Below are 129,995 nucleotides of genomic sequence, written 5' to 3' on the forward strand. Positions count from 1 at the left end.
CAGAGCTAAGGGATTTTCAGGAATGTGTCATGAGAAACTTCTGATGCCAGCTTTGAACTGCATGAGCCAAGGTAAAGTCAGTTTTCTTTAATGTTTTCATAAATTATCTGGATGCAGGACTTGAATGCATACTAAGTAACTACGTTGGCAAACCACACTAAATTAGGAGCTGCTCCTGACTCCCTCAAGGATGGGGAGAAAAATCTTGCAGAAAGATCTTGACAAACTGGAGGAGCTGCTTCATGAAGTTTAGCAAGAGCAAGTGCCGGATTCTGCACCTGAGCTGGGGCAACCCCAGCTATATGTACAGAATGGGGGACAAAAGGCTGGAGAGCAGCCCCCCAGAAAGGGACCTGGTTTAGGGTTCTGGTCAATACCAAGTTGAACATGAGCCAGCAGTGTGCCCTGGCAGTCAAAAGGGCCAGGTGTACCCTGGGGTGCATCAGGCACAGCACTGCCAGCAGGTCAAGGGAAGGATTGTCACGCTCTGCTCTGTGCTGGTGCAGCCTCACATTGAGCACTGTGTGCAGTTTGAAGCACCACAGTATAAGAAGGACATGAAACAATTAGAGAGTGCACAAAGCAGGGCTGCAAAAATGGTGAACGTTCTAGAGGGCAAGCCATATGAGGAGCAGCTGAAGTCCCTTGGATTGCTCAGCCCAGAACAGAGCTGCTGAGGGGAGGCCTCATGGCGGCCTGCAGCTCCCTCACAAGGGGAGCGCAGGGGCAGGCGCTGAGCTCTGCTCTCTGGGGACAGCGACAGGACCCGAGGGAACAGCATGGAGCTGGGACAGGGGAGGGTCAGGCTGGGGGTTAGGGAAAGGTTCTGCACCCAGAGGGTGGTCGGGCACTGGGACAGGCTGCCCAGAGTAGTGGTAATGGCACTGAGCCTGACAGAGTTCAAGAAGCATTTGGACAACACTCTCAGACACATGGTCTGATTTTTGGGTGGTCCTGTGTGGAGCCAGAAATTGGACTCCATGATCCTTGTGGGCCCCTTCCAACTTGGGATATTCTGTGATTCCAAGTTATATGCAGGGAGTTGAGCTGCCAAGGCCTCCAAATTCCCTTTGTCTGTTCTTGCAGAGACAGAGGGTGAAACATGACATCCCACTTCCAGGGGAAGTAATGAAGGTGCCTGGTGTGTTACAGGTCTGCTAGGGCTCCAGCAGTCATGGTGAAAACATGAAGAGCTGACCATGAGAAAACAAATGTATGATAAAGTACTCAGATAGGATTTTATTAGCCAATTGAAAGAAGTAACAAAAATAATTTTATCATTGTCTGCTTAGTAAACAAATTTACTGCAACGTTCAAGCTTCCTACCTCTTGCATACCAAGTTAAAAGTGACAGGATTAGGCCACTAGTGATAGTACTAATGACTGGAAAAATGCGTGTTTGTTTACAAAAATGAACCCTCGTATGCTGCCAGTTGAAAGAACCTGACTGTATTTACAATATGGAAGATGAATCTTTTCATCCACTGCTTTTTACTACAGCAATTACAGATGCTGTGAGCACTGTAATTGGGGGAAAATGATTCTGATAATTTTTATACTGACAAACCCATTCAAATAAATGATAACTGCAATTTCCCCTATATCCAGAATAATTCTTCTCTGCAGACTTCAACATAGACCAATGAGTATTTCATTAATCCATCTAATTTCATGTTTATTGTAATACAGAGAGAACATGTACTGAGTAAACAGGTTGTTTCAGAAAGTTAATAACTCCTTCTAGATGAGACTTTGTGACTAAACAAACACTGAGACATAAACATGAGCTAACTAGTCACAGTCAGCTCTAGGAAGCAATCACAACCACATAACTCAGTTTAGGCACAGAAGATAAAATGACTCGAAAGAGTCATTTTCATTTCAGTATGCTATGACAAATAATTCATTTAAAAATAAATTTTTAAAGATTTGATCCTGTTCCACTGAAGGGAGTGGTTTGCCACTGAACAACACACTGATTTGTCAGAGCCAGACCACTGATGAAGTCTGAAAACAGAATTAATGCAGAATGCATCTTTTTGAATATTTTACTATATTATATATACACTTTTAGAATGTATATTTTGAAATACACTTGTGGCTTCCTAGAAATATTCAGTTTCTGCAATAAGGAGAAAAAAAGCTGTGAGAAAATCTGTTCTTTTTTTTTTTTCAGTAAAAAATGTATACTTTCTTGTTGATACAGGATGTAACCATTAAGTAGTCTTTGACATTTCTCTTTGAGAAGATTACAGATCTTTCTCTAAAACACCAATTTTAAATGCTGTCTTGTTATCTACAGTTGATGCTCTTACCATTCCTTTTTATAGCAACCATTTTTCAAATGCCTTTTGAGTCAGTCCTTCAGTCTAGTAACCATTGTCTCTTTAAACACTTTTTATTCTGCCCCATGCCTAAACTGCTGACTATCCCAGATCTAAAAGATGAATTACTGCAATGAAAAATATTCAGCCATCAAAATGGCTGCTGTCTTTGCAAGAGACTGCATTATATACTGAAAGTGGCCTAGCATAGATATTCCCAGTATTAATGATGTATTAACAAAATCAGAAATGCATTTACCATTTAATATGTTAATGAGTCAAGAGCTAGTGGGATAAGCGTATCAGAAAAAAAGAAAAAAAAAAAAAACATTGCATAACTTCCTTGTCTCTCTCTGTGTATTATCTTTTTCATGAATTGTTGTTTACACTGAAATTTCCTGTGTCTCTACAGAAGTTATGCTACCTCTGCTGGTAAATCTGGCTGTTTGGATCTGTTTATATGTTGATCCAGCAAAAAAATGTGCTTGGTACATCCTCTGCTGGCAACATTTGGAAACATCAGTTCGGTTTGCAGAGAACCAATTCTGTTTTCTACCTTGGCGTATTGGAGCTGCCTCTCTACCATTTAGGCACCTCTGACTTTGCTGGGAGGGGGGTCCCAGGAACCAGACAAGAGGGACAAGGTCCCCCTCAACACCTGGCTGCTGGGGCAGGGGACGCCAGCCCGGGGCTGTTTGCTATATGGCTTCAGAACAGCTGGTGGCACTGTCACACCACAGCTCTGAGGCTTGCACAATGCTGGGCTGTCCAGCTGTCTGAAATTGAGGAATGCAACTCTTAATGTTTTTATGGAAAAGAAGCAAAGTTGCCTAGGTCGCTCTGCCGGTTCCTTTTACCTTTTTCCCTTGGGAAAACTGTTGTAGTGCTCTGTGAAGAGCTGTCACTCATGGAGGCGCAGTAGGCGTGGAGTGGGAGTTAATGTAGACAAGAACATACTCCCGACTCTCCATATTTACTGCACACAGGGCAACATAAGGATTATTGAAGTTGTTTTCTGCTAGGATGTACAAGTTTGATTTAGCAGAAAGTGACAGCCTGGCTGCTTAGAAGCAGCAAGGTGAGATCCCCTCACCTCTCCCTCCTTTTCTGTGCACACCAGCCCAGCAGTGCTAGCAGCAGGGCTGGGAGCTGGAGAAGGACGTTGTCAATTACAGATTAATTATGTGTATGAGGAATGAAGAAAGAGCTATGAAATCAGTGTGAAATTATATTAATTTAAAATTGGCTAGAGCGTGATCATCTGAAGAGCATGTTGAAATTGTTCTTTTTCTAATCAGGAGGTTTCCTATTCTACCCAAAAAATAGTTTGCCTTTTTTTTTTTTTCCCTTCTTCATTCTCTAACTTTGGGAGATAGACAGGTAATGTACAAAATGTTCCATTGTATTACATTTCACTCTAATAGCAAAGGGAGATTAGTTACTACTTAATCAGATGCTGTCTTCCCAAGGCACATTGATGAGGCCATGAAATTAAGCTGTGCAGATTTCTCAGTCCCAGAGCCTTGATTGTGCTGGGGATGAATTTGTCCTCCAGGGTGAGCTGCATGATGGAAACAGAGAGGCACGGAACGAAGAGCATCAGGGATCAATGGGAGGTTGGCTGAATGCCAGTGGTGCCAAATGCCTGGGGCTGGGGCTGCCCTGGTGCCGCTGGCTACCCAGTTCCTGTCTGGGCAGTGGGATGGAATGGGCTTCCAGGTCCTGCCCTGCCGTCCCAGGGAGCCACTGGTCTTCATGATGCCCTACCATACTATGTCCACACCGAAGAGGACCCAGGAGGGACTGGGGAGATGGCAGGAGACGGTGAGCATGTTTAGTCCAAAGAAGAGGCTTTCTAAGAAGACAGGGAAGGCTCACACATGAATCTCTCTAAAGCAATTTGGACCAATATCCATCAGTCGCCCTCGCCTCAGTGCTGGTATAGGAACAGACATGTAGTTCACCATCCCCATAACTTTATAGCAGCAATGGCTAGAAGAAGCTCATGCATGGCAAAGGGAGACCTCTTCTGGGAACAAATGCTCCAGACAAGCCTGCTTGAAAGTATTCCCATTGGATTCACCCAGGCAGGGAGAACGAATCATTATTTTGCCTACCCTTTGACAACCTTCCTCAGTGATCCAGGAAGGATCAAACTTTTTCATGAAGTCCTTCCAGCTCAAGAGCTGAGCGCCATGGATTAAGCAATGAGACTTCAGACCTCCATGAGGCCTGTTAGGTCTACTGGGGTGGTTCTGCCTTTTTCTCCCAAAACAGAGATGATCTTACTGCAAGTACCATTGAATCCATCCATTTCCAGCCATATGAGCAATCCCTCTTTCAAAGGACTGACTACAAGGTTAGGCAGAAGTGATGTAATTTCATAGTAACTTGCTGTGAACAATCAATAAGTAGAGCCTGCAACCCTAATGTTTAATTAGTATCTGAACATTTAAGTATTTGGACAAATATTTATTCAAATTGCACTATTAGGAAGGGCAATCTATGAGACATAGTTGCCTGGGTACTAGAATGGCCTACTATGGCTCTGGCAAGAGGAAAATGTGTGCAAGTATAACACAAACCTGATAAGCAGAAAATAAATAGATTCCAGTCCTTGTCCTGTTGTTCACAGTAGGTTTGCCTTAGGTGCTATGTAAGAGACTGGTCCTGAGCAGGACTCGACTCAAAAGGTGACAGTCACTTTCAGAGAAAAGTGCTATGCTTTGGCTAAATCCAAACCACATATCATCAGATCAAGAGTTTTAAAAGTGGATAGAAATGGATAAACATTTTCCCAAGAAGTGCATGAACACTTACATGACTTTCATACATAATTAAACTATTTGATCCCTTTGCTAAAATTTTTAAAAAGTAAAAATACATCTGTGACTCCTGGCATATCCACAGAAAGATAACTGTGTCCTTATCTAAAGCAGTCAGCAGCCTTTTTTTGGCTCTTCACTCAACATCAATCACCTGATTGCACAGACAGGAAAGATTAAAAAAAAAACTCATAAAGTTCAGAGTTCAGTGTCACTTGTGCTTTTCTCTGGTAAGGCCTGAGAGGGTTTTCCACAGGTTGCTTCACAGTTTGCAGTCTCTGCTGTGGGCAGTGCTCTCTTACACTGCATCTCATAGAATCAGAGAGTCATCTAGGTTGGAAAAGACCTTCAATATTATCAAGTACAAACATCAAATAACCTACCAAGTCTCATCACTAAACCATGTCCCTTAGTGCCATGTCCACACAGCTCTTAAATCCCTCCAGGGATGAGGACTCCACCCCTTCCCTGGGCAGCCCTTTCCAATGCTTGGCCACCCTCTACATGAATAAATTCTTCCTGATATCCAATCGAAACCTCCTCTGGTTCAACTTGACACCATACCCTGGCAAAAATTCAGATCTCCACACTGTGCCTGACTGAGACTTGAGCCTGTACATGCTGAGCCTGCTAACTCCCTGAAAGAGTGGTCTACTTCCCACGGCCAAATGCAGATCTCAGCTGGGAGGCAGCAGGCAATGGAGTAACCCAGTGTGGTAATCACTGGCCACAGTTCTCTTCTCCACAACCAATGCCTTGCCTTAAGCTACAAACACCAGCCAAATACAGGATGCCTGCCTCTCCCTGATAAGACTAGTGCTTGTCTAAGCTCCTCTTTCTATTCTGCTGGTGGCTATTTGGCTGCTGGCATCAAGGGCTACTAAGACAAGCCAAGCAGTGAGCTCTCTCTCTGCCCAGTCCCTGTTGGCAGAAGGAAACCAGTATGTTGGGATAAATATCCTCCAAAAAGAGGGAGCTCAGGGAGTGACGAGACTCAGGTTGAGGAGTCCTGTGTCTAAGCTAAGAGGTTTGCTAAGGCCCAGAGTGAAAGAGTGACTCAAGGTGCAAATCCCAGATACTTGCAGCCTAAATGATGTGTTGATCAAATGTTGTATTGCTGGATGCTTCACCATCTCAGGTCCTTGATATTAGAGAATGATGGGAGAATGAATGTGGATGAATGAAGGAAATTCTACTGACCAGGTTGTTTGCGAATCAGGTGAAATTACCCAAAGGATTCTTTCTGGTCTTAATATCAGGAAAGTTATTACTTTGCTGAAACTGAGGTTATAGTTAGACAAGATGGTAAACCTGTTTTAAGATGCTTATTACAAGATCAAAGCCCCCATGGCCATATGACACAAAACACTAAAACAACTTCAGTCTGTCAGTTCAAATTTGTTCCAAATATTTTGAATTCTTAGTACAACTTCAATCTGTCTTGACAGATCAGTTTTTAGCTCATCCGGCCCACTCTAATTTTGTGCTGAGTACACATCATCTGTTTATCCATAGTTGGGATAAAGTCTGGCATATATCCATACCCTGTACTCTGGCTAATTCATCAGAAATATGTCCATGTCTCATTCAGATGAGATTTGTAGCATGGCATGATCCACGAGAAGAGCGATCTTATGCTGTGGAAGCAGAGCTTGCATGCACCCTGTTCTCAGAAATAGTATATGACAGAAAAAATCAAGGAAGAAAGCAAAAAGTATGGAATTCTTAAGAAAGCTGATGAGGAAAAAGAATGAATTATATCAGATTTTAAGAGAAGAAAGGAAAAAAAAAAAAAAAAGCACATTGTGTTGGGTCTGTCTGGGATGGAGTCACCTTTCCCTGCAGCAGCCCACACAGTGCTGTGCTCTGCACTCATAGCTGGAACAGCACTGGTATCACTCCAGTGTTGTGTCTATTGCTGCATAGTGCTGGCACAACATCAGAACTCCTTCCAGGCCCCCAAGAGCCAGCAGGCTGGGGGTGGGCAATTGATGGGGAGGGGACATCACCAGGGCAGCTGACCTAAACCAACCAAAGGGATATTCCATAACACCTGATGTCACACTCAGCAATAAAAGGGGGGCTCTCGTGGGGGAGGGTCTCTCCTGAACAACCGGTATGCGTTTTGAGGCCCTGCTTCCCGGGACGTGGCCGAACATCGCTCGTTGATGGGAAGTAGAGAATAACTTTTTTTTCTTTCTCTCTGTGCTTCCGCGCGGCCTTGTTGTTTCTTTTGTTTCTCTTTCTCCCCATTCCCCTTTCCTTAATTAAATCATTCTCATCTCAAACCTCGAGCTCTTTGTGTTGTCTTTTCTCCCCCTTCCTCTTTGAGGAGGGGAGGAGTGAGAGAGCGGTTGTGGTGGAGCTCGGCTGCCCACTCGAGTAAAACCATCACACACATGAAACAGAAGATATGAAAAACTGCATGCAATGCAAATATGGCTACACATACTACCACCAGTAAAGCATTGAGAACACAGATTAAACATAATTCAAGACTAGGCAGAAGGTTAATAAAAGCTTCTGCAACTGATGAAGGAATTACTGGATGAAGTTCTGTGGTCTGTGCTATGAAGACCAGGCTCAATAGACAGAGTTAACCTTTGTGCTTTAATGTGGGTTGATTTGAAGTAATTGCACATTACTTTGGTAAAGTAGACTGGATTTTACATATGGACTTGACTATATTTTTACTATAGCTCTGAATGTAAGGCTGTACAACTGGAATCAAACAGGATGAATGTACCAGTAAATAGGATGATTCTATATGGCAGAGAAGAAGAAAATCATTAAAATCTAATGATAGACAATTTAAGAGACCAAGAAGATTAAAAAAAAAAAAAAAAAAAAAAAGTCACAATCACATTAAAATAGTAACTGAAGAAGTCTTGAGCAGGTTTAGACTTGACAGATTTCTAACTGCGTTCCTTCCTTTTCCAAATATCCTCCACTTACAGGTGTGACTGCTTCATTTTTAGGTGACATGGGTCTGCAGCATGTAGATGTCCAAAGCAGCTAAACTGTCATCTGGAATTCTTTGGTGAAATGGAGACCATGTTCGGATGGATTCATGATTTCCAAGCTACAGAAGAGCAGGGTGTCTGAATAAATGTAGTTCCCTCTCCCTCAGAGTACACTTGATGCTTGCTCATGAAGAAGTGGACAGGGAACTTGGCTGATTTTAATGTGTAAATTCATCAAAACACATTTTTTTTCTTGAAATAGCTTGTTTTCAATTACTTGATGTATTCTAAATAAATATAAATAAATAAAAATTTTCTGCTGCAACATTCTTGAATTATGTTACCTGTGAAGTTAGTGGGAAAGTAATGATTTTATCAGAAGTTTTCAAAAGCAAGTCATGTACGTAGTATCCATCTTGGAGTGAACTTTGAACATTTAGAAGCATGCCTTCTTGTCAGCTATAAACACGGAATAATTCTCCTAGTGTAACATCTTTAGATTTGAGCTTCCTGCTTTTTTCTAAAAGGTTCTAGGTATAACTATAAAAATTATTTTTCTTATAAAACTTTTAGAAGAAGGACACTCTTCTTTTCGCATTACCTGCAGGATGACTTTGAATGCTTCTTTTACCAAAACGAAAATTGAAAGCTATAGAATTGCCTCTCCTAAGAAAACATATATTGATTATGCTCATGAAAAGAACACATATGAAGGACAAAGAGGTCTATAAAACCTCCGGAACCTGACAGTGCATACACATTTCCAAATTCATCTCTAAATATTGGATACTCTTTTCAGCTCTTTGCTTACAAATGCCATATAAGCATCAATATTAACTTTCCCCACTTTGAACAGAGAAGGGGGATACATTTTCTTGCATCACCTACAAGTGATGCAAGCAAACATCATGGAGTCTGACTTCCCAAGGTCTGTCATTAGTAGCAAGAGTTTTACATTCCATGAGGTAAGAGATTTCATATTTTCATATTTTCATATTTCAGATTTTCATATTTTAATGTCTGAATGCTTACTTACACAGAACAAAAAGGGAGAAGGAAAAACAAAGGTTTCCATCTCACCCTGTGCCAAAGCTCTTAAGCTTACTTTTGTGACCCCAAGATTAGGCACACTGTAGGCTTTTCTCTCAAGGCAACTAATATACTGAAAATAATTTCAGGATTTTTGCAAATATAGAGGAGGTGTTACATGGAACACACAGATTAGCACTTACATAAATGACAACAGGATTCTGCTCTAATTCAAAAAGAAGCAACAACTGCAACCTGTCAGTTGTACCTCCACTTCTTAAAAACAGATAAATATTCTCAATGCTCTGCCCCTCAGCTTCCTGTAGGCTAAAAAGATAGAGCTTAACACTGACTGTTAAGCACAGTGGAAGAAAATTTCTGCATCTCATAACCACAAGACACCAAAAGGATCTTCCTTCTCTGCATTTACCAAATAAAATCAGTGTGAAATGAGCTTTAGAGTGCTCGTTAGCCTTTTAGTGATTAAAAACACAGTTAATTGTGATGGAACACTAACCACAATTATGGTAATCAACTCTAAAATGAGAATGAATACTTAATATTAGATTCAATTTTGTTAATGAGAAACTGGATTTAGGAACTGTTACTTGATTAACTAACCAAGAGCTGTAAAGAAACAAGGAAGGCCTGAACACAATACAGAGCTCAAAATCCTTCTGGGAAATGATAAATATTATAATATCAGGTAGCACACAGAAAGCAGCTGTGCTCTGCAGCCACCCACTACTAAATGCATTTGGAAAAGAAACTACACCAGCAAGGGAAGGTGTATCAGACGAGGAGCAAGAAGAGGTTGTATCTTGGAGCATGGACACAAAGGCAACATGAACAGGTGGTAAGAGGCTGTGGAAGGAGGAGACAGAGCTCAAATGTAAGCATTATAGGACACCGCAGATGATCCCTCAATCTCCCACTGTGCAGTGGCAAGGGTCTTGAAAGTGGAGAGGTGTTTTTTTCCATACAGATCTTGGAACCTCAACACAGCAAGCACCTAGGAAGGGGCAGAAGACCCTTGCGCCCTGGGGAAATCCTGTGAGAAATATGCTTATATGTACTGGGTTTACTTAGCAAGGTTTTGGTAGTGGGGGTCTGCAGGGGTGGCCTCTGAGAGCAGAGCCCAGCAGCTGCCCCATGTCAGATCAGAGCCAGCTCCAGCCAGCTCCAAAAGAACCGAGCCAGTGAGTGATGCTGGGTGGGCCTCTGGGAGAGCAGATTGAAGAAAAGGAATAGAAAAAAAAAATACTGCTGCTCAGTAAAAGCTGGGAGAGAGGAGTGAGAAATGTGAGAGAATCAGCCCTGCAGCCCCCCAGGTCAGTGCAGCAGGAGGGCAGGAGGTGCTCCAGGCAGGCAGCAGCAGTTCCCCTGCGGGCTGTAGAGAGGCCCCTGGTGGAGCAGGCTGTCCCCCTGCAGCCCATGGGTCCCACATGGAGCAGATCTCCACGCTGCAGCCCGTGGAGGAGCCCCCAGTGGAGCAGGTGGATGTGGCCTGGAGGAGGCTGCGGCCCATGGAGAGCCCCCGCAGGAGCAGGCCCCGGGCCAGAGCTGCAGCCCACGTGTAGACTGGGGTTTCCTGACGTTCAGGAGAGGGACTCCCCAAAAGATGTGCAGGTGACTTTGAAGTAATAAATGGTTACCTTATTTTTAGTATCACACAGCCCCTGGGGATTCTGCCAGGGGGGTAGTGAGTTTATCCCCTTCCCATGCTGGGTGTCATGCTTTCCACCAGTGACCCTTGTGTTAACACTGAGGTGGCACCCACCCTCACATCACTGCCACAGCCAGACTTATGCTGTCTCTGCTACAGGTTGCTGCTGCTCCTGGAGCAAAGCAACCTGCTTAACTGGAATTTATGCCAACTCAGGTACTGTAATTTTTATTTGATTTCCAGGGTTTATTTGTGAATTTTATCGTAGTAGATGTGATCTCAACAAATGGCTTAATCTACAGTTTCCTTTACATTTTTAATAGAAACCAGCCTCACTTTATATATATATATATATATATATATATATTTCTTGTAGAGGATCTCCGCCTACAGATCTCTCCTTGAATAAGGGGCATAGGTTAGGGAAAAAAAAAAAGAAAAAAAAATGCCTGACTGATAGAAAAAGAGACATCCACATATAATGAATTATTTTCTTTGTCTGCCTTTTATGGTGGGGACCAAACCCTGCCTGAAGCTCTATAGTATGCAGACATCTAGTGGCTGTATAACATAGTGCAATTAAACATCTTTACTGGACACCTGTAAAAATTTTGCACAGTCACATCATCTGAAGACCAGATATCACGGGTTCTATTGAAAACAAATTATTTGGATCTACAAGTCCATTTGCCATTCATTATGACCCTAATCACAGTTATTTTGACATGCTCTGGCCTCTGGTGTTTTTCTAGGATTTTGTACTAGGAGTGGTCAATACATACAATACCAAGAAATCAGGAAGGTTCAAAATGCTGTGGCACATCTGCTAAATTGCAGCCTATAATTTCACACTGAGAATCATGCACTTGATAATCATTACCAGCTTCCCTGCCAAGAGCACACAGCTCTCAGGGTTTTTTGTGTTTGTTTTTGATTTGTCTCTTGAGTAAACATTTCCTTATCTTTGTGAATTACTGCATGTTTCTAAGCCATGAATAAATCTTTCTGCTACCTTTGGTTTGCATTTTTTCTTTTTGCTCAGTCACACATAAGATAATACAACTAAAGAGATCAAGTGTTTTTCTAATTATGACTCAAGATAATGACATTCAATTCCAGCTGACCTGTAGTGCATTAAAAAAAAAAAAAAAAAAAAAAAGTATCTTCACAACATGAAGTAAAACAAAACAAAAATATTTTCCAGAATTGCTTTATACCTACTATTTAAAGTACTGCTGACATGGTGTATCATATGCAGTTGTATGTTTCACTGCTTTATCATAGCTTTCATCTGTTTCAAGCTCACCACTGTCAGATGTTTACATGGGGGGCACTTCAGAAAGCACTGTTTGTAGTGTATACTTATATTAAAGCCTAAGGGATGCAAGGAGTTTATGTCTATATAAGATCAAGGTGTTTTTGTCTCCACCTCAGACACTAACATTGTCTTAAATAATGTGTAGAAGAGTTGCTTATGTGCTTGAAACTCCAGCCTTCTCAAGTGCTTCACTTTTCAGAATAATGGAGCGTGTGTATGTCTTTCTTGTCTCCCTGGGGGAACAAAAAGAAAACCACAGGGAATGTGGTGAACAGTCAGGGTTTGGGATAAGGATTGCTGTGTGCTGCCCAAGGAGGAGCAGCTGTTTCCCTGGCACTGGTGTGAGAGGGACAAAACAGCAGGCTCAGAGAATGAGGCTTCCTCGATGTGGTTTCTAACCAGTGATTTGGGGGCTGGCTGTGACTTCGTCAGAATGGGCCACTTTCAACCCAGAATGGGCCACTTCCAACATAGTTGAGTTGGGATGGAAATAGAGAAATAATATTTGCAACCACATTTCTGCTAGAGGAAAGGACACTTACAGAAATTTCTCTGTGTTGTCTTTGCTCTCTTCTCTCTTTGCACTTTCTTTTCTTCTTTGTTGTTCAAGGCTTAAATAACTCATTGTGTACTTTATTGGGCAAATTCATTTCAAGTGTACCTAATATTTCCCATTCTCAGATCCCATCTTCTGTTGTTTGCCTGATATTTCGGGAGGAGAAGGGTCTCTTGAATCAAGATGGGGTCAGTGTCTAGGGAGGACAAGCAGAAATGAAAAGCTGATATTGCCTCTGTACGCAGCATGGGAAGAATACTGGTGAGAAGGATGTGAAGATACTGGACAGAAGGGCCACAAAAAAAATGACCCAGCACTGAAAAACAAACCTTGAAGTCATCAGCTCAGCGAATTTATCAGGGAGAAGCCTGAAGAGGAAACCTGACTACTGAATCAATGCTGAGTGTTTAACTTTGCAAATAAAGTCATAATATGTTCTCCTGGACGAGGACCACATGTTACAGGGCAATAGGAAGAGTCTCTCTAAACTAGCTGACTGCTCTGTTTATTATGGTACTGCATGGATAGCTCTCTGATCAGAGAAATGTCCCTCAGGTGATACAGGGGAGAAGGCATTTTGAAAGTGCATGTAAATATAAGTTCATTAATACATATGAAGCATTCAAACAAATGCTGTAAGAAAGAATGCCCCATGAGAAAATGAATGATTATTTCTTTAGAGCAAGTCTTGAACACCATCCAGTATAAAGGACCTGGGACTGAATAATGAATATTGGGGAAAAGAGAAGGAAACAGGACTTCGATATTAGGCAAAGGGAAAAACATGCAATCATACAAACACCAACTGAATATGTACAGTGGCGGTGAATTGATGTTAGGCACACAATCTTCATACTGGAATTTCTTAGCTCTAAGTAGCAATTTTAAACTTCCCTTTAAACTGTTCTTGTTTTAAAAGCAGTATTTCTATGTATAACGTTCTAGAGATATGAATACACACGTGTGCTTATGATGACAGATAGTTACGGTTTCATAAATAAATGTGTATATATAAACACTTCCGAACACATTCTGCATGGCCCACTCTCAGGAGATGTGATGAATCTTTCTCCAGCCACCTCTCATTTCAGCAGACAGGGATAGTGTATGAAGAAAGAACACATTCCAAAGCTAGTTCAAGATAATTTTTACATGCCCAGGACCACAGCCCAGAGTGCCGAGCACTCTGAACACAAGTCTGAACACAGGTGAAGCTCTTTAGACCTCCATGTTTTCAGTGGGAGCTCCAGAAAACTACAGAGAAACCCCAAGAGCACATCACCTGCAGCGGGAAATGTGCAGTGGGAAATGAACCACAGCAGACTTCCTGTCCCAGCTCACCTGCCTTCTCCTAAAAGTTGGGTTTCTCCTTATTCACAGAATCACAGAATCACAGAATTGTCTAGGTTGGATAAGACCTCCAAGGTCACCGAGTCCAACCTCTGACCTAATGCTAACAAGTCTTCCACTAAACCATATCCCTAAGCTCTACTTAGGGAGCCTAAGTAGAGAGGCGGTGATTCAACCACTTTCCTGGGCAGCCTGTTCCAGTGCCTAACAACCCTTTCAGTGAAGAAGTTCTTCCTAATATCCAACCTCCCCTGCTGCAACTTTAGCCCATTCCCCCTCGTCCTGTCACCAGGCACGTGGGAGAATAGACCAACCCCCACCTCACTACAGCCTCCTTTCAGGTACCTGTAAAGTGCAATCAGGTCGCCCCTGAGCCTCCTTTTCTCCAGGCTAAACAGTCCCAGCTCCCTCAGCCACTCCTCGTAACACTTGTTCTCCAGACCCTTCACCAGCTTCGTAGCCCTTCTCTGGACTCACTCAAGCACCTCCATGTCCTTCTTGTAGCGAGGGGCCCAAAACTGAACGCAGTACTCGAGGTGCGGCCTCACCAGAGCTGAGTACAGGGGGACAATCACTTCCCTGGACCTGCTGGCCACGCTGTTTCTTATGCAAGCCAGGATGCTGCTGGCCTTCTTGGCCTCCTGAGCACACTGCTGGCTCGTATTCAGCCGACTGTCAACCAATACTCTCAGGTCCTTCTCTGCCAGGCAGCTTTCTAACCACACATTTCCCAGCCTGTAGCTCTGTTTGGGGTTGTTGTGCCCCAGGTGCAGGACCCAGCACTTGGCCTTGTTGAACTTCATACCGTTGGCCTCGGCCCATTGGTCCAGCCTATCCAGATCCTCCTGCAGACCCTTCCTACCCTCGAGCAGATCGACACACGCACCTAACTTGGTGTCGTCTGCAAACTTGCTGAGGGCGCACTCGAACCCCTCATCCAGATCATCAATGAAGATGTTAAAGAGGACTGGCCCCAGTACCGAGCCCTGGGGGACTCCACTAGTGACCGGCCTCCAACTGGATTTGACTCCATTCACCACAACTCTTTGGGCCTGGCTACCCAGCGAGTTTTTAACCCAACAAAGCGTACACCAGTCCAAGCCATGAGCAGCCAGTTTCTTGAGGAGAATGCTGTGGGGAACGGTGTCAAAAGCCTTACTGAAGTCAAGGTAGACCACATCCACAGCCTTTCCCTCATCCACTAAGCGTGTCACCTTGTCATAGAAGGAGATCAGGTTCTTCAGGCAGGACCTGCCCTTCATAAACCCATGCTGACTAGGCCTGATCGCCTGGGTGCCTTGTTAGTGCTGCATGATGACACTCAAAATAATCTGCTCCATGAGCTTCTCTGGCACTGAGGTCAAACTAACAGGCCTATAGTTCCCCGGGTCTACCCTCCGGCCCTTCTTGTAGACGGGCATCACGTTTGCTAGCTGCCAGTCAAGTGGGACCTCCCCCGATAGCCAGGACTGACAATAAATGATGGAAAGCAGCTTGGCCAGCTCTTCCATCAGTTCTCTCAGTACCCTCGGGTGGATCCCATCTGGCCCCATTGACTTGCATACATCCAAATGCTGTAGCAGGTCTCCAACCATTTCCTCGTGGATTGTGAGGGCCACATTCTGCTCCTCATCCCCTTCCACCAGCTCAGGCTACTGGGTATTGAGAGAACAACTGGTCTTGCCGCTAAAGACTGAGGCAAAGAAGGCATTAAGCACCTCAGCCTTTTCCTTATCTCTTGATTCCCTCTGCTATCCTAAAATTTACATGAAGGCTGCAGAGCCAGCCTTTGCCTCATGAGACAGATAGCTGCTTGTACGATGTCATAAACTTCAGGATCTACAAGTGTGTAACTGCTACCTGTGAGTTTCTTCTGGCCTCAGCACCTCCTGGAAACCTCTAATTCACATTTGTAATAAGTCTTTAAAATGATATGGTGTATCATAGACATAAATAATTATCTTTGAAAATACTTCCAGTGCAGATAGCAATCTAATTCAGAAGAATTTTCGTGGCTACAGGCTTGAAGAGGAAATTATTAACCTTACACTACCCTTATAACACCTTTATCAATTCTTATGATTTCTTAAAAACGTTAATACAAAGGCAGGCATGTGGAACTCTAATTGAAGAGTAGCAGAGCCTTGCCACACTCAATAAAACCTCTCATGGGTGCAGTGTAACTGGAGTAATACACAGAGAGCCCTTTTTGCAAATTCCTCCCTGCGGATTCCTACTGAAACCAGAAAGACTAATTTAACTTTTCCCAGCACACCACGAATGTGGGTTGACCAATCTGTAATTAGAATGGGTGTGTTTGGGGAGTGAATTTGTTGTTATAATTAGATCCGGGTCTAAAGACAAAACACAGTTATAAGTATTTTTACTAGTTTTTTTTTTTCTTTCAAAGTCAAGCCTTCAAAAAAATTTCACAAACGTTGAGACAAGCTTTCTAATTTCACTTTCTCCGTAGTAAGATTTATACAGCTCAAACTTGACTGTCCAAGGCAATGCAGGAAAGAACAGCAAACACAGGAAGGGAGCACAGGAAAGGGAAGTAATGGACTTCAATTTTTCAGTGGAGACATTACATCATTTGCTTTGCAGTGTATCTGTATTTCAAAGCCAGAATAATGTCAGCCAGCTCCAAGATAAGGAATGTGTTTATTCAGAGAATAAACTACTTGAGATTTCATCATAATATCAATATTTGCTGTATTAATATTACAGTTCCCCTCGGTTAATACCCAGTAGTTATTAATATGTTTTGTGCAAAGGGAAAAGATCTTCTAAATGAGCTATTCACAGAACCTGGGAATTGCCAGGATCAGAATCTGGTTCACTCCACTTTTGGAGGGGTTTTTCATTCCTGTGTGCAAGGAGATAGCAAGAGGTCTTCAACCGGCAGAAACTTGTTGACTTCCACCTCCTAGGATTTTTATTTATTTTATTTTAATTTTATTTTAGAGCCAAACCTGACCTGCAATAAATTATTGGGCTACTGTCAAAAATTGCAGACAACCCAGCCAAGCCATTGCAGAGCAGACACTCTGTACAGCAGACCTTATGCAGACTCCTCCCTGAGCTATGGCAAGATATAGACCCAGAGGAAGCCAGGCTCTACCGCTGGGGTTGGGTTACAGCTGCAGCTGCTTGAGGAGTCATTGCTGAAGGAAGAGGAGCAGCAGCCAGTGAGTGAAGCTGCTCCTTTGACATTTTGAAGTACTGGGACATTGCAGATGGAAAGCCTGTTTTTGGCCAGTACTGAAATCTTGAGCCCCTTGACTAGAGAATGTGCTTATATTTCATTAAATTTGGGCAGTAGGCAGAGGAACATTCTTAAGCAAAACCCTAAGAAATACGAGTTTCCATAGGCCCAAGAAGCAATTTGCCAATTACAACTCTGCTAAGCTTCTTAAACAGATGACATTATGAGGGGCTGCTTGCTGCATATTTTATATGCATTTATTGCAATACTTACTAAGGGTAGCTGTGTGTCTCCAAAGGTTGCAAATGTTTCTGCAGTGCATACAGTCACAAGCTGTATGCACTGCATACAACACCAACAGAAGTGGTGAGCAGCATCCACTGCCTCTCACCCAGCTCAAGTGTAGTGTGTGGGTTTGTTGTATTTTTTTTCTGTTGACCCTGATATACACACAAATGACTGAGAATTTATCATTCATTATTCAGCAGCAGCCCTCCCTGTAGCCCTTGAAGAGGTGGATTAAGCATGCCTTGTGACAGTGCATTTGCTGCTGCATAGTGATGACTTTGTGATTGATGACTCACCAATCTGCTCCGAGGGAGTAAACTCCGCTTTGTGAACCTCTGTTTGCATCTCCATTGTGCCCTGCCTGCAGCTTACCATCTGTGCTCAGGCGTTGTTCCACTCTCACAAGCCTGCCCTCATCGTCCTAGCAAAATGGACCACGCTGATAGTCATGGTGATCAAAGCTACTTTCCACCACTTTATTATCTCTGTCTTTCGGCTACCTGTTCTGCAGGAATCAGAAGCTATGAGCTTGAATAACTGGCTTAGACTGCATTTACTTCTTGGGCTCTGTCAGAGCTCTGTCTGTGCCATGTGTGGCCCAGCATGACAACCCCCATGCTGTGCAGCAAGCTCAGGACATGCAGAGCAGGTCCCCAGACCACCATCCTAAGCAATGTGCAGAAACAAATGGAACTGTCATAACTCACCGGAGAACAAAGGCTGATAATTTTCTGCCTGAATTGAACATTTCTTTGTAAAATTCCATGACTCACCAAACAGAAAATAATCCAGACTGTTCTGTTTTGTTACACTGGTTATTTTCCTTCTTTTAAATTTGTTCTTTATTTGAATAAGGTTCCTAGTATTGCAAATGTCATTCAGCTTTATTCAGATAAACCATGTTAAGTGCATAGGTTTGGCAGAGAAATGTTCATTTCTGCCCAAAAATTAATTCAGAATTTGTAAAACACACTCTGTGAACAACCCATGTTTTTTTAACTTTACAGAATGCACCTCCCCTCTACAGAAAAGATGGTTACTGACAGCACAAGAAATGCTACAAAATAAAATTAAATGTAACATTCAAAACAATAATGAGCACTTCTACATATATTAACATTCATACCAAGCTTAAAATTAGTTCTATTTGGATCACAGACCACTATTGAATGCTATGGCAAAGAAACTATATATATGCAGTGATAATTACCATTTTAAAATAGTTAACAGTGTGAATTGGAAGATTTAATGTGTTTTCTTCTTTTAATGTACTGCCCCATTCCCAGAATTTCACTGGACTGTGTGGACAGACCAACTGTCACAGCTGTCTATCAAGGCTGAATTAGGTGAAGACAAACAATACAGGCTTTGTGGTTCAACTGAAGCAGCAGCCTCAAAAGTTTCCATTTCTCATCCAAGGGCACTGTGGGAGCATTGTCTTCCCCCTCTCTGAAAAGAGAATGGAACAATTATGTTACTGAAATTCCTCCGCAGTGGGTCTGAAAGACTGTTTATGTCCAGCCAGGGAGACAGGGAAAACTAAAAGCAGGGGTTTCATGACAGCAGGTGGGGGCAGTTTCAGGGTATATACTTCGTGGACATAATGGTCCTGATTCTTCTCTTTCAGGGTAAAGCCAGCGGTGGAAGATTTAATAGCAATGGAGGAAATGGCAATAAAAATGCAAAGTTAAATGCAGCGGTAAACTTGAAACAAAGCTTTACAATTGGCTTTCTGAATCAATCAGGTAATTGATTCTAATGTGGAAAGCACAGCTGTAAAGTAGAAAGGAAAATATACTATCACCCAGAATTTGTTACCATCTATGGGGACCTGCCAAGTAAAGTGCTGAGTACACAGCCCTCATGGGAGTCAGATGGGCTCGGGAGATAGAAAGCAAAGACCCAATTTAATGCTCCTGATAGCAGTAATATCCTTACTTGTTAGCAATAGAGATAAATTAATACTTGGTTTCATGCAAACACGTACTCATGTGCTGCAGCATAACCTTAGGAAATCAGCTACTCAGGTAGCCCCAGTTCAGAAGCGGTAGGTATGAGAGCAACAAATCATTTCATTCTGTTGTACTAACAATCTCATTTTTCTGAGGTTATTTTAGTGCTCCATATGTATACACATGAAATCTACAAATGCTTGGGTGCAAACAATCACCTGGGGCTACAACTGCTTGCAGGAACAGGCAACACATCTCTAGAGAGTTCCCACTCCTTTCCTTATGGAGATAGGGCTGTCAGTCTTCTACAGTACTGCCAAGGATTTGGTGTCTACACACAGGACAAACTGTGCAATGATGTCTGTACTCTCCCTAGTTACACAACACACCCCAGAAGCATGCAGTTTGGCAGCAGGAACATTTGATGGTCAACCTGAAGAACTTTCTGATGGCTACTTTCTAAGGGAATCTGTAAGCCCTTCTCAGAGCAGCTGGTTTTAGACATAGTTATACTTCATGCAGTAGCACAGAGGATTCCCACTTCTTCCTGAGGCTAGGTATAAAGGTACAACATGGGAAAAAAATATGTATACTACTATAGCAAGTTAGTCTCTGGAAAAACTTGGCATATTTTCCAGTGGGCTACTGATATGATGGTGCAGGGACCAACCCCCTTCCTGAAAAGAAAGGTTTCTCTTGTGTGGACAGAAGATACTGGATCAAGGTATTAGACTAAAAAATCTAAGTAAGCTCAGGAGTTCAGTGAGTTCAGAAGAAACCAAAAACTTTGTATGCTTAAGGTTCCATGTAGGCAAACTAAAGCTTTGACAAAGTGACGTTTTCTCAATCTCAATTAGTGCTAAACTAATTAACAAAACTGTTTTATACACTGCACTGAGTAGTATATCTCTTCTTTCTTGGAGAATCCCTAGTGTGATGTAAGGGTGATTGAGTATCTAATTACTCCGTAATTGAATGCACACTTCGTACATTTTTCACTCGTTCAAGCTTAATGCTTTTGGTCCAAAAATCAAAGTCAGTGAAATTAAGTTGAACTGGGATTTGGGCAGCTATTGTATTAACGGATTACTTTTGGAAAGGAGCCTAATTATGAGCCAGCTTGAAGATTTCAGTTGTGGCTGTATGGAAATACTTTGTATTGTCTGACAAAAGACTAATTGTATATATTGGTGGTGGTGTTATTCATGTTTACCCATTATTTGCATTTAAGACTAATTTTTCTACCATGCTAAATTAACAGCACTGTTCCACAATACATATAGTCAAGTAACATACTATTCAGGCTAATGTTTTATGCATATATTAAGGTACTTGTTTCTCTTACTCTTCTGAAGAGTTTTTGGTAATGTAATAATTGAGCTAAAATTGTACAAATGTACCTGTATATTATAATAAAAAAAATGCCTAGATGACTTTTCTATTTATACTTATATTTCTGTCTCTTAAAACTCCTTCATTTGGGTTAAGTCCTACATATAGGGTCCCACTGCTTCTGGAGGAGTCCTTTACAGGTCAGAAAACCTTCAAATAAAAGCTTTTTTTCAGAATCAGTGCCATCAAGTGTAAATATCTGAGAAATCACAATACTATGCCTTTCCATCTGATAGGGAGGAAGCAACATACCTCACTGCAGTCACCTTAGGTGTATAGTTAATCACTATGCAAGATCAAAACAATGTCTCCATTTTTTTTTCTTGTAGAAGCATCTTGCCTCCTCCTCAACACCAAGTTAAACTAAAACACTTGTTAAGAGTTAAAAAACTTCAGAGGACATGAGTAGCAAAATCACTTTAACACTGACTACACAATATCATCATTCTATACCTTCCTAAAAGCAGCACCTGAAAATATGGTCAGGCATGGATTCAGAGTGTCCTACTACCTTATGAATCCTTATTTCTTTCAACTCTTTGTAACTCTTTCCATGAAAAGGTCACAGCTGATAGAATGTACATCTACTTCTGTGGGCATTTAACAATATCTAGCTAACTAGAGTGTACCTTTGTTTCTCTTGACCTCCGGGCCTGCATAAAAAGGTATTAAAATTATGGAAAGTTCTGCTTTGTAGGATTGCTCTGTCACAAAATCTGGTTTAGTCATAAAACACAGCTAACAATCACTGCTGGTATTCTCTTCCTTGAATGGAAATTATCAGTTGCAGAAATATTTTCAGTAACCCAAATAACTTGATCAGTTTTCTTTGATATTTATTTTCAAAATATTGCTGTCGGCTTAGCAAGAATTTGTATGCATACTCATTGTATTGTTTTCATCCATATGAAATAATTAGAATTACAATTTATAATAGGAATAAAGATCTGTGAAACCCTGGATTCTTGATTCCAATGGAGTAATAATTTTCTTGCTAAAACTCCCTGTGTGATTTCATTGAGGCAAAACAGAGCATGCTGTCACTTCCTAACACGCTGTACAACCATGTAGAAGAAGGAATGCATCTTGTGAGCTTTCTTCTCTGTTTCTGTAGTCAGATGCATTTACTTGTATGTCCTTCTAATATCCTTAACATTTGAGAGCTGTTACTTTACTAGATATTACACATACTAATCTAGAGTCCCTATACTTTAAAAATCAGGTGCAGTTCAATTAGAGATGATTTAAGCTTCTGACCATTTTGCCTCGATGCTGATCTGCAGCATTTTCCAGCATATATTCCTGCATTTTTGCAGCATGTAAGTGAATAAAGTATGGCAGAGTTCCAGTGTGTGTGTGTGTGTATGTGTGTTCTATACACCTTGCTTTCATGCTGAAATTGCCAATAAACATGTCGTGAGAAAGTTTTTTTATGACAGGTGCTCCTTGCTGAGTTTTCAGTTTCCAAGCTGTAGTGTACAAACCATACATTGGTTACAGTAAGCAGCTGGAAACTGTACTCTGATTTTTTTTTCATAAAAAGGCTGATGATAACAGTACATTGTGAATACCAAAGAACATGTGGTGTTGATAGAGAGGCACAGGCCAAGACATTTGGGAGCTTTTGTCAACATGAAGTGTCTTATCTGAAGCACATTGCAGGGGGGTGATTCCTAGGCTACCCTATGATTTTGTTTAGCTTTCAAAAGGAAGCACAATATTTTGATTTTTATTTTTTTTAAGAGATTTCAACTGTTTCCCATTCCTCCAACACTTATTTTTTTCTAAAAAGAGATCTGTAAATGATTAAGCAAGGACAATTTCAATATGGTATTCTCTCTGGAAACAGCTACAATTCAAAATTATTTTCTTCCTCATTTATGGCTTGATCACATCTTGTACTGATCCTCTGGCCTGGATACAGCACAGATTTCTACTACGGCAATGACCAGTCCATGACTCTTGAGTTGCCTGTGGCTATTGAATCCTTAAATTGTGTCTCCTGTGTCAGAGGTATGCCATACAATAAACAGAAGTGCTTTCCTGCTCACTCATTTGAATTCTTGGCAGTGGGAGAACTTGTAAGACTGAAATTACAGGGTTAAACTGAAATGTTAATGCACACCCTATTACAACAAAGTAGTGGGAAGCAACCTGAAAAGGCTGATTTGAGCCATTCCTGAAGCTCTCCATCCCCTAAACTCTCCAAAGTTTTTGGTAGTATGCTTCCAGGAGCTCTCCAATTATGGTGTGTGGCTCACAAGCCTAAAGTGTTTGGCTCTCTGTCCCGTAGTCACTCAAACGTAAGCACACTCTCAAGTACTCTGAAGTGGCAGCAGTGTGCTGGGCACCATCCATAAGCTCTCAAAAACAGAAGAACAATAGTTGGTTGTGTTGATAGCATGATGCTGTGTGTCTTTCAAAGACTGAAACTTAACAATTAAACCAATTCTCTTTCAGGAACTTGAACTCATGGAGACAAATAATGAATGATGAAAAATCACTTGATGAAAAGCAGCGTAATTATTCACATTCCATCACATCTAGGAAATCATTGTTTGTATTTCTAAAGAGCTAGTGTTGATAACCTGTGTTTTTTGTTTTTGTTTTGTTTTTAATACCAGGAAAGAGAGAAGAATGGCCATAGTAGCATAATGATGCATGGCTGCTGAAAGCTCACTCCAGATCTGGATCAACACAACAGGAAACCATAAAACTCAGTGTTAAAACTTCCTTAGAGCAACTTGTTTGTGAACTTTAGGAACCACAAAAGCTATTAGTAACTGAGACCAATGACATAGTCACTGGTAATGTGAACCTCCTTTCAAATGTGAAGTTCACTGAGATCTACTTAGGCAAAGAAATGCAGACTATAGATAGCATCATGCCACTCAACCCTATTTCTCAAAGGCAAGGCACAGCTCCACAGCTCACTCTGTGTCTAAATATCCTTTCATATTCTGTATTCTACTGCTACCAGTATGTGCAACGCCACAAAGAGGGGAACGTACCACACTACCTGTTTAGCGACAGCTCATTCCTACCCGCAATGCTGATCCCTTGTTCAGTTCCCCATGGAAAGGGCAGCATAGTTTTGCTGCCACAAGCACAGCTCAGTAGTTTCAAAGGCAAATAATTTGCACTGTCCACTCACAAAATACACCAGATACGGTCACCATGTTGTCCTCCCTCCTTTGCTTGTGCTGTGAACCTAATGCTGTGTCAATTTCTGCTTGTTTGGTCGTACCTCACAACATCATGTAGACAGTCTCTGTGGTATGAGGCATGCACTCTCTGTTACTGCCTCATGATATCATGCAATCTCTCTTCCTCCCAACCTAAATTACCCCTTCCTGTTCTTCAGGCGTAGCACAATCTTGGTGTTTTAATGACAACATTCATATCTTTTTCCTCTACTTTTGAATGTACTGCTAGGAAACCAGGAACTAGGAAAACACAGCCTTTGGCCTTTAATCCAAAATCATTGCTGCTAACATAATTTACACCATGTTGGATAAGCTTGTAGCTACTGACAATCTGAGCTCTACTAAAGATGTGTATGAATGTGTACATGCATTTGTGTACATAAAAACATGCTTTTTCAGAAGTTTCTGAATCTGCCACAAAAATGTTCAGGAGAACTGGAGTAATGTAGCTAGGTAGCTGGAATACAATTCTTCATAAATACAAAATAAAATAAAATAAATACAAAATAAAAGAAGTTTCTTTTATATTTATTCTTCAAACTTACAAAATAAAAGAAGCTGTGTCTGGGATGTGCACTTTCAAGACAGCATATTGGAGATCAAATTCTTTAGGTTACTGGTTATGCTCAGTGAAAGATAAATTAAAGCTTATAATTTTCAAGAGAAAACATTGTTTTCAATATTGTGTTAGCGAGTTATTTTTTAGAACCAGGTCTTACTGCCTTCTATTAAAAGAATCTCCTTGATTTCAATGACTTTGATACTAGGCATTTGTCTGATCTCCCCCTGGTAAATGGGAGCAATGACATTTAACTATAATAAGAATGGAATCATGCTTATGCAGCCTGATTGTAAATGAATGTGGACATACAAGCATGCCACACTGAATTCAGTATCACTGTTGATTCAAGTTGATATTCATAGAATGGTTTGGGTTGGAAGGGACCTTAAAGATCACTTAGTTCCAACCCCCCTGCCATGGGTAGGGACACCTCCCACCAGACCAGGTTGCTCCAAGCCCCATCCAACCTGGCCTTGAACACTTCCAGCGATGGGACACCCACAGCTTCTCTGGGCAACCTGTGCCAGTGCCTCACCACCCACATCATAAAGAATTTCTTCCTAACTTCTAATCTAAATCTACCCTCTTATAGTTAAAGACATTACTCCTTGTCCTATCACTACACTCCGTGACAAACAGTCCGTCCCCAGCTTTCCTGTAGGCCCCCTTTAGGTCACTATAAGGTCTCCCCAAAGCCTCCAGGCTGAACAACCTCAACTCCTTCAGCCTGTCTTCATAGGAGAAGCAATGACAAGCCCCAAATATAACAGAGTTTGGGAATACTGATAATTCTCACAAAAACTAGTAACACTGAGGGATCCATGACACTATCCCTCCTCTCTTTCTTCTCAAAAAAGGATATAGGTGTCCTGCTAGACAAGAAGTTGAACATGAGCCAACAATGCACCCATGCAACAGCCTCCTGGGCTGCACTAGGAAGTACACTGCCAGCAGGTCAAGGGAGATGATCCTTCATGTCTACTCCTCACTGGTGAGATGTCTGGAGTGCTGGATTTAGTTCTGGGTTCCCCAGTTCAAGAGAAATATGGACATACTGGAAAGAGTCCAGCAATAGACCACAAAGAATAATTAAGAGTAATACAGAAAATCTCATTTAATCTTTTCTTACTGTAAGGACACTCAAAGAAACAGCTTGTCCAAAGGTGTTGTGGAGTCTTTATCTTTAGAATTATTCAAAACCCAATTGGACATTGCCCTGAACAACCCACTGTAGTTCACACTGCTTTGAGCCAGTGATTGGACTAACACATCTTCAGAGGCTCCTTCCAACCACAACTATTCTGTGATTCTACTGTTCTTCAGTCTAAAATTAAATTCATTTTTTTACCTTCTATATCTGAAAGCAAATCTGCACTGAGCTTTCCATCCAAATTCCCTATCACCTGACTAGCTCTATCACTAGTCTAGTGGATATGACTAAAATAGGTTATAAACAATTTAAAAAAAAAAAAAAAAGTTTCATTTCTATGGAAACATGAAAACTTCAGCAGTTTTGCAGAAAAGAAAGGATGTAAAGGTTGTTCTGTAAACAATATATTTCAAAAAAATCCACAGAACAGATCCGAGAGGTTCACTAACCCCAGGCTATAGGATAGAGATGCATTTTTGGTGGAAAAGCAGAGCCAAAAGAGGTCAACTAAGCAGCAAAAACTTATCCTAAAACCGACCAGGTTAAAAAGAGCAGTGGAGCAACAAAGTTAAGTTCTACCTGCTGTGTCCTCCTTAATATCTTTATTTCATCCTAGACAAACTTTGCTCCAGAATTGGAGGGGGGTATTTTGAGATCTGTTCTCTCTTACAATAAAGGAACAGTCAAAATAATAAGAATAATTTCTTTACCTGAGATTGCATAATATGATATACGTTTGTGTCATCTGTGCCTTCAATTCAACAAGCTACCACAAATTGCATCAAAGATCAACATATGCCATTTGATCATAAGCCACAAAAGGCTCAGTTCAGTTAAGGTTTCGATTAAGGCTGAAAAGCAGATGTTCTAAAGATTTATGAGCATGACATGCATAAAGCCTGCATTCTGATTCAGTCAAAACTAATTAGACCTTTTACACAACCTCTCTCTATGCCTGTGTATACACCATTTATAAAGGAACATTTGTCTCCTTTCCTTGACAGAGTGATGTGGCCACAGAAAACTAATGCTTCTCAAGGTTCTTTGAGTGCTTGTACTACACTGGCTTGAAATGAAAGAGAAAATATTTAAAGCTCTACAGACAGGAGTTCCATCAGCCTTGGCAGAGGGGCATCATGTCAGAAAAGAAGTCCGCCTGTATGTTTGCAATTGTAATACTCAAGACATACCAGACCTTTAAAATAAAAGGTAGTCTCCTCTTTGAAAGCAAGCAATACTTCCTCTTGGATCATTATGTAGATCCAACTCTGAAAACTATTACTTCCCCATCTGCTACTGGGTCTTCATAACCTGTGTTAGAAGCCCCAGATGAAAGACCATTACTCATTCCTAGGAAGGAGGGGAGGTATCTTTTCTGAGAATGTCTGAGGTACGTGTGGGGAGCTTCCTCAACACCTTCCACCTGGAGAGAACAGTCTGAGAAAACCACAACAAATAGGTAAGATTGTTTATTTCCTTTTCTGAGGAGAAAGTGCAGAAGAGAGGTGATCAAGGCAACACCCTTTCCTTTTAGACTTCATATATCTAATTCCCAACTCCCCAGAGACAAACTCAATAGCAAGAATGTCTTGTGAGCCTTTAATTGTCTGTTTAGTAGTATTTAATTGTCTATTTAGTAGTATTTAATACTACTATTTGGACTGATGCAGCCAAAACTAAAAGGAAGATCTTTTCATATTCTATTGAAGGAGGACCTTCAATCAGGTGTGTAGAGCCAAGTCGTCATGTTTTCTGTGGGCTACACAATGCTCAGAGTCACGGTTCTTTCTCAGTGCTAAAGCGTCTATAATTAGCAAACCCAACAGTGATACCACTGGCACTTCACATTAAAAATTCCATCATTTGGGAATTAAAAGTGCAGATTATTTTGTGAAGCATGGCCAAGATAAATCTTGTTATTTATAACAATTCTTCAAAAGTATCGACAAATGTAATAAAATTTCAAACATGAAAGCAAAAGGAAAATTTTCACATTTCAGTTCCATCATCGTAAAGGGAAGCTCTTTCATGCTTAAAATTCAAAGGCAGAGTGTCAAGTAATTTCAGTGTTACAGACCTGAATTACCTGCACTGGCCTGAGGGCATTATTCATTCTCTGGGAAAAATTGTACTTTAATATTGCTATGATTTTCCCAAGTAATTTTAATGCAGAAGCCTGGATGAATTTGAATCATCCATTTCAAGATTAAAGTGACGACATTCTGTGACTGCAGAGAACTATGTAATTGAGAAGTGGGCTTCAGGATGTACCCAAATTTAAATATGGGAATGAGAAAACAGTATTAATAAAAGGACTAGTATTTTGCTTTCTTTACTTAACTTCTGGGATGCTAACATTAAACAGAGTTATAAAATATAAATAAACACATTAAAATATTTAGATGCATATGTTATATTGAATGCTTACACTATATCAAAAGAACACTAAATTGTTGGCCACTGTCCCAGACCACTTAATAATTTGTCAAGAGCAGGAGGAAAAATAATCTTCCCACTAGGTTTTAACAGATCTGTTTTTGGAAGCACTGAATTATTGATCTCTTTTATGTGTTATCTACTGCCTGATCATTTGTTAACTTTATATGAAGTTCGGTATGGGACCCAGAGCATATTCTGAAGAAGTTAACCCCACAACAGAGCCTGCAGTGAAACAGGCAGTTCCAGCACTGACCTAGATAGTGTGTGAGTTTAATGTACAAATAAATGTCTGTACCCTATAGTGTATATCAAAAACCTTTCAGCAGCATTCTTCCAGGTGAAACTTTGGAAGAACTGCTTCTATTATAAGCATATGGCTTTGAAGAAATGTGCAGATAGAAAAACTGATGCCTTTATATAATAGATTCTACCAGTAAAACAGGGTACCCTATGGTTTTTATTATTAAAAAATAGAAGTATTTTAGAATAGGAGATGAACATTTCTATTACACTAAAAAGTAGTAGAACTTATTAAAGAATGAAAGTGAACAGATTCATTCTTTTTTTAAACATTTTCCAGATTAGCTTTCATACTATTGGTATCAAGGTGGGGCCACTTTATTACAAAAACAACCATAAATGTTGGTGTCTGACTTATTAACAAGGTAACTAGCTGTCTTGATAGCAAATTTTCTTTAACTCTAAGAATCTCATTACCAGGGTTTTCATTATAGTAAAGCATTGATTACCTAAGTGTAATAAGCTTTAGGAGTAACAGTTGAGTACTAAGGGAATTTATGTTGTAATTGATAGAAGCTAGGGGAATATTACAGGGGTGGTTTTAATAACTCATGTGTGGATAATGCAAGTTCACGTGTGTATTAGCTCTTCTGTACCGAATCCAAAGTCATCCTTGCTCTGTGAGCCAACGAAAGAAAAAATATCACTGAGAACAAGAAGCAGCAGCTACACTGAGGAATGAAGTAACATGAAAAATTGGCCATGACAGAAGTTATTTAACTATCTCCTCTTGTATCTGCACTGATTTTGCCCAAGATTCATTGTTTGGTTGGGAAAGTACAGCATCCTAAAACAGGAAAAAGGGATTAAAAAAAAAAAGGGGGGGGGAGGGCTCCAGAACTAGTAACTATAGGTAACTAGCACTTTGTTTAAGAGAACACTGGATCACAAGATTCACCAGTGACTATCTTCTAAAAACCATAAGAAATCAGTGTCTTTCAGAACTGGGAAAATCTGTCACATAAACCTAGGCATAATGTGCTCTTGCTCATTGCAGTAGGAGAAATTTAAAGCTACAAGAAGTAATTGTGAACTACTTTGCCTACAACTGCCTACTAAAGTCAACGGAAAGATTTTAATTCACTAAATCACATAGATTCCAGCCAGCAAAGAACCCAATTATTCCAATTATTAGCATTTCAGAAAGGTAAACCAATTTGTTATGCCACAGGATAAAACAGTAGTATCAAAATTTATCATTTTGAAAATATATCATAATATTAGCTGAAATTGACTCATTTTTTTTCCTTTGACAATATCTCCCCTATGAAAATTATTTCAAAGTTTTGGTTTTTCTGCTAAGCTTTTACTTACCTAAATAAAAATTGATCTTCATTGGTTTTCCTCTTCTGCTACTGAAATGCAGCCCTGATGACTCTGTCACTAAGTGGCTGAGTTGGTCTGAAGTTATCTCCTAGGATTCCATCACAGCCCTCTAAAAGTTCTGCACCTTTAACGTGTGTCCTCAGTCTACGAAATTCCTCTATCTGAAAGGCAGAAAAACAGACACGAAGAAGCTGAGATACATTCTTCATTATGGGACTAATGATTGAAATCAACCTTTCCTGCCACTTCTGCAGCTTTGAAACCTGGAGTACTCAGATACCATATGCTAAGATCATTATATATATATATCAGCAATGTCAAAACAGAGAAAAATAAGAACTTTCATGCAAGTGGTTTAGCAAACATATCCTTTGTGCTTTCATAATTTCTTTTGGGATCCATAGTCTTTTTACCCACTGTAGATTACATCCCCACAAAATCAGCCTCACGGCTGTAACATGAAAGTAATCATTATGGTCTTCCTCAAAGTACAGGAATAGCTCAGTCAACTGGAAACTTTTGTATTTCTTCCAGTGATTTATTTATTGTGTGAAATTGTTGCTTCATTTAAATTAAAATTATTTGCTAAACCAGGAGAATTTTAAACAGGCTTTAAACTGTACAGGAAGTCTGTGACATCTTATACATAACATTATGTTTATTTCAAATCAAAAGTTCTGTAGGCATAGGTGCTAAATATATATATTTTTAAATCAAATATAAACAAAAATCAATATAAAACATTTCAAATGGTTCAAAACAACGCATTTTTGGTGTACAGAGTCTTTTTAGATTTCACTCTAACCTGATGTAGTGGACAATGTCAGAGCTTCCATCTTCATCCCTTGTATAAGATTCAAGCTCTGTGTGACACAAGGCTAAGAAAACCAGTGCATCTCTCAGCAATATTATACCTTACTGTTCAACAGTGCTGTGTCTAGTCTTTTAAATATGTAGTTGCAGCCACTACAAAAATTGTGTTTGTTTTTGCTTTGGCATATTGTCAAGCTACCTTAGCTGGATACAGCAAATGTACTTGAAGGCTGACTCCCCTAGGCAGAGGCTCTGTATCTCCATCGGCCCTGTCGTGTCTCACTATTCAGCTCAGCTGGAACTTGAAACTGAAACTATACAGAAAGCAAAATGGAGCCTGAAGTATTTAATCATTTTACCATCTAAGAGATTGCAGAGAATGAATTTCTCCATGAAAAACACCCTACGAAGTGCTAAAGGGAGAATGCAAGTGTGATTCCAGAATTAAAGGAAATGAGGTGCCCATCTAAGTAATGACATTTTTATTCTTATATTGCTTGCAGAGAATATTTTCTTTCTGCAACCCGGAAGACAATCGCCTTCATTGTTGTTTTCCACTCTAAAGCAGAAATGATACAGACTTATTTATTTGATTTAGAGGCTAGCTTTGCTCTGCTGCTTTTTACTCAAAAGCCAGCGTGCTTAGAGATGAATGTTGCTCTGCTTCTTGCAGCTGAGATATAAAGCAATAGTTTAGACTGAAAAGATGAAAAACAGAAAGAACCATTGAAGGTCCTTGAAAATGCTTTTAGAAGAAGATTCCTATTTTGGAAGATTTTTTTTAAATGTTTGTCAAAAGCAAACTGAAAACAAACCCACTACAGGCTTCAGAACTGAAAAAGTCTTCAGGAGTCAAATGCTGTTAAATCACTAAATGAGTATTGTACTGTCTTTCACCATCACTAAACTGAATCAACTCTGGGAAATCTGAAATAATTGTAGTTTTGGAAGGGGCAGGGGCATTTTACATGAATGTGTCTTTTTTTTTTTTTTGATCTTTTGAGAATGAGAGACTTCAAACAAACACTGATGAAGGACAGGGACAAGCAGAGTATTTGTGAGTTACCTGCTACTACAACTACAAATGCTCTGCCCCGGTCCCTACAGTGAAATCTTTCTCCAGGAGGTATTCCGCACAAAGCAGCTTCCAGTTTCTTCACTCAGAAAAGACTGATGGGATCCCTATGTCTGTTCATCAGGGAAGTCAGGAATTGCAGCCCCACTCTGGAGGGGTAATTGCTTCTGAGCCCACCAGTCTCCTTGCTCAATCTTTCATATCATGGTTCAGACCCCAGTGACAGAGATCCTCTACATACGTGGTGGTCTGCTTCAGTTTTGAGAAGTGGTTTTGTCAGAATAGGACACTAGCTGTGCTGATGCTACTTTTCATATTAAATTTCCATGTGAAAAGGCAGTATGTGTGCCCTATTCATACTGCTTCATCTAATATGGAACCGTTTACTATTTCCTCTTCAGCATCTTATGCCAACCCCTCATATGTCAATGCTGTAAAGTACACCCTGTAGAGGAAATAGATACTCTACAGGCACACAGATAAACATTCTTGAATATTCACACATTTTTAACAGAAATAGCCATCTACGCCCAGCAGTCCCTAAGTATGACCCAGTACTTTCCACACTGAAATTCAGAAGCAAAGTGAAAGAGTAACTCCACAGTGTTAACATTCATGCTTCTACTGAGTGAAAATAAAGTTAGATTATATTTTGTAGAATTTTGGAAGAATTGCCACTTCCCAGTGTTCAGATTCTGAATACTGCTTTATTCTGTTTTGCTTAAATATTTGCTGAGGAGTAGGACGCACAAAACAAAGAATATCTGCAAGTTTTCTATATGAACATTTATTTTACATGAGAAATAGAAGTATTACCTTCTACTTGAGAATTTCACATGCCTTCATCACACCTTCCAAGAAAACCGACCTGTCTCCCAGTGAATAAAATACCATGAACTTCACAGATTGTTTTATTTCACAGACTACTACACAAATTTTGCACAACTCCCACTCCAGTTCCAAATGCTAGTTACTATTTCTGCCCTTTAGGACTTGTCTTTGAATGAAGTAGACAAAAAGACTAGAGATCTCACCATTCAACACAAAAACAGTTAATTCTGACAATGAGTACAGCAGAACAACAGCTCTTCACTTTACCATTGTGTAAAACCCCTACTCTGACTGGCTTAGACAATGCACTTGTTCTGGGCTTCAGTGAATAAAAAGCACATTATTCACAAATGTCCTATTAAAAGTATATATAGAGTGGAGAGAAGCACAAGCAAGTCTTTTTCAATTTTCTTCCTGCTCTTTGCTGGCCTAATAGGAGAGATTTTTCTATTTTCTTGCATTGTATTTCAGCAGCGTACATCATGGGTAAGGGGTCTTACAAAAGTAGTCAAAGCAGTTCTTTCTGTGCAGTATATTTTAATGTAAGATAAGTGAGGACAATAAAAACACAAAAGGAGGGCAGGAATGTGCAAAACGTATACTTCAGGATGCAGCTTTTCAGACAAGGTTTGATCTCCTTCCCACTGAAGTCAGTAATAAAACTCCAGGAATCAGGTTTGCCAAACCTCTTCATGTATTGTGGATCATCTTGGCGTGAGTCTACTCCAATCTCTCTCTGTTCCAGAGACACATCTCAGCTGCACACAATGTCATTGGCAGGGTGTAGTCTTGTCACCTAAGCCCTTCCATGACTTGTGAGCCCTTCATCATTGCAATGCTCTTGTTGGACTGCGTTTATACCAACCAAGGTAATGCAGCACCAAAGACCATTTACCCTTCAGCTACAGCAGGCCATAGTACTGCATCCCTCTCTTTTCCCCAGACACTATTTATATATGGGAGGCTCTCTGTTGAAGAAAGGTAAGCAAGATGTGCTCAATAATCAAAGCAAGAAGGCAATAGTGAATCACAGGTTGTTACACCACTGCATAGTATTTCTTTTCTGGAGATTTATCCCCTTCATACCACATTCCAACATTTTGTTTTCTTGTGGTAAATGAGCACAAACACTAATTAAAGTTGCATTTACTGTCTAATTCCTCCCTCATTCACCCCCCACATCATCTCCCAGCAAATGGATGGCTTGAACTATCCCCTCCTCTGTCCACTGACTGGATTATAAAACAATAGAGAATACAAAATATGTAACTAACATGAACTAAAATGGTATACAAAGCCTCAGTCTTATAGCTATGATCTTTACACTTTTGATTAAGTCCTCTTATTTATCCATACCATATCTGAGCAATTAGCTGCCATGTTACAAAATGCATTGTTTTTAAAAGTTATTCTGAATTTAATAGTGCCAACAGAGTTCTGTTTCCATTTACTCAGTAGTAAGCAGCCGTAAGACTTATCTTTTCATAAATAAATAACAGATTAGTGATTGATAAAATACATTTAATTTGCAACTAACATACAAATAAGCTTATTGGGAACTATTGCTTTTATCCTATGACTAGAATTGGAATTCACTCTTCATGAGAAAAAAAAAAAAAAAAAAAAAAAAAACTGTCAATTTAAAATGGTAAATTGTTAAAATATTCTGCTGGGATTACTAGGAAAAAAAATAGATTATTAAAGCTGAAATAATTTGAATTTATCACCTTTTATTTTTTTTTCCTTTTGTTTGCACATCCTTCAGAGTAGAAAATAAAAATTAATGCACTCAGCTTCAGGGATTTTAGATAGTTTCACTTAAATATACCCCCATTTCTCCAGGTAGATCTCATAGACTGCAGGAAAATAATCATCAGGAGTTTTCATTGTTTTATTGGGATTATTTGTTGACAAGCTTGAAATTTCTTATATAGAAATACTTACATGAATAATACGTATATAGAAATACTTTATGTTAGATATTACAAAGAAATATACTTAAAAATACATATATGTGAAATCAGCTTCAAACAGGTAGTTTCCATCTGACATTTATTATCAAATAGAACTAAAAAACAGCAAGGTAAGTTAAATATAGTTGAATGCAATATAGCTAGCTTGTACAATGTTAACATTTTTCATTCTCTGGGACACAGTATCTCCCTGAGCTTTTTTGTTTCTTTAACATCAAAAAGCAGTGATATTTGAAAGCTTACAATTACAAAGAATTGAATTTCTTTTGCCCGTTGACTTCTTTCTTTTTCTTTCACTTAAAGAATTATTTTAAATGCAGATTATAAATGATAACAAGGTTTTTCATCTCTGACCTTTGCGTTGCGTTCAGTGACTCAAAAGGCTTAACCTTTACTTGAAAAGCCATGTACTGATCTAATGGGATCTTCATGGAGAACAAATATAATGCCCTGATATATATATTTGCACGCTATAACCTTTAGATCATAACCATATTCCAAGGTCACTTTAAGCACAGCTGTTACCTGCACTTGGGACACAGTCAAAGGATAGCGAAATAATATCCAGGTGACACCTTCACTGCAGGGTGGAATGGTGAGGGAGCCCTCATACACCCAGTAGTCACGCAGCAGAGGATCTGAAAGTAAAAGAAATGGGGAATTTTAATGACACTGAGGATTGTTTCTTTTAATTATGACGGCTTAGGATAGCCATGGGCTTTCTCCTATGATGAAGTTAGTATGCAGTAAGGTAAGGTGTGAATTTATAACCTGCTAAGCACTGTCCACTGCTTTCTCATGTGACCGCACATGAGCACAGCCATTACGTAACCATAACTTCTCCCTGTAGATGAGTATTTTAAAGATGAAAATGCCACTTTATAGACATGGCAAATAACATGAGCACAACTCCTTAAACTAACAGAGCAAATAAACTCTTGGGAAAGAGCCTCCAGCTTTCCCGACTCCACATTCTCTACTGCAGTAACTGTTGTTTGACCTGCTCTCCTTTGGGCCTAGCTCCACATTTGAAAAGGGAATGGAGGAATTGGATTTCTTCTCAACACTTTGGTCATGCAGAATCTCAAACCCACTATTGCATGGAGCTTGAAGTTCACTGCTGGATTAAAATATCAATCCCTTATCCCTAGGACAAGGAGGAAACATTAGGGGCAAGAGACCATTTTGAAGGCAACAGGGATGTGTAAAATTGTGACTTAATTCTACATTTAGGATATGTCTCAAGGATGAATTTAGTTATTTTTTTTTAGAAAAAAAAAAAAAAAAAGTGAAAACAGCCCAGACCAAACTTTTCACTTCATAATTCTGGTGACATATTTTTTGAGATGCACTAGTACCTGCTAGCTTTGGAAAGTGAGCTGGACTCCACAGGAAAAAAAAATCAATGTTTATTTAAGAGACAACTCTGTTGTCTCTCAGGAAAACATACAACAGTTTGTCCCAGCAGAGTTTTAATTTTACATATAACGTATTTCATTTTAATTATTTCAATTTTTATTGCCCAGACAATCCAGTCACACCAGAAGTAAGTGAAACTACACAGGGGCATCCTTTGCTGCCATAGACCATAGTCATAAATGACTTCCTGACTCAGCTAAAAAGTAGAATAAACTGCTTGATTGTAAAAGAGGGGAAAAGAAACAAACCTAGAGAGCAGTTGGAGACAAAGGGTAGTTAATTGTGACATGGAGAGCCAGGGGAAGTTTGTGACTAGCTTGACAAGGACAGGATGGGAGGATGCTAACTGGAATAAACTTGCTTGGTTGACCTAACCTGTTACTGCCATTCACTACTAGCTAAGAGGAATGTCAGTAGAATTAAATCTTGCTAATTAAGCCTGTGATTGTCAGTGAATGGATTTTGGTTTGCTGATATCATTTTCATTCTCAGTTATGGAATTATGTAGCAAATCCATTGCAAGAAAGTTGCATTGTCAAGCGCTCAAAGTTAAGAATTGCAAGAATTAATTCAGCCCATCCTGTGCATGCATTATGACACTGCCTCATTACATGATCACATAGGAATTTTCTAGAGAAGCTTTCATCATTTACTTGCAAAGATGGATAATTCTATCTTGAAAAGCAGCAGCTAATATTTGGCTTTCTCAGCATAATATATGGCCCTAGGTCTTCTTTTTCCCATGCTATTCAAATCCTGCTTCCTAGAAGGACTAATTTTCTTGATTTTTCATTTCTAGTGCACTCATTTCTTCAGTGTCTGAGTGCTTCACATACATAAGTTTATCCTTTCAGCACCCCAGTGTGGTGAGAAAGGACAGACTACTCCCAATTTTTAAAGATGGGGAACTTAGGCAAAGAGAGTTTAACGTCAAATGCATCTATTCATTTGAAGTGTTCAATATGAGATGCTTAGAACCTGATTTCTCAGAGTAGTTAGCTTTCTATAGCACTTAATGCAGTCAGAGCACTGCTCCCACTGACTTCAGTTGCAGGTGTAAGCACTCAGCACTTCTGCAAATCAGACCCCATGATCTCAAGTCGGCCACCTAGAAAATGAGGAACACATAGTTAGATATCACTTATGAAATTTTTGGCTTATGTGACTTGATCAGCATCAGGAACTGTGAGGCAGGGGTCCTGTGAAAATAAATTCTGGTAAAGTATGTTTTATCATGCATGTATATGAACACACATGGGCATCCAGCCTTAATTCCTGCAATTCCTAAATGCTGAGCACTTGACTTTGCAACCCAAACAATATTCTTTTTATATAATAAAAATAGTTTAATATAGACCAGGGTTATTTGGAAAATTAGTTTAAATATCTTGCTACTATGGCATGAAATTTAGCTCAAAAGATTCCTTGCAGAAATATTTGTTTAGTAGAAAAGCATTTTTTTAAAAAGTCACATTTTTTTCAAGACAAGGTGGAGTGTTTTCTCTTATCGTTACCCTTGGCTATATGAATTTGAATTTGCCTCCCATTGACACTACCCCCTGTGTCCTATAAAACTGTCATTGCATTATGGCATTGTCTTTTGTTGCTGACAAAACACATGCTTGGTAAGGGGCATTTTCCTTACATTTTCTGAAGTTTTAACAAGCCTCTATTTAAGGAAATCATCTTCATATTTCAAGCAGAAGTAGAGAAAGGATTACACATCACTCTCCCTCTAGGTGGGATAACAAATAATCAAGAAATCTAGCCACAATGTTGCCAGCAGGGCACGGACTACAATATCCCATTCCACTCGCATGATGGAAACGTGAATTTATCCCAAATTCAAAAAGGACTTCTTCCCTACTCCTATTAGCACCATTAGGTGGAAAACACATTATCACCTGATAGGATACACTCTCAGGTTTGCAGTTAGACTGTTCTTTAGATCGAGATTATTTCAGCCTCTGCAATTAGCTAGTAATCCACCCATACAAAAGTAAATAAAGGCACCTACCTGGCAATAAAGAGTTGGGATTAAAACAGGGTATAGTTTTGGACTTTCCCTGAAAAAATGAATACAAATCAATCTCATCTCTAGTTTCTTATTAAAATGATGATGAATGGTAATGTAAAATATTGTGTGCTTGCTAACATTAAACCTTGAATTTCTGTGGAAGGCGACATCATTAACATTCCCCATTTAATCATCACTGTGTTTGTCCTTGCAACTACACAAACAGTTGTGGGTTTCATTGTTTGTTTGTTTGTTTGAATACACATTTTACTTCTAAGATTATCTCAGCAATTTGTTAACTTTCTGCCTTAGTACTTGTGCTCCATCCAGGCCCCAGCCTTAAAATTCTTTCTCTACATGGAATTCAGGGGTTCCATACAAAACGAATTTAAAAAACAAGGGACAATGTGAGCTTTTCCTTGACTGATCTAGAAAACCCTAAATACTGGATTCACCTATTTAAGGCAAGAAAATTTTATGTATGCAGAAAGTAAGATTGATGCTGGCCCTCCAAAAACCACTAGCATAACACGCTCTTCATGATGAAGCTTCCCACCACCTCCATCTACTTAGCTGTGTCTTCAGTAATGAAATTGTACCATTCTGTACACTAATGTTTTCAAAGTCACCTTCAGAAACAATGAGTCTGCAACACTAAACATCATGACCGAAGCTTACCATATATTATTTGCCTAAGACTTTAAATTCTTTCCTAATGACAGCTTCTCATTTTTCTACACTTCAGCACCCACTGAAGTGAATGGCTAGTCTCTCCAGAACAATATAGAACTTCTCATTAATATATCTCAAAATGCTTAAAAATCAGGTAAGTACGATTGTTCCCATTTTGCAGACAGAGAAATGGAAGCAGCTTGCCCAAGGTAATATAAGACAGTGTCAGCATTCTGGAGAGAATGCAGATCTCCTCAATCTAGCTACATTTTTAATCTGTTCTTCAGCATCCCCACTCATAATTCCCCTGACAAGGCAGCACTGTGTTTTTGCTGATTTCCCACTGCAAGTTAATACAAGTGTTTATTTTTTCCTCTACAAATTAAAACCAGAAAAGTTTGGAGATGCTGTTACTAGTGTTCACTAAGCATGCTGCAGTGCTTACAGTCACACTGACTCCATAATCACTGGAAAGGCAGTACTTGAAATCAGTTGATAGTATAGGAGATCAAACGTTCTGGACATCAGACAAAAGAAAACCACACAGACTGTACATTATCTGAAAATATTGTAAAAAACTAAGCTTCTGGTGCAGGCCACTGAACTATGGTTTTCACATGTCGTTTTACTACAAATAAGTCTGAAAACATTCTCTTGGCCTCGGGGTTTCATATACACCCTTCACTCACTTACTTCATCTCTGGGCTGTGAAGGAAGCATTTCTTCAGATGATGCCTTACCTTGTACTGGATGTCCTGAAGAATTTCAGTTACAGCCTTTAGGCCTACATGTTCTTTTCCTATCTGAAATACAACAGCAAAGATTAATTTCAGTGTTTTGCTACTTCTGAAATTGTGAAACACAGAAGTCAACCGGAACAGTAAGTTCTCTACTTGTTTTTACTTAAGCTACCCAACCTTGTATTAACCAAATACACTGATACATGGCAATTCCAAACAATGAAATTACTACAAAGGCATCAGCCAAAATTAAACAAGGTCTGAATAATTTTAAAGCAGAGACAACAATTGACAGAGCAAGAAAAAGAGTCACAGTTAAGACTGGTAAATTTTGACTAAGCCTGTTTTGCAGTATATACTGCATGTAAATTCAAAATCATGCAGCATTGTGACATATAAATGCCAAGGATACAGGTTGTCCTTACCAGTTTTTGTCAGAAAGGAACGGAGTGAACAAACACGACAGACACTTTTTGAATTTGTTCCCACAGTGCTGCAAATCTGGCTCAACACGTCTCTAAGGCTCAGGGGAGGTTTCTTCCTACCTGCAAAGTGCAGAATGGCAGATCCCCTCCCTCATGGCATCCCTAGGATTCTGCAGGCAAAAGGATGGCACTCTGCAGCGCTGTCTTTAAAGAATGTCTTTTATGGCTTTCAAAAGAAACCAGTTTCCATGAACACTGTTCACTCTGCACACTGGTTTCAGCTGCTTCTGACCTAAATCACCCACCTAAAGACCCTAGCTTTTACCTTCTAAGTAGCATTGGCAAAATAGTAAGACTCAGAATGGCCTTGCACTTGATTTCTTTGCCAACATGTACATGTATATTGTGAGGAATTAAGTGGGAATGAGAGAGAGCAGAAGAGCTGGATGCTAAAAAAATTGTTTGCTTTTGGATTTTTTTTTTTTTAATAAAATGGAAAAGTAGTCACTAGAAGGAAATAATTGAACATCAACAAAAGGTAGCTTTTATTTCTAGTAATTTAAAAGGGTTTTCTTTTGTTTCAGAATGGGATTTCAATTTAACACCTTCGAAGTGGGTGAAATATATCAAAATCACTTCAGAAATGCAGGTTCTAAATTGTACCAAGGTCTGTCACTTAAAACAGTGAAAATATTCTCATTAACCTTTAAATGATGCATTTGAGAACTGTGGTGCAAAACTATTTTATTTCCATGCCATCAGTGGGAAATGGTCACTGAATTTCCTCTCCTCGTTCCTTTAATAAACAGCATAACTACTCTTCTTCCTTAGTCAACTGTAATTATATGAAGCCTTTCCTGGGTAATGAAAAGGCACTTTGGAATGCTTAAGAAATCAGACTGCGGTGAGAGAGAGACCAGAAATGGAAAATGTATCATTTAAGTTTCATATTTGTTTAAGAACTTATATATAACTTTCTAACTAACTCAAAAGTTACCTCTGCTAGAATTAGAAGGTGAGTTACATAAGCAATTATGACACAGCCCTCCAGGGTACAAAACAGAGAGAATGAAAACTGTCTAACTTCCATTTTTTAGCAGTTCTATCTCAGTGTTGGAGCTGTAACCAATGTACCTTTAAATTCAAACAGAGGTAAAGCTCAAAGGCATTCATAAACTCCTTATGACAAATTAATCATATCACTGTGAAAGAAAAACCATTTGATCCAGGCATGAATTCTAAACCTTTTCCTATAAACCCATTTAAATAAAACAGTTCACCACTTTTCATGGGGAGGATGAGCAACTGGTGTTTGAGGAGTAAAACTGATAGCCTTCTCTATACGATGCAGTCCTCGAAAAACCTTCAGCAGCAATTAGATGATGAAACTTCCCAGCTTGCATTACACTTTCTCCACAGCAAGCTTTAAAGCTCCATGTCATAGGCTTCTCTGAGGACCTGCAGAAAAACTCAGTACAGTCTCGGTCTGATGTCTCTGAAGAAGTAATGGGATCCCACCTCACACTTCTGCTGTGTGTAAAAACACACTTGCACCTGTGTTTAAAAAGGCACAGCCCTGCTACCGGGTTTTGGGTCAATGGGTTATTTGTTGCTTGTTGTTTTTTTTTCCTCTTTTCTCCTCTCCTCTATATATTTCCCCAATCCCTGCACTGCAGCCCTGGCCAGGAATGGAGAAGAATACATCAGAGACAGTGAAGCACCTCCAGCTCCTGAGAGTCCTCATTCTGTCTTCACAGGCATGGTGAGTGGATGATATAGCCAGAAACACAGAGAAAAGATGGTTTGACCACATATCCCCCCTTCTTGGTCTAATATACATTAAATATGCTATTTAAACGAGAGTTATTTATCAGCACATGCACAGGAGACATGACAGAGAAGTGTCTGTCAAATAGAATACCAGCAGTCACACATTGTTTTATTTTATGAAATCATTAAAAAAGAAAGAAAATGTAAAGGAACTTATTTTCCTCACACAAATGACAGTGCATGGTAACGACTGCAGCACAGAAAACCTACCTGTACAAACAACGCAATAATAGCTATGCCGTGCTTCTTCCCCACTGCCTCATCGATGCTGCTGTACAGTGTGGAGTTCCAGTGCATTAGATGAAGCTAAAACAAAGCAGTGCAAATAGATCAACAGAGAAATATGTTTTGTAATTGAATTTAAAACAAACAAACAAACACACCAGAAATTAACTTCATTTAACAAAGCCTCCATGTTTGAGTGCATGCATGCATGTGCATACCTGTGGTTATGTATGTATATCTAAATGGATTCCCATTACCAAAAAAAAAAAAAAAAAAAAAAAAAGCTGCAGAAAAAGTGATCCCTAGCCAGTTACCAAATATCTGCAACAAAGGTGTGAATAACCATGCTAATGATGAGTTACATACTCCCTCACTTTGAACACTGAAACATCAGCTAATACAACCTGCCAGTGTTGCCTCTCACCCTGCCAGCTCTCTCCCGAGGTATGATTACGGACACAGGCTGTCCAGACATACATTTGACTGGTTAACTTGGTTAACTGTATTATCTTAGTGTCACTTGTCTCACATGTCACCTTCCAAGATGAGTCACTCACATCTCAGCAGTAAGAGCAGGTGAAGTGATTTCAGGAAAGGTTAAACAGAGAGAAAGCTAAGCAGAGAAAAATGGCCGGAGGTTCACCTTCGGGGCAGCAGTGAAAGGGATGCTAAAGAGCAAGATGAGAGCCCTCAACTGCCTTCCACAAGGGAGCAGGGCCTATAGGATTTAATGCATGAACACGTCAGGCAGCAGACACCGGATGAGAAACATCAGGTCTGTCCTGTGGAAGTGTCACAGCTGTCCATCTTGATTTGAAGAAAGCCCTGGAAAAAGGGAAGGGAAGGGAAGGGAAGGGAAGGGAAGGGAAGGGAAGGGAAGAACACCACCACCTACTGAGACATAATATACATTTAAAACATGAGTTTCTCCAGCACTGATGCTAAAATGTAATCTCTGTGGCTGTCTGATAATATTGCAGAGCTTCAACACCCTAAGCACTGATGCTTTCAAGTTTATCTGCCAACAACTTTTGCACATTCCAAATAGATAAAACAGCTAAAAAAAAAAAAAAAAAAAAAAACTCTTAAATTTAATTCCTGTTGTAAAGTGAAGTGATAGAAATTTTGCTCAGACATGTCTGAAGTTAAAATATCACTGGGTTAACTAATATTGTTTCCACCTTCAGACAAATTGGTCTGTAAAACATAACATTTTCCAGTTTTGTGCTTCAATCTGGCCCAGTAACAGACCCTATGAAAGGCTTTTGGCAAGCAGGAGTTTAATGAGGGACCTCAGCATTTCTGCTCTACTCCCCTCATTTCATCTCTGAGGATAATTGTAGGTGATTTAGGTGATTTAGGATAATTCTTGATGACTGAGATTTTATAAGCATTTGTCAATGTAAAATTTTAAATGTGGATACTGTAAATCAAATTAAATTTCAAGTTATCATTGCAAATAATTCTGGTCATATTGATCACAGGCATTAGGTGTACTAAAAAAAAAAAAAATATGAAACCTTTAAAAAAATTCATTCACACATGAAAACACTGATACAAATGTACTCGACCACTGCTATAAAACTTCTAGACTTAGAAATGTTCCCCTTTAGAACTAATCCGTCTCATTACTTCCCATGAATGTACTTGGTGCCATGTACTTGAGCATACATAAGAAGTTTTTCTATACGTTTGATTTACCTTTGGCCTTTAGAGGAATAAAAACAAAGGATCAGACACTGTCAGTCGGTCCCCTGACACTCCCGTCAGCAAACAGGCCACCACCCTGAAGTCAGAGCCCTGCCTTCCCCTCGGCAGAGCCTGGAGCCTGCATTAGCCAGCCGCCAGAGGGGGCTCGGGGAGTCCCACGATCCAAACCCTGACCTGCAGAAGGAAACGGGAACCAGCTGCAGGCAGGCAGGAGTGCACAGGCTCGAGAAAAAGGTTGCAGTGACTGCAGCCCCGACGGCGATGTCCTTGGTGCTGCGGAGAACAATACCACATGGCACCGCTATTCATTTTGTTTGAAATGTCAAAGCAAGCTTTTCCTTTGGCGACTGGAACAATAGCGCTGAGAGTGATAGCCAAATTTAACAAGCCCATTACTTCAACTGTGTCAACAGGCGGGGCTTGGCTAAGGCTGCCACGACATTCAGCAGCGTGCTGCGCTCCTTTGCAGGTGAAGTCTGTAATCTGATGTTTCGCCGTGGTCTGACAACAGCGTTTTGTGAAGATTTGAAAGGAAAACTCTTAGCCTCAGAGAGAGGAAAATGAGCAAGCACTGCAGACCATGCCAGCAATGACCCCAGGGTATCTAGAAAGAGGTTGCAGTTCTGTGTTAGGCAGCAGGCTGATCAGGGCAGAGACTGTTTCCTATACTAATGTTATATATTGGCTAGGAAAATGATATCCAAACCTCTGTGTAAAATATTAAGACATCTAGAATTAGTCTGTGATAAACAGCCTGCTGGGAGGATGTGCTGTAAAATAAACATAGCTGCTGTGTGAAAGGGGGAGCACGGTGCCAAACACCCCGCAGATGGAACTGCTTTCCAAAGCACATACCCACCAGCCAGCACCTCTTTCCACATCTCCCAGCGACATGGGAAGAGTAAGTTAAATATTAGCTACCCATTTCAAGCATATCTCTAGGCCTTGCTATTTACTTGGGGAAAGAAGATACTCTGCATACCCTTCCTTTCCACTAGCTCAGTGGTGGTCAAGATGGTCTACTACAAAAAGAAAATAACACAAAGACAAAAAAAAATGGTTTTGCATAAAGATGATGTAACCTTTGACTAGGTTTAGGAAGCAACATTACCACAGGAACTGAAATGGACACTCATCACCTTCTGGTCCAAAGGTTCCTGTAATTTTGAAGTTCCACTCAACAATGCTTTAAATAAATATTTGACTCCTTGGAACAAGAATTACCATTTTGTATCATGTTTCTGTAGCCCAATGTAGAACTTCTGATCTGTGTTAAAAATGCTACTCTGTGACTGCCATAGAGGTAGTGATTATTGCAGTAGATTAGTCATCGATTTTTTACACAGTAGGTTGTAAACCTGTTGCCATAAACACTTGCAGAGTCATATTGTGCCAGCAGGTTCATACATGGGTTAGACAAGTTACAAACAAAACTTCTAAAAACAGATACTACAGGGAACAGGTAGAGATGTATCTAGCACTCCTAGCCCAACCACCGCGGATGACTGAGGAGTACAACACAGAAAGAGATCAGGCTCATGTGCTCTGCTCAGGCAGCATCTCTTGTTGCCACTGCTAGAGACAGAATACAGGACGGACCACTGGTCTGACCCAGCAGAGGATCCATTACGTTCCCATCTTCGGAATCTAGGTGATATTTGGAACAGCTCTTCACAGAAAAGGTTCTGTCATGAGGGATTTACAGGCTGAAATTTGACAGGTAACCTAATGAGACATAATAATACCATAATACATCCTAACAACAGGTCACAAGGCCTCACATCTTTTGTCCTCTGATGAGCCTGTTCATGAACATTTAATAAACAGATGTCAACATTTGTCTAAATACATGGAAGACAAATCAAATGAATTCCTCTGCAGAAGAGGAAAAATGTAGCTCATATGGGGTCTGGATAAGTGAATGAACAAGGGATTCAGAAGGGGAAATATTACCAAGGAATCAGTAAGACCGAAGTGTGCTTAGCAAAGTGTTCCTTTCAAATTGTGTTGTATTCTATGCATCCATGTGGTTCTCCCCCCCCTTTTTTTTTTCTTTTTTTTTTGTAATGTTCCATTCGATGAAAATTTCAGGTAAGAGTAAAACAAAAAAGAAAAAGAATGATGCCAAAAAAATCTATGAACATTACAAAATTTGAACTCTAAAAAGGACAGTCCACAAACAACATAGCCTGGAACTCCTGTTAATGGAAATCAGATGTGCACAGGGGAAATACCTCAGTGCTTTTACAAGTCTTGAAACTACCAATGTAACACCTGTGTACACTGACAACTTCACAGCCATGCACCTGTATCTTACCACTAGCTAACAGCCAGGCAGACTTACTAGGTCAACGGTCTGTACTTTGGTAGCCTTCAGTTTGAGATTGATTTGAGAATGCTGTACTGATTTGGGACATTGGTTTGAGAGTGCATACTCACAAGGGGTGCCAGCCTCTGATGAAAACACAACCATAAGGTGTTTTTAAATAATCAGCACAATGTATTGGCAGCTCACTGTACTGTGCTTCATTCCGAGTGCAAACAAGCTGCAGCAGGAGAGATGCTGTTCAAGTTGTTAGCTAATGTGTTGATACTCAGCAGTTATGATGTTTCTATACAATCAGAGTGAGTCAGCTATGCTGCTGATTGTCAGGGCTGGCTTGGAGCGCCAGACAGTGCGTATTTTTACAGAAATATTAAAAGATTGTGAGAACCTCTTTAGCATAACAATAATAATGACAATGATAATAATAATAACAGGATAAAAAAGTACAAAAAAGTACTTTGGAGCCTTTTAACATTCCAGCTGTATATCAAAGAATTGTAGTGGTGACTTCCTTGGAACTGGATGAACTAAAAACTCACAAAGGCAAATGATAAAGTGCTGACAGAGTTGATTTATTCTGTCAACAGCTGGAGAGACTCTCCTTCATGGGAAATATTAAGAAATTATTCCAGGCAGCACAGTGAACCCCACGGAACGGTTATTCTGTATGAAACAAATCCTGAGAATCCTCTCAATTTTTTCCCATTCTTCACTCAACTAAAAGACTTTTGATCCTAGTCTTGATGTCCTTGCTCAGGAAAAACATATACTGACATTAACTAGAGGCCTGTCTCAAATCAAGACTGCTTCAAAACTTTACGTTTTTAAGGACCTGAGATTCTGGCTTTAAAATCAATAAACAAATGAAAATCCTACCCTTTAATCAGTTCCTTTCTGTACCACATAAACATCTTTTATACCAAGCTGAAAAGAAAAGGCCTGAGATGGTAGAGTTTTGCACAGTATCGGTCACGGGGATGACAGATTCTGGCAAGAATTAGAGTCACTCTGTATGACCTAGCATTAGTTCTGGAAGCTAGTTTCTCTCAAAAAAAAAAAAAAAAAAAAGTGTTACAAGAACATGTACATTTTTCCTCTGTCTATGGTACTGGCTGCTCTGCAGATCTTTGAATGGTGCTATGCTCACTGGGAGTAAAAATGATCTTCTAGGCTCTGTTGCTGGCCTTACTCTATTTCTAGTTCACACTTAAAACCATAGAATCACAGGATAATTTAGATTGGAAGGGGCCTCTGAAGGCCAACCAATGCAACCCTCCTTTCCCCACACAAAGCAGCAACAAATTCAAAGTTATCCACTAATTAAAAGTTGGATCAGATTGCTCAGGGCCTTGGCTGTCCAAGTTTTGCATATCCCCAGGGATGGAGATCCCCCAGCCTCTCTGAGTAGCCTGTTCTGTACTTTTTCTCCTTGTACCTAATCAGCATCTCTCTTGCTGCAACCTAACCTCTCTTGCCCTTTCATACTTCTCAAAGGAGCCCAGCCCATCTTCTCTCTGGTCAGGAAGCTAGGCACAAAGTGCCCACAACTGCCAGAACGATGACTCTTGAATGACTACCAAATGATGACTCTTTCTCAGACCCTGTCAGTGAATATCATCTAGTGAATCCCTAAGTTTCACCTAAGTTTACTTTCACCTGAGCTTACTTAACTCCTGCAATGTCAGAAAGTCACTATTGTGTCTATCCCCCACTGCAACATGCTAGTGGGTCTCTGTTACACAAGTAGCAGACCACGGCAATGTGAGACAGGCTAATGTGTTACAGAAAAATATTCTCTGAAATACATCACAGCTCATCTTTTGTTATGACATATCTGATTAACAGTCAAGGAAGAAGAAGGACCCTGTACTCAAATGTTTCTGCTCTCTTATATAATCTTAATGCTAGAAATTTGCTGTAAATCTGTACAATGAGTTGCTACAATAAGAAGTAGTTCATATAATATTGCTGATTTATTTATGAATACTTCTTGCTAAACTACTGGAGCCCTGATTTGTTATTGGGGTCCCTTCAAAACATTCTTCAATGTGGAATGTTTTTATCAGCTAAGCTAGGTAGTTTGGACTGAAATAGCAAACTCACACTTCCTTGGAATCAAGGTACAGGTGCCAATAGCAAATTCCTCTAAACCTCAATGGCATCAGAAGCAGGTCCTACAGCAGACTTACGCCTGATAAAACCACTGGCAGCTGGGGCAGCAGGAGGCAGTGTGAAACATCTGCACAGCCTGGGTGTAGGTCCTGCCTCAGCAACCATAGCCAATTTTGTAAGGATTTGTGACATGGGGGATCTACTCTGTTCAACAGGCTCCTGTTTGTGCTCTATACACAACAGAAGACCATCATTTTTAAATAATCCTGCTTCAGATCTGCATGTTAAACTAATGAAACATCAGACTAGGACACTATCATCATTAGGCTTACTTGAATGCATGCTGCTTTTGCAATCACCCACTGTACTTTTCTTCCAATCCATATAAACTCTTGCTCTTCACTAGGTATTCCAAAAGCTTCTTTCTTCAGTGCATGCTGCATCAAATGTAAATGGGTCTGTTGGAAAGCTTTGTTCCCTGGTCAGAACTAGGTTATACAGGTATTTCTGGTTAGATGTGCAAGTAGCAACTACATGCTCCAGAAAAAGTCTGCTTAGTCCAGTAAAATTACAGGGCAAGAATGCATCGGAAGGTTAGAGATACATCATTGCTCTCATATCTTCTTGATCCTTATTTCAATTCATATGGGGTGTTCTTTAAAATACTAATAGGTGAGTAGTGCATCACCACGTTTTAAATAGAGTTGCATCTAAAACATGCTAGTCTGGAAACTGAACCATGTCTTTTTGTCATATTTCTGTCACTACTGAGAAAGACAATGGCATTGAAACATTCTTTTGAATCCATGTATATGCCACCTCAGTGATTAATCTATATTCTTAAGGTAAATTAAAGCAGCTTTAGAGCTCATAGAATCATAGAATAACCCTAGTTGGAAAGGACCCATAAGGATCACAAAATTATAGAATGGTTTGGATTGGAAATGACCTTAAAGACCTTAAATAACCTTAGAGACCTTAAATGACCTTAACACCTCCCACCAGACCAGGTTGCCCAAAGCCCCATCCAACTTGGCTTTGAACACCTCCAGGGATGGGGCATCCACAGCTTCTCTGGGCAACCTGTGCCAGGGCCTCACCACCCCGAGTTAAAAATTTCTTGCTTATATCTAATCTAAATCTCCCCTCTTTCAGTTTAAAGCCTCTTTGTTCTATATCATCAAGCCCAACTCCTGGCTCCACACAGAACTACCTGAAAATCAAACTGTATATCTGAGAGCATTGTCCAAACAGGCTGACAGGCTCAGTGACATGACCATTTCCTAGGGGAGCCTGTCCCAGTGCCCGACCATCCTCAGGGTGCAGAACCTTTCCCTAACCCCCAGCCTGACCCTCCCCTGTCCCAGCTCCATGCCGTTCCCTCGGGTCCTGTCGCTGTCCCCAGAGAGCAGAGCTCAGCACCTGCCCCTCCGCTCCCCTCCGAGGGAGCTGCAGGCCGCCATGAGGCCTCCCCTCAGTGGCTCTGCCCGGGGCTGAACAAACCAAGGGACCTCAGCTGCTCCTCATACGTCTTGCCCTCCAGGCTCTTCACCACCTTTTTAGCCCTTCTTTAGACATTCTCTAATCATTTCATGTCCTCTTTATACTGTGGCAACCAAACAGCACACAATGCTCAAGGTGAGGCCACACAGCACAAAGCAGAGTGGGACAATTCCTGCCCTTGACCCGCTAGCAGTGCTGTGCGGTTGGCCCTTTTGGCTGCCAGGGCACACTGCTGGCTTACGTTCAACTTGACGTTGCCCAGATCACCCAGGTCCCTTTCTACAGAGCTGCTCTCCAGCCTCTCATCCCTCAGTTTGCACATATAGCCGGGGTTGCCCCATCTCAGGTGCAGAAGCTGGCACTTGTTCCTGTTCAATTTCATGCAGCTGGTAAGAAAGCAGCTGCTCTGATAACTACTGTAGAGCTTAACAAGTGTTCTCCTGGACTCACCCAGATTTATTAAAGATCAGTATATTCCTGCTCCACTCACAGCACGCCATAAAAACTGAGGAGGGAACAGTACAAATGGGAAACTCTGGACACCTAGCCAGGGCCAATATAAAGTTTTTTTCCTGGTCTGAGAAGGATGAAATGAAGCTGAGGATTTTAGCTAGTAATAATGGATAGCAACACAGCCTAGGCATACTTTAATTATGCATAATTAAAAATATATATATATTGCATAAACTATATCACATAAAGACAAAATGTGGAAAAACTGTGTCTTGCTATTATACATGTGCATAAGAATTTATGAGTTGATACTTGACTTGGCACTGAATTGTTTCAGGAAGCAATTGACTAAGCTGCTGGCAGTGACCATAACACACAGTAATTAAGTTCCAAATCCTCACAAGGGGACCAAACCAAGGATATGACCAGGGCACACAGCTTCAAGAAAAGTGATTAAAAAAGTAGAAAGTTAGTTATTAACAGCCTGAAGGAGAGGTTTAGGAAATTAAAGTTAATGGAATTGATTCATAAACTGTTTGAAAATATCAGAAAAAGCATTTATATACTCTGTAGCACAAAAAAAGAAGCAAAACCCCATGAAGTATAAAGCCTGAATGGTTAAACATTACAGTTCGGTCAAGGTAAATATGTTCCTTTAAAAAAGCAAATGCAGATAAAAACAAATGACTGTATTACGAACTCTGGGCAAAAGAGAGAAGAGGAGAAGGAGGAAGTAGCCAAGGGAGGTAGGATATTAGTCAGTGTGCTTGGTTTATGCTTGTAGACTTAATTTTTTCAAGGCATCTGTCATGGATGGGTGCCAAAATGCCACTGAATTTCAGTAGGAATTAAATCATCTTTATCCTTTCTTACATAGATTATTGTCATAACAAAGACATAAAGGGAACTCTGTGCCTATCTTTGAAAGCAATGCTGAGGTCAGTGCTAAGGAAGAAAGACAGGCTGGAAACAGTGCCAAGAAACACAGATGACAACACTGTTAAGTAAAAATCCTCCTGAATAATATAATGTAGGAGAAGGAAAAGCTAAACTTCTGTTCAGCTTATGCTTGTAACAATTTATTGAAAATCTAAAGATCTAGGTCTAGTCTGTGACTTAACTGTAAGGTTCTGGGTATGTACAGAACAAGATGACATTCCCCAAAGACGTCTGTAATCTAAAATCAGACAAATTAGGTGGAAGCAACAAATCAGCTTGGAGTAGAGTATGCTGGAGATTGTGTTTAGACAAACTTGCAGTCATAGTGTGAGATATAAAGTGTCTCAGGCCAAAAGCAAAATTCCTAGCTAAAACATTCAGAATAAATGCTCAGTTGGGAGATAAGCTAGTCCAGAAGAACCCTTGCTGACTGGGCTCTTCTCTCCCATGGACACCTTTGAAAGAGGGTTGAACTGTAACGTCACTGTAAAGAAAATTAATTTAGTTAGATTGTATAAAGAAGGGTTGCAAAGACCTTCCAAAATCTATTCTCTTTCCAAAAAGCCAGCCCAGCAACAATTACCTAGACAACAAAAATAGATTGCAAAAGTAGTCCAGACAATTGTGCAGCATACCTTCAGGCATGCCACTGGAAAGACAAAGCACAATGGGACTGTAGGATTATTTGCAGCATCTTAGGAAGTGCCCTAGCAGCCACTGTGGCAAATCCCTTGTGCTACAGAAATATCAACCACATCAGTGAACCATACTGAAAAAGAATAATAAAAACATTACAACATCTAACATTAACCAGGCTTCTGTGTTCCCTTTGAAGAGTCTAATGCCATGCAGTAGCCTCATTTCATGTAAGAAAAACAATTGCTGGACAACTGAAACAACAAAATTAACAGCAGGAAGTACACATCTATATGGAGAGATTCAAAAGACCACAGCTATGAAGAGTAAGCTAAAAGGAAAAGTAATGGCAACAACAACAACAAAAAAAAATCCATCCGAGTGCTCGTCTTTCTGTTCTGGCAAAAGAAGACACAAGGCTAAGGGAAATATATATATATATATATTTAACCTTATTAAAAAGGCAAAAAATGGGTCATATCTTGTGTCCCTCTTCGAACTAAAGATGTGCCAACTTGTCACAGAGAGGCTTCATTTCCAAGGTTAGGAAACAGGAAGCAGCACAAGGAGGAGACCAATCCCCAGAAAGCTTTGAAAACCCCACCTAGGCCCCTTTTGTCTAGGCCTTGAACAGAAGGCCAAAGTATCTCCTCAACAGCTCACAGAGGCTACTGAAATGCGGCATTAGCTTGTCTGGTTTTTAGGAAAACCACTGGCAAAGCATCGAAGGGCATAGGGGATACTGAGGGTGCTATAATTTGTATTTATTTTTTTCTTCCTGCCTGAAAGCACAAGTACTGCTTATTTCTATTGGCATGCAGAGGAAATTAAAAGAAAACAGGAATTAATCAAAAATGAACATTTTTCCAACCTCAGGAAAATTATACCAGCTAAGAAAATGAATGGAAAAGGCAGAACGCCCTTGATTCTATATTGCTGACTTTCAGTATGAACCCAACCAGTAAGTAAATGAAAAGCTACATAGTTCTCACAGTCAGATTCATGGGTCAAGTTCTTCACTGTGCCAGGTTTCTGCTCAGTGTTTTGAAGCAAGGAGCACCACAGAAGGTCATTGTTCCCTGACACCACATCTGGCCCCAGCAAACACGTAGGCTGAGGTGCCCCAGCTCTGCCCTTACCTGTGCTAACAGGAGCAAATACACATTCAAGCCTTTCTTCTTCCTTCCCCTGAAGGCCAGGAAGGAAAAAACAAGGATTTTAGCACAAGACCCTCTATCCTGCTGTTACACTGAATTGTTGCCAACCTGCGTGGGTGTACGTGTGTGTCTGCATGTGCTTTTACATCTCCATAGCTGGAACGTGTGAAGCTTGGTAGAAAGGAACTGGACCTTGATGAATAGTTGATATTATAGGCAAGCAATGCCAACAACACAGAAAACACAAAGTGGCGGAGGTTAAGTGGTTAATTCTGGAAGTGTTATTTATATGACTAGGCATTTAATATAAGCATGCCCAATTCCACAAAGTGTTGGCTGCAATCTGTTGCCCTGGATTTAAAACCAGACTGTTCGTATGTGCAAGGATTTAAATCACTGATTTAATTTTCAACAATAGATTCTCTAATGAAGGCAGAATGAATTAAAAAAAAATATGCCTTCCCTCCTAATTTACTAAGTTTTATTAATAACTGATTTGAATCCTGTGGTTCTGTGTGTTTCAAAGCTAAGGGTCTCTCTAAAGAGATGAGAATCTGTGGCTGCATATTATCATTTTAAATTATAAGCCTTGCTGTTTTCCAGTGAGCAGTTGCTCATCCATACTACACTCCTCGTGGAAACTGAGTCAGTTTTCTTTTTTTTTTCCATACCATCAGCTATGTTTTCATTGGAATAATAAACCTTGTTATGCATATCCAAGTTTTCTCTTGAACTGTAAATTTGCACATTGCATAATGGTGTTATACTTCTCTCCAGTACTCTAGTTGCATAGACTCCCAAAATTTTGTCAAGATTTAATTGCGCCTCACTCCAGTTCATTACGTGGCTTAGTGCTTCCACCTTAGAAGGCAGGAATAAGCAGTGAGGCTGCCTCATTGGCAACAGCAAGGCATCAGATAGCCCTGTGGTTTAATTGCTGAACTGGGATTTACAGCCTAAATTAGCTATTTTGGTATTGCAGTGTCTCAAAGTCTCTCTAGAATTCAATGATCTAGGAATTATGAGTCAGTTCTCTGTCAGTCCTGAAAAAGACATGTGTGACCAAGGCCAAATAATTTAATCCCTCTGAACTTGTTTTCTACCAGTTCATTGGCAAGAGCGGAACTTGCCTCCCTCCCACCAATGTTTCAAGTCTTACATTATTTGTGCTTGTGAAGCACTCAGGCATGACAGTAAATACTTGTGGAAGCCTTCAAAGGTCTTCAGCTCTTAGATGATCTTCAAGTTTTATCCTTTACCTCTTGAGAGCCATATGTGTACCATTAACACAATTAACAACAACAACAAAAAAAAAAAAAGGGGGGGGGGGGGGGGGGGCAAGAGGGGTTTAGTCCGTGTCAGAAAGTTATTGTCTCTCTCATAGAGTATTCACTCATACTGGGGCCAGCCTAGGAACTAGTCCTGACATCAGCATCCAACAGGGAAAGGGAGGAAATGAGGAATTGCCTTTTGCAGCTTCTTCTACAAGTGATAGGTCTTAGACAGAAAAACAGTTAGGCACAGGAGTCAGGGCAAAGTGCCAAAGCACCAGGAAATTGAGGCAAGATGTAAAGCAGAGTGTCAGCAATGATCAAGGTAGAAACTTGAAAATGATGCTGAACCAAGGCAAAAAAAAAAGTCAAGGGCAGACAGCCAAGGAAACCAGCAGAGAAGAGACGAGTGTGCTGAAACTTGCACTTAAATCCTTTTCAGAAGTCCCACCTTCTAAGCGACTACAGAAGCTCTTCTCCCATAGCAGAGTGAAAACATAAGTAACTATCTTTTTAATGTTGGGAATGGGGTTTGCAGTAAGGGATGTCACAGCAGCAGTCTCTATATTCATGAGTACAAGCACTGTGACCATGACAGTTCTGTGAGAAAGTAAAATAAGGAGAAGGCAAAGCAGTATTTCAGCTCAAAGCGTGGAAAAGTTTCACATATTTTAACAAAGTCTCAGAGGCTGTACTGTCTCCACCTCAGACAGGGATTGCTAAGAGCTATTTTGCTTCAAAGCTCCTTGCCTCCTTCAGTGAGGATGCAATGCCACCAAGCTTATTCACTTCTCACTTCCTTCCCTGAACTCCATCCACCTGCGACATGTCTCCTTTGAAGAGTTCTTCCTATTTTGCTCAGTCATTTGTAGTTTGGACCATTTATTTCTTGAAATAGTACTGAAATTCTCCATCCAGGTAGAAGTTACAAATCAGAGCTTATTGCCCTTCAAAAGTTTTAGATGTGTGTGAGAAGTGAAGCCACTACACGCAACTGGCTGCAAGTAAGACAACTCCTAAAAGAGAAACAAAAGAATAAAGAAGCTTTAGTACAGACTGTTAATGCCACTCTTCTTTGACCTGTTGTCTGGCAGCTTATATGTCTTTCACAACCAATGAATAAATTGCAGATTTTGCACAGAAGGAAAAATAACATTTACTACATCTGATCTTCCTGATCATTAAGATCTTCTGCAGAGCTTAACTGAGTGTTTCTTGGATGCTAGCCAAGCCAGAAGTGTTTGTAGCAGCACATCAGTCCATTTTTGCACCTGTTATTTTCATGAATTCACAATTCAAAGTGCATAGATGTATTCCCTGGTAAATTCCAACTACATGTGACTGAGCAAAACAAGGGCCAACCAAAGCTCATATTGACAAATTACCTAGAAACAAAGTATACTTTAGAGGCTGCATGTGCCTATTTAGGTCAAATTAACCCTCAACCACAATAAAAATATAATACTGGAAGAGCTTAGCAACTGGCGATCTCAAGAGTCATAAGATGCCCATGTGTGCTTTTACAATGATGGTAATCTTGTTTTTATCTTCTTGTCAGTTTTCATTTAGCATACTGGGAGGGAACGGAGACCTCCCACCTTTGTACCACTACAAAAAAAAAAAAAAAAAAAAACGATAGTCACATCAACTAGGGTACCACAGAGTATTATGGGATATACAACGAAACACAAAAAAATACTTAAACACCTGCACGTATGGGGCTAGGATCACACAATACAATTCAGTGACAGCCCTGGAATTGGTCCTAGGACCAATTTTGCCCATGGAGTGCTGTGTAATGCTAAGTATTATTATTATGCTTCTAAAAAGCATCTGTATAATGGGTAAAAATATCTTTTTCTCTATAAATCAGTGCAGATTTGGAAATCAAAACTGAATACATCTGCTTATATATTGGCGTGATTCCCTTGTGTTTTTCCACAATTCTGTCCTCAAAAAAAAAAAAAAACATTCAATGGGCATTTCTAATTTGAACTATAATTAATCTGTTATTCATACATAACAGTTCAGGGATATAGCTCTACAGCTCTCTACAACTTCCTGAAGAGAGGAAGCCCAGGGAGGTGACAGTCTCCTCCCTAGCAGGCAATGACAGGATACACAGGAACAGCACAAAGATGTGCAGAGGGAGGTTCAGACAGGACATTACGGACAATTTCTTTACTGTGAAGATTGTCAAACACTAAAACAGGCTTCCCAGCGAGGTGCTTAATGCCCCACACCTGTCAGTGTTCAAGAGACATTTGGAGAATGCCCTCAATAATACGCTTTAACTTTTAGGTAGTGCTGAAGTGGTCAGGCAGTTGGACTTGGTGATGTTGGAAGGTCCATCCCAACTGAACTGAGCTGAACTGCGCTGAACTATTCTATCACCAGAACAGTTTTGTTAGATTTTAGTCATGTATTGCCACTTTTCCCAAAGCCATTGCACGATCGCTTTTTTTTTTTTTTTTCTTTTAACAATAAAATATTATGTCTCACATAATGTTGTTTGGCACAGTTACACATTCATTGTCATAACTATTACATGAAAGTCATCATTTTCCTAGAAGAAGCACTGTTTTAATCACAGTTCACAGTACTCATCTGCAAAAATTTCAAAATTTAGATTTTTTTCCAAGCTATTGAGTAACAAGCTAATTTTCCACTAGAAAACTTGGAAAATTTCTAAGCAGAGTTCCAAACCTCAGCATGAAACTACGTAAACGGCTCTGAAATCTGTTCTTTTTTCCTCCTCATGACTGCCTAAGCAGGATATTCTTCATTCTTGGGTCTTGTGCTGCTCAGGGAGCAGGATTTATTCCTTGGTTTAAAACATTTTGTTTTAGGGTTTATGTCTAGGGTCATAGTCCCACCACAACTATCAGCAAAAGTTCACCGGTTTTGAGACTGAGCTCGCATATTAGGAACTGCTGACATTATGGATTAAATCCTGTTTGTCATTCAAACATACCCAATCCCACTACAGTTTGTAAGTTTTCATGTAAAGAGGGAAAAACAGGGATGCATATGCCTCCTATTACAATTACAAATATTGTTTTATCCTTTTAACCAAAATGATTTTCTATACAAGCTAGTGACTGAATAAAACAAATATCAAGATTAAATAAATTTACAAAAAAATATCTGAGGTCAGGAAAGAATAAACTTCCATGTTGAAAGCACACTACATCCTCTCAAGAAATGCCAGGAAGGAGATGCATGGTGTGCATGCATTTGATTTCAGAACTTTGACACAGAGAAATCCTCACACCAAAGACTGTAAAGACTTGAGAGTAAAGAAGTGTAATGTTAGCAGTCTAAGCCCTAAAACTGTAACTTTGATGAGATCCATAGGCAGGTACCATTTCACATGAACAAAGGAAAACTTAATGGCTTACATCGGACATGATATGTTTTTGAATTATATATAACCACATTGCAGCAGGTATTTCAGTAACTCTGAAAAAGACTACAGAATGAATTAGTCTGCTCTTCATTACACAACAGAAAGGAGCATCTTTTTCCTGTACAACACTGATTCTGGTCCTTCAGTCAACTGGATTTTCTTTGGCTCTACTCAAAAACTGTAAGACAGAAAATAATACAGTTTTTAAATCTTCCTGCAGATCTTGGAAACATTTCTTAAATGATTTTCTGCCAATCCTTTTCCACTGAGAGCTTTCACATGGTTTACAGCTAATATAATCCTACATTTTAAAGAGGATGGATTACAGAGAATTATGCTCCTTGTCATATACAAACATTGAAAGGAACCTTTTTTATTTTCTCAGTTACAGTTCTGTTTCAGAGCAGCAGCCTGAAAACAAATGTTTCCTTATGTTCAGATTATGCCTTTGGTCACGCCACCACTTGAATAAATAAGAGGAGGAGACACCTTAAAGGCATAATTTTCCCTATGTTTTCCTTCACTTCAGAAACCATTAATTTTTTTTTATTATTTTTTTCCTAAAACAGCATTTATGCCATCAGATGGTTCTCTTTCTCCTGCTGTCTTTCCTGTCTTTTTTGGACTGTCATTTGATTAGACTCGGCACTACAGTATGCTATGTCTATAAAGAGATCGGATACAGTAGGACTCCATTTTTAGGTGCCCCTATACTCACCTTGTTAATAAGAAGGACACATGTATTGAAGGCTCAGATGAGTAGTAATTTGCTATTCTTGTCTCTCTCTACCTCCCTTCTGTACAGCAAAGGTAAGGGAGAGAGTCAGAGCTTCATTAGTTCCTCCTCCTTCTCTAATCCATACTCTTGGCCTGAAGGAAATAAAGATGTGGAATATTTCCTCTCTTTTTTATATCTAAATAAGGTTCAGGTAACTCACATGAGGGTATAAGTGTGGGTTTTACTGCTTCATGGAAATGTGTACTGCAAAGCACAATTTAACCTTTGGTACCTTGTTCCATTTGCTAGCAAGAAACAGTCTCTCAGTGTTAAGACCATTATTAAAAACCTAACCGGTGGCCAAAGGGCAAATAACACTGTTTATGTGCAGTAAAAGTACTTGATGAGAATGACTTCTGGAGAAGGTTGTACAATGTCTCCTTCCAATTTTTGTCCAGAAGGTTAAGAACAGCTTTTCTGTTCTTGTTTTCATGAAACAAAGAGAGGAGTACTGTATCAATACATACAGCACTCTGCTTTTCCTTTGTTTAAAAAAGATGTGTTACAGTGTTTACTTTTGACAACTATTTATTCTTTTGTCCTGCTTTCCTCACTGATCACAAGCACAGATGTTTCAGTGAAAATGGTAACAGTTGCATATTATTGTCAACATTCTGATTTCTTCAGTCAACAAAGGTGGGAAACATATCTTTGCTGAACTTCAGACAATAATAACATCATCATTTTTATAACGATGAACTCAGCTTCCAAGTCACGTAAGCAACGTTTTTCTACAGTGTGAATTATTTCAAGAAGCTGTTTGAGAGGTTACAGAAGTTTAGTGGTCAAACCTATTTCACCAGGAACCTATATATCCTAACCATGTGCAAAGGTCCCAGCTGTCTGGTAAGAAATAATAGATTGTTGCACTAAGAGACACAGGATATTACCTAACTAATATAGGATATTGCCTAATTTCCATAAAAGCTGTTGTGGTATCAAAGGTGAAGAGACTAAGGAAGTAACTGAAGAGATTTCTTCCAGACTTTGAAAAATAATACTTTTTTAACAGCATCCTTTACAAAGATCATTACACTGATAATCTGAAGCTGTTCCACAACTATCCAGTCCAATAAATAATAAAGTAATAAAATAATAAAATAAAGCCTTACAATCTTCAGCTCTAAAAACCAGACTGCCGCTCCAGTCCATAAATAGTCCTAGATAGTCACCTCAGATAAATCTCTTTAAACTGAAAGTTGCTACACTGATTTCGGTAGAAGTGCTCCGGTTTTATGATAGTGTAATGGAGTATTTAAACTGGACCTAGTTTCTTGTGTTAATGTACTCACTTAAACCAAGCACTTAGGTTTTCATATTACTGTTCATCTACTTGGCTTGTGTTCCTTCCACAACGGGAGGATGGTTTAAAATCCTTATCGTTTGCTTTATAAATTCATTTCTAGTTTGTTAGGAAAAATGTCCTGCTAGATTTACTCCACTGCTGAAAGATCCAAACTTACATGCTTGGTGCTCAATATATTTATAGCCATGTGTTTGTGCACAAACAACTTACCAGGTTCTTTTGCATTTAGAATAGGAAGAATAAATTCCCCCGGAGTGTTTGTATATATCCAAAATAAGTACCTATCATCATTTATGTTTGCTAACAAGCCCAGTGAAAATCAAGTCCAATATGTGTTCAGAATATGCTGATTTCCAACAACTGCATAAACTAATGCTAACATTAAAATTTAAGAAATAGATTTCCTTCTCTCCTGACAAAAACAATTGTTCTCCACAAAAGCAACTGGGTGGGGCAACCCTTGGAACACAAAGAGAAGATAACCCATTCTGGAGTCTCAGATACACTTCTTCACTAGGGGTCATAAGCACCTGTTTTATTATTGCTCAAGTCTAATATTTGATTTGGACAATTTCAGCTGGATTTAATACAGCAGCTCTTCATGTACAAAGCAAAACAAAGTGCAACTCATCTGTCAATGAGAGCACACTGTGCTTTTTTACAACATGGGATGGAAGATCATCAACTGGCTCAAACAATATACCTGTGGGTGCCACTGGATCTGACAGTAGTTATAGAGCTGTGCAGTTATTTTCTGCTGGAATAATTAATATGTATAAGGATGTTTGCAAAGTTAAACATTCACACTATATTTAAAATGCATTATAAGTCCATCTTTTCTACTACAAACTTCTTGCAATTTTAATTCTTTCTTGAGGATCAGAAACTAGATGAAAGTTGTTTAGATGCAAGAGACAGAATAACACCAGCTTGCTCATCTCCAGATGATGTTCTTCAATACTGCCGGAATTCTGTTTGTGCAGCTGCCATGCTGCTTTTTGAGTAGATGAAGAATTAAACCCCTTTAATGACTGTTTAAGTTTGTTGGTTTGCATCTCTGGGTCTGAGATGCTGCAGTTTCTGCAGATACCATTAATCTGTTCCTATTATATACGAACAAGGCTGTTTGCAGAGTTATCCTTTATAGAGAAGCAGTAGCCTGGAGGTCTTGCTGCCCATACAAACTTTATTGTATATATAATGCCAGGTTACCAGGATGCAGAGGTGACTTCTCTGCTTTCTTTTTTTTTGTTGATGAGTCTTTGCTGTTCAATTAATTCTCCTGAATTACCCGGGATCTGCCTGAAATCAATGTGCAAAGCCCATATGAGTGACTTTTTATCTGTGCTTTTGTGATGGACCAGTGTGAAATAGCAAACATCAGAGACCAAAATCTGACCCACAACTCTTTAAGAAAGCATCTGAACAACCCTAAAAATTAGATTGATGGTGTAAGCCCACATGCTTTTTACACTTAGCTCTGACATAGATACTTTAATACTTTTAATAACCTTTTCCATAAAGCAATTCTATTCCAACAGTCTGGCACTCACAAATAACACTGCAATAAATTTCCTAACACTGAACAACACAGAAAAAAAAAAAAAAAGGAAATATTGTTTCAGGCTCCTATGGGATTACAATAGATATATAAGGTACAAATAACTCAAAGAATTCTGAAAAAAAAATCATTCTTTAAAACTGAAACAGTATACAGCAAATGAAATAAAAGATGCAGAGCTGAAGTCACCAAACATCAAGGTTGGTATCTGTTAAAACTGGTGTTGTAACCCACGGTCTAAGGAATACTCCAAGATACTCCTTAGAAGTTTAAGCAATGGAACAGTCGAAGGTGAAGCAGTCTGATGGATGGCTGCTGGAGGGCAGCAGACATTGGCCCCAGTAGTTGGGTTGCCTAGGAGCCCAAACTGACACCCCATGAACAGCCGAATTTTTTCAGACTCCATTATCACTTTGCTTGTGCTTCAGAAGTTTGTGATTGAGATATTACAGAGAATGCCTAAGACTATCACATAACCTTCAGTTTTCAGGTACGTAAAGCTGGTTCATGAACAAATTACTGCACACTTCCTCTGAATGTTCCTAAATTGTTACTATTCACCATGGAAACATTTCCAGTGGCCATCTATAGCTATTAGTCCCCATTTATAGCTATTAGTCAAGGTGACAGAGGAAGTGTTGAAACAGCAGATCTTGTTAGAACACTAATATTATTAAGACAGAAGTTAATTATTCTGCAAGTTAACTTTATGACCAATGAATCACACAATGGAATAAGTGCTGGAGGCATTCTATCCCAGATGCATATCCTAGTTTACCTGCACTACTGCATACCTTGAGAAGACAGCTTTTTGAAGCAATAAAGCAATAAAATGCTGAGCTAAAAGAAAATCCCTTTTGAACTATCACAAATTCAGGCTGTGAATGTCAATCTTTTGCATTTAAGGCATGTTAACACAATGCAGTGTCACTCTTACCTCCATAGGAAAGGCTTTAAAATTAACTGTGTGCTCAGAACCACGCTGGTTTTCTCTCCCCCAGTGAAATCGAACATCATGTAGTTCAAACTCATGTCCTCGAGGTAACGGCCCACCTATTAACACTGGGAAAGAACACAAATGGTAACAAACTTGGCTTTCCAAGCAGACAAGCCACTGAATATATTCTCCAACGGGGAGATGGTTGCGGGCTTCTTTATTATCAACTGCATTAGAGAGAAAAGTAAAGTTGACAGACGTGGCATCGTGAGTGATAGTGGTGGTAGGTGGATGGTTGGACCAGATGACCTTGGAGGCCTTTTCCAACCTTAATGATTCTATGATCTTTACTTTTGAACTTCTGTGCAGGTACAGAATGTGAATCCAGGCAGCTATAAACAACAGTGACAACACTGTCATGCTGCAGTCTCAGTTTTATGAGGCAGAACAGCTGGTTCATAACACTAAATAAAAACATTATACCTTTATCAGAAGAGTGAACATGTTTATTGCTGTTATCGAGACAGCAGGCATGTGCTCTAAACAGATGGTGGGGGTTCTGAATTGAACTGGTCACTACCTCCAACTAGTCCAAATGCTTAATTTTCATCACCTGTATTTGCTATGTGTCACAGAAACTGATAGAAAACTTTTGATGACCAATATCTTCCCAGGTAAAGGTGGTAAGACATATACCACCTGTCAGGCTTCTGAGATACAGAATGCCCCCATATCCAAATATAATCAAACCTAGACACAGGAGCTTACTTACTTTAAAACAGCTCGTAGGCAGCCATGACTTTTTTCCTAAGGCAGTTTTTTGAAACATTCTTTTCTTAAAATGAATTTCTTAAAAATGTCTATCCATAATTGCAACTCAAAGCAACCACTTTGATTCTTCTGCATTAATAAAGCCCTTCACCGTAAGAATAAGTAGTATAAGCAAGCAATTTCGCTTGGACCTTTTTAACATCCGATCTGCTTTTAAATTAACTAATGGAAACCTTTTGCCCAGTGATTTGTGAATCTGCTGCAGACCAAGTATAGACACATGCTGTAAGTAACTTTCTGCTGGAATCATTGAGGCTTCTACATAGGGCAGAATTTTACTTAAGGACATTCACAGTCTTTCTTACAATCCATTATACTCTAGCTTACATTTCATTGACTTTGAATCTTTTACAATCTCTGATAATTGATAATGATTATTTAATTGCATAACGTACATCTTTAGGCAATGACTTTTCCATAACATAAAGTTATTTTGATGCACAAGCTAAATAACCTCAGCTACAGTTTTCATCATCAGTTGCACTGGAGAAAAAAAAGTAAAATGTTCTGATTAATCCTCCTTTAATGATTCTTCATAATCATAACTAATTCAACTAATCTAATAGCCATTAGCATTTCTAAAATGAAATGTCCTTAATGTAGTTATGGATCCAAATTTGCTTCTTAAACTTTCTTTATCCATATTGAACCCATACCTATATCTATAGGGAAAATCTACAAATCTGGTAAACATGTGGGAAAACAACCAATTAAAGTACATAAGGAAACCTGGGAGAATGAAAGGCAACTTGAAACTTAATTAGTTCTACTTTTTGGAAAAGCAGGGCATTTCTCTGTTTTAAAATATTGCTCCTAGACAAAGTGTAACTAGAAAAAAATGTTCTCTATATGATGCAGTTTTGTATCTGAAGGAGCTTCAAAGAGGTTATTTTTTACCCTAATTTATACATTGATCCATGATAAAAGAATTTCAATGCATGAAGTATGTTTATCTTCCTTTGTCTTTCATCAAATTTTGATCCTTGTCAAGAGATGCAACGTTTAATTTTGCTTTTTATCAACTTTTGATCCTTACTAGAAAACAACTCCGAAACCACCATCTGCTACGCAATCTACCGAGGGCTTAAGAGAAGTCTCTCTGTTAGTATGATTTTGTCCACAGCACTTTTCAATATACAGTTCCATTATACAGTTAGTCATGCTTCTTCCACCTAATGTATAACATATGTATGATGATCAAATTGGAAGCAGCCTGTAAAAATGTTTACAATTTAGTAATAAGAAAGACTGGCGAATTCCAGATGGACTGTGTCCTGAATTAAGGGATAAAATCAATCTCCAGGAATGACAAATTGACTTTTAATATGTACTTAATCAGTTTATTTTTTTTCCACAAAGTTTTTCTTTGACTGTCAACATCACAGTGGATGTGACTCTCTTCCACATTAATTGGACAAAGTTTCAAAAGCACTTAGTATTCAACAGTTCCCATTAAAATTATCTGGCTAAATGGACTTGTCATCAGAGATCCCTTGTGAGGAAGAGAAGCTGCAGGAGTTTCCGCAATCCCTGAAAATTAGCCAAAGTAGTAGGTCAAACAGATCTTATTAACTCTTCTTCTCATCGCAGAGATAGCAAATGTTGTCCTCTCCCTCCCAAAAGTGGAAGAATTATCCCCAGCTTACAAATGGAAAACTATGTAATATGAAGTCTAAATAGAAGCTGAAAGTAAACCAAAACCTCCTAAATCCTAATCCCATACCTCAGCCATAAACTTTTATTCTGTTTCACATTACTCCTTATACTTCAACGCACATCTGCCTGGTATCACACTGCATTCAAGTTTTAAAAGCAGTATGTTTCTTCTCCTAAATTTCTAATGGTTTTGCACATGCACATAAGTGTGTTGGTCCCATCTTATTAATCATTGTTACCAAGTTACAAGCTGCCCTTTGGAAAGGTAGGTTTTAATGAGTTGCATTTTGGCATACAAGTGGCAAGATGTGGTTTGTGGTCACTCTTATCCACTCTGCAGGAGAATCAATAACCTTCCTGATCTTGCAGGCAGAACCATACTCCCTGAGAAAAGAGCTCTGCTTCTGATGAAGGCAGTAAAACTGTCTGGAAGTACAAAACTTCTGTTCTATTGGAAATTTGCAAAAATCTGTGGAAATAAATGTTTTGTTTTGCAATAAAACGTGAAACTTTTAATGGAAGGGAAATTATAAAGGAAAACAACAGTATTAAATAAAACAAACCCTTGTGTTTTAAAAAAAAAAAAATAGTGTAGAACTGAACTGACTCCCTCACTCCCTGCACAGCTGCAGCTTACGGGACTATTGGGACCTCAGAAAGAAACAAAAGTTGGACTGTCTCATGGTTTGACAATCTTCAGCTGTTTAAATGCCCCCAAAAGGTTGTTGCTAGCTAAGATTCGTTAGACTAACTTGGATACTTGTCAAAACACATGGTAAGCACTACCACAGTGTTGGGAAGCACAAAGGATTTTTTTCTGCCAACTTTCTTGACAGCTGTCTCCTTTGTACAGAATAGTTTATCCACATGAAAGGTCTGAATGAGATACCACAATTTCACTGAACTTGAAACTGGCTTCTAGGGTTTTTTTGTTTGTTTTTTTTTTTGGCTCTTAGTTCTTGTTTGTTGAATGAAGCCCCCAAAAAAAACTTTAAGAAATGATTGCTACCTGCAATGCTACCTGCTCTTTATCAATATTGTATGTATAACTGGAGCATCTTTCTTAAGTGGTCTAGTTGTGCAGTTAGTGTTCACAACCCACTCGAATGAATGGAAGAAGTTTAACTTACACAGTCTTTGGACCTTTTTGCCAGCTGTACAAAACAGTTTGCCATCACACTGTCTGTGCAGCAGCCTGCACTGCTTCTGACAACAGCCAGCTGTTACTGCCACTGAAGCAGACGACACCACCACGGTGGGGAACCCCAAACTCGCTCTGAAGCAATCTCACTGACCATCCATCCACTTTGGTGTCGAAACTTAGAGCTCCTGCTGCAAAGCCAGCTCCTGCTCCAACTTAAGTCAACAGCACGGCTCCTACCAGCCACAGCCCGTGCAGAAGCAGCACAGCAGCTGGGGCTGGCAGCAGCTCCCCTTCCTATGCTCCAGGACACACTTTTGAGGCAATAAAAGAGCTTTTAGCAATCAGGGAAGGCCACTGGAAAAGCGTACGCGGTGTCTCGCTATACCTGACTTGGACTTGAGGGCGATCTGAATGGAGTGCCCGTCGTTGATCACCTCGCAGTCGCGACAGACGACGTAGTTGGGCGACAGGCGCACGTCGAGGAGCGAGGGGTCGTACTTGGCTTCTCTGGAGTTGAGGTTGATGGGCGACTGGTACTCGCCGTTCGCCTCGGGGAAGAGCAGCCCCCACTCCACCCCTGCAGCGCCGGGAGAAGCCGTTATGTCGCGACAGGAGCCAACGCGCGGCACGGCTCCCCCGGACGGACGGACGGACAGACAGACAGACAGACCGCCACCAGAGCCCCCCGCCACCCAAAGTTTGTCCCCTCCGCAGCCGCCGCCCGGCCCCTCACCTTCCTCGTAGCCCCACTCGGGAGCCTCCTCCCGGCGCGGGCAGGGCTCGGCGCCCCCGAGCAGGCTCCTGTCAGCCATGGGCGGCCCCGGCTCCTCCCGGAGGGGCACGGCGGGGGCTGTGCGAGGGGCGAGGCCGCCTCACAGCGCTGCGACAGCGGCTCCCCGTCCCTGCCTCCGCCCCGGCGGGCGGCTGCGGCCGTCTGGCGGGGACAGGGGCAGGGGCTGGGGGCGGAGGAACGGTGGCAGCCGGCGGAGCGGAGCGCGGGCAGCGAGCGCTGCCTCATGCCGCGGGGGGGCCGAGCGCGTACGACCGCCCCGCGGCGGCCCGCCCCAGGCGGAGGGTGTGAAGGCGTCCCCAGGGGACGCTGCTAGCCCCGGCTTCCCCCTGCCCTGCCTCGGCTTCCCCCTCCCTTGGCTTCCCCCTGCCCTGCCTCGCCCTCGGCTCCCCGCCTCGGGCTGCACCCCAGCCTGTGCCAAGGGCACCCGGGGAGAGCGCCTTCGGCAGGGGAAGAGCAAAGTCCTGGTGCGCCTGCAGGGGGACAGCCCAGGTGCTGGGGGCTCCTGGAGGATAGGTCCTGGGGGTGCCGGGGGACGCCGAGGTGTCAGGGAGCCAGCGGTGTGGCCTTGCTGCTGGCGGTGTTCCTGGCTGCACCCGGGGGAATGGGCTCCCCATGGTCCTTCCCTTCAGCTCTGTGGCCACACCGGGAGCTCTGCGTCCTCTTTGCGGCTCTCCATTTTGAGAGAAGCCTGGGCGTACTGGAGAGAGTCCAGCGAAGGGCCACCAGGTTGATGAAAGAAGGCACTGGGGCACCTCTCCTGTGGGGAGAGGCCAAGAGAGCTGGGACTGCTCAGTCTGGAGGAGAGAAAGCTCGGAGGGGGATCTCACCAATGTATATAAACACCTGAGGGGATGGCGCAAAGAGGACAGAGCCAGGATCTGTTCAGTGATGCCCAGTGCCAGGACAAGAGGCCATGGGCACAAACTGGCACAGAGAAGTTGAGGAGTCTCCTTCCCTGGAGATCTTCAGAAGCTGCCTGGGCACAGTCCTGGGCAACCTGCTCTGGGTGACCCTGCTTGAGGAGAGGGTTGGACCAGATGGTCCCTTCCCACTCCAAACATTTTGTGATGCTGTGGTTCCTCTTCCTGCATTGCTGTGCCCCTCCTGGGAGGGGATCGAAGCACTTGTTTGGGATAAGAGAGCCACTGAAAAAGCAAGGGAGCCCAGCTCTGTCTTATACATTCTGGAGGAGGATTGAGGCCTCCATACGCTACAGTGACTCCTTCATTTAGACCACATCCAGGAGTGTGGCGTCAACCCTTCCTGCAGAGTATACAGTGTATGAGGGTATGAGAGGGTGCCCCAATTCAAGGGCATCAGAGTCTCCCATCTCCTGTGACAACAGCCATGCATGGACCTGGAAAACATTTGTTTTGTCAAGGGAAAAAAGGTTGGAAGGGACCTCTGTAGTCAGGCATTACTGTATGGCAGTGACCCAAAAATGTGTATCAGTGACAGGAAGGGAAATGGAAACAGCACTGACAGTCTGCAATCCCAGAAAGGCAACAGAAGCTACCAAATAGAGTTTCTACAGTGGTAAGTAAAATCCAGACTATAGTACCAATAGGTACCATAACATCGAGACTCTGGTACCAATAGGTACCATAGCATCCACACCTCCCTAAGGTAATAATATGCTGATCCTGCACTGTTGATCTGCAGGCTTTGATCTAGTTATGGACCTCAGTGTTCTCCAGCTCAGCAGTAGCATTTACGATTCCTGTGCAGGTGACATGAGAGCAGAAATTATCACCAGTGTAAAATTGAGATGGAAGGAGAGGAAGAATTGAGCTATAAATTCATTATTGAAGCAAGAGAGTATTGGTTCATGAGCTGCGTGCCAGGTGAAAACAGGACAAAAAAAAAAAAAAAAAAAAAAAAAAGTAGAATGTATTGGGTTTTCTTTTGCTTTTGTTTGTTTATTTCAAGATCAGAATGGAAATACAAGTTTATTTCTGCAGGATCATAGTTACTTGTTATTCTTCACTACTGACGATTGAAAAGAATATATTCTACCCCAACAAAATACAATGGTGGTGCAGCTCCTTGTGGGAATATAGATAGATAGATAGATAGATATAGATAGATACATATATATACATACCTTTTTTCTCTTGTAATGAATACCTGACATCAGTAAAAACAGAACATGTGGGTTTTCTAGCATGAATTTTAGTCACTTGATAATAGTGTGTTGCATATGCATATAACAAAATTGGATTTATTGTTTGATAAAATTTATCCCATAATTGCTTCTTAAACACACATTAGTTACTCCTATTAACATCAGTCCCTTTGAATCATTGCTGAGCCACAGAATCATCATTGATTCTGGTCCATCTGACTGGAAATTCTTTTTCCTCTTCAAGCAGAGTTGCTCATTTTGAAGAAAAAACAGGCTTAGGAGGCTGGGCTCACTCCATTGCTCCTTGAGGCACAGTGCTTCATTCATGCCCTGTATTAAATCCTTTCCTGCAGTAGCTTTCCTGTGGGACGTCTGTTCTAGAATTTCACACTCATGAGTGGCAACATAATCAGACCTGTGATTTCCTGTTTTGTAATAAATACTTTTCAAGGCTTGTCAGAGTTTTCATGGCTTACATTCATAACTGAAGTTAAGAACTAAGCTACTTATATTCTTTGCCCTTCTTTTTAACCTTTCCATTCTTTCCATATCTTTCTGCAAAATTAGGCATAGCAGGTAAAGCCTTACCAAAGAGTTGGCATGTATTTATTCCCACGTCTCCTCAGTTGTTCTCTGTGCAAATATCATTTCTTCCTTAGTTGCTATCCAGCACAGGATGATCTAATCAGCAGATTAGATTCTTCTGAAGATTCTTACAACTTGGTAAAGTGTGTGAGTAACAAGGGAGTTCAAGGTAATGTCTTTAAAATGAAATGGAGCGTGGGACAGAGCTCACATTTAGCTCCAACCTGCATCTATCTGAGCAATCTCTGCACAAGCCAACTAATTTGCTTATAGACCTAGCTTCAAGTAAAGGGACTGAATCACAGAATCAGATGAAGGTAGTGGCATGATCTAAGTCTTGCTCTAGATCAGTGGGATTTGGTGTCCTTTAGGCAACCTTGAAATCGTTGCACTCTTTGTTAGTCTTAGAGATCTCTCTTTAATTAAGTGCACTCTGCATGGCAATCATATGGTTTACATCAGCAGCCTGTTCCATACATCTATTAAACTCACTTTATGTTGATCTTTAGAAACTTTATTATCACTAGACATCTAAAATTTAAGTTTGTGCATAAGATCCCAGTAACTTTATTTTTCTATAAAAACATGATAAATATATGATACATATAAATACAGTATTTGTTCTGCAAAAATACATTGCTTATGGTGTTATTCATCAGGCTAATGTTTGCTACATTGCCATAGCGTACTTTAAAATAGATAGGCATAATTATAGCCCTCAGGCTAATACCAAACTGATGGGTAAAGAGCAGGAAAAGCACAGTCAAAGTGGACTTCGTGAGTGACACAGCAACTCAGCAGCAGAAGCAAGAGTAGGGCGCATCTCCCCACATCCCAGGTCATCCACTGATCCTGTGGAGCATGCTGACTTCTTGCTAACTGTAATTAATCGTCTGACCCTTTGATGGTAATGGAGGTAGAAGAGGGGAACTGAGGCAGAGGGATCCAAGGTTTAAGTTTCTCTTTGAACTCAGAGGACAGTAGTGGGTGAGTCTCTGACATACCCTGTTGTAAAATGGCATTTTGAAACATGTTCCAAATTTGTATCCATAAGCCATCATTAATGACTAGCAATGTTTTTTAAAGAAGTTAAATTTCAACAACTTTGAAAACTTACTGCTTTCCACATGCTGACAACGGGGGGTTCAATGCACAGAACTGTGCAGGTTATTAAGAAATCTGTAGGAAAAAAAAATGAAAACAGAATTCCATACAAGTTACTTTGAACTGAACAGTCCTACCTGAAGGATTCTCTGCCAGCCACAGAACTGACAGTTGTTTCTGTGATTGGGGGTTAGGTAATTCAGATTGTAAGAGGACCATTAGTCACTTTTTTTCTTTATTACCCTGCTGCCTGTGAAGAGTATTTGAGGGATTTAGTATTATAATAGAATTGTTCTATGGGACATTAGAGTATTCCATTTGGGGTAATTTAGAGTAGAGTTTACATTTCTCTAAGAGTTTAGAGTTTACATTTCTCTAAGCCATCTCTCAATTCTTGCCAAGGTATCCTGAAAGAAAAGACAATATTCATACAGAAACATAGGCAACTAAAGGACCAGGAGCATCTAGCTTTTTCAGTAAATAAGGCTTCCTATTTTGCTTCCTGTGCTTGACTATGAGGTTGGCCAAAAATCATCACTCACATGATACTGTTTCTGCCTTTACTCTTGCCAGGTTACTCTTTCAAATAAGTTTGCCTCTTTTCCATACGTAGAAGTGTAAGCAGAAAGTTCCTACATTTGTCCATTAAAGCACAAGCTTCCATAAAATATAATTGAAAAACGCTTTGCATATTTTGAAAGGGAGCTGCAATGAAGAATATTTCAGCTTTCCGGGAATAGTGTTATTTGCCTATCTTTTTTTTTTTTTTTGCGCAGCTAAAGCAATGTGTTACAGAAAGGAAAAGGATAGCCAGGCGGTATAAATAGTCCAAGATGACAAGGTAAAGAGAGACCATTTTCAATAAAGAGCCCATTTAGAGCAAAGAGAAACAGTTTACGGTGAAAGACTCCATGTGTTTGCAAGTCAGGTTTACATTGGCAAATGCTGTTCTGCAAACATTGCAAAATATAGCAGCTGGACTCCAACTTCCCTTTAAATCCACACCAAATGTGGTTTCAGTGGCCATCTACATTTTGTGGTCTGTAAGCACAAATTTGTGCTTCTTGACTTTACCAGCTAATTGGATAGCAGGCTGGTCCTGTGGACACTTCACACATTTAACTTTACTGTATACACGGTTTCTTTGGAATTAAAATATCAACAAATTGGGCTGAAAGTGTGTACACAAATATACACTACAGCACAGGTATAAAATCCCTAAGTACAAAATTGTATCTGTAGGAGTAAACAAGAGGTGAAAGGAATATGCGAAGAAGCTCACACTTCTAAACTAATGGGCATAATTGGCATATATTGTCCCAGTATTCAGATGTGTAAGACAAGGCTATTGTGGCTGCCAATGAGAATTCACACATACATCTAAAAGGCAATAGATCTACAACAGGATAATCTCCAGTTCCTTAAGGAAAATTCAAGGAATAAGAATGCACTTCTAAGGACTTAAAAATACCCCCGTTAAAGGGAAGGGAAGAAATAACAAGAAATACATTGCAATTAAGGGGCATACAAAAAAAAAAAAAAAAAGAGAGAGAGAGAGAGAGAGAGAGAATAAGTTTTCATTTCCCTATCACAATCTAGCTCTGGAAAAAAAATAATAAAAAATGTTAAGAATTTGGAGAAGATAACATGAATTGCTGGTGAAGTAAAATAAGTACAAAAATAAAGTCTAGTCTTTCAGACAATAGAAGAGTAGAAGGGAAGTGAGATTTTTTTTTCCCTGGTAGGCTGAGGAAAGGAGAGATAAAAGATGAAGTAGGATATCTCTGAAACACAGTAAAAGAAATCATAATTAATGGCCCTGACGTGGCAAAACTCCTATGTAAATAATTCTTTATTTCTTTAGGAAGGAAGCAGAACTAAAGATATACCCAGGCGAAATTCAAGGAAGAGGATTGAATGCTCAGGGGGAAAATCTGCAATAAGAAGATGCTGAATATTTATTTACCTAACTGTAGTCATTTCAGATCTTTAACATTAGATGAGATTCCTAAAGGATTATGAGTTTCATCTAATGCCTATTGAAATGGAGTGGCGCTTTGTCAGTGAAACTATTAGATGTTAAATCTGCTACCTGCAAATTAAATGTTTAAAAAAGAAGCACTGAATATGAATCAGGGGAAGATGTAATACTGTTCTACTCTTTAAAATAAAAGGAGAAAATGAGCTAAATAATGAGCCTGAGCAGTTTTTTCACTGGAGGAGCAGAGGCAGATGTTGGCTTAAAAGTGTTGGCTTTTCATCTGGGAAGCACATGAACACATGGAAGTGCTGAACAGGATCAAGTGGCAGGAGAATAACAGCGCATTTGATTCTGTAAAATGATGGCAAAAGGAGAGTCAGTTCTTCATTCATTCTACTGACTTTTGCTTATCAATGTGTAAACATCTGTAACTGGCAAAGTGCTCACACGCCCAGTTCTGGTAAAGCTATGAAATCATACACTGGGAGTGTGATCTGGCTGCCAATATCACGGGCTATTGCATTTCACAGTTACTCGTGTACCATGTTAATTATTTGGTTATAAATAAATAATAACTTGTGTTTTGCTAAAGCACGTTTTTCAGAAATGCACAACCTCGAGACCTCAAGAAATGAAGAATTCATTACTTTCCCTTGACAGTTTGTTCCAGCGGTTAATCCCTTTCACTGTTAACTCGTGGGTACCCAGTTCTAATTTGAATTTATCTGGCTTTAACATCCAGCCACTGGTTCATGTTATGCTTGTTTGCCTTGATAAAGAGCCTTTATTGCTTTGTGTTTTCTCCATGATGTACACACCCACTTGGTCACCTCTTTGTGGTCTAAACAAGAGGACCTCATTAACACTTACTGGAAGAATAAGACCAAGATATTTTTTCTAAGCTTTTTTTTTCTGTACATTTTCCTGTTTTCTGCATTAAGGCTACAGACACCAGAATCCTCCTGTGTAGCTCTTGTTTTTACCTCAGTGTTCTCATTCATTTCTTTTTTATGTGCACAGTGAGCAGTCACATTAATCTTTTTTTTTTTCTTTTTTTTTTTTTTTTCTTTTGAATCAGACATTGGAGCTCTTGTTCTGTCGCTGTTTAGTATAAACATTAAGTCCTCTTTTCAAGTCAGCGAATTCAGAAGCCAGTCTACAGAATGGGAACACAGCTTGTGTTATCATTTTACATTTAGTTAACATAAAACACCATTCATTTCAATCAGTACTAGTGTTCATTTATTTTTAATCAAAATCCCGTACAGTACCAAACAGTATGCCTCATAGAAATTTGTAATCTCATTATATCATCATATATGTTCATTTGACAAAATGTACTTTCTGCAAAGCTATTGTCATTAGCATTAATTATATTCCTCTCCATCAAATTTCTGTGGCTGCAGTCCCATATCGATATTTTCAGTATTTTTGCTGAAATTGTTGTCAGATAAACAGACAGTAACTACCCAGATTTTCTCATTTCTCCATTTTTTCTTTAATATTTGCATGAAATTGAAATTCTTTAAGTCTTGCAACTTTTTTCCTGGGTTTATTAAAAATCTACAGAAAAGACCAAATATCTGTTCAGACAGTTCTAGCTGAACTCTAGGGTGCAAGTACATAAATTTAAATCAGACTAAATTCTAAATTTTATGATATTGTACAATATGACCTAACTATTAATAAACTGCAAAATTCTTTACCCACATATGATGCAAGCAGACCAGACTCCTCTCCAGAGAAGGCCCAAAATTTCTACTCTATATCAATATTTGCTTAATCCTTTTTCCACTTATTATAGTTTTTGTTTCTAATTATTTTTTTCATTTCAGGGCCATATTTTTTTAATTTCAATATTAGATTCACTGCACTAGATTTTCGGTACAACAGCTCCAAAAGCTCTTTTCTTTTCAGTTGCAGAGCTGAGATACTTTGCCATGCTTTATAGCAATTAAAGAGCTCCACATATTCTTTCAGTTTTGTCTTCCCTTTTCATCTTGTCATGTCACTTGTAATCTTAGCAACAGAAAACAAGCTATATGATTTCAAAGGAAAAATAACAAGAAGCAAAAAGATATGGAAAGCACTTTACAGTTTCAAAGTCCAGTGGTCACCTGCAGACAATAATTATGGAGGAGCAAGTATTGAAAAGGAGACCAGGCAGTAAAAGATGGAGGACAGCATGAGACAAGGTAATGCTGCTAGAAATTCCCACTAGCCCACATCCTTGGTTCATCAGTTCAAAACAGTTCAGCTGGAACCTAGGGGCAGGAGACATTTCCATTCAGATTTAGCTCTTACTGTTCATTAATCATGTTTCAATGCAGGTAATTTGGGAGAAGCAACTGATTTTGCTCTGTTTTGTTTTAAATTATAATGGTTGGGGTGGAAACGTCAGGTATCCTGTACACTGATTTCTTGAACTAGTATTCTTTCCGGGTGATAATATGATTCAAAATGATGCAGTAGTACCCATCTTAGATTAGATGCATTGTAAAAAAATCACTAAAGGGGTTTATCTTATTGTCCCAAACCACACGCACACAAAAAAATCTTGTATGTAAACAGAAGAGTTCATATTCAGAAGTGCAAAGATACTGCCAGTTACCAATCCAGTCAACAACTCCAAACTGTTGCCATTAAAAAATAAATAAATCAAAAAATTCAGTCTCCTCACAGACTCAATATAATAAATTTTTGCCCAAATCTCACCAGATTTCCATATAGTAAGTCATCCAATGGCTGCACTATTTTATCAATGTCCCACAACACATCAGTATGCAGCAGTTTTATATTAAAAAAAAAAAAGAAAAAAAAAAAAAAGAAAAAAAGAGGCATCAGAGAAGTCTTTTTCACTAAAGAATTTGTTAGAAGCTTTTTTGATTTTTTCTTGTAAGATTTCGGTTTTCAGCATCCACCCTACAGCTCAAGAATCCGAAAACAGACATTTTCTGTTTTACACTGAAACACAGGACTCTTAAATATCTCCTCAGCTGCTTCCTAATATTTTTTCCACAGGAAGGGAGTTAGTTCACAGCACAGTGTGCTTTGTTATATCTGCATTAGCAAAGCAAATAAGCTAGCCTCTCTTCATCTGGAAAAGGGGCAGAGGAAGAGCACCAGGAGACAGGGCAGTACTTAAGGATCATTGTGAAGGTTTCAGGGAAGAAGACAACAGTCCGGTAAGCAGAAAAAGCCCTCTACTATTTATGTTCCTGTAGTGCTTCTTGCTTGACAAGTCGCTCGACTGTGTGTAAGCACTTTCTCCGGAGTAGGTTGGTTTTGGCTCCCAGCTGTGGGACAGTATTTCTCATAGAGCGCTGAAATTCTCTTAAATTCTATTATTATTCTTGCTTGGCACTTAGCATCTCATTTTGGCACTGAAAGGCTTCATCTTGGGTATGTTAATGCGCATTTGAGCAGCCAACATTCCCTTCGCACAGAAGGGATGGCCCATCCCTGACACGCTTGGGTTGGCATTATATCGGAGAAGCCAGTGGGGCTTTTGGCTGAAAATCTGATGCTCTTTGAGATATGGCTACCTATCCATTTTGATTAAATGACAGTTTGATCAAGAGAGACCTTATCATATGAGAAGGCATGTTCCTCATGAATGGTCTGAGTCCCCATGCATTTTTGGCTTTGGCAGCTCCCACCTTGGAGTTCAGAGAAGCAGAAGATACTCCCCAGGTTGAAAGACATCATTTAAAATTTCTTGGGACTCTTCCTGGACTGTTCTACATCAGCAATAAATAGAATGCTTGTAGCAATAAAACTGATGGCACCAGATCAAAGCATCTGTAAAGCTTCTTCTGTGAGCTTCCCATGAGTGCTTTCTCCTCTACACTCACACTTTTTTTAGCGGCTTTGTTCAGGGCTGAGCTTTTGGCATAGTCATTGACACACAGCTTTGTCAAGTTGCAAATTATCAACTGAAAGTGTTGCAATACAAAATTAAAAGCTTGTTTATCACAGAGCCTCTTTGCTAGTGTATGGTGTTGAAGCAAGTTGTTCTGCGACAGGAGTGCTGGTGCTTTTTCACCGTGCCAAGCAATGCTGTGCATCAAGCCCAGGAAGCTGCAGGAATTTACAAGAATAACTTCTTTCATAGTTAAGATCCCAGCGACTTACAAAATCCCTGCAGCACGGTGTTTAAATGAGGTACTGCAAGAGTGCCAAATAAAAGTGGGTATGCTCCACTAATGAGGGCATGTTGTGCCAGCACTTTACAAAGAATAGTGTGTTTCCACCCACAGCGAACCAGCTCTACTGATAGATGTGGAAAGAGAGGGCAGAGAGGCATTGACACAGTTTATTCCTTTCTACTCACCTTTGTCTGGTGTCTTGTAGAGACCAGGGATCGCATTCTGTCTAATCTTGTCCTTTTTGAAAAATGGAAATGTTTCATGTGAGAATTAGATTGCCCTAGGGGGAAAACACCACAGTCAAATTTTATCCACAGAACCAAACATATCAAGATCTCAGATTACACTGCTCTTCACTTTAACAGCAGTAATATTATTGACAGGAAGATTGTGACCTTCATTAGGTTCAGGAGCTAAAAAACTGTTTGTCATGAATGATTATATTTTAGATCTACTACTTCGAGGTATTTCTATGCAGATTCAGACAGTGCTGCAGTCTATGGAGAGCATCCATTTTGGGTTTTCCTGCTTACGAGACAGGAAATTTTAAATCTCTAATAGTATTCTATTAATGCTGGCATTTTTTCTACTATTAGGCTTTATATATATATATATATATATATATATATATATAAGTACTTTTTCTGGTTATTTAACATATCATTCTTTATATCACTGTGTTTAAATTATAGAACCAGCATCCATCAGAGTTGATGAGAATGCAACAGGGCATGCTGTAACATATGAAGAACTGTCTCTCACACTCTCATTAGCAGAAATGTTCCTAGAAATAGTAAGTGCTTTTCTAAAGATACATACAACGCATCTCCATATGAGTTATTCGCTTCCTGGTTTTCTTCAAAAGGAGCCTAAAGAGGCACTATGTACCTGATTTTTCTTGGTACTTACATCAGCTTGTACATGAGAAAGGAGGCCATAAATGTTAAGTTGAAGGGACTTATTTTATTTACGAGTGCAAAGATTCTTGGCTTGAAAAATCAGTTAAGTTCCATTGCCTTTCATCTTCCATGCTAAGTGGAGAGACAAAGAAAGCATTCATAGACACAGCACATGTGACATTCGGCAGTCTAATGGCATTAGAACAGTTCAGTGAAGCATTAATGAATTTACAGTGATGACAGCACAACAGTGCTAGGGTCTAATCTGCTCTGTGCTAAGTGGTTTTCATAAGTAACCTTAAACAAAAAATAACCAGTCAGGACTCTAAAATCTTTTGTTTTCTTTTTGACAAAACTTCATCTACATTTTTTCTTTTGAAATCAGTAGTCAAATTCTCTCTTACTGTGTCCCTGATGTTTCCTCAGCCCATGTGATATCTAAGACTGCTCTCACCAAGTTTGGATGAGACTTTAGTTATTCTGAGCATATATTTCGAAAACATTTTTTTCCAATAATCTACTGTTCATGCCACTAGCCTCAGTGACTGCTTAGAACTAAGATCTCCCCCAAAAAACCTTGCACAGGAAAAATATGTGGTACGATCTTGTCCATAATGCCATACTTTCATTCCAACTTTGTATTCACACATCTCTTTCTTCACTGCTATACCTCCTTGCTGTCATATATCTGTGCCTACTCACATATTTGGGTGAGGTGCGCATATAAGGTGTTAAAACAGATAGCAGCAAAGTTCATGAGACAAGGACAAGATATGACTACTGGCTGTTTACACAAGATCTTATCCTACCTCACTGACATCAAAAAGGTTATTGCCATTGACTTACATGAGCATGGTTTCCATTTCCAGAATCCAAGAAAGGAATGTGTTGGGCTTGAGGACAGAAATAGGTGCAGAAGCTTCTCTTCACATTCCACCAAAATGATGATTGCAAATTAGTGTCCACAAAACTATCCACAAATTAGTAATTTCCTTGTAGATGTACCCTCATAAGGAGAACTGTGAATTCTGTACTTGAAGCAAAGCAAAGTACTTCCAGTATTTCTTAAACTCCTTTCTTTGAAATATCCCATGACATTTCTCTGAATAAATAGGTGTTCCTCCAGATGCTATAAATATAAATACTCTAAATCACATACTCCCTTCTGAGAAAATCAAGTAATTAAACTATATTGGAAACAGGCAAGGCACATGATGGCGAGAAAGAGTCTGTGAGTTTTCTGAGGTCTGCCAAATTTCACTGAAGCTGGATTTCAGTTACTGAGATGAAGACATGCTGGAGTGGAAAAGATAACAGTCAAAAGTGGAGATACACTGCGGTCTGTGGTATTCTTATAACATTGGTGGACACAATCAAGCTAACCTTGCTTTGGTTTACTTCAGTACTAATACCAGAGAAACCAAGCAGTACGGGGTGCAGTGCAGCCTAGCTAAGTGAGTAAATACCCAGGGATCTGGGAAGATTGGAACAGCACAGCAAAAGCCTTTGTGATCAGTACCTAAGTCGGCAAGATCAAAGATAATTTTCAGAGCAACAAGAGTTTGCTAGTATATCAGTAAGATCTATAATTGCACTCCAAGTGCTCTGTAGCAGCCTTCTTACTCAAACAAAATGTGGCTCCAAGGATATTGTCACCCGAGAGGAACCACAGAAGCAAGGCAGAACAGAAGTGCGTGCATCCATCCATGTACTCCTCGGACTGCTTGTCAATTGATTTCAGTGGGACTTATCTTGTCAGCAGAGCTTGCTGGGAGGAGAAGACAAATCTGTACTTTTTTTATAAGAAATGCTTTGAGAATCAGATTTACAAAGAAAAAAGATTATATAGGATTGATTGCCTTTATTAGCCTCATTTCCTCATTTCAGTAATATTATTAGCTATAAATCACAGAAGGACAGTTTCATATGGAATTACATTCTTATTAATATCACAACATCCTCATCCCCTCACCACTTATCAGATTCATTCATCGTGTGCTGGAAATCCCAATAAGATTATCCAACTGGAGACTAATAGCATGGCTGTATCTTTCACTCTTCCATACCTTCTGTTAGCTTGTTTTTATCTTACTCTTTTTTTTTTTTTTTCATTCTTTTCTTGTCAAATTGTATTGCAGAACATGGAATGTTTTTCTGCTCCTCGCCATGTCTCATACATTAAAAATGCATTAAGAAAGATATCAGCTACCTCATTTTGCTTTAAAATGTTGTCTTTCCCTCATAGCCAGTGAAAATAAGCCTCATGAATTCATTAATCCTAAAACAGAGTAGGTAGTGTTTCTTCATTTCATAAAAATGAAGGCCAAAATTTACTATTAAAAGTATTATGTAGAAAAAAAAAAAAAAAAAAAAAAAAAGTATATATATAGTTTGCTCTGTATGCTTCATGTTCAACATAATTCATTGATGATAATCATCAACACAATAATAGGAAGCTGAAGAAAAAATGAAATTACCTTGTTTAATTCAAATCTGGGAAGAAAATTAGTTTTCCTGAACAACCAAAAACTGCTTTCAGAAGCAGTTTTATCTCAGTGGAACTGGTGCAAATATCATGCTGTTACACATTCCTTCTGTTCAGTACCTAAAAAGGCTGGGGGAGATATTTTTTTCACACATATTCCCAGCCCTGCTCTATTCCCTTTGAGCTTTGCAGGATCAGCACAAAAGGTCTAGAAAGTAGGCTGGAGAAATCAGCTGCAGGTTCTCCTTGAAAGAAGGGCTCCTGAGCTGCCTCAGTGCCAGCAGAGCCGGCTGTCCAGCACCAGCAGCCTGCTGCTCCTCCTTGCCAGTGCTCTGGATGGACCAAGGACAACACCCTCCCTGTGCTCCTTGTCTGGAGACAGCCCAGCCCCTAGGGACCACAGTTAGCGAGGAGAGGCAAAGCACCCACCATCTGCCCCAGCATCAGGTGAGAAAAGGTCCCTGCTGTCTTTCTGTTTGGATGTCAGGATTCTGTGTGCACTTACGACCCAAATGCTTATGTGGGAATTCTTTCTAACAGAACCTGTTAACAGCAGGGAAATGTGATTATGTCCACTCCTATAATATTGGCCTTTAATCAGACACAGCACTTTTTAAAAATTATATCAGCAAAGATTTCACAGAATGGTTGAGGTTGGAAGGGACCTCTGGAGGCCATCTGGTCCAAACTTCTCCTCAAACAGGGCCACCCAGAGCAGGCTGCCCAGGACGATGCCCAAATGAGTTTTGAAGATCTCTAAGGAGGGAGGCTCCACAACCTCTATAGGCAACTTGTGCCAGTGCTCTGTCACCCACACAGCACAGAAGTGCTTCCCAGTGTCCAGCAGGAGCCCACTGTGTGCCACTTTGTGCCCACGACCTCTTGTCCTGGCGCTGGGCACCACTGAACAGAGCCTGGCTCCACGCTCTTTGCACCTCCCTTCAGGTGTTTATAGACATTGGTGAGTTCTCCCCCAAGGCCCCTCTTCTCCAGACTGAGCAGTCCTGGCTTTCTTGGCCTCTCCTTACAGGAGAGGTGCTCCAGTCCCTTCATTGACCTGGTGGCCCTTCACTGAACTCTCTCCAGTATGCCCAGGTTTCTCTTGTACTGGGAAGCTCTGAAATGGACATAGGCTCCAGGTGTGGCCTCCTCAGTGCCAGGGAGAATGGATCTGCTCTTTTGCCCTGCTGGAATCATTCCTCCTATTGCAGCCCAGGAAGCAGATGACCTTCTCTGTTGCATGGCTGTATTTCTGGATCATGTTCAACTTGCTGGCCGTCAGGACCCCCAGGTCCTTTTTGTCAAAGCTGTTTTCCAGCTGGTTGACCCCACAGCCTGTACTGGTGCCTGGAGTTGTCCTTCTCCAGGGTCAGGACTTTGTACTTTCCCTCACTGAACCTCATGAGTTTCCTGTCTGCACATTTCTCTAGCCTGTCACGGTCACTGTGTATCACAGCACAACCATTTGATGCAGTAGTAATTTCTTCCCATTTTTTATTACCTGCAAACCTGCTGAGGGTGCACTCTTTCCAACTGTCCAGGTAACTAATGAATATGTTAAACAGTGTCATCTCCAGTACCCACCCTGGAGCACACCTATAGTGAGTGGCCTCCAGATGGACTTTGTATTACTGATAAGAATCCTTTCAGTCCAGCAATACAGCCAATTTTTGGCTCAGGTTACTGTTCTCTTACCTAGTCTGTACTTAATGATTTGACAGTGAGGATGTTATGGCAGACAGCGTCAAAAACCTTGCTAAACTCCAGATAAACAACTTGCTTTCCTCTCATGCACCAGACTAGTTCTTTTGTCATAGAAGGCTACCAACTCAGTCAGGAATGATTTACCCAACTTCTGTGACCTTTCAACTATTATTAAGAGTGGCCTCATGGTGGCATCAGCCAGCTCCCTCAGTACTTGTGGTCGCATCCCATCAGGTCCCACAGCCTGGTGTGTCCAGATTTTTTTTAAGTCTTCCCTAACCTGATCCTCATCAGGATCAACAATGCTAATTCTTCCGTGTTCCAGATGTTCCTGTGAGTCTCAGAGGTCTAGGATACCTTAAGGTTGGTCATACCACCAAAGACCAAAGAAAAAGGGCACTGAGCACATTGGCCTTTCCCTTGTTCTCTGCCACCAGGTCCCCTGCCCCATTCAGCTCTAGGCCAACATTTTCACTAGTCTCCCTTCTGCTGCTGCCGTACCTGCAGAAACCTCTCTTGTTGCCCTTCACATCCCTCTCCAGATTCAAATCCAGGTGGGTTTTGACTTTCCTAATCTGATCCCTGCATGACTGGGCAGTGTCTCTAATTCCTCCCATAACACCTGACCCCACCTCCACCTCTTGAATATTTATTTTTTATCTTTGAGTTTTGTTAGGAGCAGGTTCACCCATGCAGGCCTCCTGTAGGCCTACGCACGAGGGTGGAACGCTCAAGTTTGAAGGAGGCAATCCTTGAAAATCAGCCAGCTCTCTTGGACTCCCCCTCTCTCCAAGATGGCCTCCCATGGGGTTGTTCTGAGCAGGTCCCTGAACAGGCCAGCGGTTGCTCTCCTAATGTCCAGGGCTGTTAACTTGCTATGTGCCTTCTCTCAGCATCCTGAGCTCCACCAGTCACAGTGACCAGGGCTGCCCCTGACATTCACATCCCCAACCAGTTCTTTATTTGTAGAAATACGGTCCTGCACAGTCTCCACACTTCATCTCCTCATCAATTACCTGTGTCAGGAAGCTGTCATCAATGCCCTGCAGAAACCTGCATTGCTTTTACCCTGCTGTGTTGCCCCTCCAGTAGATACCAGCATTGCTAATGGCTCCCAAGAGGACCAGGACCAGTGAAGAAGGGATTTCTTCGGTTTGTCTGGAAAAGGCCTGATTATCTGCTGCTTCTTTCTTATCAGGAAGTCTGTAGCAGATACCCACACCAATGTTACCCATGGTCTGCCAGCCAGTCCATGACCACCAGCTCTCGGCTGGCTCATGGCAGAGCTCCTTGCATCCCTGCTTCTTTCTCCAATACAGGGCAGCTGCCCTTCCTCATCCTCCCATCTTTTCCTTCCCAAAGAGCCTGTACCCAGCCACTGCAGCACCCCAGTCATGGGAGTGTGATTCTCCCATTACTTGGAGATTACTAAAAATCCAGGCTCCATCTACTGAAGAATTCAGAGGTGAGTGCTTTCCATTTATTTTTTTTCATTTCTCTTTCAGACTGAACAGGCAACAAACATAAAATCCATTTCTTACCATTGCAAAGTTCATGTGTTATGGTCAAATATGTCCTATACTGTTGTTAGTTTTGCAACAAAGAAATGTTTCTATCAGATGGTTCTTATCAACAAAATTAAACAGAAATGATAAAGGAATTGCTAATATTTTTCTGTGAGCCAGTTTTAAAATGGGTCACATTGTTCTTCTCTTTACTAGCAACCTAAAATAGAAGTTATTATATCAACAGTGGTTTTCACATAATAGAACATTATCTGAAATTGAGTTTAGGTAATGTTTTTCCTTGAAAATTAAGGCTATAGTAGTATAGTTATTGAAAATTATCATAGTTTACTTTTTATTTTTCTATTTAAAAGCAATATTCTTGATAGTAAGAATTGCAGGTAGAGTTCTTCCTAGAGAAAACAATCCCTTGGTACAGACAATAAGGAAAATGAATACTGATGTTGACAGCACAGCATTATAGAGGCTTCTTTTCCCTTCATGGGCCAATTTGTCTACTAGAATATTTGATGTAATTCCAGAGACTTCAGTTGGACTGCACCGATTTGCATTATGGAGAACACAGGACATATTTTTTAAATTAAAAATGGACAAACTTGTAAAAATAATGATGGAATATAAGTAAAGCCTGGCCAGCATTTTCTTCCACAAATCTTATATTTGTGAGTCTATTTCTGAAAATCAGACCAAGATTGATTTCTCCCTGGAGTATCTTGCAGATGTGCAGCTGCAGCTATTCATCAGCAAGGAAAATCTGATTTACCCCCGGCCACCAGAAGAGCCAGGCAGCCCACCCAAGGCATGTGGGGCCATCCAAGAGCCACCAGCACCACAGAGGGAACATAACGCTCAGGAAAAATGGAAATTCATTCGTGCACAGGGTGAAGGTTGTTTGGCCCAGCTTGGATTCATGCATCACTCTGGTGCTGGTGAAGACTGTGCTCAGGCAACGCCGCAGGCAGCTGCAGAGGACTCCTCTGAGAACAGATTTCTTCAGTCTCGTGTAACCAGGCTCTGCTCCCACTCTGCTCTCGGCTCAGGATGAAAGGGCCTCTCAGGGCTCCACTTCGGTGGCCTGCATTAAAGTAGGGCTAGGATGGTCAAAATCATTTGCAATCCTTAAAAACACAGTAAGAGAAAATAAAGAGGACTTTCCACCACCTGCTGAACGGAAACTAAGTGCAGGAGAGAACAGACTTGAGTACAAGGTCCAATATATGCCTTGCACAGTGCATTGAACTCTTTGGGGATTTCTTCAGAGAGGTGAACTTGCACAGAGATCAATGAAAGCCTGCACATTCAATCTGTTTCCTATTATATATATATATATATATACATATATATAAAAAAAAAACTCTGAGTCTCTCCAGTGTGCAAGTCAGAAACTGTCTGAAAGTCACAGGGAGATGAAGTGCTAAAAGGCTAAGAATCTCCTGCTTCTCTTTCTTTTTATATACTCTTTATTCCCACAGATCCTATGGGAAGCATAGGACTTCAGCACAGGGACAGCAGGAAAGATTCAGGGCTGTTAAATTAGTAGCTTGTTTAAATCCCAAGGTAAACTAGTTGTGCTAAATTAATCTATGAAGCCTCGCGTGAAATCTAGAGCCCCTGAGCAGTGCAGATATTTTGAGATGATCTAATTGTGGTTGGAGAGAAGGGAGAGCATGGGTACGGGCAATGCTGTGCTCTGCGCTGCAGTGGGCTCAGCACGCAGCTCAGTGTAAAAATTTTGACATGGGCAACACAACCAGAGCACTAAGGAGAAAAGATAACCAGGTATTTCTAGGAATTAGTTGCTGGACTATCCACAGACTTGAAATGCTTGCTAGGAAACCAAGGAAGATGTGCACAATAAACATGGAAGCTACTGGAAGTAGTGGAGGGATGAGAAAGAGCTGGGAAGGCTGCAATTAATAGCTCATGTAGCTCAGCAGCTGTCCCTCATGGAATTTTCTTTATTTTTTAAAAGACAGTCAGAAGAACCCCAGCTGACTTTGTTTTATGAAGCTCTGACAAATCACAGGCTAAGGCTGGGCCTCAGAGAGCAGGAGCATTATTGGGGTAACACAGCACTGCTTCGGACAATGCTGCCTTGTGAGTCCAAAGCCAGAGCATGATGTGGGGTGGAAGCACTGACTTCATGTCCCACCAGCCTCATGCCAGCACTATTAGTGAATATAATCTGAATTCTCATGGTATGGTCAATTTAATGACTATGGACAAGCAAGAAAGGAATAGAAAAGATTTACAATGTGCTGCTGGCAAATGTGGAAATTGCAGTATGTTAGTATACCCACCCTCATCGGGTGGATGGCATTGATGTACTGGGATGGACTATCTTATGCAGTTTCTGTGATTACACTTCTGTTTTTATCTCTCTGCATGAATGAAGGAAAACATTTTTAAACACCATGCTGAAGACAGCAAATAAAATGAGTACTCATTTTTCAGTTTGTGACCCCTTCAAGATGTGATTGATCGTTGTCCCACTGCCACAGGTCAACCTCTGCCATAGAAAACTCCAGATAATCTTCAGCTGTGTTTCCTAAATAATTAACAGGATGGACAAGCCTAAGATAACAATACGCAATTTATTTTCCAAAAGCAGCTGACAGAAGGAAATGGATACCAAATGAATTAACTCATTAGAACAGGACACCACATTTGGAAATTCAAAACAGACTGCCTGGAATGATTTAAGTCTAGCACGAGGTTAGTGCCCACCCCTTGCTGAGGCATGTTAGTGTTGCGATCTAGTGTTTCAGAAAGGTTGATGGGCGTATATCCTGGGGTTGTGTGTTAGGATGAGCCTGGACTTCATTAATTAAATGGCTAAAATACCACCTGTAGTGGCCACACTCACAGTTTCATATTGATTGCAAGGGCTACGTTCACACGCGTGGACACACTCAGGAACACCACGCGCTGCCATACCAAACACTTCATAATACCAGCAGAAGTTGCTATTACCTCCTGGTTGAGAGGAATTAGTAATAGTAGAAGGCTTGTTAAATGCTGCAAATGCATTCTGTCTTCAAAAAGCTGCCTCTGAATCCAATGTAAAAACTTGGCAGGCATCTGAAAGGAGCCAAGTTTCTCTCATGCCTGACTTATAACCAACAGAGAATTTTGCAGAAATCAGGTTTCACCGTTTGTCAGCCACGAGCTGTCAGCAAAGCCTATTTTCTCCTGATAAACTTCCACCTGTCTCTCCTTCAAAGTTACAGGAGTGTATTTTTTTGGAAAACTGTGGATCTTTATACAGCACGCCAGATTCCACTGCAGCACTGCTGAAGTAATATGGACATTCCTAGCCATCATTAATAGGGCATACTTTAGAGGTTTAGCTCCTTTTTATCCTTCATGGGGTAATAAGCCATAATTAAGGGACTCAGGAACTGTATTAGAGAACCACTTGCCACCACATGTGTAGCACAACATATACTTTGCTATGAGACAACCTGCAGCCAACGCCGTTTGGGGTATTTCTTCACGTACACACAGTAAAGGCATGATAGCAATTTTCATTAAAAAATAGTCTTAGTAACACAAGTCCTTCTTAAATCACTGTATGGCTCAAATTTGATTAATGTGATCAAATAATGGGGACAAGGGTCCTGCTGACTGGTAACTGAGGATCACCCTCCCCCACATGCCTACAACCAGCAGCTCTAAAAAGCTCCTTGGCATTCCCTCTGCTGCAGGAATTACTTGGGACAGGCATCATCCCCAGACATAAGCAATGCAAGCATCCCAATGTAGCACATGCTTGTCTGAGAAGGAAAATAAGGAAGGAAGGAGGAAGGCTTAATTCATCCTCTGCACGGCCAATCATTTTTAGGGATTTAGGGCATAGCAGGGATTGTGAAGTGTGCACACATTGAGAAATGGCAGTCTTCGTTAGCCCTGCTGCTGCTCGGATGTCTGAGGTGGAAGGGTTGCAGACACAGACTTCAGAGCATCCCCAACCGGGTTCAGTCTACACCCACCCTCGATTATCCAGGGTTAAGAGAAGAAGATGTTCGGTGCTTTTTTGTGAAGGCTGTGTTTATCCTGCTAACATTAAAAAAGACTGCAGTTTAAATCAAATTACAAAAAGTAAGAACAGAATTACTTTAATTCAAGGGATGATGGGATGATATCATATGGTCACAGCCCTTCTTTTCCTTGAATATTTGGGCTTATCATGATATGCCAGTTGATCTTAAGAAGTGTTGACAATCCCTCTTTTAAACAGTATTGGTCACTCCCCTTTAATGGGATTCCCCACATCCACACACAGGCACACACACACCCCTAACCCTTTTTATCATGCTCCAAAAGGCTCTAATGGAGCCCCAAGCCACAGCATTTCTGAAATCAAATACATTGGCATTTTGTAGAAGCTATCTTGCAAATTCTGGCAGAACAGATGTGCAATCCCAATTCAAGGCAACCTCCTTGCAACCTGCCAGCTCTGCATACAAATTGAGGGTCTGAATCATACACAGTCCTCCTCCTTTATTTTGTTCTGGCCTAAAACGGCTCTCTGAGATCAATCTCATCCATGCAAACATCCCAAAGAGAAATGCTAGATTTAGCCGACAGATGCATAGTCTCCTGTTGTCACAGAATTCCCCAGTGTCTGCTCAGCACCAGATGTCAAAGAATGCAAATCTACAGCTGGCTCTGGTGTTCATTTGTACTCCAAATTCCCTCCTTCACAGCTGTTGTTTTCTACTTCCACGTACACAGAGCCAAATTTTCAGAAGCAGGAGACAGACCATGGATCTGTATATTGATGTGAATATACGTTTGTTTATTTGTCTGGAAAATGCCTGTTTGAGCTGCAAGTGTATTTGTGAGGGTATATTTGAGCATGCTCAGCCGCCAGTGTTGGAAATGTCTCTTGCTCATCTTTCAAATGTAATCTCTTTTCAACAGGTGCTCTGGAACCAGTGTTGTCTGTCTGACTCCCCCTTTGCAGTTAAACAACAGGATTCCCAGCCTGGCTTGGCCCTCCCAGGCACTGTGGAAATACTAATCATAACCACAGTCAAACAAAACAAGACGTGTAATCGTGAGGAAGCGGAGAGCGGTGTTTCTTCACTTATCTGTGGGAGCCTTTGCTGGCCACCCTACAAGCCCCTCAGGAAATGACTTGGCAATGTAATTATGCTTTTAAACTTTTGTTCTCCCTTGTGTAGATATTGCCAGCCTGCACAGCTTTTTAAATATAGTCAGTGAGTGCCACTAAAATAATGTCTGCAAGAGCAGAACTGATATGAACGTCTTCTTATTTTGTATTTACACAGGGGAAGAATCCGAAACAGCAGGCAAGAATGATTACAATAGGACACATTTGTTTTCCTGGGCTTCCTTTAAATGAGTTTGGGTTTGCAATGTTCACTTCTAGTGGCCTCAAGTATAGTTTAGATTTCCTTAAAAAAAGATAGCATACATATGGAGACATTTCCTTCCTCTTACCCATGTAGCAATCTTCAAATCAGAGTTCTCAACTGCATAGACAGTAATCATAATCTTACCAAATATTTGTTTAAATTAACCTCTGATTTTCAGCCATATCACTAATTTATATTTTTAAGTTTGTTTGACCTAGTGCTGTGACACCTGACTGCGTTTAAACGGGGTGAGTCCTCACAGAACGGCTGAGGCTGGAAGGGATCTCTGCAGCCATCTGCTCCAATGCCCTACCCAAGCAGGGCCACCTCCAGGTGGCTTTTGAAGATCTCTGAGGAGGAGACTCCATAGCCTCTCTGGACAACCTGGGCCAGTGCTCCAACATCTGCACAGCACAGAAATGCTTCCTGATGTTCAGAGGGAGCCTCCTGTGTGCCAGTTTGTGCCCATTGCCTCTTGTCCTGGCACTGGGACCACTGAACAGAGCCTGGCTCCGTCCTCTTTGCACCTTCCCATCTAACACAAGGAGGGAGGGAAGTACTCGAAACACAAGTTTGTATTTGAATATAAAGTCCAGATTGGACAACCACATATAAATACCTGATTTCTAAGGAAAGTATAACATGCACTGTACCAGTACAGCATGACTTATAGCAGATTCCAAAGGTTTTTCTTTTCCCAAACTCTTTTTGTTGCCTTCAGCAACAAAATGGGGATGTTTTTGCTTTGGCTTTATGCCCCTGAATATTTCAATGCCTGCACCAAACGCAGCTCACCAGTTCACCAATTCACCTATCCACAACAGCACTGTCTCCCCAGCTTCACTGAGACATAGGACTGTAAATCTATGCTGCAAACAGCAGTATTGTACATATCTCTCATCCAGTACCTGTAACCAATACACACCAGCCTCATGAGGATTACCACACATTTTTTCAAGTCTTGGCTGGGCTTGCATGAAGCTCCCCATCTCCGTCTAAAACTTTGCCACCCAACACTTCCAGCTCAGGCCTTAGGGCAAGCAGAGCACGGCTGAGTATCTGCATTTGCTATATGAATATGCTTTTAAATCTTCCCATTGCCAATAAGATTGAATCAGATAAATTAATCTGACATAAAATACTGAAAATTGACTCTTTGTACTGTTGCATAAGCCAACTCCAGAATCCTATTTTGTCATATTTTAACATGACTTTAATGACAGCTACCAAATAGAGAGGTTAAGCATAACAGAGATGTAATGAGAAGCCCCAGCTATTTCTGCTTCTACTGACTGTGGCCATGAGCCAGAGCAGTGGCTATGAAAATGTTAAATATTAAATGCACTTTGGGACAGGACGGCAGTGTTTATTTACTACTGTTATTATACCTATTATAGGTAGCCAATATATCCAGTTTTCAGCATAGACAATTGTATCAACTTAGGAAAGCAGTGATTTAAGATAAAAGAACAAGAGATGTTTGCTGGTTTTACGGCAAGCAATAGCAAAGATATCCACCCATAAGATAAGAAGAAAGGAGGAGAAGAGTTTAAAATACTTTGTTTGAAGTGATATGACCCGGAACAAATAGCCTCAGTGACATTTTAAGATCAAATAGCCCCAGCATCAAGTACCTGTATTTCATATCAAGGGAAGCTGTCACAAGTTCAGCCTGAGCTGCCCAGGCAAAAGAGCTAGCACCTGCAATAGCAGAGGCTTGCATTTCATTCTGAGCTCACGAAGTTAATCCTGCTTTGTTGTTGTTGTTTTTTGTTGTTGTTGTTGTTTTTACAAGTATCACTAGACTATGTACTTAGGTATTTGAGTTCAAGTTACTTTCTTGTGATAATATCCTAACGAAGTGTTTTATACAGTAATTAGAAATGCTTCTACTTCTTTACATTTTCAGGCTGGCGACTCTTTTCCTGAAAGAATGGAAGGGAATTACTACTAAGGCAAAATTAAATATTTCTGAAATAGATAAAGAAATACAAGTTCAGGGGTTTTAAAAGCTGTCGAGAGATAACATTTAAAAATGAGATTTTGTAAAAGGAATATTAAAAATGTTGAACAAATATTGAAGAAAGAGTAAATGCTGAGAAAGGTAGAGAAGCCAGGGAGATTTTCAGATAGTTTGTGCCATCAAAATTACGTTTAATCTGAGTCTGCAGAATGTTGAGACAAGAGGTGTGAGAAGTCAGCAGGAAAACAAAGTGTTAATTTGGCCCAGAGTAAAGCACAAGAGGTGCATGAGGAGGGAATTTAAAAACCCACCTCTTGATGCGTTTGGAAATTTGGGGGGGAAAGAGTCCCTTTAGGCAAGCAGAGAGGTGGGCAGCTATTGCATTAAAACTAACGGGGGAAAGCAATGCCACCTATAAGGATCACTGGAAAGCAGGATTGGAAGTTTCTCCCATTGCAAAGGCTTTGATGCATGGGAAAAAAATAAAGGACATTTGTGCAGAAAGAGCAGTCTGTCAGCGCCTGCCCCTTACCAAATGCCACTTCTGTTAGAAAGGAAAGGCAAGTATTGTAACAGTGCCGCTCTCTGTGAGTACATACATTGCTGGAGACTGCTGCCTCTGCTGACCACGGTAAGCCCTGCTGCAGGCAGGGGACCTGAGCCCCACGGTGACGCTTTGGAGTCAGGCCACAACCATCACTGCTCACTCAATACACGCTGTGTACAATCAGGTTCCTTTGGGTTAATTATATTGTATGTCTGCTTTATGTTCATTATCGTAGAGATTTATCTCAGAAGCCATGCCTTCTGCTTGGAAAAATAAATGTTTCTACTTTGCTTCATTGCCTAATAGCTGGAAGAGTCCATTATCCTGGGAAAACATTTTTTCCACTTAGGCTGACTCTTAAATATTTTATGACCATTTTCCTTTCTAGCTTTCAGAGTAAATAAAACAAATACGTGACAGACACAAGATGTTATATAGTCACCAATGTGTATAATCTAGCATATACAATGAATCTCACGTATTTTCATTTTCTCTATGTTGCACTGTACTATATTGTTTCCTTTGGTTATTTTCATTTACTTTACCCCGTCAGTGCTTAGTCTGACTACCATTCACTCTGTATATTACGTGGACTTCGTAGTGGCCTTTGGGAGGCACAGCTTCTAAATGATGTAGCTCCTGGATTCAGATCCTAGAGTGTGAAAAGACATTCGGTTATTACTTCTTTTCTGTGAGGACTGCTGCTGTTGACATTTCAACACACTGCCTCTGCTGCTAATGGTGGAAGATGGTAGAAGACTTTTAATTATTAAATGCCATACATTGTATAGCTCTGCACATAGAGCCAAAACAGCTCACACAGGCCAGAGACATTGGTTGAAAGTGGAGAGGAAGGGGAATCTCAAAGGCATCTTAGCAATGTGCTCATTGAACCTATCACTGAAAACTCACTCCCAGGTCCTGTTTTGTTTTGCCTCCTCTCTGTTTCAGGAGCGCTGATGGAGGGATGATGGCACTAAAATCACCTGCTTTCATCTGCATGCACTGGCTGCGTAGAAACACCCAGCTGTGTACAGGGAGATTAAGCCAAAACCTCTGCATGCAAGATCTAACACGGGAGCAGGTTCTGCCCCCTGTCCTGAACCACTTCAGACCGGGTTATAAGTAACAGGCGTACACAAAGCACAGTGTGCATGCCTGGCACCACACAAGTAAAGGGATGGTCATTGCAGTAATCACAAACGCTATGTGTTCTATTAAATCACGCCAAAATTGTGTAACATTGTAGGAAATATATGTCTAGGCTTACTATGGTCTGTTAAATCTAGTTGCAAAATCTGGCTTGGTTTTATTGACTCTCACGTTGGAAACACTTTGAAGAGACATACTTCTCACTTTCTCAAATGGAAAAAAAAATAAAAAAATAATAATAAAAAAAAGGTAGGTCTCTTTCATACATTGTATCTTCTCTACTAGGGTCATAAAAATAATTAATCTCTCTGGAAAAACTCAGCTTTATCTGTAAAATCTTTCATTTTATTGGTCTGAAACACACATTGATATTGAATATAATGTTTCAGGTAGTCCTCCAAGCTTTTTGAAACAGTTAAATCTACCATGTGAAGAATATAAATGACATCAATTTTCAGAGGTCAGGAAATGAAATATTATGTTATTACAACATGCTAACTGTACTGACTATCACCATCTGTATACCACAGGCTGGGCATCACAGAATTAGTACTTTTTTCTGGAAAAAGAGAGAGAGAAAGAGAGAGAGAAAGAGAGAGAGAGAGAGAGAAGGAAGGAAGGAAGGAAGGAAGGAAGGAAGGAAGGAAGGAAGGAAGGAAGGAAGGAAGGAAGCAAGGAAGGAAGGAAGAGGAAAGAAAGAAAGAAAGAAAGAAAGAAAGAAAGAAAGAAAGAAAGAATACAGTATTTTAGCAAGCTACTTTCTCTGATTCTCACAAGCTTTAGAAATTTGGTCTCTTTCCAAAGCACTGCTACAAAAAAAAAGGTGAGATTTAAGCCTGGCATCAGAGCTGAGCAAATAAGCTTTTGTGTGAAGTAAATGAACTCTGGGGGGACTGGAACTGGGGAACTTGGGATAACATCAGCACATAAATTCAGCCAGAAACAGGGAGTGGGGCAAATAAAAAGGTCACAACATTTAAGTTTCACATTTTCGTTTTTAATTAAATTCCTTATTTTGAAAGCACTGGATATTTTCTTATGCTATCTTTTAAATAAAACATTTTATATCATGTTTTTAAACACCACGCTTAACTACTGATTTTTAATTTGAGTAAGTTAATCAAGAAGTCTTAGCCCATAATCTTAAAAAAGCTTCAGATTATATATTTTTTCCCATTTGTTTAGTTTCTCCTCTAAATAAAAACGCTTGCTCTTCAGATGACTTTCTCCTGGTGAAGCACAGGGCATGCAATCTGCTGAGCTGTAGCTTGCGTTGCAATTGGATTTACTTTTTAGAGCATTTTCTGAAATATGCTTTAAAGATCATTCATTTGACCTAAATTTTACCTAAATCCCTGGGACTGTCGTCTCCTATTGGCTAGCCCAAGGCCTTCAGAGACATCTTGTTAATAGAGAGCAATACTGCTCACAAATTTACCTGGAGGTTAATCTGTTTGAAGGTGGTCCTAGATTTACTGCAATTCCTTACACTGACCTTTCCAAAATATATAGAGTACCTAATACAATAGGTGGGTGTTTTTTTTGGCTGTTCATTTACGTTTTCACTAAGTGAAGAGGAATATTTACAGGAATATTTTCTGAGTCTTATTGATGGTGGTTTATTAAACCACCATACTGTACATCATGAGCACACATTTCTTAAGTCACACTGAGACACATGACAATGATGCTATTATAAAGAGGAACAGAACATATCCAAAGTTTATATTCACCAAATATGACAGAATACTTTTTTGTTTTGTTTTTTTTGCAAGCTTGGACAGACAACTAACTCTGTTTATAACGCTAGAACTTAAGGTGCTTAGGGACATGGTTTAGTGGGTGACATTGGTAGTAGGGTGATGGTTGGACCAGATGATCTTGGAGGTCTTTTCCAACCATAATGATTCTGTGATTCTGTCAAAGAGTGACAGCTTGCTTTATGACCTACCATGTTTGCATGCCAACTAAGTGACTGCAAAGCGCAGCCCGTGTGTGCCAGTTGCACCATTTATCTTCCACATCATCCAGAGATAACATATCTGCTGTAGCTTCTGTAGCTAATGTATATCAAAGGTTCACACAATATATCAAGCAAACTCTACCTTGCTAAGGCAGACAAAATCAATGGTTTCTGTGTAATGGTGGAAAGATCTGGGAAGAGACACTTGTTTTGCTGCTGAGCTACTACATGGAAAACATCGCCACACTATAATTCAGAGTGAGGCAGTGGAATTTGCCATAAACTCACTGAAAAATCAGTCAAGGAAATAACCTCAAAGTGGTATAATTTCCTTCCAGGTATTTCTTTCAGTGTATATCATTTGTTCTTATTTATAGAAATTAATATGAGCCCTGACTATCAATTTAGACATCAAAAACAACTTGTATTATTCCCTCCATCCCATATCTAGTAATCCTCACACAAAGACCAACCCATACTTCATTCTTACTTTCCATCATTTCTCATCAGTTGTGTTATTAGTTTGTACCTTTTATTGTTGTTTCTTGCTTTTAAAACTTCAGCTCAATGCAAAAAGTGTTTTTCAGATATTATCCATGCAAGCAAAATCCCTTGGCTTTTACAGGTTTTGCTTGAATAAAAGTAATGAAATACATATTGGTCCTCTCAGGCCGAACTGCTCCATCTTTGCTACATGCCCTCAGAGCACAGGTGACAAACGGTGCTGTTACAAACAGAAGGAAACTATCTTGGCATAGTACAAAAGTCCTCTGACAGAGACCTCACTGAGACCTCTCTGCAGAAAGCACTATCCTCACTCTTAGTGCCTACAGATATTTTCCAAAATCAGACTGGTGTCTATTCTCACAGAGCACTTGGGACAGAGATGTGCGAATGGCTCCAGCCAGAATCACTTGAGGCAGGTGGAACAAGATGAATATCACCAGCCCATTTCCCTTTCTCTTTATGTTAGTTTTCCCAGATCTCATAGCTGGAAACTGCTTAATCGGGCAGATAGAGTTGTCGGGGATTTACAGAAAATGTGTAAGCACTGCGTGGCATCACTTAATCTATACCAATTCTCTTGACATTTTTCAAATGGGGTAGAAGCTTAGCTCTACCTCAGCACTAAAATTGGCCTTCAGCTTTTTCAAGACATGCTTTGAGTGCCTGCGTCATACCAGAGTCCCCAGAGGGCATTTTCTCCCCTTTCATCCTCTGATTTCCAGCTGGTATCACTGCAGTTTAGCCTGCAGGGATCCCACCTGTCTGAATGCAATGGCTACACTCTGAGAGCTTCAACTTACTTGTTTTTCTGCCTACCGAATGCAGCTGGCAGACCTCCGTGTTTTATGAAAACACAAATGCATAAGCAAAGCGTGTGTGTTCAGCATTGACTTTGTTTATTTTCTGTCACTGTTTCACTGTAAATTTAGGATCTGAACACTTCACCTGAATCCAGGCAGACAGATGCATGCACTTACACATTTTTTATTACTAAGAAAATTATTTTCCTACACTTAGATCCACTTACCAATCTCACAAAGCCTTTCTCTGTAAAAGGTATTTATTTTTAGGCTAAATTGCATTCACTCAACATAGAATGATTTATCGTAAACATTTATGATAACTCTTACATAGCTTAAGACAACTGGCACACAAAACCATGCTAGCTCCCCTCTCAGAAACATAAAAACATCCCAGCAATATATGTTGGCTTGCATTAACATATGTGCACGTGCATCATTCCTTGCTGCCTGGTCCCCATTCCTAGACGGGATTTTTACCCCAGCTTTGCTGCCTTCCAGCGGTTCTGTTACCTCTCAGCTGTAACCTACTCTTAAAAGCATTTGTTCTTTCTTCTAGAATCTTCGGTATTCCTTTATCTCTATTCACAACTTTCTTTACCATTATTTGCCTTATTTACTGTACGATAAACATTAAGTGTAGAGGTGGCACTAGCTTCTCCCAGTTTTCCCCTTTCATTTCTGTTTGAACTGTTTTCATGTGTGTGCGTGTGTTGCGTTTTCTTGTTTGTCTGCTTTTTATTTATTTATTTATTTATTTAATAGAGGAAATTAAATCCAAAAGAAGACCAGTTTCTAGGAATACTTCCAATTGGTAAAACATCCCAAATGTCTATATATCTCAAATTCTTCATCTATTTGGTAGTCTGCACTGTTATTTCTTTGCCATTATTCTAAATAAATAAATAAATAAATAAATAATCTACTTCTGGCTAAGAAAAAGCCTCTTCTTCCTTGAGCATCTCTCCACTTATGGCACCATTCCTCAGCTGATCCACTGGAAACATGACAATGTCATTTATCAAAATGCGTAGCATGGCAGGGAATGCCTTCCAGTGCTACTAGCGATTCTTTTATCCCAAGATTCTCATCTCATTATTTTGTTCCACTCCTATTTTTAGCATCCATTTTGTGAAAACCACCTTCAGAAGAAATCCCAAGGCCATGGATTTGTCTCACCCTTATTCATGTGTGGTCTCTTCTTTCAAACTGCGGAAAAGGGAAACTTCTGAGGGAACAAACAGGAAATTTGTACCAACAGAAGTGTCTGAACAGTCTAACTCTCCTGGTGAAGAGCAGACAGGGTTCATTATGCAGACAGTATAAGCTATTAAAGGCAAAAAACAAAATTAGCTCTTATATCATTCAACAGTGCCTGTGCCAAAACAAGAAGTAAATCACTGAAGCTGTGTATTATGCATGAGATATACAGCGTTGCTGAAAATTGATATTTTTTTTCAGTGATAAAATGGAAGTTGCAGAGGAATGAGATGTGATTTTAAATTCTTAGCCTAATATCACTGCTAATTTTAATTGCTATTAGAAAAACCTTATTTTCCTCTAAGGCATCATGTAAAGAATCATTCTAGCCCAAATAGGCATGGGAAATGTTTAAGGGCCATTACAGAACAAACAATGAACATGAAAGCAACAGCAGTAAACTAGCAAATATCCCTGGCTGTCATGCCAGGACTTAGCTGTTTAGCTGTCAAGCAGACATTAACAGATGACAGATAAGTGATTATCCAGCAAAGTTGGATGAAAAATGCTTAAATGCATCCAAAAAAATAATGCAAAATAAAATCTGAAATTTGATGAATAGGAAAAACTGTACATAACATAGCAGCATAATTTCTGTGTAATATTCTTAATTATGAAATATTAACATTTCAGCATGTGAGGCTTTAATGGGAGTCTGGAATCCTATTTCCAACACCGAGTGCTGCACAGTTGCATACAACGGGATCTGTACAAAAGACTCCAGCCTGTGCTGAGACCAGACTTTGGCTCCCTGTACCTTGGGGGACAGCAGCACAAAGGCACTTTCATCCCACACCTTGCCCAGGAACTTCTCTGCAGAGCTGTCCAGTGCAACAATAGCAGCAGTGGGAGGCCCTTATCACCTCTCAGGAGGTGACCCTGGCAGGAAGGCAGAAAGGGGATTTAATGGCACACCCTTCTCCTCCCCTGACCTCAGGAAAGCCCTGCTCATTCACGCAGGATCCCAAAAACAGTGCCTGCAAGAGGCAGTGGCACATGGATAAAACGGAGCATTTGGTAATGGATGGGGATTTTAATATATCTAACTAAAACATGTGAAACTTTAGACAAAAAGGAAATATTTTAAGTAGCATGGGAGTAGGTGTGATTCACTGATGAAAAATATATTACATGGCCATGGCCAAACTAGGACGGGCTGAACATGCAGCTAAAATCAGGGGAGGGAAGCAACCAGAAAGATGTACGTACATTAATATTGTCAAAGATGTAAGCAAATCATCAAAAAATAAAAAAAAAAATAAAAAAAAAATAAACCCATGCACGTAAACTAAATCCATCAAAATCTTGATCATTGTGATGGCACAGACTGGAATGTGTTCTTCATAAGTATCTACTGTGACATGTCTTACTAAATGAGGGAATAAGGAAGCAGGAGAAAAAGAGCACAACACAGAGTACAACCCGATAGCCAAAGCACTTCATGTGCCATGTGCCACATTTGTGCTACCCTGTAATATAAACTCACAGAGAACCATCCAAGTAGACAGATTTTAGGACAATTTGCAGATCAATTACTTTCTTGTTAACTGTGTTGTGAAGAACACTTTGGACATTACACAAACGTTTGCCCCAAACAAAAACCAGTTTGGGTTCAATAGCTGAGAAGTGCCCGTAGCCAAACAAACAGGCTGGCCATATGTAGAACAATTTCACAAAACAAATAACAGTACCAAGTCAATTTATAATCAGTTAATATGAAGTAAAACTGTAGTTTAGAATATCCCAGGAGACAGGAAGGAGCTAGAATAGCTGCTGTTGCTCTGTGTTCTAACTGGCAGGAACAATTTGGTTATAACAATTACATTTTAATTAGTAACAAAACAAGATGTTGTAAAAACTTGTGCAAAAGACATAATGGCAAATAAGAATGACAAATCCTGGCACCATGGTCTGAAAATAAATAAGTGAAAAACAGAAGGTATTAGTCATAGTAGTTACAACACTTAATCTGAAATATTTGAAGGAGTGAGAACAAAGCTGAATATTGGGACAAATGTTTTGTTTGTTTTTCCAATTGGACAACAAAAATCCTTTTGTGAATAATAGGATGGAAAAATGTTTAAACTGGAATGCAATATTCTTAGGTCACCAAGAAATCCGATTTACATTTTTTGTCATAAAACATTATCTGTGTATAAATAAGGACTGCGATTGGCCATGGATGGAAAAGCAGGCTATATGCTAACTCACTCATTAACTGCATATCAAGTATTCAGTCAGAACTGTAGCTAAGTATTTCAGAATGGTGCTAATGAAAAGTTATTTCCATTGTTTGCTGTGGACATGCATATTTTCTGCCATCCTTCATTGCTTAGTGCTTTGCATTTTTCATAGGAATATAAGATTGCCCCCCTCCCCCTTTAGTTACTAAATACATTCCCTGCTGACAACCATGTGAATAGTTAGTTGTCATTCAGTTATTATTAGATACATTAGACAGCTTCCTTTTACTTTTTTTTTTTTTTTTAATAATAATATTGTCCAAGGAAGCTCTGTAAGTCTCATTATGTTAGGTTCATTGCCAAGGCTCATCAACAAAGGGGAAAGACGTACAATAAAAACAAAACCAGTTATCTTTTAACCACATGTGAATTCCTGGCATGAGTGAAGTTGAAGGGTGCCTTGCCATTTGTTTGGGATTTCACCTTGCAATTATAGAAAGGGGGTGTTCCTGCTCTTTAAGGCTTTTCTCATGGAGCCATCAGAAGCACAAGAACACAGGATGGCAATATAAACCTGGAGTCATACAAAGGGTCCGGCATTTACACATTGAATCTGAAACTCACCTGCCTGAAGCCCTCACTCAGCAGCTCCTTGCTCCAGAAAGGCCTGAAAATTTCAGATACCTAATTTTTGCTTATAAAATGTTTGGGGCACACAAAGAATTTCTTCTGCCTTGGAAGGGAATTCACAAATGATGGAAGTACCATTGTCTCTTCTTCCTTGTGAGGCCTTGTGAGACTGGTTTTCTTACACAAAGAAAAAAAAATGTGGTTCTTCTACAACATTAAGAAACAAAATAATGTATATTTTGTCCTTATTTTCTAATGTCCTTATCTTTTATTCAAAATTTAGAGTTTCAATTTAGATATATGAGACTCAAGGTTAAATCTCAACATGACTTGAACAACCACACCCACTTCCCAAGGGAATTTATTACCACCAAGTCGCAAGTAAGTTAGAGAGAAATTCTCTCAATTACTCCTCTTAAACTGCCTCTACTTTGCATATAGTAATTCAAGAGAAGTTCAAAGCCTGGAGAGATCTGAACAGTCCTAAGTCCATTCAACTATTTCATACAGCATGCAAAAATGCAGTAGAAGAAACTACAAAACCCACACTCAACTCCCCCCGCTCCGCCACATCTGAAGACTGGAGAAACTAGTTTGAATACAGCAGTGAATGCTTCAGAACGCTGAATAAGTTGTATTGGGTCTGCCTCTTCCCTGCTTTTGGGATTTCTGAGCAAGAGACTCTAGTTTCAGGAGTCAGCTACTGAAGGTGGAGAGCCATAGCTTTTTTTAATGAATGAGGCTTACGCTTACATGGGATTTCTTATTATCATTGCATGCTGACAAGGAGCTCCCATAGACTTCACTCTTGCACACCTAACTCTACATATACCTCACATGATTCCTAACTGTTGATGTCTCCAGACTGAAAAGATGATCTCTGAAAAGTCTTAAACTGATGGAGGGTACAGGCACAGAGAAAAAATAGAAAATAGAATTTCTTCCTGTGGCTCCTGAGCTCCAGAATTACTAATCTTACTGATCTAAAGGGATGTAATAATGCCAGTGTGAAACTGGGCTGTCCAAATATTTTCCTGGGAAAGTCATACTTCTGGGACTTGCATAAATGTTCTTGCATTCACAAGAACATAGATTTGATGAAGTACTTTTGGACTGAAAACCAGTATTTCCCTTACACAGAATAAGTCATGCAGAGTGCATGGCTTGCAATTGCAAAATAAGCAAAAAATGTCAGCTTGGAAACATGTTTGAATTGACAAGGTAAGGTTAGAGATGCTTGCATTTGCTGTCTTCTGAGCACAAAATAAGGCTAACAGTTTCACCTGAGCCGATACTGAATTTTCTTATGCCTCTGTGTTGCGCATTGGCATTGCTGAGGTTACTTTTACATGGCTGCCTGATGGTAAGAGGAAGGAGTTCACACTCTTCCTCCTTGTGGGTTTTCACTTGTTCTACAGATGCAACATTTTAAAACAAAAATCTCCTTCATTACACCTGAACTCTGTGTCCCATGATTTTATCTCTGACTGTGGACATCTTGGCTCTTGATCTTTTGTTTCTACCTTAATTAAATGGAAAACAATTACTCAGAGGAGCCAATTATCTGGAAGTTTTCCATACAGAGATCTGAAAACAGGAGGTTTTTTCTCAGTCTGGCTCTTGTTTGTGTTGCTTCGAAGCACAACTGAGATAAATTATTTTCTGTTCCCTGTCCATCACATCAGACTTGAGAGTATGGCTGCCTGCTATGGCATCACCTGCACTGACACATACAGACTGTTACAATTGTTACAAGAGCTGGCAGAGCAAAACGTGTGGTGAAGAATTTTAAAGAATGGAGAGCACAGTGCTAGGAACCAAGCAATTCTCAACACAGCAAAGAAGTTTAAAAAAAATGCCCACCCCTCTTGGAATTAGAGGATCTTTTGCTTTTCCTGATCAATTAATCCTCCTCAATGTTGTACATTAAAAATAATAATAATAATAATAATAAAAGTTTACAGTTATTGATTTATTACATAACTGTTGATAGACTATTCCTTCAAATACAGATATTGTGATTGAGGTGACTTGTAAGGCATAAATACAATAGCATTCCTTAAGCCTGTCACAATAATTGGTACACCGACCTATGCCTCATTTAAACACTTCCGAATATTTTTAAGCACTTATGAAAACAAACAGGATATATTTTCTCAAAAAAGAAGAAAAAAAAATGAAAGATTATATTTCATTGTTGCCAAACCAGAAGGTGCAAAACTGGTACAGTGCAGAAGTCAGAAAAGTGGCTGTGATCTAGCTGTCTGAGGAGGAGTCTGTGCATACCAGACCCTGAGATGGGTTGGCCTGGACTTTTTCCTGCAGTACTGACCTCCTTCTCTCCCCTCCCCCCAAAAAAACAACACTTTCAAACTCAAAGTCATGTTTCCTTAGAAATTTGAATACATCACTTTTTATACCCATCAAACTCAAAGTGATTCAAGCAGGTAGAACAGAGCTTTTAAGAAGTTTATAAACAACACTTGCCTCCCACGCTGTGCAGAGAGACAGACCTCTTTGTATCCAGGCTTAGTGACAGCCAGCTTTCTGGACTGAAGAAAACTGCTCAGTTTCCCATGGATCCCAGAAAATGTCGCTTTTCTTACCTGTGGATGTTCCCTGCCCCTCTTGAAAGTCTCTGCCTGAGACTCTTTGCTCTTCTCCCCCATGCTCCGGTTTCTGGAAATGTTGTGCTCCAGCTGCGCCCAGATGTTTCCCCAGGAAGGATCCATCTTCCTCCTCCTCCAGGGAGTCTCCATGGTTCTGTCGCCCTTTTACCTTTTCCCCAACATGCAAGCAGAGAACAAACAAAGCAGGCAGACCCACTGCCTGCTGTCAATATTTTCCAGCTTGTACCGGAAAAAGAGAGAAAAGCATTACAGGAAATAAGTCATTAAAGGATGTTACAAGCTAAAAAGATAGCTGAGTATTAAATGGCCACGGATGTCTATTCATTTATCTGGCAGAGGATAGAGATGTCAGCCCTCGCCAGTTTTTGCAGTACCTCCTATTCTGTGAGCATTGCAGGTCAAGTGAAACAGGCTGTCATGTCATTGTACAGCATACACATTCATCTCTACACTAGCACCATCCTGTCTATCCACACAGTTTTGATTTGTCTGTTCCTTGGAACAACGATGAGGCCTTTAGTCAGCAACCTCTGGTATGTCTGCACCACCTTTGTGGATCCACCAGCAGCAGAAGTTTGGCCACTAGCACAATCAGAGCAGACTTCTTATCCTCTTCTCCTTATTTTTTTTCCCTTTAGCACTGTTTGGCCTACACTTCCTTTGGCACAGTTATGCTGTCATTTGACCAATAAACGTAATTCTTTTTTTTTTTTTTTTTCAAAGTGTCCAGAGCAATGAGATGGGTTTACTCACCAGTACAACACCAGTGTCATGATGTGTGTCCTAGAGAATGCAAAGCTGGGAACACAAATGGGTGGTGGAATCATGTCCTGGCAGACAAAGTCAAATTCAGTGCAGCCCTCTGCCAAACTCTCTGGAAGTTACCCTAAAGCAAATTATCAACTGTGCTTGGATTTACATTTGGGTAAAATAACTGCCAGCTTCAGAAGAGAGGTGAATGAGATGGCTGATCAACCTCAATCCCACTTCAGCTGTGGCCAGGGAATAAATCCATATTTCAGAAGTGAATACAAAACACTACTACCAAAGGCAAAGTTTAACTCACTAGCACCTACTTCTTAACATTGCAGCCCTGCAGACTTTATCAATAACCAGAGATTTGGACACCTTGATTCCAAAATCCCAACCCCGAACCAAGTCCTAGCTTTAATATTGGGCAGCTGATCAATTCTCAAAATGGAAAAAAAAAAAAAAAAAAAGGAAATGGCCAATGCTGACATGAGCACCCTCCCTAAATCTGAAGCATTAGAGAAGATCGGCTGTAACTTGAGGGTTTTAAATCAAGGTTTTAGACACCCAGACACTAACCCTAGCCATATCCCTGCCCCTAATCATAATTACACCTTTGGTTGGGACTGCCACTTACAATAACAGAAAAAATAAACTGGCCTCTATCCCTTCCAATGCTTCTTCTAACTCTAGTCAACATAAAGACCAGCAATAAACTGAGATTCTAAGGCCAACAAACCCTCACCCTGACTCTGGATTTAATTACTGGCAGGAGTTCCCTTTCATCAATGAAAGGAAGACAACATGTTGCCCCCTAATGATAAATTCCCCATTCCTACCTCAAAGTGATGCCATACCAAACTGGGCTCTTGAAGTGCTGGGTTTCCAAGTTACATCTCCAGCCCTAAATTCAATCTGAATTATGTTTAGTTGGATATGGCCTCTAATTCCAGTAATATCTTGTTTCAAATTGCCTTTTCCACACTTTGGTAGACCTTACTAAAGATTACTATACACTATACTGTACTTTTGAAGCTTTAGATTTCTAAGTTCTAAATTTACTTCCAACCCTGAACCTAAACTTAACTATTAGAAGGAGCCCCTTCTAGTAGAACAGAGAATATGAGGAATTCTCCCCTATATTATATAACAACTTTGAAGGTCATTAGTTGACAGTAATCACTAACAAAAATAAATATTAATAAATATTTTTACTGCTGTCTTTGTAAGTCATATAAAGTGCACATCCTAATGCAAAATTTAGTTACATGAATGAATCAAAGGAAATCCAGAAGTAAATGAGGCTATAAAACACTGGCCCATCCAACTGTCTTCCCTATTCATAATTACCTAAATCCTCTTGAATGTAAAAAATAAGGAGGCTCCTTTAAATATTAAACCCCAAACTTTAGCCCTAGCTGCAATCCTAATATTGATATCAACACCAGCAGTAGATACAGCAATGAAAACTAAAGAAAAGCACATTACCATGGAGAAATATCTCATCCCTGTATTTCCCTAGTCCCTAGAGAATCCAACAGTAAACTGGAGGGAGTAGACTTCAGATTCCCGATTCTTAACACTAACCCTAACCTGTACACCTGTATAAAACTAGCTTCTGCAAGACAACGTAGAGCCTTGGTCATACCCAAAAACTGCCCACTTTCAAATTGTTAGGAATAATGAAGTTCAGCAATGACCTGGGCTGTTAGAAAGGACTGCCAATAGGAGAGAATGCCTCATAACTTGAAACCTAATCTCAGCCCTAAATTCAAAGCAAGGTAGAGCATTAACTTCATGCACAGGCCACTGCTAACCCTAATCTAAATTATGACACTGTGCATCCCAACAATATAATACACAGCATTTGCCTTTACCAACTCCTGTTGTCTTGTCTTCTGAGCTCAGCAAGCCACAGAGAATATAGTAAAAGATGAAATCTTGGAAATCCATTTCCAAACCTTATCTCTGACCTTAATTATTTGCAGGGTTAACCACATAACAAGAGTACATCCCACTTCTACCCTGTCATCACCGGCCCACTTCCTAATTTTGCCAGGCCAACAGAATAAATAAATCAACAAATGTTTTGAAGACTTGAATTCCCGCATCCCAGCTCTAACACTTGCACTAATTTAGCATATGTAAAGAGTAAACGAGGATATAGAGCATTCACCCCTTTCAGATGCTGCCCTCTTCCTGATTCTTCACTCCCTTGAGAAAACCAATCACTTTTTTCTTACATCCCAAATCCTAGCTCAAAATCCACCTTGAAGCTTAATGTTAGTTAGCACACCTCAACAAGCACCGGTCCTATATGAATTGTCCCCTTTTGGAGCTGTGGACCCCAGAAGCTTTACATTCTGATTCTTAAACAAACCTTATTCCACTTCTTAATTATTTCTAGCAGACAAACATGCAGATGACAAATTACCAGCAGATTGTTTCCACAGATTAATGCCACCAGATTAAGAAAAATTGGTCCCACTAATCTTCATTCTCTTCCCACCTATATGGAACCTACGGAACATTGCAATACACATAGCTCCTGAAACTGCAGAAACACCAAAATTAAACTAAGTCGTGACTCTACTCAGATCTTTATCAAATAGGAAAAGACACCTTAAAATATTCTCTTTTATCTGCATTTGTACTCTTCCTAGTTCTGAGGAACTTGATAACTTAATATTGGCCATGTTTACAAAATCAGGGAAAATAATAAAGTATTACTTTTCCTAAATTTATGATTAACTGGGATCAAGTTAAATATGATTTTTTTTTCAATCATTTTTAATATATTATTCCTTTGCCCATGCAGTAAACACCTCATTAGAATGAGCTAGATGGTGAAGAACATTTTTTTAAACAAGTCAACTTCACAGAAAAGTTGATGGCTGAAATCAACTTCTTTACCTAAAATATCGAGAAATATATGTTAATACTTCCCTTCATTTTTCTACAATTCCTACAGAATTTCTATGCCACAAATTTTAAAATGTTTTTCATCAGATCTGTTAGAAGGAAAGTATGATACAAAAACTACTCAGTTGTTCGAAGCTCAGTTTTTGCAGCAGCAGCAGCAGCAATGATTTCAGTGCTAACAATTTGGTTACATCCTTGATGCAAGTTCCCCACCTAGTGGAGTAATTTTTAATGCTCTAAACGATCGCAGTTCCTCATATCATTTTTATTTCTGATTCATTTAAGGAGTATTAGTAATAGTTTCCCTATAAAATATTTTATAAATATTTCATCTATACCGTTAGTTCTTCAAAATTAAAATTCATTTCACACAAGGACTGACATATTTATAATAGCTTCAGGAAACAAAGGGCCAAGAGAACTACAGCAAAACTCAGTCACAATAATCATTGTATCAAAAACATAATTTGAAAAAACAGCCTCAGCTATATTCTCAACTTGGTCTTCGTAGCTGGGCAAAGTTCTATTTTTAGGAAATCCTATCTGCTTTACAAATGTTAACAACAATCACATGTTAAAGAGCATTTTAGAGCAGGCAAAATACTTGCCCATATTTCTGACCACATACCTATGTACATCACACAGAGATTCCAATGGAAGGTAAGGGTCATTGATTGCCATTCTGGGATCACTGCTATGCTGAAAGTCAAACTAGATGATCATAAGCACCCACACTATTTAAATGTATGCATCATGATAATATTCCTCCCTGAGCCTGCAAAAATGCACAGGTCACATCCCAGACCTATTAAAGGTTAAACTGGCCCCCAGCTCCTGCACTCATAATCACACGTGTAGCACATGGCATGGAGAAATAAATGTCCCTTCAGGTCAGCTGGCCCTGAGCCACCCGGGGAGGCAAAGGTCAAGGCAGAGGACATGAATTTCCCCTCCGCTCTGACTGGCGAGCGGCACGCTCCCAAGGCAATGGGTGTAATGCACGGCGGTCCCGGCGTGACATGTCACTTCATCACTGCACGGCCGCCTCTCGGGGCACCTGCAGTTCACAGCAATGTTCAGTTGTGACTCGACAGCAAGAGTGGGGTTACAGTGCTCCTGCGCTTGAGATAATGAAGGTATAGATTATAGCAGTGCCCACATCAGACAAAGGAGGTCACACGTCCTGACTCGATACAGATCAACATTATAAATGTAGTCTCATATAACACGAGCTTCAGCAAGGTGCCTTGACTCGTTTGGTGCACTTACCAGAACTCATTTTGCCTGTATCAGAGATAAGATTCCCCCCAGCTGATGAAAGCTGTGGTTTAATCTCCTGTGCTGTGCCACCCATTACAAGGCCCTGCAGATACCGGTGGGCTGACCTGGGCGTTGGAGCTCCCCACCAGAATCACAGGATGGCTGAGGTTGGAGGGAACCTCAGGAGGTCACCTCACCTCCTTCTGAGAGGACAAACTGAAATGCAGAGCCATGCAGCCTGTGGCGTTGTACAGATAATTTTTTGAAGTGCCTGAGCTCCAAACCAGATGTTGGCCAGCCAAAACAATCACAGCAACTCCAGTACACTTTTTACATGATTCTAGCAAGAAAAGGGTTAAATCACAGACGTCTTCCAGCAGCCCCAAACTGGAACCTATAAAGAATCAAGTTCATAGCAAAAGCTCAGTGTGGAGCTAGCAGGCCCCAATTGACCCTGCTGAGAAAGGGCCTCAGTTCTTCAAAGAACCTTTGCTGCAAACCCGTCACTTTGCTTTCACCACTCACAGGGTGAGTGTTGTAAACGCTCATACCCAGAGGACTGTTCAGATGGCTGGGCTGTACCTCGCTCTGCAACTGAGCTAGCTGCTGCCCGTGCCCTCAGCCAACCTTGCAGCCCTTGGCTCAGGCCCATTTCATGGCTCAACAAGGGCTGCCAAATACCACAGTGCAAAAACCCCAAGCACAATGACAAGGAAGGATCAGCCTCAGTTATTAAGTCAGACCATACAAGCAATCTGGTCCTGGCCATCCTGTCAGAAACAGGAGGGCAAAATTCATAAACCCTCTTCACCGTTCTCCTGCTTGGAAAGGTGCCTTACACTCTTCAGCTGGAGCTACACTGGCCTTTTGCTGACACACTGCTTTCCATTTTTTTCTTCTTCAGTGTCAATAGTCTTCTGATTTCATCTGCTGCTCTGCTTATAAGATCCCTTTATTTCTTCCTGAGAATCAATAAATATTACTGTCCTTCAGAGGCAAGAAGATAGACTGGGTAATGATGTTCCCTGCTTGCTAGGTTCCTTCCACTGAGACTGCAACAGCAAGGTTTCTGGTAATGAGCTAGAAAATCTCTGCAATATTCTTCCATCCTGCTGGCCACAAAGGAGGCAGCTCATATGCTCTCAGTATATATTCAATTAGGTGCTAAATTTTTGTAGTCTGACTCAAATTAGTTTGTTACCTGAATGAAAACTGACCTTCCCTTCCTTGACAAAATGCCAATAATCAGAAAGGGAGAAAAAAAGAGATATCCTCAGATATTTGAGAGAATGCTCTTAATAAAGGAGTATGCCTTGATTTTTGTACTTGTTCACACAAGGATTACTGAGAAACCCCTTGATACCGAGAAGCTAGCCTTTTATAAGAATGTAGCTACAAGGCACTGCTTCAAGAGTAAGAACTAATGTAAGTTCACAGCTCTGACTCTTTTTTTAATTTCCCTTATGGAATTGCATGAAGCTTTCACTACTCCAGCAACGCAAACTGAAGAAATCAAAATGAATTTTGGAAGCACGCTTCAGAATTCCCACCCAGCCAAATGTCACCTTATTTGCCACCTACTTCATTGGTGTTAGGATTGTAACAAATTTTAAAATAAATTATTATGGGAAGAAACATTTTTCACTTGGCGTGACGAGAGAGAGAAAGCTGAACTCTTCTATGAAATTTGTGAAAAAAAAAAAAAAAAAAAAGTGTGTATGAATTGGAAAATATAACAGTGGTAAATGGAAGTTTCTGGAAGTGATGAGCACATGGAAATACTGACTAACAAAGGAGATATTCACACATTGCTAGTCAGAGTTGCAACTATGGCACTGGAGAATGCAAGCTTGCTATGCACTTTAATTTGGAATAAGGTCACAACCATCTATAATTCACACTACTATCAATGCTAGTGCCCTTTTGGGCTTTGTGTTAGGGTTGTTGTGTTGTTGTTTGTTTGTTTTTTGAGCTATATTAAATTAAGCTGGTGTCTGGTTGTTACTTTGGGCTACTTGGTGCTTTTTAACACCATGAGAGATTCTCCTTTCTTAATTGCAGTTCATGAAAGGATCCCTTAAAAAAACTTGTGCTGTTGTGAGGACACAGCTCACTGTTTAGAAATGTAGATTCATATATCTACAGCTGAAGGCAATTTTCTGCAGATTGCCACTGTGCAGCTACAGGAAGAGAGGGAACATTTCATTATATTATCATTATAATTAGGGTCACACTGGACACAGAGTAAGTATCCCTTGGGATTGGGTAGTGTTTCCAAATTCTTTTTTTTTTTTTCCTAAAGATGATAAATGCAAAACATTTTAAGTAGCTGTTGTCCCTTTTTTATGTAGGGTACATGGGCAAAATCTGTCACATTGTTCTTTTATGAATTGACCATTTACTAAGTGCTTCAGAAATTCTAAAATGCCTTTCATAGTCAAACGTTTGTTGGCAAAGATGATATTCAGAGTTATGATTGTGAATATTGTGGGAGACATGTACTCGATTTATGTGCATATGCCTTGTTTTTTCCCTCTGATCTGTACCTCAATTCTTAACTGAAGCTTTACAAGATAAGTTTTAGAAAACTGGAACTTTCAGCTCTTAGTGTATAGCACCACAAATTACCTGCTAAGATAAAGCCCAGAACATAAAGAGGATGAGGTCATACTGCCCAAGCTAAAAATCATGACTCTGTATGTAGTTCATGGAGCAAGACAGGTCAAATAGCTGTCTGAAGGAGCTCTCTGAATTACTTTCAGGAGATGTCTGTCTTTCTGCATTGACTGAAGAGGGAATGTAGAATGGCTGATGACTAAACCTAGCCAAGAAAAGTCTTAGATGTTTTGGGGGGAGATTTTGATGTAAATTAGGGTAACCTCAAGGACGTAACTACGTTAAACTCTGAGTTTCTTATTGGGGCAACAGCAGGTAAAAATTTCTGTTTGCAAGGCTGAGATCATCTTTCTTATGAAAACACCAATGGAAAGCTTCATTGGGCAAGGATGTGGTTGCTGCCGTCATCACATAAAGGTTCTGATATGCAGATTTTTGAGAGTTCTTTCAATTCACAGCTTCTGTCTTACAGTTAAGCAAAATAGATTGCCACCCTGTCCTTTGAATTGGCCCTTCAAATCCTTGTGTTTTCCTGCCTGCCAAAGATAGGAAGAGATTAAGGGTGACTGACAGCAGAAAAAAATTATGCAGCCACATATATGTTAATCTTGTCATCTTTTCTACAGGATTTGGAGGGAGAAGGATATTTATAACTGCTTCTTTGTCTTGCTTTTGGACTAGCCACTGATTTCCCAGCACCCTAGAAAACAATTCTAAAGGTCTGTCACAGAAAAAATAATTCTTTCAAGACAACTAATCTCTCCATTCAAGGCATTCATATGAAAGTAATTCTACATTCTTCATATTGGTCAGAATATTTGGTCTTGAGTCTCAGGCCAGGAAAAGACAGGGAGACTCTGATAAACATTTCCTTTATCACAGTCTTAACTAACCCAATGTTATATAACATTTGAAATTAAATCAGTATACTTTTGCATGTTGCAAACTAGAGCTAGCAATCTGTTTCTGGCCACAGGCTGCAAAGGGTTTTTTTGACCTCATATATAACCAAGATCTTACCCAAAGATCTCCTTAAGAGCAGGGGCTCAGAATTTTGACTTATATGATCTGGCTACGTAACTTATATTAATTCAAAAATGTTAAGCCAGTTAATATGTAGAAGCTGGGATCCAAACTATTTTCAATAAGAAGATCTATTCATTTCTCAAAAAAAAAAAAAAAAAAAAAAAAAAAAAAAAAAAAAACCACCTCTAATATTTGTTCTACTCTGTGTATTTTCAGCATCATTAGGTCACACTTTTCCATAGTATACCCTCAGAACATTGTTACCACTGCACCTCAAACAGGTCCTTGTCTTTGACTATTCAAGGCACCATTAGGTACCAAACTGGAAAAGTAATCTGCTACATTTCCCTAACCACTATCATTTGTTATTCCTATTTTTTTGGCCATACTGGATACCATGACAACATATTCTGCACAGTGAATGTCTGAATGACGATACTTATAAGGAACATAAATGAATGCACTTTGTTCACTTACAACTAAGTATGATCACTTCAATTTTTCATTTTATTAATATTTTACACACATAAAGATCCTTTTGTCCTAATGGATTCCAAAGCAAATCATTAAAAAAAAAAAAAAAAAAAGGAATTGGGGTGATTTAGATATTACTTCCCATAATTGGATTAGATGTTCCTTGCTTCTGTGTTAAATTACTGTAGCAGTTCAGCCTACAAATGACCAAAGTCTCTGATTTCTTAGTTGAGAAACAGCCTTCTCTTTGAGCAACAGACTTGTAATTGTAGAACAGAATTTGTCAAAAGATCCATTCTATCCTCAGCTGAATTAAACTCATAAAAGATGCAAGAACACATTTGTGCTGCTGATAGTGACAGTACCAGCTCTGCAGATGTCACTGTTGCTGTCAGTTTGCCCTATATAACTCAGGCAATCTTGGGTATCTTTCCAGAAATTAGCACAAAGCCTGATTCAGTCCTTCGCTTTTATGCTTGGCCTTTATAGTACAAGGAATTATAGCAAGCAGGGAAAGGAGGATGCCATGTGGATAGCAATTTCTAATTAATTTATATTTTCAGTGTCTGAACTACAGTTTCAACAAGCTATTGGTCACTAATTTGGCCCTTTGGTGTTAAGTCCCTCTAGGTCTCTGGCTTTTGGAACACGTTTCTAAACCAGGCTGAACGTGAAGGTCTAACTGGTGCAGAACAAGATCTTTTGAAGGACCAATATTCAATTATATTTTAGAAGTTCTGCATTGTAAGAGGTTAGTGGGATATCCACAGGATATCTAAGGTTAAGCTAAATTACACTTACAAAAGTTCTATTTCTTTAAGGATTTGAATTTAAAAAAAAAAAAAAAAAAAAAAAAGGGACAAATCACAGGATTGTAGAAGTCACATTTTGTTTGTTTCCCAGAAACTCAACAGATAGTACAGGTACCCATACAAGCTATGGTTTGGAGTTTTTACATTCCTAACTTTATTAATAGATACTTAGTGTTAAAATTGCCTTGTGTGATATCTAACTGGCCTGGCAAAAGAAGTTAACTGCTAAGAGTCTCGCTTACCTGATGTAGATTGCTGTAGGAAAAGTTACCACAGAAGATTTATTTACTCACAAGTATTATTAAAGAAAGGTTAAAAGATTTTTGTATTGGGTTAGGAGGGTTTTACACCAGCTAAAGAAGGGATACCTATGAGAAGTCTGTGAGCATTATCTGGGAGGAAATGGCACAGAGTAACAGCAAAAATCCATGAAGAGAATGAAATATTAAATTACTTGAAGAAGAGCTAGAAAAATTAAAATGAACTACAACAGGGGAAAAAAAAAAAAAAAAGAGAGAGAGAGAGAGAGAGAGAGAGAGAGAGAGAAAGAAGAAACAGTGTAAAGAAAAACTAAAATTGACAAATTATTCTAAGAAAGGATGAAGGAAATTATGCACCAGTAGAAAATCTGTCAACTGTTAGTGACTAAAACCGGCACAATTAAAATAAAACAGTTTAAAAGCATAGGTCCCTGTGAATGGATAGATAAGTCAGCTTTAACCATTTTGGTTTACCGTAATGAAGAGGGATTTGATCAGAGTATCCTGGATAACTGAAAAAAAGGAGTGTTAATTCTGTCAACGGTAGTAATTGCTACCAGTAACTGAGATACAGGATTACAGAGTACTATCATCCAGAGGGACATGCAGAAGAATAACAAGGGAAGAGAGACAAAGCAGAAAATACTGGCACCTAAAATACTGCAAATAAATTAGAATTACTAATTTGATTGGGAGGAGATTAGGAGGTTTTGCAGGATGATTTTCTAAGGATGTGCCTTAGAGGGTTTGAACAGTAAGAGGACTGTGCCTGACTCAGTGGACATAAACTTATTAGAAAGCATGGAGGGAAATCTTATTTTAATTAAGCAAAAAGACTACTGAAGTAGTCATTGATTGTCTCCAACTGGACTGGGCACTTGATCAGTGGCAACAATGTTCCTCAAATTATAGCACAGTACATAAATATGGCTGCAGTTCACTGGTGTGGTATCAAAACTTACCTTGCAAAGAGTGTGGAGTATCTTCTTCATCAGGCTGGTACTTGTGGACATTATTATATCCAGATAATATAGGCGACTGAAAAGGAAAGAGAATTAATCTTCTGCACAGCGAAAGGCCCTAATGTATCATGTTGCACTCATGTGGACCTGGCTATTGAAAAATTAACAGCAGTATTTTGGAGAAATGCTACTGCTCAGTAACTTAAGAAGAGAAAATTAAAGACACTAACCTAAGTATTATAAAAATACATTGGCATTATTTTAAAAAGTCAAGACGGGTGGTAAGTTTACAGATATGAAACTACAGTGGACACTCAGCATGTATAGGTGAAATCTATCTGGAAAAAGAAACAGTTTGTGTCTTGTGTTAGCCCACACAGAGAACAGCTGCTATGAATACAGCAGGAAGCCACTTATCAGACATGTACAGGAAAATACTCTACAAAATACTCAAAGAAGAGTATTCATACATCTTTGAAGGTTTAGACTGGATCCCTAGTCTGCATGCATAAATTAAGGAATATAACCAATACCCTGTAGACAAGTCTTACCAATGTCTTATCTAATATACAAAATGATTCAGGAATAGAAAATGAAAGACAAAATTTAGAGAAAATCAGCCTCTGAGAAACTGGAGAAAAACATGCTACTATACAGCAGATCTGTGAACCTTAAGCCTTTCAGCTGGTAAATCTCACTGCTCACTTTTAGAGCAAGAAAAAGCCTACCATTAAGGTCAAACAAAGTTGAACAAAGCACAGTCTCCTGCAGGCACAAAAATCCTGCTTGGATGACCAAATATACATGAAGCTTATAACAGTGAAGAAACATGTATAACTTCAAGGTGAGTTATATATGCCAAATGTGGAATAGCCTTATTGCTGTCACATCCCTACTGAGGTGTAAGAAAAATGTTGCAGCTATCACTAGAACATAGAATTCATCTGGAAGTTGATGAGCCTTCAAAGAAACCTCGTTGCTTGATTAAAACTAGGCTGAAAATCATCCTCCTGGAAGGGATTTAAGGTTCATTGGGATACTCTTGATACAAGTTGCTAAATTTCCTCATCTGCTTTAAGAAGCATAGTTGAAACCCTTTTCAAAACTAATGCGTACAAAAATGCAAAAGAAAGGAAGGGAGAGCAAGGCTATATACTATGAAAATAGTCACCTGTGCTGAGAAACTTCACCGAATTTTAAGCCAACGTGACTGCATGCTGCAGCTAATCTGTCTTTTTTGTTGTTGTTTTTTACTCTTTTGACTTGTCAGTAAAGGAACCAAGTGATGACTTGTACCAAATTTTAGGAAGTAAACTCAGTAAATGATAATGGACCACTTACTACAGCTAAAAGCAATAATTACTTCTTTTCATGAAAGTTGGACTCTCTGAATGAGGCTGTAATTGGCAAGTGTTGTAACTGTCCGCAACAGAAATTCCTTCATGAGCTGTAGTGATGGCAGCTCCTTAACATGTGCCTTCAGTTCTACAAGGCTGAAATTCAGCATGCAGTCAGCCAGCTTCGAGGTTAAAAGGGGATATATATCTGTCTACCAACGAGACAAGTGCTTTCTCCAGATTGTCTCTGATTATGAGAAAATGACAAGAAGCCAGAAAAATTGCAAGAAGTGATGGCTCTGTTTTGCAGTAAGTAGACAAGCAAAGAGATGGGAAGGTATCTTGGTTAGATGTTATTAATCTCTTGAAAGAAGAAAACATTTGCCGGATTTAAAATCTGCTGCATGAGGAAAAATTTCACCACTTAGAATACAATAACGTTTTCATTATAGGACATATGGTCAAAAATACCACTGTGAGTTTAAAACATAGTATGGCAAAAAATTAATATAGTGGTTGAGTTGCTTATGGCTCAGAAAGCTCTTAAAATTTTTAATTCTATACAAGCATAATTAAGTGCTTGTTTTTCTGAGGTATCTAAATAATTTTATTTACACATTTATTTATTTACAATTTATTTATTTATTTACACAATTTATTTATTACAACACATTAATGAAAACATATGATTTGGAAGCAAACAATTCTTGATTTTCATTCTTTCTTGATGAAAGTTGTTAATTTTAGCCAGTAATGAAGGATAAGTGCTCAATTATGGAAAAAGGAAGAACAACTGCTAGTATGGGAACTACAGGCCCGTCAGACTCACATTTGTGCTGGTCAGGATCATGGAGCTGATCCTCCTGGAGACAATGCTAAGGCACATGGAGAACTGAGATGTGGATGATGACAGCCAGCATGGCTTCACTAAGGGCAGATTGTGCCTGATAAATATGGTAGCGTTCTTCAGTGGGGTTACAGCATTGGTAGATGGGGAAGAGCAACTGACATCATCTACCTGGACTTGTGCAAAGCATTTGACACTGTCCCCCATGATATCTTTGTCTCCAAATTGGAGAGACATGGATTTGATGGATGGACCACTAGGTGGGTAAGGAATTGGCTGGATGGTCACACTCAAAGTATTGCAGTCAACAGCTCAATGTCCAGGTGGAGATCAGTGAAGAGTGGTGTTCCTCAGAGGTCAGTACTGGGACCAGCACTGTTTAAAATCTTTGTTGGTGACATGGAGAGTGGGAACGAGTGCACCCTCAGCAAGTCTGACAAGGACTGCAAGCTGTGTGGTGCAGTCGACATGCTGGAGGGAAGGGATGCCATCCAGAGGGACCTGGATGAGGTGGGCCTGTGCACACATCATGAGGTTCAACAAGGCCAAGTGCAAGGTCCTACACCTGGGCTGAGGCAAACCCAAGCATGAATACAGGCGGGGATTGAGAGTAGCTCTGAGGAGAAGGAATTGGGTGTACCGGCGTATGAGAAGCTCGACATGAGCCAGCAATGTGGGCTTGCAGCCTAGAAAGCTAACCATATTCTGGGCTGTATCAAAAGAAGCTAGCAGGGGAGGTCATTCTCCCCTTCTACTCCACTCTCACGAGATCCTACCAGGAATACCGCATTCAGCTCTGGGGCCCACAACATAAGAAAGCCATGGACCTGTTGGAGCAGACCCAGAGGACGGCCATGAAGATGATCAGAGGGCTAGAGTTCCTCTCCTATGAAGAAAGGCTGATAAAGTTGGCATTAGAAAATAGAATGCTCTAGAGAGACTGTATAGCAGCCTTTATAGCAGTCTTCCGATATTTAAAGGGGGCCTACAGAAATGATGGGGAGACATTCTTTATCAGGGCGTATAGTGACAGGAAAAGGGATAACAGCATTATATTAAAGGAAAGTATGTTTAGATTAGATACAAGGAAGAAATACTTCACCGTGAGGGGGTGAGGCACTGGAACAAGTTGCCCAGAGAAGCTATGGTTGCCCCATCCTTAGAATTGTTCAAGGCCAGGTTGGACAGAGCTTTGAGCAACCTGATCTAGTGGAAGGTGTCCTTTCCAGGTCAGAGGGTTGGATCTTTAAGGTCCATTCCAACCCAAACCATTCTATGATTCCATAAAATAAATTCCTTTTTTAAATTACTCTCTGCAGCTGTTCAGATCAAGAATTATTTTGCACAGAGGTTCTTTCTGGATAAAAGGCTGGTGTGGTGTCCTAAATTACTTGAGGAAGATACATTTAAAAATTAACTCAAAATAATTAGTAATTACTTCTAAGTTGTTAGGTATTCATTACTGATCACGAGTGATAAAATTTAAGAGAGGATAAGCTTAATCACTGCTTTAAGTGAAAGACAGAATTCAGTTCTGTTAAAGAGTTTCTGGTTACATTTCATACTAAATTCAGAAAAGTTGCTAATGTAGCTCTATTTCATATGTAGAGGGTATTTATACAGACCATCCCAACGTCTGAGAATATTTATATAAATAAGTGACATAAGATCCGTCTTTGGGATAATGTTCTATAACAGTACAGTAAGACATCTTACTGAAGATCTAAATGATCTTAAGTCGTCTAACCATGATCAAAACACCATCTCTCACCTGGCACAAAACAGACACTTGGTCATTTCAGCTAGGGAATCGTAGTAGATGATGATGGCTTTATTCTTCTGTATACACAGTTGGTATACACAGTTACAGAAGTAAATGCTTTCTAATGCATGATATATTTTCAGTTGGCTACATATCTAATATGCTCGCATTGCCTCCATTACTGTCATATATGAGCTCTTCAGTTATTCTTGATCTTCATAGGACTTGTGTAATGTAAGAAGAATTTTTACCAAGGCAACAGCAAATCAGTGGTAGACCAGTAAATTCAGGTCACAAGACGATGTCCCAGTTCTTAAGCCAACTTTACACAATATTGCCAAAATATAAACTTTGCATCCTAAAAATATCCTGTGTCCTCTTCGAACTGAAGTTTTGGTGAGCGAAAAGCTGACAGTAATAATATTCTTGGCTGTTTCTACATTATCTAGCCAGAAAGATGGGACTGGGAGGATGGTAAAAGTAACCTTGAAACTTCTTTGTTTATAGTAAAAGTAAATTTTGTAATGTAGCCCTCTCAATTAACATAGAATATTGCAAAAGAAACACTGACTTCAATAACCTATGCTAGTCTAAATTATTTATTTTGACAGTCACTCAAGAAAGTGATGTTTCAGCTATGACTGCTGACCTTCCTCAAGGTTTCTTCCAAATGAGTCAAAGCAAACTCTCCAAATATCTAGAGGAAATGCAATGTCAAAACACTGATCTTCAGAATAACTGTCAACATGTATGACTAAATTAAATTAACCTGAACTGAAGATTAAATGTTGTTGTTCTGAAATGCATATCAATCTTTATATTCACTGAAGGAACTGCACCAAGATAACCTTGATAATTTCTGTGGATTTGGGGAGGAGGATACAAACACTTGGCTCCTTAAATTCAGCGGTCAGCAGTCAGCGTTGGTCCGCGGAAACAATGAAAAGCCAATATTGTAGTACGTGAAACACCAACAGTTTCAGTTTTATTATTTAATATCTGAGGTATTGACAATGTTGGATGCTATTGCTAACCATAAATCATGCTTTGGGGAAAGAAGTTGTATGTTCTCATATATCAAATCACTATCGTTATTTAACAGCAGTAGTGTCACAGGGGGGCTTTAATGGTTATGTCTGAGTTTCTGCAGTCAGCAAGAGCATCCAAAGACAGTTTGTATGAAACAACTGCAGCGCATTTAGGTTTTAAAAGCCAATCATAGTCAATTCATATCAAAAGCCAATTCATATCACTTTCACTGGTAAGAAAATAATTAAAGTAAAGCAAGGAATAAGCTCCACCAAAGACTCAACTGCAGGGGTTACTATAGCTGCTATTTACAGAAGCAAAGCTTGGAAAGATTTTATGTAGCTATTAGTCATACATACGATCGTCTCAAACATGTAGGCTTCCTTAAGGGAGCTGGAGTTGCACTGCTTAGCCCTCAGTTAGTTATTCAAATCTAAACTGTCTACTTCTCATCTCTTTTAATTTAAATTCCTGGCAGGATAACTGTGAGAGTATATGTGTGCAATTTTTTTTAATTTATTTAACTGAAAATAGAAGCCATTGCAAATTGAAATTAAAAAAAATAATAATAACAATTAAAAAAAACACCTGGACCAGGCTGTTAGTTGTGAGACAGTCATCACTGCTTAGCACATGCCAAGTCAAGACTGTTATTTTTTTTTCCCTTGATATTCACAGATAGGTTTCTTGTTATTTGAAAGCTCAGCAATTCTTCATTTAAAGCTCCTGTATCTCTTAACACGCCAGGAAAAGTACATGAGCCAAAATGTGCCTTTGGGGAGGTTTTACGCTGCTCTGCATGGTTGGCTGTTCCTACATGGAGAGTCTACAGTTATATCAGTTGATTCTAGCTGACATTTAAACCTGGATCTGTGAGGGTTTGAGGGTAAATTCAGTCCAGTTAAGAAAGAGGTTATTCAAAAATTTTAAATGGTTTCTTTCCTTTGTTTCACAGTGGAGGCTGCTATCACATAAACTACTTCTCAGCCTGTTCTTAACCTTCCTGTAGTAACTGCAGCTCCAGGAAATATTTGTATGCATAATCCATGCAGTTGAAGGAGCTAAATTATTCAGTGAAGAATCTTTTCCATCCTTCAAATCTTGGCAAAGCCTGCTACTGGACTATCACACTCTTGATTCCAGTAGCTTCTCCTTCCTACGGTTACTAACAATTTGCTAGGAAAAAAAAAATACTGCTTAAGTTTGTAATTTCTTATGAACTTATATGATTTTTAACATCTCTTTCCTTTCTTGTTCTGCGTTTCTCAACCACAACAAGAATTTTGTGATGAACTTCCATTTCCCCACCCTCAATTTTGTCTTGGTGGAAAGGGGACTGAGAAACTCCTGCTGATCTTGTTCCACAACTGGAAGAGTGCCCTGTACTGTCCTTTTCCTTTTTCCTCCATCGCTTCCCAAAGGCAGCTTTCTCTGCTGAGGATCTCTGTTTGCCCTTGTGCTGCCTGCCTCTCAGCAGTGGCTCCCTAGTCATGGTCAGATGCAAAGACCATATGGTTTTAACCTGTTCATTGAAAATGAGGTCAAAGAGCTAGACTTGTTTCCACACCTGGGGAAATGAGACAGGGATTACCTAATTTACTTTAATTCATTCAGATTCTTAGTTAGTGTTCCAAATTCAAGGCTTGCTTACTACACTGTGAGCCAAGTTCATCAGCTGTAACTGCAAGTTAAGTCCTTGGGCTGGTGCTCCTTGGCTACTTTTTAAGGCTCTTCTTTCAGAATGTGCTTGTTTTCTCTGATGTTCAGTTTATCTTAGTTGCACTGTTCACTCCATGAAGAGGCAACAGTTTGTGAGATGTATTAGAGTAATACTGAAAATGCTTGTTCTTGAATAGCACTGAAAGTTAAAAACAGGATACAAAGAAATATCAGATACAGTTAACTGAGTACCTTCCAAAGAGCAGAATAAAGAATGTGTATTTTTTTCTAACAAAATAAATCATTTTTTTTTTCTTAAATAAAGAATGCAATGCACATGACAAAATTATGCTAAGGATCCCTTACTGCAGACAGCTGTGTTTATTTCCTGAAAACCATGAAAGTGTTTTTAACAGTAATATCTAGTGCTTCACACACATAATTTGAAATAGGTTTGGGGAATGATTAATATATCTCTCTTTGTATCAATTTTAAGCATACCAAACTTGTGAAATAATGTTGCCTATTCCCATCCATTCCAAATATATAATGTATATTTCCAGAGTGTCTTGGTGCCAGATACCTCTTCTATCTCTTCCAATAATTTTAGAATCGTAGACTCACAGAACATCCTGATTTGAAAGGGACTCACAAGGACCATGAAGTCCAACCCCAGCTCCACACATGACCACACAAAAATCAGACCACGTGTCTGTGAGCATTGTCCAAACACTTCTTGAACTCCAACAGGCTCAGTACTGTAACCACTGCCCTGGGGAGCCTGTCCCAGTGCCCAGCTCTGATCAAGATAATTACTTCAAAACAAGACTGAGCAAAGTAATATTCCTTCCCAGTCAGTTTCAGTTCAAGCCTGCATTTCTCAAGCTCAGCTGAGATCACATACATTACTGAGCATCAGTTAGACCTCTAATTCTCCTGTGTGAAAAAGCCAGGGACTAAGCTATATATACAAAAATGCATGGAATTTACTCACCTCAGGACATAAGGTCAAACATCTGCTTACTTTAAGCGTGGTATTTGAATCTACTTGATCTTTATCTGAGGTGTAGGATAAAATGGTTGCATGGGATAAGTATGTTTTTGTCTTTTAAGATACACTCATAAGTTTAGGACTCATAAAGATGAACTACTGAACTATTGTAACCCATGGGACAATTCTGTGTTCCAAACTGATTTATGTAAAATCAAATAAATAGGCCTGTTGTCACTACAGCAAAATTCTCTGATTAACTCTCTGATACACAGAGTATAAAGAACTGAGAGGATGGCTGTGGCAGGACTGCTAATACAGAAAGAATTTACGCACTGTTTTTGTCTGGGACAGCCTGCTTTACCCATCATGTGGATGGTTCACGTGCATGGCAAGAAGATCTACAGATAATTTCCACATTTCTGTTGCTCCTGGAAAAAAAATGCACTCAGCCTCCTCCCCATACACTCCTGCATTGATGCTGTCAACAAAAACTACTAGAAGTATTAGGAGTAGGGTCCTAGCTTCTACAGGGCATCAGTTAACCTGCTTGACTCTTGTTGGCTTTGCCCAATTCTTATATGGCCAACGATCTCTGAGAAGGAGCAAGCTGTTATATGTTTGATGATTTCCTAAAAGTAGAAAGATTCGGTTTTACTTTTGAAACACAAAACTATTTTTCATGGTTTGTGGACCATTCTGGGCTCATACTGGGGAGTACAATGTACCATGTTGTGTTTTTTTTTTCCCCTACAGTACCAAGGAGTTCTGCAAAGAGAGTGGTTGCTTTACCATTTAAAAACATTGGAAGAAAAAAGAAAATATCATGACTGAAGTTGTTCGTTACCTGAAAAGCCATTTTTCAATGGTCTTTTTTTTTTTTTTTGGCCCTCGTAGAAGAAAAGAAGGTCATTATTCTGAAGAAAATGCAAACAGGAGTGAAAAACCTAGCAGGAAAAAAATGCTAAGTAATAGAATACTTAGGAGAAGAGGACTGTTAACATACCACAGAGGAGCAAGCCTTGTGGTGATGAGCGTTCTGCACTGCCACAAATCACAAGCATTTTCTATGCAAAATAATTACGATGAGACAAAGGTTGTAACAACTAAATAAAGTTCACAGTTAAAAAGTGGCTAAAGAAGGCCTCTGAACTCCAGTTTTATCAGATGAGTTTCATTAAATCAAGATGTGATAATAACCTTTTTTTCACCTTTTTGGACTAGAAAAAAGAATTGAAAAATCCCTTTTTAAAGCGATATAAAAGTAAATTATAGAACTATAATGGAAGAGACTCTCCATCAAAAAGAAGTCTCTTGAAAAATAAACTGGAGGTTGGAGCCAGAAGAATTAATTTCCTTCTGTAAATATTGTCATGAAACATAAGCCAGAACCCTAGACATCCAAAATGTTGTCCTGTTTGTTTGTTTGTTTGTTATTTCTAGGCTGCACTGTTTACCTTTCTCAGACTGTATGAATGGTTGACAGACTAGGAACCGTAAAGAAGGGAAAAATTTTGACTGTTGCCCACCTTCTCCTCTATGGAGTTAAAGACTCTCTGGCTTACAGTATGAGGCTACTGCAGGGCTCATGTGGGCAATAAAAGCTTTTGTGCGACCTTTACAGTCTAAGACAAGTGAGGGATGCTATGCTGAAATAACCTTGAAACAGTTTGAATTCTGAAACACAGACTCAATCAAATGAAGGAAAATACATGCAGAAGCACATGCTGTCCTCTACATCAACAATGGCTGAATACAAAAAGAGCCTACATACGTATTTGTTAAATGGCAACATCTACCTTAAAGTACTGAAGATGAATTCTGCATTCAGTGGAATTGCACAGCAAATATGTCCTTAAAACACAAACCAACCTATCTGCTATTCACACTATTTTGGCTCGTTAAGTTTTAAATTATTTCAGCAGGACTTTAAAGAATTTTAACATCATCATAACTACGGTTTGGCTACAAGTGTTTTAGATAAAATTACCAGATATTTTTATTACATATCTCAGACAAAAATGTAGGGTGGGTTATACGCTAATATCTTGGTGGAAAACAATCATTTCTGTGACTCTGACCCCAGCATTTCCTCACCTCAAATTCTTCAAGTGTGCTGACTTCCAGAATCTTAGACAGTTCTTTATTTTCCACAGACACCAAAGGACGTCAGTAGAGGTGTCTGAAAAAAGAAAATCGGTACTATTTTAAGAAAAATAAATAAATAAATAAAATACCACCTCATTTTTTGGCTTTCAGACCAAAATGCTTGCAATTTCAAAAAACAAAAATGTGACCAGACTTGCTCACTTCTATTCCCTTTTAACGAAACTAATTCCCTGAGAGTTGTCTTACTTTTTGATATAACAGGAAGTTTTGTGTTTTTCACTTCCTTTGAGCCTGTGCTCTCTTTATTACTTTCCACTTTCTCTTTATTTAACCATTGCCAAAACAATTTTAAAAAGAGATCTTTAAAAAAAAAATATGCCTCTAAAGTCATATGATCTTGAAAATTTGCCTTGATGTCAGTTCAAGTAGACTTCTGCATCAACCTGATATTGCCTGTGTAGCACTAATACTCCATGCCCTTGTGATTTTTGTTATGTGCACACATTTTCTAAAGCTTCTGAGAACAGAAAAAAAAAAAAATCAGCATATCTTTTCAGTTTGTTTGTTAGCCATTTCAAGGTTATTTCAAGGATCCTTTTGTTTTCCTAGATTTTATGGGAAAAGAGTTGTTTTATCAAAATGTTTATATCAAGGCAGTAAAAAACAAGGTTATTTGCAAGGAAAAGCAGGGTGCAATGATAACAATGGCAAAGGTCGTTAGTAAATAAACAGGGATAAAGCAGAGTTCATGTAAATATTTCCATGGGTGCAAAAACCTAAATTTTGAATACAGATGGGAAATTTAAGACCTATTTCTTGTTGCACTAGCTACAAAACAGAGTCTCAAAATTATATTTTGAAGACAGAAAATGCTATTAAAATTGATTTTTTCATTCTGATAAAAAAAAGAATTATCCATGTAGTTGATCCAGAATAAAACATTCAATGACTGTAGTCATTGGGCATGTATGGTGTCTTTCAGAAGGAACTACTTTTATTTTTAGTGTTTAGCTAACAGAATTATCTAAGAATATTATTTAATTAATTTAATTATTTAATTAAATAATATCTAAGGATATTATTTAATTACTAAACTATCCTAAATAAAGGTTTGAAAAATTAAACCTATTTCCAAACTTTTTTTCACCAGATCAAAAGCAACAACTTAGCTTGTGTTTTGTTTTTTTTTTTTTGCTTGGTTGGTTTGGTTTGGTTGTTTTTTTGTTTATTTGTTTGTTTAAAAAATACAAATTGGCCTCCACTAGAATTGCTGTTATCTCTGAAAGCAAAACAGTGGCTACAGGCAAGGATGGGGAAACCTCTGTGCAGATGTTCCAGCCATTAACTGAAACCCTAGCAAGTGCAGTCTGGGCTAGGACCCTCAGAGCCTAGCCTGTGTCCATATTCCTCATAGGCATGTATTTCTACATGCTCTACTCAGAAACACAGTCTGTACTTTGACACTTCTCCAAATTTTTAATTTCTCAAGTCTGCCTCTAAAAACCCTGGTCTTCCATTCCTCATCTCCAACTTTTCACCTTGGATATTTCTTCTCATACTTCCCCCCAATCCTCTTTCATTGCATTTCCCCAGCTTCTCCCTGTTCTTTCTATTCCCTGCACTCACTCTCCTTGTACCTGAGTGGGAATGTCTAAGCCATCTCATCTCCTTGCTCCAGACCGCCCATCTGAGTCCAGCAAGTACCAGCTGCTCTGCCCTTCTTCATACTGCTGTTCTTTGTACATACGGCCTCTGCTGCCTCCAGCACTCTGGGTCAAAATGGTGTGAAAAATAGAGATTCCGATGTTCTTGCTATGTCCTGAGTTACATACCTAGCAAAACAGTCAGAGTGTAAACATCTGCATCAGACAAATGTTAAGCCATGCTCTCTTTCTCAGAAGCAAAAATCAGAGCTGCGGTGGAAGATAAACCCATATTCCAGCTGCAGGAGCGAGGATCCTATCGTGAAGCCCAAGGCATGGAGGACTGGGAATTAAAAGGCTAATATGCCTCATTCCTCCTGAGCAAACAAGGAGTTTGCATGAAGTTGCATAGTCAAGATATACAACAACCTGTCAGATTGACCTACCAAAGGGAGCACAGATTTCTGTCTGCAGGAGCTGAAGAGACTAAGTTAATCTGAGCCCTTGGTGAAGCGTCTGCAAGAGCCTATCATAAACTGAGACCTAATGCAAACTACAAATGAGAAACTCTCACTACCAAAGTCCACTATCCCAAGCCTTGCAACTGGAGGGAAAAATCGAAGTCTGGACTCAGCTATGGAGTCAAGGATGTGGCTTGATTTCTATGTGACTTCTATGAAGTACTCCAGGTGAAGAATCAGCAATGAGTGGATGAGAAACCAGGGTGATTTCAGAAAGATAACACCTTTCACCAAAAGCTTTTAATGTTAAACAAAATAAAATAAAATAAACTAAGTAACTACGGCAGCTCTCTGGCTACAAATGAGAACTGTACCCACATCTCAAGGACACACCTGAGCATACAAAATGCTTGTATCACCAGACCTAGCAAATTTTGCATGAGAGCTTTAAAATAAATAAATATATAAATGAATGTGGAATAGTGTTCCACCTAATTCATATTAAAGACAAAATAATTTAAAAATCTAGCCTCAGTGGTTGCTGTGATAATCCACTAAGAAAGTAAAATGTCTATAATTTCACAATGGACAAGAAAAAAGTCAGTAAATACCAATGCTTGATGCTGCACATCAAAGTGTCATGAACCTAAACTACAGTATGAGACTCTTAAAATCCTAGATTGGGAGGAAGAAGTACTACACTGATCAGCTGACAAATCTTTCTCTGTGCCATTAATGCAATGATAATTTTAGAGTAGTTCCCAAACATTTGCCATAAGGCCAGAACACCTCCATAATCCCTAATCTTAATAATATCTGAAAGGGATTCTATGACAGAACTTAAAGGACTTGAAAATATCCTTGATTTTCTATATATTGATCTTCTACAAATAAAGGTAAAAAATATGATGGCTTAGAAGCTGCTGTTCATTTTAATCCTTTACAGGTTGAAAAATTTATCTTTCAGAGGCAAATATTTACTGAAATTCATACACATTTAACTGTCTTCCTGCAGGATCTGCTGTATATATTTCTGCAGGAGGTGTTGTCCTATTCTCAAAATTTACAACACATAAAATATGCTACATATTGCCCCATTACTCGTGTACAATACAAACCTAATCTTCTAAAATTGATAAATAAAAATCACAAATAAGATGAAAAGTAGCATGAAACTAAGGTTCAGAAAAGGTATACACAGACAAGTTAAATGCTAGACACTAGAAAATAACATTTTCTACTCAGCATCTGCATAGCACAAAGGAACGATTAACAACAACAACAACAAAAGCTAAATTGAATAGCAGGTAGAGAATGATTTCTAACAATTACATGACAGTACAATGCAAATTATAATTAAAGTGTGGTTCTATTGAAATGTTATGCTAGGGTTCCGCTTTTGTATTTTAGTTTCCATAAAAAAATCTTGTCTGATGCTTTGCTCTGCAGATTGTCTAGAGCTTTGAATGCCTCCATGGCTCTTCCTAAATGGTACCACTAGCAGTATGGATCCTTCAAACCCTAAGGCTTTGGTACAAATCCCAGGTGAGTTTGCACAGTGCTAAATGTCAAAAATCCAGTAGAAAATTGACAGAAAAAAAAAAAAAAAAAAAAAAAAAAAGAGCAAACTCTAGATTTCTCAGGTGTATCAAAATTGCCAGAACATAATTCTGAAGCTGTCCTATTAGTAAAATATTTCATCAGATTTCTAAAGAGCACGTTATATAAAATCAATAACAGATAACATGTATTATTCAAGAGATCATTAAAAAAAAATAAAAATAAAAAAGCAAAGTAACTCTCTGCAAGCTCTATGCTTCAATATGGAGAAAGCATTGCTTCTATTATATCTCTTGGCTAATATTTTTTGTAGTTAGTGAGAATGAGTCCATGGTGGCCTTCCATTAAAGAATTAATGCCTAATAAAATATCCATTTATACTGTGAACAGAAATTTAGACAGGAGAGAGGTAAAAACTAATAAAATGCAATACTTATTTACTTACAAGCCTCTTAATAGTATTCAAACAAATGTATGGCAAACTTAACTTGGAGGAAAATCAATTTTGCATTAATCTCTAGTTGGAGGCATGTGAGATTTGTAGTACGGCTGATAAAACCCAGTAATTTAGGCATATAGCCTTCTCGTCCAGCAGCAAAGCAGACTGTGTTTACCACGGGGCAGCATAAGTAACAAAGTCTTGTGTGTTATCCTTACAAGCCTCTCCAAACCCTGGTTCCATCAATACCCCAACAGCAATTTCATTTCCTGATCAGATCTAATTCAGCCACTTCAGGCCAGTTTTGCGTGCGCCAAAGTCTGGAAGATTGCAGAAACGGGGGATTGAGACCTCCCATCAGTGAGGTAAATACACCTGAAAATTACTACATTGAGATGCTGAGGAGAGATTGCTGAGGCTTGAGCTGCCCTCTAAGTAATACTCTTTGTGGTTCAGCCATGTAGGAGTCCATCATACTACCAAAGAAGACTTGGAGCATATCATGAGGGGTTGTGGAGGAAAAGGTGAAGGTCACACAAGCCCGTGCAGGTCCCCTCAATCCTGACAGAAAAGGGAGAAGCTCCTATAGAAGAGGGCTCATGCTAAGAGTCAAAACCTGCCTGCATGGCTGATGTCCAGAAGGGGCTTTAGCCTTCCAACCAGAAGACAGTCCATGAGGCAGGTGTGAGGACTGCTGGGTGGAGGTGGGCTCCATCTGACAATTCTGCCAACACGTTGCTGTTTGTGTGTCTGTGGGACCGAGAATGGAATTGCCCAAAAGCTAACACAGAAAAATTAAAGTTTATCCACTCCCGTTCCTTGATTGAGCAGATGGCTTGAGTAGTGCCAGAAGAGCAGAGAGTCCAAGGGCGGGTTACTGGGGGCACAGCTGCACCATCTCCATCAGTGGCAACCTTTACTTACACCGGATGACATCTTATCTGCTGGTTTCCTGCAGCTTTGTTTCCTGCAGTCAATGGTCACAAACCAGAGAAAAGAGCATGAACAACAGCTGATGTTCTTACTTCAGAGGTAGAGGGAGCACAGGCGAAGATTTCTTTCAGTGTGAATTCTGTATTGGATGCAACACCTGGCCCCGGCTGCAACTTTTCCTTCAGCCAAGGCACTCGCCTCCATCCAGATGCCAGTTTTCATGGCAATTATTAGGAAAGAGAACATAGATGCAGACCGCCTACATGCATGGATATGTGAAAACAGAAGCCTGATTTTCACAGAGAATGAGACAATACTGTTTTTCTGAGAAAACTCATTCTGGATAGGAATTGTTAATGCAAAATTATATCAAAACTTCACTTCTTATAAATAAAATAACAGGGAAGTGGCTTTCTGGAGAGTCCTCCAAAAGAAATGGGAGGTTGTTTTGTTAATTTCATGTCCTGTTTTGTTCATTTCATGTCATGTTTTGTTCATTTCATGGTGTTTTGTTCATTTCATGTCCTCAGGTGAACACAAAGGGCCTGGATATCCAAGATAGCAAATGCTTTAGATTTGCTCAAAAATTACTTATTGGCTGAGAAAAGCTGAGTTACGTGGTATGATTGGCTTCATTAAAAAGAATAAAAGTTTAATTAATAAAGTTCAACTAGTTGTACAAAGTGGTAAATAGACAAGGTGGATTTCTCACGAACAAACACTGATCAAAGCAACACTATTGCGTTCTCTGACAAGCTACATGGCATGAAAGAAAAAATCAGTGTGACATAGATTCACTTCAGGAAGGTTTTTGACACCCTTCTTTATCATAGTCTTGAAAATAAATGAAGAAAAAGGCAACAAATGGAATCACCATGACATACAATATGGCTAAAACAACGATTGTAAAGGGTTTTTAGAGTTTCACATGTGGCTCTCCAGCCACAGAAAAGACCTATTCAGTATTTTCACAGTCAGTGTAACAAAATGGCTGGGACAGAATAAAAAAAAATCAGTTATGTTTGACAAACTGAGTAGCCATGATCAAAACTACTGCAATTTACCAAATGCAAAAAGAGCACTTAATAAGGAGATAACAAATGTATAGCTGCATTCAGGTAGTAACTGGCTAGAATACGGATCTAGGTTGAAAAATAAATTTGAATGCAGCTGCAATAGAAACAAACCAACCACATTCAGAGAGGAGTAAGCCTGGAAGTACTCACATGACTTTGTTTTGAGGTGATGAGGGTGGTGTTACAGACACATGAGAACTGCTGTTTCAGGCTTCATGCTTCACCAGTAACGTTGAGAAACAGGGAGAAAGAAGTACAGAGGAAAAACAAACAAACAAACAAGGAGAAAAACGACTGACAAAGGAACAAGGAACACCTGAATTTTTCATGTGGAGAAGGTAGATATAACTTTTATTGTATGTGAAGGAGCTCCTTTCCCTTTATAGCAATCATTTCTTTTGCATATTCCCACGGAAGATAACAATGAAAATGAATTAATAAATAAATAAATAGCAAGCTAGTTTGGAGGGAAATCTTTGTTAGGAAAGTCATGAAATATGGAAACAGGATTTCGTATACTACACGATCAGCTTTATTTATGTTTTTTAATAGAAGCACGCCTCTCAGAAGCGGCCTAAGTCAGTGCTGACTTCCTGACCTGATGCACCACAAACAAAAATCCTGATAAAGTTAAAAGCTACCAGGCTGGTACAGCCAGAAAGGTCAGCCTGTGAGTCCATATGAAGAAAATGACGACGGTTCTTCAACAATTCCACCAGTTCACAGCCAACAACATGAATTATCATCAGCCTTAGCACCTGAAGATGTCGCACCCATACACAACGCTCCTTCCCTTGGCATGTGAGGCCGGCCTGGGAGCCGGACGAGCTATGACAGCTCAAGGGCCAAAGGTCTGAGTGCACGGGTGCCTCCATGGACTCAGGAAGACCTTGAAGTTCGTTCCAAGTCATCAGTCCCTGGTGAACTCTAGCCCGTACACTGCAGCTGCAAGCTCGGGACAGCATGCGGGCTCATGGCTTCAAGATTGATAAGGAAAGGCAGAAAAGGAAGGGAAAAAAATGTTTTCTAAGCCAGAACTGAGAGTGGAGTGAGGAAAAGGGAAGGTGTGGGGAGCTGGGGGTCGGCCTCTTCTCA

The 129,995-nt window shown here is 39.8% G+C and overlaps 1 protein-coding gene and 2 long non-coding RNA genes across 9 annotated transcripts; all 3 read right to left on the minus strand.

The window, feature by feature from the left end:
* Positions 1-18,328: 18,328 nt before the first annotated feature.
* CA8 (carbonic anhydrase 8) lies at positions 18,329-66,754 on the minus strand. Of its 3 annotated transcripts, XM_035317506.1 has the most exons (10): positions 66,543-66,752; positions 66,337-66,496; positions 65,989-66,180; positions 61,973-62,097; positions 41,860-41,955; positions 39,395-39,457; positions 37,983-38,031; positions 35,072-35,184; positions 29,843-30,015; positions 18,329-18,976 (listed from the first exon to the last, which is right to left on the minus strand). In XM_035317506.1, the coding sequence occupies exons 2-9, from the start codon at positions 66,413-66,415 to the stop codon at positions 29,881-29,883; spliced, it is 852 nt and encodes a 283-aa protein (XP_035173397.1). In that variant the 5' UTR covers positions 66,416-66,496; positions 66,543-66,752; the 3' UTR covers positions 18,329-18,976; positions 29,843-29,880. The 3 variants fall into 3 exon arrangements, with proteins under 3 accessions (XP_035173397.1, XP_035173398.1, XP_035173399.1); XM_035317507.1 differs by lacking the exon at positions 29,843-30,015 and having other exon boundaries at positions 66,543-66,754; XM_035317508.1 differs by lacking the exons at positions 18,329-18,976; positions 29,843-30,015 and adding an exon at positions 32,514-33,541 and having other exon boundaries at positions 66,543-66,754.
* A 1,798-nt stretch (positions 66,755-68,552) lies between these two features.
* LOC118161838 lies at positions 68,553-69,504 on the minus strand. The gene is made up of 2 exons (XR_004748191.1): positions 69,331-69,504; positions 68,553-69,282 (listed from the first exon to the last, which is right to left on the minus strand). It is a non-coding gene; the product is annotated as an uncharacterized LOC118161838 (long non-coding RNA).
* Positions 69,505-69,515: 11 nt separating this feature from the next.
* LOC118161837 lies at positions 69,516-106,420 on the minus strand. 5 transcript variants are annotated; one of them, XR_004748190.1, is made up of 8 exons: positions 106,273-106,420; positions 103,039-103,163; positions 101,949-102,858; positions 92,508-92,558; positions 91,393-91,499; positions 78,085-78,340; positions 76,525-76,619; positions 69,516-70,285 (listed from the first exon to the last, which is right to left on the minus strand). It is a non-coding gene; the product is annotated as an uncharacterized LOC118161837 (long non-coding RNA). The 5 variants fall into 5 exon arrangements; XR_004748189.1 differs by lacking the exon at positions 69,516-70,285 and adding an exon at positions 71,788-72,542; XR_004748186.1 differs by lacking the exon at positions 69,516-70,285 and adding an exon at positions 73,682-74,455.
* Between the last annotated feature and the right edge of the window lie 23,575 nt (positions 106,421-129,995).

This window comes from Oxyura jamaicensis, chromosome 2 (assembly GCF_011077185.1).
Source record: "Oxyura jamaicensis isolate SHBP4307 breed ruddy duck chromosome 2, BPBGC_Ojam_1.0, whole genome shotgun sequence".
Taxonomy (NCBI): Eukaryota; Metazoa; Chordata; class Aves; order Anseriformes; family Anatidae; genus Oxyura; species Oxyura jamaicensis.

What these genes read in the sequence shown, in the direction of transcription:
- CA8 (XM_035317506.1), bottom strand. Translation starts at nt 66,415, where the DNA reads ATGGCTGACAGGAGCCTGCTCGGGGGCGCCGAGCCCTGCCCGCGCCGG. An exon ending in TTAAAGCCTTTCCTATGGAG is followed by an intron (nt 41,956 to 61,972) that starts GTAAGAGTGACA and finishes GCTTTGTTTTAG; the next exon opens with CTTCATCTAATGCACTGGAA. An exon ending in TCCCAACTCTTTATTGCCAG is followed by an intron (nt 35,185 to 37,982) that starts GTAGGTGCCTTT and finishes TTTTACTTTCAG; the next exon opens with ATCCTCTGCTGCGTGACTAC.